General features: G+C 34.0%; 4 protein-coding genes across 8 annotated transcripts; 1 reads left to right on the top strand and 3 right to left on the bottom strand.

The window, feature by feature from the left end:
• Positions 1–5173: 5173 nt before the first annotated feature.
• LOC112052484 (alpha-tocopherol transfer protein) lies at positions 5174–49399 on the bottom strand. The gene is made up of 6 exons (XM_052891198.1): positions 49258–49399; positions 20154–20298; positions 11289–11383; positions 9822–9972; positions 8686–8879; positions 5174–6601 (listed from the first exon to the last, which is right to left on the bottom strand). Exons 2-6 carry the CDS (start codon positions 20290–20292, stop codon positions 6254–6256), a joined length of 927 nt encoding a protein of 308 aa, XP_052747158.1. The 5' UTR covers positions 20293–20298; positions 49258–49399; the 3' UTR covers positions 5174–6253.
• A 16446-nt stretch (positions 49400–65845) lies between these two features.
• On the top strand, positions 65846–101365 carry LOC112052475 (alpha-tocopherol transfer protein). 2 transcript variants are annotated; one of them, XM_024091571.2, is made up of 7 exons: positions 65846–66131; positions 93200–93379; positions 94060–94154; positions 95576–95729; positions 97106–97299; positions 97928–98189; positions 98889–101365. In XM_024091571.2, the coding sequence occupies exons 1-7, from the start codon at positions 66080–66082 to the stop codon at positions 98918–98920; spliced, it is 969 nt and encodes a 322-aa protein (XP_023947339.2). In that variant the 5' UTR covers positions 65846–66079; the 3' UTR covers positions 98921–101365. The 2 variants fall into 2 exon arrangements, with proteins under 2 accessions (XP_023947339.2, XP_023947338.2); XM_024091570.2 differs by lacking the exon at positions 65846–66131 and adding an exon at positions 81949–82107.
• A 27-nt stretch (positions 101366–101392) lies between these two features.
• Positions 101393–110725, bottom strand: LOC112052474 (alpha-tocopherol transfer protein-like). The gene is made up of 6 exons (XM_024091569.2): positions 110172–110725; positions 108495–108589; positions 107028–107181; positions 105227–105420; positions 102662–102923; positions 101393–101957 (listed from the first exon to the last, which is right to left on the bottom strand). Exons 1-6 carry the CDS (start codon positions 110347–110349, stop codon positions 101914–101916), a joined length of 927 nt encoding a protein of 308 aa, XP_023947337.1. The 5' UTR covers positions 110350–110725; the 3' UTR covers positions 101393–101913.
• A 3433-nt stretch (positions 110726–114158) lies between these two features.
• On the bottom strand, positions 114159–142870 carry LOC112052478 (clavesin-1). 4 transcript variants are annotated; one of them, XM_024091576.2, is made up of 7 exons: positions 142712–142805; positions 142331–142357; positions 139295–139537; positions 125399–125555; positions 123344–123486; positions 117276–117437; positions 114159–116745 (listed from the first exon to the last, which is right to left on the bottom strand). In XM_024091576.2, the coding sequence occupies exons 3-7, from the start codon at positions 139520–139522 to the stop codon at positions 116560–116562; spliced, it is 876 nt and encodes a 291-aa protein (XP_023947344.1). In that variant the 5' UTR covers positions 139523–139537; positions 142331–142357; positions 142712–142805; the 3' UTR covers positions 114159–116559. The 4 variants fall into 4 exon arrangements, with proteins under 4 accessions (XP_023947344.1, XP_023947342.1, XP_052746712.1 ...); XM_024091574.2 differs by lacking the exon at positions 142331–142357 and having other exon boundaries at positions 142712–142870; XM_052890752.1 differs by lacking the exons at positions 142331–142357; positions 142712–142805 and adding an exon at positions 142570–142587.
• Positions 142871–144179: the final 1309 nt, after the last annotated feature.

Consider the following 144179-nt stretch of genomic DNA (forward strand, 5'->3'; position numbering starts at 1 on the left):
TTCAACTTCGCAGTACAACACTTGAATATTATTAACTCCAATCTCTTCATTATTATCTAGGACTATAGACCCATTGTTATCTCTGTGAAAGGGCCAAATGTATTTGTACTAAATGTATGAAAAGGCAAATTGAATAAAATATATTGAGTTATTTTTAGAATTTTTTTTTAATATGATATTTGGTATGGTACGGCAGCGTAGGAGTGGGTACAACTCCTCTCTCAATAAAGTCCTTTGCATGGAAAAACCATATCACAAAACAATTTTTGACGGCTGACGATCCCTGGCTGGGCCGACTGAGATTTTCTTAATTGGTCCTGGTCTGGCTGGTGGGAGGCTTCGGCCGTGGCTAGTTACCACCCTACCGGCAAAGACGTTCCGCCAAGCGATTTAGCGTTCCAGTACGATGACGTGTAGAAACCGAAAGGAGTGTAGATTTCCATCCTCCTCCTAACAAGTTAGCCCGCTTCCATTTCAGATTGCATCATCACTTACCATCAGGTGAGATTGTAGTCAAGAGCTAAATTGTAAATAATAAAAAAAAAACATCATCTTTCAGGGTAAAGGTTCTCGCCTTAGCCTAATTAAAAATATGATTAACATTCCTTTTCCCCACCAATAAGACGTAAAGACAGTTTTAGGAATAGGTACGACAATATGACAATAATTAATTTTATTGGCAACTATATCATCTACTTACTCCTTGGCGATAGAATAATATATCATGGTGGTAGTTTTTCTCGAAGAAGCAACATCATCATCATTTCATCATCTGCTCGTCGTAAATGTAATAGGAATCGAATCCAGAAACTCTAGGTAGTAATTGTGAACCATACCTACTAAAAAGAAATCGAGAAGTCATCAAAAGCGTGTATTATTTTATGCATTGTATTTATTATACGCCTACTTAAGTGATTAAAATACAACAAAGTAAAATAACAAACAATTTTATCTTCATTTTCGGGGTTTCAAATATTTATATTCAGCAATATGTCCGGGTTCAGGAGGTTATATTACTTTGAAGTAAAATACGGGATCCGTGTTTTCGTCTAAGGTTCATCGACGTTATATCACGTAGGTGACTATAACGTCGGTGACCTTTAGCTTTGATTAAAGTTCGTTACACATTAGTGTGAAATTAGTGGAAGTTGTTGATTTGCAAATATAATTAGATTTTTTTTTATTCTTTACAAGTTAGCCCTTGACTACAATTTCACCTGATGGTAAGTGATGATGATGACGCTAAGATGGAAGCGGGCTAACTTGTTAGGAGGAGGATCAAAATCCACACCCCTTCAGGACTACTATTGTCCTAACTCTCATCAGAATGAGAGGAGTTAGGACAATAGTCCATCACGCTGGCCCAATGCGGATTGGCAGACTTCACACACGCAGAGAATTAAGAAAATTCACTGGTATGCAGGTTTCCTCACGATGTTTTTCCTTCACCGTTTGAGACACGTGATATTTAATTTCTTAAAATGCATACAACTGAAAAGTTGGAGGTGCAATGCCCCGGACCGGATTCGAATCCACACCCTCAGGAATCGGAGGCAGAGGTCCACTGGATCACGGCTCTTACACGGCCTGTGCTTAGTCGTGATTATTTTTTTTTAAAGTGCTTGTATGTACATGTCAATTTTAATACATTAAATTACATTATAAGAAAGAATAAGAAAAAAATGTGTAGTACATAGGTACAGATACAAAGGCTAGATCACTATAATAAAATTTAATATATGCGCCTTCAAAATTGAAAGGACTTTTCGTCGCGATAAGCGTCATTGCTTTAAAATTTATAATAGGTATAGCAACATTGGCAGAGAATAATAAAGAGATATTTTAAAACCGGAACTCTACCAAAATCTAAAATTTAAATGAAATATTACTTGGTCAATATAAAAAACCTTTATAATATATATCATCCTTTGAAGTTAAAAAAAAATAATGAACTCTATAAAATACGTAAATGATCATGCTTATATACCTCGAGACTTCGAGTACCTACCTAAGATAAAACCAACTATTTCTCGGTCTATAAAGTAATTCAGGTGCATTGATCCGATTCGCCTAATGTAATGAAACCTTACCAGCATTTGAAAATTATTAATTTTCAGAAAAACGAGATTATGGACATCCATCATTTTTATTCGCAGGAAAATTTGTATTCTATCGGAACATTTGGAGAAATATCGCAAAAGATCCATCAATGTTTAAGAAACAAAGGGTAGGGACCCCAGGGGTAAGATCAACGACCTTCCCTTGTATATGAAGGAAAAAATGGAAAAATTGGATTACACGTCAATATTTCTTTCAGCATATTTTTCAGTTTTTACAAATTAACCTTTTTGCATTCGCAATATTCGTTTGCTTGTCTGTGAGCGAAGCAGGAAAAAATATTGTATTTAAAAGTCCTACATAAAGAGTGAATTAATATGGTCCTATGGTCCTAAATTCTAGTTTAAAGTACTGAAAATAATAAAATCTCTTTGATATAGGTAAATAATTAATCTGTACGCGCAACTCAATGACAAATTGACGTTTTTATGGTACGTGTTTTTCAGTCAAAATATATTTGTTTAGGTAATATTTATAAAATCTTGTTTTAAAAGATTTTTTGTAAGTAAATTCTGTATAATAACACAAAGGACAAGCTAGAAATGAAAATAAAAGAAATAACTGAAATGTATAAGGTATGCAAGGCAATCCATCATTAAGATCGTGGCAAACAGGCAGTACACTAGACTTCGCTCTCTCTGAACCCGAAAACCAAGATCATTTTTACACCGCAAGTGTACTTTTTCTTAAAAAACGACTTCAAGATAAGGTTCATTATACGTTGGTAGAGCCAGAGTCATGCCAAAGTACTCAAAGTTGTTGTAACTTAAGTGGAGTTTCAGAAAATCGTTTGAACTTAAACGATCGTCCTGAAGAACCGTCCAATTTGCAAATAAAAGAAAGTTTATTACAACAGAATGCAAGTTCATCTCTATCTATGCATCAAATTCTTCCTTTTCCCAAATCAAATAAGGAAGGTTTTATAGCGCGATTAATTAACTCATTTCGAAATTATAAAAGATGTGATAATATTGCGAAGAAGAAAACAGACAATTTAGAACTGTTTAAACCCCAATCCAATTATAAGTTTCCTCGTTGTAAACAATTGAACAAAGACTATTCATCTTGCTTAAAGGTAATATCGGAAGAACTAGCCAAAGAGACATTGGAGACAAGACAATCTAAAAGATAGATTGTATAAAATACGAACAGTTTAAAAAGTATCAATAACAAAATATCGGCTATAAATATTATGTACATGAACATTGTGGAATGGTTGCTTCTTCTAATTAGTATTATTTAGTAAATTATTTTATAAAGTTTAATGGAAAGTTGATTCAAGAAAACCTTTTTTCATTTAAATGTTCAATTACCTACCTTTATTGCTTAGAAATAAATTAGTCGGAATATACTATTTTACGAGTGGGTACGACAATAGTCCAATGGGCGGAGATCGAACCAAGACTATTCGGGGATGAGTTCGGCACATTTACCACTGGGCTATTGAGGCCCTCAGCCTACTATAGGCATTGATGATAAATAAATAAATAAATATACTTAACAATACACACATCACTACGAGTGAGTGAGCTTAAGACCTGTGTGAAGGGTACTAAGATATTGGATTTATCGTATACCAACTGATGCCGCGCTGTTTCACCGGCGTGATTCCCGTTCCCGTAAAAATTCAGGAATAATAAATAGCCTATTAGCCTATTAGCATTCCTCGATAAATGGACTATAACACTGAAAGAAAACCAGTATTTTTTTCAAATCGGACCGGTAGTTCCTGAGATTAGCGCGTTCAAACAAACAAACAAACTCTTCAGCTTTATAATACCTATTATTAGTATATAATATGATGATGCTTCCGCTCAATTTTTTTCATAAAATACTTTGAGAATTGTTCTGTCCTGAAACCAATGCCGTATAATGTGGCAATAGAAACCTTATACAAATCTTTTAGTTGTTTGGCGTCGGTTGCTGACGTTACATAGGGTTTCTTGATATTATCCGTACATTCCTGGCCGGTCGTAGACTCGCAGACCTCTTCTACAAACCTACTCCATATATCACAAACTAGCGCACGCCCGCGACTTCTTCCACGAGAAAACCTAATATAGTAAACTTTCATTTACGTGCTCACCTTTTTAGAATGGATATTCATAGTGCTATCCTTTACAGATGTTATTTATATGTTTTTTTATAGGGGGATAATCCTTATGGACACATGCATATGTACAAGAAGAAATCGCTTGGAGGTACGTTTTTGTCTGAAAGGTGGAAACCAGCCACGGCCGAAGCCTTCCACCAGTCAAAAGCCTTTCTGTTTCACATTTTTCTTAGGTATGAAAAAAAGACATCTTAATTAAACATTGTTATTTATTTCATACATAACGTTTGCATTAAAAAAGAATTACATAGCTAAAATTCCGTTGATACGATATCTAAATATTTTTAGAAATAATTCACTTAACATTAACAGGTAAAAGTTGTAGAAACATGAAAAATTACATTAATACAATCTTGGGATACCTACATTTTCTCATAGTTCATGCACCATAATCCATAACTTACAAGTATTAAGCACCATACCATGACATTAATTAATATGAGTAAGTAAAACAATGACACATTCACCATTGGAATCCATTTTTATCACAGGTTTTTTGACGAAGCTTATAAAATAAAATTCATGTTACATTAATTAAGTTTTAAAAAACATTTTAAAAACTTAATAATAAATGTTTTAAGACTATTCTCCTAATACTAATTATAAAACAATAAAAGATGTTATGTAATGAGTTTGTGTAATGTACCTTGCACATTATTATTCAGTCACCATACAGTATTGATAATAATTCTACTATATAAAAAAAAAAAAAAAAAATACCGACCGAATTGAGAACCTCCTCCTTTTTGAAGTCGGTTAAAAAAGTCGGGATTTCCTTCCTGACGCTATAACTCCAGAACGCACGATCCGATTTCCACGGTTTTGCATTCGTTGGAAAGGTCTCGGGCTCCGTGAGATTTATAGCAAAGAAAATTCTGGAAAAAATTCAACGTAGGTTAGGGGTAGGGTAGGGGTAGGGTAGGGTAGGATAGGGTAGGGTAGGGTAGGGTAGAAGTAGTTGAAAGTTTACATCGAGTTTCACGCGGACGAAGTCGCGGGTGTCCGCTAGTGTCATATAATTAAATATAACATTAATGACATATTGCATAATGATTTTAAGTGAAACGGAAAATTTTACGAGAGCTCTTGGCAACAATTTTTCATATTAAGTATGCCTCTATTTAAGATATAAAATTTTATACCCCGACATTTAGGCATCGTAAAATTTTGGCATAATTGCTAGACGCAAAATTACGGACGCGAAAGTACCTACAACATGACCTCTGTAATTGAACGATCACCATAACAACTGCAATTATCTTTGTTTGTTACATTAAATCATGCTAAATAACATACAATCTCCGTATTAATTTACTGGTTCGATTAAAACAATATACAATATGTAGGTACAAAAAAAATTAAAAAGTCTATTTACTCACGACGTTAGGTAAATGATCTTAGTAAATTTATCTCGGAATTTGGGATACCCAGTGGTGGATTCCACCCTCTATCTCGAAATCAATTCAACGTGTAAAAACACAGATTCAAAATTGTCGGGAATTAGGAAATGAGATGTCAGCGAAAGAATCATTTTTTGTGATCTTTTCCTCAAATTTTAATAAACGCGGACACCCTACACCATATGTAGGTTTTGAGACAACTTTTAGAATGCGAAAAAGTAAAAAGTTTTATACAAAAATTTAGCTTCCTCAAATTCCGAGATTTTTAACTAATTTTGACTAAGATGCCTCGATTAATATTTTTTTAATAAATATCTAACTATATTCTCATAATATAATATTATGTGGCACATCATTAAATAGGTAGCTATCAATCTGCAATTTTCCCTACACAAAAAAAGTCGGTAGGTAGGTTGTTACAACAAAAACACTTAGCAATTTCTTTGATATATTCAATAAAATTCATATTATTGTATTGCCAAGCAATTTAGTAGATGCAATGGAGGGTGGACGAATACCTACACCGATAAAGAGGAATTGCTCTCACGATGAAATCTTATAAAAATTTAATCAAAAAATAAAATTAAAAAACGTAAGCAACCAAATAGTTAATTGCTCAATCTCACGACAACTTTATGCCTTCTTCTTTAAGTTGTCTCACAACTTCGGGACATATTTCTTCCTCGCGAAATTTATACCCACATCCCAAAACCTCTTTAGCGATTGTGACATTTTTCTTCAACGAGTCCAACCAAACTGTGTAGGGGAAATCGGGCCATGTCCCACCATACCTCTCTGGCAGATACTCGGGAAGTATATGCTTGTGTAGAGAACTGAAATCGTATCCGTGAAAGTGAATTCTGGCGCGCATTTCTTTCGTCAGCATCGGCTTGAACATCTTGTACATTTTGTCAAATATCCACGAGTGGTTGATCACGTGTATTGCGTGTGTCGTAGCGGGGAAACTGGACTGAAATAATAAAAAATAATTATACATCTATACAGGGTGCTCGGGAGTATAACTCATTTTTATAAACTAAAAAAAGCCTGGTAGAGATTACTTATAGTAATAAGGCCGACTTTGCATTCTAAGTTTGGATTATTAATTTTTATTACTGTATTTTTGTGTGCAATAAAGTATTTCATCTTCTTCTTTTTTTGTTTTTATACAAAGTAATTCAAATAATTCCGACTATCCATGTAATACACGCTTTAACCTATCCTTTCATTTTAAAATACGTAATCGTAGTGATAAGACTGTCGATATCGACGAGATATTACAACTGGCACTCCGCACTTCACTAGTAAGCTACTTCATGATATTTGTCAATGAATAAGTCATTAAGGATGCGATATAAGGGACACAATTTAAGATCTATTTATAAAATAAATATTATTTACTCCGAAAATATTCATAACACATGTTCCATAGACATTTTTAATTAATTTTCCATAAAAAATATAACCCTAGAGTTATGGGAAATGCTCCCGAGCACTCTGTATAGTGTTTTTATAAAACACTAATTCTATTAACTGAACACGACTTCAGACCCGCGCAGGCTGATAATGATAAACATATATCATTAAATACATTACATGTATGTATTGTAACATAATACATGTATACATGTAATGTATTTAATGATATATGTTTATCATTATCAGCCTGCGCGGGTCTGAAGTCGTGCGTGTGGGGAAGTGAGGTGCATCAGTCATGGGTTTTTCTTTCATCGCTACAGATCTCCCGTTCCGCGCGGACCATCGGGTATAGTAACAATAGTCCAATGGGCGGGGATCGAACCCATAATCTCTCTGTACTGAATCCGGCCCCCTTTAGCGTGGAGCTATTGAGCTTAGAACCATTGTCAACATAAATAATGTAAAAGTGACTGAAAAGCAAAAAAATATACAAATGGGCACAATACAAGTGCTTATTGTTTAAGATCGTTGATCTGTTTGAAAATCTGGACCTTATTGAACTGAGAGGCTATTGGCCTCTTCTTGTAAGTTTTCAAATATTTGGGTGCGTCGACCCAGTATTATAGTCAACTATTTAATCAATGCGTACTTAGATACGAGTAGGTATCTTTTATAGTATCGTACTCCCACGGAAACCTGATTTTATCTAGATAATTAGAATTTATGAATGGAATTGGTGAATGAATGCACTTTGTGTTTACTACTACGCTACTATACGGTTAAAGATAATTAAAGTATTTTCCTCCTTTTTTGCCACACATCGAGATGATAATAATCTATCGGGCATCCTAATGGCTATCAGATTGAGAGCCTGCAATAACGAGACCGTCTACATTTTATAAAAACTGAAAGTTTGTCAACTCAGAGGTCTGACCACAATAGGCTCATTGTCTATATAAGCGAACAATCTTCGCCTTTGCGGTAGATGGGTGAGGGGGAATGATCACACAGGGAAGAGAGGACGGGATACGTACTCTTCATCGCCTCATTGACAGAGAGAGCATTGACAACCGACCCTTAACCGCCGGATTATCGTAACCGACAAAAACCTTTACAGTAGTTTTATTTTTTAATTTATCTTTACAGAAATTGTGATTTGAAACGCTTACGATAAAAATGTCAATTGTAAATTTTAACTCAAACAATAAAAATATGCTAATTTTATATTATTTTTATTTAACACTGAGTGTTTTTTTATAAATAGGCTGCTTATGTACCTATAACTAAAACTGAAAGGTAAATAGGATTTACCGGGCAGTAAAATATAACCTGTATTCCATATTAACTAATGTCGCTTGCGCTACAAAATTTTCAATTAAATCCTTAACACTTAACACTTACGATAAAAGATGTTACTGTTGGTTACACTAAAATTTTGAAAAATAAAAATTACTAACTGTAAACTAATCATTTGGTAGTATTAACTCCTTAACAAATAAGGGGGTTTGAGTTCAAAATGGGTCTACCCTTTAAAAATTTCTGATACACTAAAATTGTCGCTTACGATGAAAGTGTCGCTTACGATAATTCGGCGGTCACGCGTCGATATAGTATGAAAATAAGAGATATTCTTACCACCAAAAGTTTGATAACTTTGTTGGCCACCGACGGAGTGATCTGCCACGCATGCTGGGTACCCAGATCCTCTAGATCAAACAGAGCTACTCCGCCCAAGATCTGCGTGCGTTGCTCCAACATACCCAACTCCATAGCAAAGATCGAAGCTTTGAAGAGATCATCTATCGCTATCGCTTTTGGGTCCCAACAACCTGAAACAGTTTAGATTTTTAGGTTCACTTTTCATGTATGTACCTACATTTCACAAAATTATTTTGCATATGCCTCCAAAAATCTTTGACACAAAACCTGACAGACAGAGGCATCAGCAATCTAAAAAAATGTTACTACTACGTAGAAGACTACTTTGCTGATGCTTCAAAAAAATAATTGTAAACTTAATGTCATTTAATTTTAATTTATATAATTTTAATTTTATTAATTAAACATTTGCATCATCATCATCACGTCAGCCGATGGACGTCCACTGCAGGACATAGGCCTTTTGTAGGGACTTCCAAACATCACGATACTGAGCCATCTGCATCCAGCGAAAACCTGCGACTCGCTTGATGTCGTCAGTCCACCTGCTGGGGGGTCGACCAACGTCCATCGGCTCTTCGAACTATGTGCCCCGCCCATTGCCACTTTAGCTTCGCGACTCGTTGAGCTATGTCGGTGACTTAGGTTCTTCTGCGGATCTCCTCATTTCTGATTCGATCACGCAGAGATATGTCCTAGGTATATGTATTCGTCTACAATTTCGAGTGCATGGTTCTCAAGTATAACCGGGTGGAGCGAAACATGAGCATTACACATTATTTTTGTCAACCATTTATCTGTACCTATCAGAAACACAAAAATGTTAATTATCTTTATTAGTAATACAGCCTGTTTTTGGTGCATTTATCTAAAAAAAACAAACGGTGGTGTGCGCGCTTCGCTATCTGTACAAAAAAAATCAAAATTTCATCATTAGGAAAACAGGCAAAGATGCAAACGCGTTTTCAAATAGTGTGTTTCCTCGCAAATGTGTTATAAAACGTCGTATGACATACGTGCGCTTTGATAATTACAGCCTCTACTTCCTTACTAAAGCTGCAATATCACCTCGGCTGTAATTTTCAGCTTATCGTAATGTACTAGTAAAATACCTATTCTGTAGATAAGCAGTCTCCTTCCATTCTGATCCCGGTACGGAGGTACGGCTAGTACGTTTGAGTCGCCTATCTGCCGGAGGTCCAGTGGGTACACATTTTCAAATAAATCCTGATTCTCTTCCTTAAATCGATAGTAATTCACCAACTGAAAATAAATATGGTGTTAGTTTTTAATTATATTACTGTATAAATATAAAATATACACTACTGCCGCAACTTAGTCCGGCCTCTTTAATCCGGCCCTATCACAAAATCAGTTCTTAGTGGTTTACTATAAACTACCTCCCTGTCAAATTTCAGCTTTGTACATCAAGCGGTTTTCGAGATTTCGTGATGAATAAACTTTCGCTATAAGATTGTCCGATTTTATTTCAATAATAATGTACTTTACAGAACAATAAATAAACTAATTAATATATCACAAGTTCAAGTCTTCCTATATCAAAATATTTTAAATATTTGTTTAAATGTTGGTACATGATTTTTTTTCCAAAATGTGTAAGTACTTCCTCTATATAAAATTATAAATATTTAATGGCGTCCGTGATCCATATTCGTTCAATCGACATTCACTGTTTCCATTTACTTACTATGCGTTTATTTCATTTAATTTATGAATACTTTTATATTTTATTAAGTATTCTCAAGTTCATATTTCAGGTTGACCATGATACGCGAACAAGATACGCGTAACATGATACGTTTAAAATTAAAACTAGGTACCAACATTTTTTTTTTAATTTAATATTTTAACTAGGTTACCATTTTCTTGTAAAATTTTAAAAATTTCATATAAAAAATAGTCAACATTTTTTCCACTGAATGCATAATAGTTAGAAGATTATTAAATTTGGCTGAAAATGCTTCATTTTGTACCTATCCATGAAGAAGTTGTTCAATCAAAGAAAAAATCAATGGATTCTATGCTCCCGATAGTTCTATTTAGCATAGACATTTTACCAGATCAGTAAATAATATTTAAGAGCGCGCAGCGTGTCGGTACGATATGGATAAAATATGAAGCGCAAACGAGACGCCGAATTATGATTTTCACGTGAGTGAAAAGCACGGAACGATTGACGCGCGACGCAAATTTGAGCGCCAAACTATTTTTACCTAATTGCAAGTAAATTAAACAACATAACGAAAAACAAAATGGCCATGTTCAAGATATATACCTAATTTTCTATACAAAACAAAAATTTAAGAAAATAAGTTTGCTTTTCCTGAGATTGAAAGCAAAATGTGAGCAAAACATGTATTTTTCAAAAAAATAAACAATCGAGAAAAGTTTTACAAATTGTGTATTTTGTATAGTCATAATGAAGCTAACACTTTGAAATATCATTTACCAAAATATCATTATACTAACTTTTCCAGAATCTGAGATCCAGAACCATTTGTAACCACCAAATTATATATTGCACACTCTAGCCAAAATTAAAAAATATATAGACTTACCAGTCTATGAGCTCTTTGTGGTATAAAGTTGCGAGCCCGTAAAAATCTCAGCAAGTATTCATCATCCATACGATGAGGATGGCATTCACCTCGTTCTAGAACCAACAGAGATAGAAATATAAGAAGAAAGATAGTAAGAAAAGAATCTTTTTAAAAGCCCTGACATTCCTTTCACAATCTTTGTAATATTTGGGCCCAGGAACAAAATATTTATTCAAAACCATACTGCGCTCGAAAACGCAGGCGTCGCGTTTGTAGTAAAATAAAAAAACTAATTTAACTTTGTTATAGCAATAATTATTATATAATATTATAATGTAGGTTATTATCAAGATAGCGATAATATAATTTTAAACGTAACCTTAACAACTAGGCTTACCTACTATTTAATTGAGTTGCCTCAAATTTACGATTAAGGTAAATACAATATACCTATTTTAGTTTTTTTTTTCATAATTTGGTAGTCACAAAACACGATTTCTTGAAACCGATTGATTTTTTTATACAGTGAATAGCGATTAATACAGAGCTGCCTTAAAAATCATTTGAATAAACACTATGTTCTCCCAAGTAAATTCATTGCAATAATGTGTAGGTACATACAAGTTTGTACGTATTAGTAAAACATTATTAACTTACTACGTTTCAGATTTTAATCATTATTACACAGGTCCTATATACATAAATTGCCTTTAGTTCAATTGTATGGTAAATAAGATGGGGAAATAAATTAGTTTTTGTGTCAGTTTCTATTGTTAGAATCACCCATGAGAAAATGAAGAGTTTTTAATTACAATTGCAAAAATTACTTTTAACTTTCAGATTATTATTGATTTTTATATTCTTGTATCGTAAAAAGTGAAATCTGAATATTTCATTTGTTTTAAACTTGTATAGCTTAAACTAGTAGGTACCAACGTGTAATTAGTCGAGCACTCTCTATTTTTTTCTCTCGCTTGTTCTTTGAGACAATAAAAAGTTATCTAACAAGACCTACTCCCATAATATTCCAGGAGACATATAAAACCACATGAAATAATATCGTTGTAGTAAGTAAAAAGTTTATCTTTGCATCGATCCGTGTTTCCGTTCTGATAAAATGGATGATGGCAAATTGTTCATTTGGAGTAAATATTTTGTTGTTGCGTAACATCAATGATTTTAGAAGACACGTATGTTATACGCAGATCGCAAGTGGCACGTTAAAACTATGCTAATTAGCAAACCTGAGCTCAGTCGCCGCACTGTCATCTCGCCGTTGACAACGCCGCTGAAATAATTTTTGTGTGTGTAATAAAAAATCGAATGTGGTTTATGTACCTCTTTTTTTCTTCTAACATCGTAGCGTAACATAGATTAAATGGAAGGTCATAGTGGCGTGTCAACCTTACGCTCTAAATTTTTTCAAATAAAAAAAAAAGTTGGGAGAGACAGTGAGGAAAAGAAGACCGCGAATTCGTACGCTAGAAAATCGGCATACACTTTCAATAAATGACCAATTTATAGGTCATAGAATGAGTATAGAAAGCTATTCATAAAAGATAGATTTATAACATCATGGACTTGTTGTACAGGTTCACCTACTTGTAAAAGAGAAATATCCCACAATGCATTGTTTGATGTATTGAAAGGATTAGGCAGCGATTTCGAGAAAAGTTTGAAAAATCTTGATCTTTTTTCCGATATACATATATCCAACAATTAACATTATATTTCAGACAGTCTACATACTCGTATTATCTAGACAAATGAGATACCAAAATCTTCCTCATAATAAATCTGCATCCGCTTGAAAAAACGTTTAGTACTTGGTCTTTCACTTTGAGTTAGATAGACAGACAGACGCGGCGGAGAACTTTGTTTTATTACATGTATGTTTATATATGTATCATTATAATAAGTAGTAAACTATAAATTATTTCTACAATAACTTAATTTATTTTTCTCAACAAAAATAAATATTAAATACAATTTAGTAATCTCATCACTAAAGCATCGCAAAGCATTAAGATTAAACGTCTGTTTCATCCATTTCATTCATGTGAAAACGAGATACTAAACGATCACGGATTTTTAATATCAAAATCGTGATCGTCTATAAGCACAGTAGACATAGATCTAAGGCACTCCCACGCATTGTCTGTGTATCTGTATCTATAAATTATACTGTTACTTCAAACAGTTAACCTTGACACAGTTTGAGAACAATTGGGAGCCCTCATTATCTTCAATTGGTTGAATCTAAAATTATCCCCCTTCTCACGTGAGACATATTATACTTTGTATATGGACTAAAAGTCAGCCACAGCCAGATATACCTCAGTTTTTGGAACCTTCGTAACTTTAACTTTAAGTTTTCCACTTTAATTATCACCATTATCGTGACAACTCGACGTTTCAAAAGTGTTCCTAATAATAATTGAATTAACACAGTCACGGCGAGCTTTCGAAAAACACCGTTAAAGATTATTGAAATCTTTAATGTAAGGTCCCAAGATGTTGGAATGGCGACCCCCCACCAGGTGGACCGAAGACATTAAGCGACTCGCAGGGTTTCACTGGATGCAACCAGCTCAGAATCGTGAAGTCCGTGCAGTGAACGTCAATCGGCTGATATGATGATAATGAAAGGTCTCCAGCAAAGGGCTGCTATGAAACTTATGGACTTATGGGAGACATTATTCGGCATGATATCCCGTTGATAATATATTAAAATCACGTTTTATACTTAGACAATTTAGGATCTGGACCCTTCAACGCTGTACACGTACCTTGTTAAGATGCAGCCACGACTACCTATGGCAATAAAAACCTAATGAGAAACTTTCAGTCTTCATAACATTAACAACAACGCCATTCTCAAGATCATCAGCGAGCATATGTCTGGCCGGATATTTGACCATTGGCGACGTGATCACCGGGACGCAAATAAAAAGTAGATTAACGTAGTTTATTAAGATGACGTGCAATTCTGTTACGAATTATTCTATTTTATTTTATTTGAATTTTTATCTTTATAATTCTTATAGCTTGTCATTTTGATACGTCTTTATTATAATTGACTTTACTTTACGACTTTATAGTTAATACACTGTGGATTTTTATCCTTTATGAAGAATTATTATTATTATTATATTAAGTTTGTCTGTCTATTGCAGGCTCTAGTTCTAATAGATATATTATTCATTGTCACTTATTGTGATAACGGTTTAATAGAACATAATTCTACTCTCATACATCATGCGGTAAAAATTCAACCTCACCTTGCTGTCGTTGATAAAATGCAAATAGTATCTGCTAGACCTTTACATTATCAAGCCGTCTAATCTCACGTTACGTAAAAGTTACGTAATATGAAAACAATATTTCATGTCATCCAGGACAGTATTAACACCTGAATCCGAAAGTTGAAAGTGATAGTTTTGTAGAGCAGTTTGCAGGACTAAACTTAGAAGAAGTAAACTCTTAGCTTTAGCAATACCGTCTTTACCATAAGGGCACACGGGGCCCGGCCCAGGGCCCCCGTTCTCAGGGGCCCCCAAAGAACAAACAATATCCTTCAAAATATTGACTAAGGATACCTAATAGAAGATTTTGCTCAACAAAATCAGAATAGAAACTGTTATCGTAATCGAAACCAAATAACTGTATTTGATTACCTATAATAAATGACCATACTTACTAAAAAAAATAGTATAATTCTCTTTTTTTCTTTCCAAAAGGACCCCAAATTCTTGTGCGCCCAAAGGCCCCAGCCTAGCTTAAAACGCGGTGAGCTTCAGCCTAGATTCCATTATAATGCTTAAATTCATAGTTGACTCTCATAATGGAATCGATCAGTATTGAAGTTTTTCATTATACCTATTTTTTATAGTCATAATTGCAGGTGCAAGTAGATAATAAAGGCATTTTTCATATTCCGAAAATTAACGAAAATTGTCAAATACTCTAGTTACTAATTTTGATCATTTAGCAAAATTAATGTGAATACGAAACCATATAACTTAAGCATTAACTCGCAATATCTAGTTGGTAATTTTCGAATACACTACAGTTACTTAAAATTAGAGAATAGCCCACGTGATGGTAAGTCAAACCACCGTCAACAAACAGAGTAACACTTCACACAAGGGTAAGCGAGGAACAAGTTTAATCTAGTGCCTAAACTTAAAACTCAAAATCAAATCGAAATATTGTACATTAGTCATAATTTGTGCACAGACTCAGTTACGAGTAGCGCCTTAGCGTTTAATGTCTTTGGTATAGTCATCCTATTTCATATAGAACAGAGGATTTTAGAACTCAGTACAATTCAGTATTATAATCGTTATTACGTACTGTCATCAGAGGGCCTAAAGGGAGGGAAGTTATTGAAACAGCACCATCTAGTGGCACTACTGCACAACTATTTTAATTCCATATAAATTCGCGTTAACGTCAACGCAATAGTAACAGTATGAAAATATTGAAAACTCCCACTAGGCACACTGATGTTTGTATCTATTATTGACTTTTTCGACGGCTTTTCAAAATCTCTGAAAGTAAACTCTAATTATTTTTAAGCTCGATTGACTCACTAGATATAAGATCCTCAACTGATCAAAATATACTGTACAATATATACTAGTAGACGTCCCGCGGTTTCCCTCGTGTAGTTCCGATTCCCTTCGAAATATAGGAATAAAATATAAGGCATGACACTCCCAAATTACGTGGCTTTCCATTGGTAAAATAATTTTCAAAATCGGTTATGTAGATCCAGACATTACCCCCTACAACCGCACCCACTTTACCTCTTTTTATTAATATTAGTATAGAAGTATCTACGAGTATAGACTAGCTATTAATGCCTCGAGAAAGATTAGGAGGATCTTTACAAAATTTGCGCATTAAGTCGATCTAGGTAAGTACCATGTAATTTACAGTATAAGCCAATCGGATTATGATATTTACGTCCATTGGTCATTGGTGTCATCATTTCCATGCATAAAAACAAGAATTTTGTGAAAAAAGCTCTGGTAAGTAACCTACTAAATTAATGCTTAGTTTTTTGGTCTGCTGCGCGTCTATCCAATAAAACTCTCGCCAGTTTTACATAATGCATATAGAAGTCTAATTATAAATGCAGTCGCATTGGTGGCGGATAGGTGCCGCTATCTATTATGTGATGATGTGGCGGGTCAACTCCCTGACTTTAGCTCAACAGTGCATTACTAATACGCTGTTAGTCTACTTTTACTTTAGTATTTAATAAAACGAGTTCTACATGGCCTAAACCTTATAGCATTGCTAAGCCGAAGCGTCTGGATTGTCGGTGGCCTTAACCAGGCTATATGAAGTTTAAAACATTCAGTGGATCGCCTTGTAGAGCTGCTGTAAAATTAAGAATGTAAAATTAATAATTAACTTAAGTCGAAAAACCGTGTGCAAGATTAATATTTGAGGTCAAGAACGACATATTTATTAGAGAAATTGCACAATATCAAAGTGTTAAATAGCAAGGAATTACGATAGTTAAAGTATTTAATACTAGCTAGTCCTGGTTACGTAATTGCTTGAAATGAACTTTATTTGCCTTAATACACTTAATAAATATACAAGATGGACATACAAAATATAAAGTCACAGTGTATTGCCATATAAATGGCGCGCAAATTTTACAATTTATATGATTGTTTGAGTATATATTACTTACCCACAATCATACAATTGTTTTAATTTAGTGATACAATTTAAATTTGAAATAAGCATACATGTCAAAACGAAATTTAGTCTACGTCAGAGTACATAATACACGATAAATAATAATTAAAAAATAGAATAATTATAGATTAAAAGAAAGTCAAGCATTAGTCGTAATATTAGAATGTCAGACAATGATTATAATTTATTAGCAAGAAATTCATGTACTGAATAAAATGTTTTACTACACAGCCAGCGAAAGAGATTGGTTTTAAAATTGCGAGTAGTTTGGTTTTTTAAACCTTCATCTAATTTGTTATATATTTTAACGCACATGGCATGAGGTGATTTTAATGACTGTTTTAATTTATATTGCGTTTGACATAACCGAACCTTAAAAAATATCTATCGATGTAAAAGTCTAATGATACCTAAAATATATAGGTACACTAAAATATGTTTCATCTTCATAAAAAGAGACTGTTGAGTAAATAATTAACATAATAACGTAACTTTAACATAATGTTTCAATTCTTTACGAAAAGATCAAATAAATAATTCCGAAAGAATCAAAATTACATTTGACTTTTCTATAGATTTCAGACAAATTACAAGTTTAAAGTTAAGCCACTTTTTTTTTAAGTGCGTATAGATATTAAGACAAAATAAAGTGTATCACAAGCCTATAGTCGATTTATTTAAATAACAATTCTAAGAGATATTATAGAAATATCAGCTTTCTCCATAAAACTTAAAATGAAAATTATTTGATACCTATTTTTATTTGGCTACAAACAAACAAACCAAAAAATCTTTCAAGTAATAGCAATTACTATTAACCATCTTCAATTTCCTTAAAGCGAATGATATGATCAATCATAATATAAGTAAAACTAATAACAAGTATTTTATTCATTAAAGGAATATCTTACACAATAACGTCATGTCTATTACGAGAATTAATCACCATAAATGTATAATAAATATTGTATTTTACCACAGTTTTATTGGATCACGGAAAAAACTATTAACGTAAACAGCTTTAAACTCGATTGGTATTTTCGATTAATATAATTATGGTAAAGGAAAATATAATACACAGATTCGTGTTCCTGCTTCATCTTATTTAAATAACTACTCGTATGTTGAAAACGTCCGCGCGCCATTCAAATTTACAATAAATTTTTCGAAACGATTTATTTAACGGATATTCGATGCGGTTGTGTTTTTTTTTAATTTATAAGGTTGTTTATTGAATATTTTATAAAAACAATAAAACCCAATCTATGGAGAATAGATAAAGAAATATATTAAAAATGAAGCGGAAACTTTAACAGACAATTGTCAGGCATATTTGCTATCGAACGCACTAAAGACTGTAAAGTGGCTTGAAACGAAAAAGCTTCACCACATGCTTGGTCATGGCTACATTTATAAAGACAAAGTCAACATTAATTTATATCAATTAGGCTTAATTTGCAAGCACGGCAGGTAATAGTATTATATGGGCTGTGATAGCACAGTGGATATGAACTCTGCCTCCGATTCCGGGAAGTGTGGGTTCGAATCCAGTCCGGGGCATGCACGTCCGACTTTCCAGTTGTGTGCATTTTAAGAAATTAAATTTCGCGTGTCTCAAACGGTGAAGGAAAACATCGTGAGGAAACCTGCATACCAGAGAATTATGTCAATTATCCTAGTGTGTGAATGTGTGATATTTTCTTAATTCTCTGCGTGTGTAAAGTCTGCCAATCCGCATTGGACCAGTGGTGGACTATAAATTGTCCTAACCTCTCTCATTCTGAGAAGAGACTCGAGCTCAGCAGTGAGCAGAATATGGGTTGATAACGAATGGGAATAATAATAATTAGTCCAAATATTTAAGATTAAAGTTACGAGGGTTCCATAGTTTTGTCCGACGCACCTTGAAAGTCACATATTATCATATGACAATGCATACAAATATTGAGCAGTATCAGATCAGTATCAACCCATATTCGGCTCACTGTTGAGCTCGAGGCTCCTTTCAGAATGAGAGGGGCTAGGTCAATAGTCTACCACGCTGGCCAATGCGGATTGGCAGACTTCACACACGCAGAAAATTAAGAAAATTCTCAGGTTTCCTCGCGATGTTTTCCTTCACCGTTTGAGACACGTGAGCAGTATGGTTAAATAAATGTTTTGTTCCTGGGCAAGAAGACTATAATTTTGGCACAGAGAAAAACTGCAGCGTCCAGGCAGACTTAAGATTCTTATTATCCTAGAAAACAAAAAGTTCCTGCAATTACTTTAAAAGATTTACGCAGACGTCCTCTAGATAGTCCGCTGAGTAACGAATTTTAATTATTATAGACCCAAGCTGGTAATAAACTTTAATAAAAATAATTAAAATTCGTGTTAAAAATGTTATTTCTAGCGCATTATGAATATAAATATTATAAGATTTCATATGTATTTTGTTTTCTAGGACAGCAGATGTTACAATATTTGTATATTATTCCATTATAATAGCAAACTCCCACACATTATTCGAAATTGCTACATATTTATGTAATGCTGGTTTAAAATGGAATGGTATAAAAAGTCTCATGGTAGACAATAAATTATAAATAAATTTAAACGGACAATACACACAATATGACTATCTAGCCCCAAAGTAAACAGCTTGTGTTATGGGTGTTAGGGTGTTTAGTTATCGTTTATGTACTTAAACTACAAATAAATACTTAGTAATACTTAATTATATGTATAAACATGAAATACACTCATATCATGTTCATCAAACAAATGTATTCTAATAATGAGACGTGATAACCTAGTGGATATGACTTCTGCCTTCGATTCAGAGGGTGCAGGTTCGAATCCGGTCCGGGGCATGCACCTCCAACTTTTCAGTTACGTGCAATTTAAGAAATTAAACATCACATGTCTCAAACGGTGAAGGAAAACATCGTCAGGTAACCTGCATACCTGCAAATTCTCTCAATTATCTACGTCTGTGAAGTCTGCCAATCCACATGTGGCCAGCGTGGTGGACTAAGGCCTAACCCCTCTCATTCTGAGAGGAGGCTCAAGCTCAACAGTGAGTCGAATATGGGTTGGGAATTGAAAGGCCGTGGATGCATTAATTAGGTTTTCTATACCCTCTGCGCCACGCGGCCGTCTATGTTCGCATATACTTACCATAAATCATTTCTTTGAGCTCACATATGGCCTGTAACTTTGTGTTGGGGTCTTCCCCACACTGCACTCTGGCATATTCCTGCAATTCCGGAGGCGGGTCGTCGAGGTCTAGTTCCACGTTGTAGTCTGGAGTCGGCATTGTGGCCTGAAAAGAAGGTTGACAAATTATTAAAGCAAAACAATAGTCTCATTGATCTCAATGAGTGCCTCATTGGTCCCGTGTTTAACAGGTTAAGTTACGGACAATGAGTTCCATGGTTCGAATCTCGGATCAGGCCATCAAAAGAAATACGTTATTGGAACTTTTATTTCATGAAATATCCTTAATAGCAGCCTGTATTTGGAAAGTTGGCAGTATGGGTATTTGATTGGTACTACCCCGTGCCTCGGAGAGTACGTAAAGCCTGCAGCTAATCTTTCACCGGTCGAGTAAGTCTGCCTTCGAGTTGGACTATATGAAAGTGAGGGAATAGAGAGTGCACCGGTGTTTGCGCACACACTTGTGCAGTGTGCACTTAGATATTTTGGGACATCATCATCATCATATCAGCCAATGGACGTCCACTGCAGGATATAGGCCTTTTGTAAGGGCTTCCAAACATTAAGATACTGAGCCACCTGCATCCAGCGAATTCCCACCAGGTTGGGACATAATATTGTCTTTTTCTCTTATGAATTTATTAAATTTTTAACAATGCCTATAAAACATAACCACAATACAAAACACTACCTGTTAAAAACTTATAAAATTGAAACATCAGTTTGTTAAAGCATACATATTATTGGAGTGTTTTAGGTTTATAATCGGAATCCAGTTATGGTGTACGAATTTTAATGATTTCCGTAATTTCTCATTTATAAAGCTTAATTACTACCATATCCATACAATTAATAATATAACAAACAAATTCGACGGTTAGTTCGTTTATTTTCTAAATCAAAAAAATATAAAAATAGGCTTAGTTTAGGTACAGAGATATCATGAGATATCTCAAAACGAGAGGGGCATAATATTGTCTACTCGTATGTTCCAGATAACCAATACCATATACAGGCGGAATTGAAAATATAATTACCATACATGGTATTTCCTGCTTAAACTTCAACAGATAACATGAATGACATTTATTATCATGTTAACGAGCTAATACGTATACCTATATTATAGAGATTAACGTATATGACAATTCTAGCAGAGCGGTTTGACCAGCTGGCTGACTGATCAGCTGGTCACTAAGTATGGGTACATTTACTCGTAATTTTTATATGTATACACTATACAGGTTGCTCGGGAGTATTTTCCTTAACTCTGGGGTTATATTCTTTACCGAAAATTATTTAAAAATGTCCAAAGAACATAATATGTTCTAAAATTAATATTTTAGGGGTAAATAATATTTCTTTTGTAAATAGATCTTAAAATGTGTCCATTATACGCATCCTTATAATTATGACGTAGCCAAGTTTTACGTATTTTAAAATGCAAGAATAGATAAAGGCTTGTCTTTCATGGATAGTTGGAATTATTTGAATTACTTAAAAAATTGTGTGTTTGACACGTGCCCTTATTCCCACGTGGTTCCCGTGGGAATACGGTTATAATATATAACCTATAACCTTCCTCGATTAATGGCCTATCTAACAATGAAAGAATTTTTCAAATCGGACCAGTAGTTCCTGAGATTAGCGCGTTCAATCAAACAAACAAACTCTTCAGCTTTATAATATTAGTATAGATAATAACATTGACGTTTATTTAGTGAGATCAAGTAACATCGTGACGTTACAAAATGGATGACAACATTTTTGACGTTTAGAAAAATTGGTTAAATACATAATTTTTAAATTAAGTTTTCTATGAAAGCCTTAACTTTTATTATTTGACATATTTCAGACCCTTATTTCATGTATCTGTGATACGAAAATAATATTGATTATATTATATTTGATATGAGTTAACTGTACCCTATTAAGACCCGAGTTCACCGACTTTCATATAAACGGCGTTTGCAGAACCGGCCCGTCAAATATTAAACGTAATTTGAACAAGGAGCGTTTTTTTCCTGTTTACCAGACGCTTTTTGACTCTGGTTTGTAAACCGAGCGGTGGAGAACTACGAGTGAACGATTTATGAAGAATTTATTTATTATCTATAACAGCATTGCCAACTTGCGAGGAATTCCCCAAATAGCGGGGAATTTATGAGAAATTGCGGTATGTTATTTCCCCAATTTGGGGAGTTTCTGCTTCGATTTGTAGGGATTTAGAAAAACGTATTGGCAACACCGATTTATTATGTACCATGTCAAATTGACAAATGTTTGTCATTTTGTTATATTTTTTTGTTTGGAAAACGAAGCTGGCAGCATCCAGTGGTATAAAACCTCAAAGCTAGGAAGTGATTTATTTATGAGAGAAAATGAATTATTTCTGAAATGATAAATAAACTCTTTTATAATTTTACGGGTCCTTTGCATTTTGGTAGTTGAGAAAGTAATCTTCACGAAACTTGCGAGAGTTACAAAAACATAACCTGCACTTATGTCTGTCAAAGACGTCTTAACCGGGGTATCCACGCTCGGTTAAGATAAACGCCCGATTTACGTCCTTAACCGGCATATGGGCTGTGGTGAACAGGAAATTTGGACTTAACGGCGTTTAACTTATTTAAACGGTTGATTATGTTTAAACGAATGTCGGTGAACTCGAACCTTAGACGTAATGAATAAGGTCAACGGTTCCAACTGAAAACCAGCTCTTTTTATTTAAAGAGTAGGTATGTTGGTATGTAGCATTAAGCTGAGTTGGGTCCTTTTACTGGGTTATGCCACACATCGCAGGATATTGTCAGAGTAAAAGAAATATTGTCATGACGATTATAAGAACAAATTGTGTTGTGTGGCATAATAGCCTAATAAAGACTTTTTTCTTTCTTTCTTTCTTTCTTTCTTTCTTTCTTTCTTTCTTACGTACGTACAAGTAACGACTTATCTATCATTAAAGACTTCTAAAACATAAAGTCTACCTTTTAAAAAGTTATATTATGGTATAAAATATTATATCTTTTACTTATAATCGGAATTGACTTTGGTAATGGCCTATACAAACATCAAGGCTAATTTTAAACTAAAAATCTTTAACTTGCTCGAGCTAAAGGTTACACGCGCCGAGTCGAATCGATTTCCATTCAAAGTGTAAATATAAAATATTTTAAAGAATACTTAGTTAAATATTTTTCGTTGTATGATTTATATTGTAAATACTGTAGGATATTTATGTATTTGTTTATTCTAAAACAGCTTTTCGTTCTATTCATCATCATTATCATTAACAACTCATATTCGGCTCACTGTTGAGCATGAGTCTTCACTAAGAATAAGAGGAGTAAGCCAATAGTCCACCACGTTGGCCCAATGTGGATTGGCAGACTGCACACATGAAGATAATTTAGAAAAACCTTCCCTCCTTCACCGTTTGAAACACGTGATATTTTAAATTCCATTACATTAGGATAGTATTCTATTAAGTGAACCTCCAGTACCAAGTCACACATGAGACGCCATGGTATAGATAGCTCTATTCTTTTAGCCCTAAGACGTGTCTCTAACGGAGCTTTTTGGGTCTCCCATTTTCCAGCCTTACAGCTGATAACATAAATTTCACATAGAAGGATCTTGTTCCAAGTATTGTAAATAAATAACTGGAACTGTGAGACTTCTGTTTAGATCAATACCTAAACCCGATCTAAAAGAGAGATTGGGATTAGAAATACATTAAAGGGTTGATTATGTTATATGTTATAAATTTTCATTTTATTTTTTAAACTATCATGGCTATTGTCATCGAGATAATTTTATTCCGACATGTCATAATTTATCTTAGCTTATAAATGCTGGCAGAGCTTTGACAAAACAGAATTTCGCAAACAGCTCTCTCAATTTGAAAGTAAACCTAATTTAAATAATACGCGATAAAAATTGGTTTATTCAATTTGTTGCATACAATATTAATGCACATGTCATTCAATATTAGGTAAGTAGTATCCGAAAGCGACAACGGTAAAATAAAAAAACAAATTTAGAAACAAAAACCGGTTGAAATGAACACTAATCGATTTATATTCCAATTATAGATCAATCTGTGAGGTATAATCATTCAGACAATAAATCTGCTAGAAGCTTAGAGATTTTCCTTAACCTAATATATTGCATACCATTTCATAATTAGATAATTGGCTTCCATTCATTGGTCTTGAGTCTAGACTATTTTATTACTGGATTAACCACAGATTTTATAATTTAATGTTCACATTAAAAACTAAAATATGAATTTGTCACTGATATTTATTAATACACTTCAATTTTTATTTAATAAAATCGGAAAGACAAATGTCGCGACTTCACTTTAGTAAACTTAGAAATATTGTAATAAATATTTTTGGTACACAGTTATATTATAGGTCTCTATTACAAAACACCAGATTATAATCACGAATTATGTACCTTTTCCATGATCAACATAGTATAATTGAAGCGAATCATTATTTTTGTAAATAGATAATTGCGGTGATAAGATATAATTAATGTGTGCGATGATATTTATAATCGTCACGATAATCAGTGTCACTGTTGAAATCAAGTCAAAACTTCGCCACAGTAGCCGGTGTCAGTAAAATAAGTCGGAATAATTAAAAAAAAAAAAAAAACGAAAAATCCGACTGCCTAACGTGCTCATCAATCATCATCATTATCAACCCATGTTTGGCTCACTGTTGAGCTCGAGTCTCCTCACAGAATGAGAGGGGTTAGGCCAATAGTCCACCACGCTGGCCCAATGCGGATTGGCAGACTTCACACACGCAGATAATTAAGAAAATTCTCTGGTATGCAGGTTTTCTCGCGATGTTTTTACTTCACCATTTGAGACACGTGATATTAAATTTCTTGAAATGCACACAACTGAAAAATTGGAGGTGCTGGACTAGATTCAAACCCACGTCCTCTGGAAATGGAGGCAGAATTCATATCCACTGGGCTATCACGGCTCTATCACGGGTTTTTTGTATAGTGATTAATAAATGACGTTTTTCTTTTGACTGTAAGTTTTTTTATATGGCCATGATATACTATGTATTTTGAAATCCGATATGGGTATCGAATTCCCTGGAATTTGGTACCCATATCGCAATATTCGAAAAAAAAATTCGCCTCGAGTCTATAGCGTCTCACAGTCGTCGTGTTGTTTTTTTAACTTCACCTATCCAAGAACACTTGGGTTTATCATTTTATATTATATTATATATCTCAATTACTATGACTATTCTAACGATATCTTAATTACGTAAATCCCTTCAGCGGTTTAGAAGATATGAGGTAATATAGAATATTACATACATACAAGATACGCGCGAAAAACATAACCCTTCTTGCAGTTGGAGTAAAAGGCGTGAAATTTAAAACAAAACTATAGTTATTTTCCACTTAAGAGCTTTTATGTGGCTTATAAAAAGCTTTCGTAAACAGTTAACCCAATCTATTTTATTATCGCAAGATATTCTCCACAGCCATTAATGTCAATTACGGACTTTTCTTTTTTTAATTTCTTGGTTTATTTCTTATAGGACATAAAATTAATATAACCTTGTAAATAAATTCCGTTCAAAGATAATGTAAAATCTACGTTTTATTTATATGCTTACTTTACTACGTTTTTTTTTATATTATACAAGGTTATGTATTAAGACAACCTGAAAATCAAGATATTATTATTATTTGATTTCAACTGCACCAAAACACATTCATTAAGTTTAAGCCGATGAATTGACGAAACTTGAAATAAATTATTGGCTTTCCTGACTTTAATTGCTCTCCATAGATACTGAAGTATCCTAAAGACCCACTACGAACTCATTATTTTACAAGGAATTCTTCATTTAGTAGATATAATTTGTACATACGATGCCTACCCTAGTTAGGAACTTGCACGCCATTGGTCTTATAATGGATCGCCGCAACCTGGTGGAATTAACACGGTATGTGTGTTAATATTGTGCCTGTAACCAGTGGCGTACACTTCATACGTATATTAAAGTACTGCATTCCCCTTAGAGTTCTTCTTATAGTGCTTATTAAATACAGATTTTTCCAGTTTGCTTAATTTTATTACTAGTTACCCTGACCGACAACTTACGTCATTGATTCGTATGCGTCGACAGTCGTAAATGCAGATATCAGTGTGCATTTTAATGTACGAGTAACAGACTCGACAGTGCCCGTTTAAAAGAATTTCCAAAATAGGTTCAGTAGATTTATCGATTATACCCTACAAGCACAGAAACTTTACCTCTTTATAATATTTGTCTATCTAGATAAATAGAATTCTTATAAATTCGTCTCTTCGTCTACAAATTACTTGTTTTTGGTACATTCTGAAGGTTTCATCTTACGTCATTGATTCATACTATGCGTCGACAGTCGTAAATAGTCGATTTAGAGATTACCCCTTATATTATTACTAGCTGCCGCCGCGCGGTTTCACCCGCGTGGTTTCCGTCCCCGTAGGAATACGGGGATAATATATAGCCTATAGCCTTCCTCGATAAATGGGCTATCTAACACTGAAAGAATTTTTCAAATCGGACCAGTAGTTAATGAGATTAGCGCGTTCAATCAAACAAACAAACAAACAAACAAACAAACTCTTCAGCTTTATAATATTAGTATAGATTAGTATAGATTAGTCTATCTAGATAAATAGAGAATTCTTATAAATTCGTATCTTCGTCTACAAATTACTTGTTTCTGGTACATTCTGAAGGTTTCATCTTACGTCATTGATTCATACTATGCGTTGACGATCGTAAATGCAGATATTAGTGTGCATTTTAATGTACGAGTAACTGACTCGACAGTATTAGCTCGTAAATGCAGAAAATTAGCGTGCATTTTAACGTAACTGACGAAACTATTATCTTACTGCTGTGCTTGCATAATTTAACCAACGAAGCGTTTTCTATCACTGTTTACTAAAACCATCGGTGGAGAAAAGCGACGTAACAAACAACTTTCAGGAATGTAAACGAAGAGGTACAAATAATTGTATAATAAGCCTTGCACAGTAACTTCCTATTGTGTAAGAATTGAATACGGCACATTTTTGCCTGGAATGCCTAAGGAAAACAAAACTACCAGTTTTTTTTGTTGTCCTTGACTAAAAATGAAGTGTCTATGTCCGAAGTATCTAAGACGAGTGAACCGATTTTGATGTTTTTTTTTATTTGAGAGCTGGTTATCCAGCGATGGTTTACAAATATATTTCATCAAAATTGTATCAGCCGCTTAGAAGATATGGAGAGAGAGAGAGCATGATGACTCTTTGCGATAGTTATGTTAATAAGTAACATGAAAATCAGTAAATTTTTCAACAAGTTATGGCAGTAAATAACACAATCTCACTATTCTATTTCACTAAATATTATATTGAACCACATTTTTCATATATTTTTATAGTCTTGTGTTAACTAGGTTACTTCCAAAAATGGTAAAATATACTCGTAAATGCAATACTTGACATTAAAATCTAGAGGTCAAATATCACATCTACTTTAATCGTAATAACGTCGTGACAAGTCCAAACTTGTGATACGTAAAATGAATCAAGTTAATTAATAAAAATAAATTATAAGAGATAACAGATTTCATTGGATAAGAAAAACTTATACAACTTCATTATGATAAGGATCTTTTTTTATCTATCATTTGAGGCTAAGGTTGAGGCATTTAGGCATAAAGTTACAGAATATATTACATCCAGAAATGTAATGTTTAATCTATACTAATATTATAAAGCTGAAGAGTTTGTTTGATTGAACGCGCTAATCTCAGGAACTACTGGTCCGATTTGAAAAATTATTTCAGTGTTAGATAGCCCATTTATCAAGGAAGGCTAGGCTATATATTATCCCCTATTCCTATGGGTACGGTAACCACGCGGGTGAAATCGCGCGGCGTCAGCTAGTTATTAATACAAACATACAAAAATAAATTAGGAACTAAAGTTCTAACTCTTTACAATAATGTTTTACCTTGACTTTGTTTAACTTCGCGTACAAACTACTACGCGTATATAAATAATGCATACGTCGGTGTCAATGACAACCCACGTACTCGTAATATGAGTCGAGTTTTCCACACACTTCCGTTATTTTGAACTAATGTAAACACTTGGAAAAAATGTTTTTGAGACTACCTATTTACCTAAATGACATCATATGAAAAACATCCTTTCATCGATAAAGAATGAACAATGAAACTAGTAACCTTCGAACATATTTTTATGTTTGAAGCTTGTAGTTGAAATATAATTGATCGTATAACGTACATAACAAATAAAGGTTAGGTTCGGATCAGGAATACAAAAAAAATCTGACCATTTATATTTATTAATAACGTAGCTACTATCAGAGAATAGAAGAAGAAGAAATATTTTATTGCACACAATAATAATTAAAAAACATTGCAAATCAATAATTTAAACTTAGAATTAGCATACAAAGGCGTCCTTATATAAGCAATCTCTACAAGGCAACCCCTGACGAGAGGACTTGCGAAGAAAAAGCGACAGACATCTATCTATCTATCTATCTACATCTTTAATCTATATCTATCTACTCTATATTCTATATCTATCTATCTATCTTCTATACTTAAAATAAAACTGTAACTGGTCAAATTCTGTACATTGAAGATATATTGAAAATTTTAATTGGAGGGCATTATATAATCGATACTGAAGCCAAAAATATTTTTTTTCGATTTCTTGTCTGTCTGTCTGTCTGTCCGTGATTTTGTTGACCGGGCATCACGCTGAAACTACCGAATGAATTCAAATGAAACTTGGCACGGTTTAATACAATACGGAGAACGTTATAGGATACTTTTTATTGCCAAAATAAAATAAGAAGGGGTGATATAGGGGTTGAAAGTTTGTATGGAAAGTCCTTTATTTTTAGAGTTACATTTAAAAAAATTTGTTCATAAATCATAAAAAAATACAAAATAATGTGATTCAAGAATTTTTAAAATTCTACCCCTAAAGTGGTGAAATAGGGCTTTAAAGTTTATATTCAACGCGGACGAAGTCGCGGGCGTCCGCTAGTAGGTACATAATAGTGCACTAGTAGTCTTGAGATTATACGGATGCAATTAATAGATAGGGTGAATGCAAAATGGTAGGATACAGTGAAAGCTCGATAAATTGTAACCTCCACCGGTTTGTCTGGAACCGGTGAGAATTGCAGTCACGAAGTGTATATTTTTCCATGCATCTAACTTTCTTATAAGACCTTTACTTTTGTTAGAAACTTTGTACACTCAAAAGAACTACACACCTGTTTGCATTGATGGTTTAGACGGCCTCCATGGCGCGGTGGTATGCGCGGTGGATTTACAAGGTCCTGGGTTCGATCCCCAGTTGGGCCGATCGAGGTTTTCTTAATTGATCCAGGTCTGGCTGGTGGGAGGCTTCGGCCGTGGCTAGTTACCACCCTACCGGCAAAGACGTACCGCCAAGCGATTTAGCGTTCCGGTACGATGCCGTGTAGAAACCGAAAGGAGTGTAGATTTTCATCTTCCTCCTAACAAGTTAGCCCGCTTCCATCTTAGATTGCATCATCACTTACCATCAGGTGAAATTATAGTCAAGGGCTAACTTGTAAAGAATAAAAAAAAAGTATTGTAACCATCTGGTATTTAACAAAAGGATGAGATTCTCAGTTCTCAGATCAGTGCTCTTAAAATGTAAATATTATATAACCATTTATAATTGCCAGCTAATAAGTACATTAACCCAGTAACTTGGTATTTTGGGCAGCAATTACGACTGATACAGGACGAATTTCGTCAAACTTTGAACCATTCATACTTTTATAATGATTGTATAAAGTTCAATGTAACAGAAATGCAGAATATCGTCATTATCTCTTGAGATATGTTCATTATATCCAAAAGAATAATTGGCCTAATTGAAATGAGAGCCGAAGATTACACAACATGCCTGCAAACTGGTGTCAGCACAAATGATATTTACAATGGATTCCGATGGTTCGTTGTCTCGTAAACAAAAAATGCAATTATCACTCATTCCATCACATTCAGTGACTCGTTGAGTGAATACCGCAACAGTCGAAGTATTGAATGCCTGCACTAATGCACTGTTCGACATTGACGAGCAGCTTCTAGTGCGAGATACGGCATAACAAATATATACCCTCATCTATTATAATTAAATTAGTGATAAAAAATAAATTATAGAAAATATTCACATTTACACAATGCGAATATCCTTCCTACTAATATTATAAACGCGAAAGTTTGTTTGTTTGGATGTTAGTTACTCTTTAACGCCGCTACTACTAAAGCGATTTGGCTAAAATTTGAAATGGAAATAGATTTTACTCAGGATTAACACATAGGCTACTTTTTATCCCCAAAAAACCATGGTTTCTCGAGATTTGCGAAAACTGATGATTTTGATGATATGAATGTTTGTTACTCTTTCACGCCTCGATTACTAAACCAAATTAGCTGAAATTTGCATGCAATTTGCGCATTATAGCATGGATGTTGATCCATAATATACCTAAATACCAAATTATAACATAGGCTGCTTTATATCCCTAAAAAATCCATGGTCCCCGAGGGATTTGTGAAAAACTAATTCCACGCGGACGAAATCGCGGGCGTCCGCTAGTTGCGTTATAGTGCGTTAAAATTGCGACTGAATAGTATTGAATGATCATTTTTTTTTATTAAATTATTTAATTTAATTTCCTAATTGGTTAATTTATAAAAATCGTACACTAGTTAAAAGATTATACCGAACAGAATTGAAAGCTTAAAGGATGTCTGCTTCCACACTATAAAAGTAAGTGAGTTGATTATATATATACCCTCATCACTCATTTAGTCGTCTAATATATCAAATGAAAGCTTAATTTAACTTATTATGCTTAATTTAACTGTATTAGGTTGCCTGTACTAAGTTTCCTTTACTAATCCATGGTTTCCTAGATTTTGTATAAAATGTATCTGGCCCCAATTTAACTAGGCCACTGTGTCAAATATGACATAATGTGTCACAGAATATTATCCGTCATTTATTTGTTATCACTAATAAATAACAGATGAGGGTATATATTTCTAATGCCGGATCCTAGACTATTCACGCAACATCACCAAGTTGACAGATTCTGCAATCCCCTGTCCCACCGTATCAAATTCAAAAGAATATATTTATAAAGGCATACTTGTAAAAATTGCAAGATCCTTGCCATATACTTTCGATGATATTTTGAAATGATTTAAAATGGCATTACTACTATCACGTCTAGAAACATCAAAAGTACTTGTCAGCTATTATGTTAATACCAACAAACCAAATTGTCCATCCGTAACTTCCTCATCATCGTTATCAACCCATATTTGGCTCACTGCTGAGCTCGAGTCTCCTCTCAGAATGAGAGGGGTTAGGCCTTAGCCAATGCGTCCCAGTGCGGATTGGCAGACTTAACATACGCAGAGAATTAAGAATATTCTCTGGTATGCAGGTTTCCTCACGATATTTTTCCTTAACCGTTTGAGACACGTGATATTTAATTTCTTAAAATTTTAAGTAAGTTCTTCATTTAGTCAAAAAAGTACCTACTTACCGCTTTATTTCCAAAGTATCAAACAAATAGATTAATAATCATAAAAGCTGGTCAAGGTCATTACACTATAAAATACTTTGTGCGTAAAACAAACGCAGTCTAAAAGCATTTATTTATACAAAATTGCAGTTTAAACAAAAAAAAATAATGACAGTAAAAACTGTTGTAAAACGCAACAATTTGCAAACTCAGTCAACATTCAACAACGCCCTAATCTCTAATCTTGTTTATTTCCAACTTTTCTTTGTAGATTAGTCCCGTTTTTCTCGTAAAGCGTTATCTATTAAGCATTAGGTATGTATATAGGTAAAGCTTTGGTGGCAGCTTTCCGGGAAAACGGCGTGTTCATATTTCGAGATGAACAATGAATGCGGGATGAAAGAGAACTCTTTGTTCAGGACTCTAATAAAAGAACACACGAAACGGAAAAAACGGGAACACGAACGTTTCGCGCATATTTTACGCTATTTTTGCTCAAATATAGGTACATTTGAATTTCGAACACAACGCGCGTTATTGGAATTAATATAAGCGAAAAGAGATTTTATTACTGAGTTACGTAAAATACAAAGTTATTAACAAGTAGGTTTTGCCGCAGATTCGCCTGTGTTTTTCTTAAAAAAAAAGTAAAAAAAAACATTTACATCCTACTTCCTATTATCCAACTAATATTATAAACGCGAAAGTTTGTATGGATGTTTGGATCTTTGTTACTCTTTAACGGCACAACTACTGAACCAATTTAGCTGAAATTCGGAACGGAAATAGATTTTACTCTGGATTAGCACATAGGCAATTTTTCATCTCCGAAAAATCCATAGTTCCCGAAGGATTTGTGAAAAACTAAATTTCACGCGGACGAAGTCGCGATTGTCCGCTTGTTTTTAATATTGCTTATAGTAATTGTTTCACGTCTCTCTCTTTGGCTAGTAAACCAACTTTTACCCATATTGTATATACCTAATTAAATTACCTCGGTACGAGTATATTATTATAATAAAACTTTTTTGAGCACAGTTTCTAATATTAAAAAATATGCTAATTGCTAACATTTTTTGAGTTTTATAACTAATTCTAAACACTCAAGTTTCTAGATCTAGGCAACCATATCAAATCTTGCTTTCTTGTATGACTTATTAATGATTCATATAATACATTTTTTTGTTTATTTATTTATTTAATAGCAGGCTAACAATATATCTATTAATCATTATATACCTAAAATGGACGGAATGATGACAGTTTTTGAAATTGTATAAGAGTATGCTAATAGTAAAGCAATTTTGTAAAAGTAACAGGGTATCTGCGATCATTAGTTTCGGAGCTACATGGATTTAAAGGGTCAGATTTGCGGTAATAGTATTATGAAGTAAAAGTTTGTGGTAATGAAGGGGGAAATCTCTGGATTATGATTTTTTTTTACCATTAGAAAGTCCCATTATTTGTGAGTGTCAAAGGGTGTACTTCATGCCCATATTACTCGGAAATACGAACATAGACGACCAATACTCAGAACAAAATACAAACATGGCACAGATAACGAGTAGGTAGTTCACAGTCTTATTCATGGTTATCACATTACAGTAGTTGCTTCTTTTGTCGAACAAACACCATCTGTCGCGATAATGTTACACAATGACTTCATTCATACTTTGTTACATTATGCGTTCTTTGAAAAGGAAAACAATAGCTATATGTATCTACTTTTAAAGCCTTCTTTTCAACTTTTTACCCGACTGCACGAAGGGTTATGTTTGAGGTGAAAAACTGAGTGAGTGAACTCGAGGTGAAAAATTTTTTTTTAACGTATATGGGTATCAAATTCAAATGTTCAATAAAAGGATTTCAAAATGGAGCCAAGCTTTCGACTCTACCTAAAGAGTCTCTCTATCATATCGTATAATGTTCTACGTGAATCCCAAACACACTTTATAGTCCCAAACTTTGGTTTTATAAAGTCACAGACGACTAAACTGATTTAAAAAAAAATGCATGCATTGGATAGAAGCAGGCGTTACTTTGCAGAAGTTCATCATGAATATACATATAATAATTTGTTTATTTTGCTATCATCTGTGAAAAGCTGACGAACCCATTTGACAACGTCACCCAAGCCCGACAAAATACTGTCGACTTAGCATCCCTAGGAGATGTTGCACGTTGTAGAATCAACTGCTCCGGTTTCGGGGTAAAACGTACGTAGAGAGTATATTTAAAAAATGCATGCCTTTGAACCGATTTTAATAAAACAAACACTTTAACCTGAAACTACCACACTAAATTAGTGGAAAATGCAAACAAATTGTTTAGCCATTTCTATGTTCTATGTAATTTCTATGTTTAGCACAAACACACGTTTACGATTTTGTTATTAGTATACGTAAACCGTAAACGTATATGGATTAGTTTTATTTGAGTTTGATCCTTTGGTTGATCATAATCCTTTTTTCAATTCTCCAATCCACCTAACAAAAACAAGAAAAAAATGCCTTGCTTATCAAATTGCTTAATATAACACAACGTATAATTGTCTAATATACATATAATGGAAGATTAGCCACAAAAATTAAAACCGAACTAAAATAGAACACCTACAAATATTAAAATATTTAAATTTCGTTCTTTTTTTGATATTTTTTGTATACCTAAGTATCTATTTTGTTTTATTTTTTGTTTATAGGTACGTATATGGTTGTTAATTTACCTAATAAGATTTAATCGTTTCCTCTACATTATATTATTTAAAATGAAATCCTCACATTTTATACATTAAATACATTACAACTACTATACTACATCATCATCATCATCATATCAGCCGATGGACGTCCACTGCAGGACATAGGCCTTTTGTAAGGACTTCCAAACATAACGATACTGAGCCACCTGCATCCAGCGAATCCCTGCGACTCGCTTGATGTAGTCAGTCCACCTGGTGGGGGTCGGCCAACACTGCGCTTACTAGTGCGGGGTCGCCATTCCAGCACTTTGGGACCCCAACGTCCATCGGTTCTTCGAACTATGTGCCCCGCCCATTGCCACTTCAGCTTCGCAACTCGGTAAGTTATGTCGGTGACTTTGGTTCTTCTGCGGATCTCCTCATTTCTGATTCGATCACTCAAAAAACTACGCAGTATTTAAAATTTTTCCCTATGCTTATTAATTTAGTGATGAATTTTTTTTATAAATGGCACGTCACAAAAAATCCAATTATCGAAATGATCGAAAGATTATAATCTGCACGCGTTGAGGCTAACACTAAAATTCAATCTATCAATTTCTTATACCATTGATAGTAATCAAATTTTATAACCTTGAGAAGCCGATTTAACCATGGGTCAAATGACGCAATCACACACGTGACTAGTGCCTACCTACCATTAAAATTATATTATTATAGTCAATCGAAATAACTTTTCGATAGTTTTCATTTTAATAACTTCAAAATAGCCGACCTTTAAAAGGTTTTTAATTTTTATGATAAATCTTACCCTACCCACGTCGTAAAAGTAAAATTGATACTATAAATTGGAAATACAAATCTATGGCGATTTCGTCTATTTCAAAAATTTTCAATATAATAAATTGGGATTGGGATGGCTAAAAACGCCATGTCTCAACTTGCGATTAAGATTTGGAATAAGATTCATAAGATTTGGAAGGACAAGAAGATATCTTTAAACACCAAAACACCTCGGGAGGATTCTCGAATACTTCGGTCACATTACCAGGAGAGAAGGAGATAACTTAGAGAAACTGGTTATAACTGGCAAAATGGAAGGGAAGAGACCTCGAGGACGTTGGTCAGATCAAATCCGCACCACTCTTGATACAAAAGTACACGAAGCTCTACAAACCTACGATATCGTGAGGGAAAAAGTCGTGAATATGTGATAGGGGTCACGACTCTCAGTAATGAAGAACACGACGCGAAGAGAGAGAATGAGACATCAGAAAGCAGTTTAATTGCTAATTAGCTACATTGTTGATTAATGCGTTTTCTTAATAATACTGTGATTTTTATTTTTTTCACACTTAATAACATCCAAGGTTCACACAACACAAGAAACGCTGTTGAGAAGGAAGTATCTCAAGGCGTTGAGGTCATTTTCCTTAATATTTCACTACTATGTAAAATACATACGCTAAAAAGGTTTTGAATGCATGATAATTAAAAAAAGCTAATAGTAATATTATTTGTTTTTGTTTGCTTTGCTATCAAAACGTTATTATGAACAACGATTAAAGAATAAGATGTATTTAATAAAAAAAATCTTTCCGATATAAGAAAAAATCTATCACATTATTATTGCTTTTAGTTAACCATTATTTTTACTCTCTAGCGGACGCCCGCGACTTTATCCGCGTGGAATTTAGTTTTTCATAAATCCCGCGGGAACCATGGACTTTTCCGTAATGAAAAATATTTCCATTCCAATATTCAGCCAAATCGCTTCAGTAGTAGCGGCGCTAAAGATCCATAAACATCCATCCATACCACATCCAAACAAATATCCATACAAACTTTCGTGTTTATAATATTTATTGATTATAGTTAGAAAAACAGTAATCAGCTGACTGTAGAGTGTTCGCCACAATTGTTTACTAAATAAGATACCTAAGCAGAAACATGGTATAATATTCTTATCTACATTACATACATACTCTCCACCTGTTTGGTCGATACATAATTCGTATGGCGAAAGCTAACTCAACAAACCTTTAAATTGATTATTAGTTGGTAGTAGTAATAGTTATAAGTTATAATACTTATAACTGTTACTGGTATATGTAAACTTTCAAGCCCTATTTCACCACTTTTTGAATTTTAAAAATTTTTGAATCCCATTATATTTTGTATTTTTTTTTTTGATTTATGAATAAATTTTTAAAACTGTAACTCTACAAATTAAGGACTTTCTTTACAAACTTTCAACCTCTATTTCATATTTATTTTCGTAATAAAAAGTATCTTATAACCTTCTCCGTATTAAGGTCTTAAACCGTGCCAAGTTTCATTTGAATTCATTTTGTAGTTTCAGCGTGATGCCCGAATAACAAAAAAACACGGGCAGACAGACAGACAGACACAAAATCGAAAAAATATATTTTTAGCTTTAGTATCGATTATATAATGCCCCCAAACATAAATTTTCAAAATATCTTCAATGTACAGAATGTACAAAATGTACAGAATCGTATTATAAGTATAGATTCTAGATGGCGCTAGTAGTACTCTATGCCACGGTAACGTTTGGTGTTACAAAGTGGTATAAGTAAAATCTCGAATTGCGAATAAATGTACAGAATTCGACCAGTTTTAATAGAAGTATAGATGATAATACCTACTCACAACAGATAATACAAACAAACAATATTTATAGTAATTCTAAAATTAATGTTAAATATAACTTTAAGATTCTTTACCTGAATCCAAAAACTGTAATTTTAAAACGTCTAAAAACACTATGTAATTTTTATTGAGCATAATCTCATAATCAGCTCTATGTTAATATGCAACATTTGATTGCATTAATTGCAGTTAGCTTAGGTATAATATTTCACATTAATGACCAAAAAACTCAAATGAAAAACGACCTTCAGACCTTACAGGTACTTTAAAACTTTTAAAGGGCATTTTTATTTTCATAATATTATTATAAAATGTTTACATATTACGAGTATAGATACCTAGTGTATGGTATTTTTTAGACTAAGTACTATATTTTCTACATTATTGTTTTTTTAATAAAGCAAAACATCTGGAAGTTCTTAAACAATATTGTTTACCAATATTAAAATCCCAACTCGATTTTCTATCTCTACTTCAAATTTCAGGTGATTCTGTTTAGTAGCCGAAGCGTGAAAGATTAACAAACATTCATACCATCAAAATCATCAGGTTTTCGCAAATCTCGGTAATCCATGGATTTTTCGGTATAAAAAGTAGACTATGTGTTAATTAAGAGTAAAATCTATTTCCATTTGAAATTTCAGCCAAATCGCATCAGTAGTAGCGGCGTTAAAGAGTAACAAATATCCATACAAACTTTCGCGTTTATAATATTAGTAGAATAGGATAACGAAAGGAGTAAAATGGGGTACATATATAATCTATTTCTTATGTACCTGTTTATTCGGTGCCAATTTACTACTATTACGATAAGGTAATTACCATATTGTATTGACTAAATCTATGGTAATTACATTTGTACAAGAGGACTGACAAGCTTAGATAATTAAATCAAATATTTAAAGTTCACACTTCTCATTATGGATACATATTGATTCTATAACTGTCTCTTTAGCTCAGTGGTTACTATATACGACTTCGGATCACGGATTCGAGCCCTGGGTAAGACTATGGATATACTCAGAGTCTTTCTTCTAAAGTGTTTAGTAAAATTTATCTGCCCGCGGTTGGGATATTGGTGGTGCTACGCCTCTGTGCTTCGGAGAGCACGGTAAGCCGAGCACTTGACTGTTCTCCTAGGCACCGGTCACTATCATTAACATCTGACAGTCGTTAAATTTAAGCGTGGTGGATCTAAGCTCCATAATCCTCCCCTATAAGAACCTTAAACTGTAGTGGTCCATTAAAATAAGCTAATAAAGATGATTTGCGAAGAGTAAATTAATGAAAATGTAACATGGACCTAAAAATATATTTTTTTTATCGCATCTCACCTGTCACCTGTTGCTAAGTGATTGCATTCACCCATAATCATTTACAGCACAAGAATGAATGAATTGAATGAAAGATGTATTTATAGAATCTAGATGATGAGATCTTAGAATAACTTTATACTATATAACCTTATAGAGCCGTGATATGATCTCTGCCTCCGATTCCGGAGGGCGTAGGTTCGAATCCGGTCCGGGGCATGCACCTCTAACTTTTCAGTTGTGTGCATTTTAAGAAATTAAATATTACGTGTCTCAAACGGTGGAGGAAAACATCGTGAGGAAACCTGCACACCAGAGAATTTCCTTAATTCTCTGCGTTTGTGAAGTCTGCCAATCCGCATTGGGCCAGTGTGGTGAACTATTGGCCTAACCCCTATCCTTCTGAGAGGAGACTCGAGCTCAGCAGTGAGCCGCATATGGGTTGATAATGATAGAACGTTATTAAACACGATCATTTGCTCAAAAAACAGTAAACAAGCGTCATAGTTTGCTTTAATTTCAACTCTACCACTTTAATATATCATTGTAACCGATACAACACGACCTTGAATATTGTACAACACATACGAGGTCTGTGATATAAAAACCCGTACCCGAGGAACCTGTAGGCCCGTGAAAAAATCAAAAACCGGTTGGCGCATTAAATAACAATAAAATTGAAACAGATACTCCTTCAAGTATGTTATGAAGGCATAAACAAAAACATCTAGAACAAAAAGCTATCGCAGATAACATAATATGTTATTTTAATTGCGTGTTAATTTAAGATTTCGTATAGTTTAACTAATTTAAAGTAATACTAGCGGATGTCAGCGACATCGTCCGCGATAAAATCGGTTTTTAATCTTTCATCCCAATTTTACCCCATTGCATTTTTATTTTAGTTAATATACATATAAATGAAACATCACAAAATCTCGCAAACCACCTTACATACAACGATAGAATTTGGCAGGGACGTAGTTTACAGTCAGTAGACGTCCGCTAAGAACGGATTTTGAAGGAGGGCCGGATTAAGGAGGCGGATGAAGTCGCGGGCGTCCGATAGTAATGTACGAGTATAATTTATATGTATTTATTTTTAAAGAGGTAATTTGTGGTGTTATGGGGGTAATCTCTGGGTCAACTTAACCGATTTAGAAAATTCTTTTACCACTAGAAAGCCACGTTATTTGTGAGTCTCATAAGCTATATTTTATCCCCGTATTCTTACGGGAATGGGAACTACGCGGGTAAACCCGTTCATCGAGGCATCAGTTAGTAGTCAATATACGAGTATCTACGAATTACCATGAATTTATTAAAAAAAAACTAGACTTAATACACTAAAAATTTTAACCCCTCAACCCTATATGAATTAAATTAAAAAAAAATGTTTGAACACATACTTTTGAAAAACAAATGTTTAATTATAATTTTATGGTTTATGCACTCATTTTCAATAAAACTTGAAAATTAGGACTATCCCAAAAACATTCAACCCCAATTTCACTATTTAAAGCTTTGACACAAGAATTAGCTTAATGTTCTGCTCCAAGGTTCAACCCTTAACAAGGTTTATCTAAATCGTTTCAAAGGTAAATATTGTGAAAAAGTAACAGACAATCGTTTCTGTTCTTTTTCACGATATTTACCTCTAAACTGAATTTGATAAACCTTGGATCTGTCTGAGACAGACAGGTAGACTTTCTTTAGCATTTATAATATGTGTATGAGTATAGAATTTGTTTTTGATTTATAAACCGTGACACCATTTTATCAATCAAATCAGAATTATCTTTAATCGTGTTTTCGCGTTAATAAGAACCTTTTAGGTTTTACAAAATGCAAACATAACATGAATATATTTGTATTGTTGAATAAAATACACGCATGTGTTAAGCCCTGGGTAATTTATGTTATAAAAGTGATACAATAAAACATCACAAAAGACTGCACAAATTCAATGGAAGTCAAGAAATCTCCAACATATTACGGAACAATACGAAAAATTTGCAACTCATAAGCTTGGGTGAGGAAATATAATACATACGACGAGAAAGTGGAGAAACCAATTCAGTTATATTTATTTACTGAAATAAAAAAAATGTCCAAAAGAACTAATCTCTAAATTATATACAAAGCCAATTAAACTATATCCTAATTATTATTATTGAACAAATACAATGGCCATGATTACCTCAGGTGACAACTTACGACGTAAGAGCGCGGCCCGCATTCGCACGAGACTTTTTTTAACGGACGTCGTCCGTCCAAAAAAGCGTCCAAATATACTATGAAGTTAGGAGTGTGCAATATGTAATTTGGTGGTTACAAATGGTTCTGGATCTCAGATTCTGGAAAAGTTAGGAGCCTGATATTTGGGTAAATGATATTTCAAAGTGTTAGCTTCGTTATGACTATACAAAATACACAATTTGTAAAACTTTTCTCGATAGTTTATTTTTTTGAAAAATACATGTTTTGCTCACATTTTGCTTTCAATCTCAGGAAAAGCAAACTTATTTACTTAAATTTTTGTTTTGTATAGAAAATTAGGTATATATCTTGAACATGGCCATGGAACATGTTTTTCGTTATGTTGTTTAATTATTTGCAATTAGGTAAAAATGGTTTTGGCGCTCACGTCATAAAATTTGCGTCGCGCGTCAATCGCTCCGTGCTTTTCACTCACGTGAAAGTCATAATTCGGCGTCTCGCTTGCGCTTCGAATTTTATCCATATCGTACCGACGTGCTGCGCGCTCTTAAATGAAGTTCTATTTCCAAAGCCCAAAACTGAAAATGCAACTCTGCTCGAACAAAAGCGTTCTGTTTTAAAAACGCTGTCGTGTGAACATATAATTGGGAATGCATTTGGTGTATTTGAACGCTTTTTTACGTCCGTTAAAAAGCCCTCGTGCGAATGAGGGCTAAGAGGGTATTCAGATTTCAGCCAATCAAAGGCCACATAGTTGGTTCGGTCATATTTCTCACTAACGAGGCATTGATTGTATGGATGTAGATTCCTAACCATCTGGTATGTGAGGAACTCGTACTGTTATTGTGTTAACGGAACATAATAGGGTAGTTGACTCATATCAAATTTAATCTAAACAATATTAATTTAGCTACATGAAATAATGGTCCAAAATATATCGATACTAATTAATAAATGATTTCTTATAAGACTTAATTTAAAAATCGTGTATTTTTCATATTTTCCAAACGTCAAAAACGTTGTCGTCCATTTTGTGACGTCACAACGTTACTTGATGTACTAAACGTCAAACTAATAATTGATATAGTGGATTAGTTGAATTTATATAAACCATCATGACCGACGGGCGTTTTGCTTCGTATTGTCAAAAACATATTAATTAAAAACTAAAAGTATCATGTAATAATCACGTCTCAAAAAAATGTGATTTTTTTTCTTTCAATCTAGTAGAACGATAATGAACTATTTAAGACCATTTAAAACAAATTGTCAACTAGCCTATTCTTGAGACTCACGCTTTAACCGGCGAAAAAAACTTTGTATTAGTCAATAAGGAACAAAATCTGTATGAATATGATATGAATAATTCGTTTAGCCCACAAATTTGCTAGCGTGAGAATCGCACAACTAATTACGAGGTATTTTTAATAATATAAAACATAAAATAAACTTAATAGGCATGATGACAATGATATATTATTTTTTTAAGATGTTCTGGTAGATAAGCTTAATATTGACAAATTATTACATGAAATGCTATGATTGTCTGGATGTCTATAAAATAAACAAGATTGTAAAATTTCAAAAGATGAAATTCATATATTTTTAGCTGCCTTACATTTAATGTGACATTTTTCATTAAATACAAACATAAACACACAAATAACAAAGATATTTGTAATTTACGCTTACAAATTTAATAATCTCTCTCAGCGACGACGTCATTCTTTCGTGCCATTTACTTTGGGGTGTTTTTAGCGATCCGTGGCAGCCCCGCAAAATTGCCTTTAAACCCTTGTAGCTCCGAAAGAAATGATTGCAGTTATCTTGTAACTTCTACTAAATTGCTTTACTATGAAACCATACTCTTAATATTTACACTCTTAATATATATACTCTTAATATATACATTTTATAAAACCATCGTCATTCCTATTAAAATGACTCAATAATCACAGTTGTTATAGAATATAGTTCACAGATCGCACGATACAATGTCTGCATGTGATTATAAATGTAATAAGTAAGAAGATAATAATTGTGTTCATGGTATAATAGCTGGCAATTACCTTGTTATTTAATCCTAATATCATATTTTGTAGACAATTATCAATTATCCCACAGTTTCTTTAAAACTACTTTCATCTACACCAATATCATTGTTTGTAACAGGCTCCCAAAAAATGTGGATCTCACCAAGAATATTTCTTGTAGACAATGATATTAAATACTGTGTTACTAGTGCATGAAAAATGAGGCGCTCTAAAGCGGAAATTTATAGTCAACTCAAAGTTAGTTGTGGTCAACATCAACAACGAACATTATTTAAAAAACTACTGTGTCCCGTAATTAATGGATAAAACGCAAATGGTAGATACACTTCCTAATTATCTAAAACTACTTTGAATAGTTTTCCAAAAATCCCTAGAGTTATATAATGATTTATTTATTTTGCTATCATCCGCGAAAATTCGGCGAACCCATGCGACAACGTCACCCAGGTCCGACAAAATACTCTCTACGTACGTTTCACCCCGAAACCGGAGCATCCTCAGGAGATGTTGACTCTACAACGTGCAATTGCAAAGTGTCGTTTTCGACCTCATAATATAAGCGATTTATCTCGCATCGCATTGCGAGATAAATCGCTTATATTATGAGTATCTTGGCAACGCCCACCTCTTGCCCCACCTACTTTTTGGTCTATAAAAGACGAAGCAAAGGTCGAAAACGACACTTTGCAATTGCACGTTGTAGAGTCAACATCTCCTGAGGATGCTCCGGTTTCGGGGTGAAACGTACGTAGAGAGTATTTTGTCGGACCTGGGTGACGTTGTCGCATGGGTTCGCCGAATTTTCGCGGATGATAGCAAAATAAATAAATCATTATATAATCATGATGAACTTCCGCAAAGTAACGCCTGCTTCTATCCAATCCCTAGGGTGACCAAGGTATATTTTTTTTTTCAAAATTTTCTTTCTTGAATCAGTTTTTTATTCGGATATCTGTTTTTTGTTCGGAAAATTCCGAAAAATAAAATTTAACTTGGTCACCCTAGCGATTTTTGAAAAATTATTCAAATTAGTTTTAGACAATTAGGTGGTGTATCTACCATTTGCTTGTTATCCATTAATTACGGAACACCCTGTATACATAAATATGTGAAATTAAAGACAATGTTGTGCATGTGTGCGCTTAGTCAGTATAGATATATTGTATACTGTGGCTCAGTGTTGTAGCCTAATATTCGGATCACTTTATGCGGTGATTTAGTAGAGACGTAACCGATCTATCTGATCTGAACCTAGATTATCTGAATTCAATGCGCCAGCAAATTTGAAAATGCTGATTGTTGCTTGTTTATATTTTTAATAAAAAAAAAATAACCAGTGGTGTAAAATACGTGATCAGCTTTGAATAGACAGATATTACAGAAGATTAAATATATTCTAATAACGTTACATGTGAAAGACTATAAAAAAAAGACACACAAAGAAAAGATAATTAAATAAAAAAATTAAATAAAAAAAATTAAATAAAAATAAGAAAAAAATTGATCGAAAATCTTGTACTTCAAATAGGTCCGACAAAAGAACAACTTGTGGGTAATATAAAAAGGACGATTTTAAGCCACCTTCAAGTCATTGAGCCACTGAATGCTTGAATGAATTGCTTGAATTACTATACGTATAACAAAATGCAATAAAAGACCTTCGACTATCGTGTCGAAATGTCGCCAGTACTATCATTATATTCCACTGATGAACATAGTCTATATCACCTATATCTATATGCTTGTGAGTGAGTCTAGGGCTGTGTTCAGTACAGTTTTGTATACTTTCCATAAAGGGACGCTCTGATAAATAGTTCACTTCATTAATTATACAATCAATTCATCAGTCTTTCTTGATTAGTTGGAGGGGAATGGAAATATTGGTCATATTGAAAAAAGATATGGCAAATGTTCTTTAAAAAAATAACTTAAATATAAAATAAATAGGATATGATAAAATTGACGATGTGGTTCGTAATAACAACAATAATTATAAAATCATTTAAAATAATTTGACATTTTCCAAGAATAATATTATTTCTCTTGTCATTACATCCAAGCTAGCAAATTAACCATTTCCTGATTAAATATTATGTGATTGTATTATCAATGAAGTGAACTATTTACCAGATCGTACGTTTATAATATACTTACAGAAAAGGAGATGGTCCATTTCAGATCCACTCTTGTACTCCGTATCATTAAAATTTAAAGAATACAAGGATCTTATTAAAATTTATTAAAGTAAATAAATGTTACTAAATAAAAAGAAATAAATAAAATTAAAACCCAAGTTTTTGAGTTATATAAAGATGGCGTCCTTAAAGCAACTATGACATGACAATTGACAGCAAACGTCAAATCGATTACTCCATTGAATCATCCGCCATTATTACCCGTATTAGTGTTGCATTTCTTGTAAGATAATGAATATTATTTCGAAAGAATTAAAGTAAATTCGTAGATTTGTATAATCAAAAATAGTTAAAAATATTTTCTTTTATTTCCGCCAGGGTACAATGACTAGACCTGGGCTCCATACAATTTTGGACCATCTCCTTTCAGTAATTTACAGTAAGAAGTCATTACTTGTTTTTCACAAACATTTTACGGGAACAAAAGTGTCTTTTATTCGTATCATTTCGTCATAATGCAAATAATGGAAACATTGAGTAACTTTGCATGGCATTTTAAAATGATTGATGGTATGCTAACCCTGACAAAATTCTCTGATACGAGTACCTACATTAAGAACGAGCGCACACCGGCGTTAAAATAGAATTTATTAAAATATGATGAAACAAAACGCTAACCAGATCAAATATTTATATCTTTGTAATTAATATTGTAATGAAACATGAAATTTCCTTTTCCGTTACAAGTTATCTACCCGTTTTTGAGAGTAGAATTTTAAATATCAAAAATAAAACAAGAGTTTATACGTATTTAAAAAAAAATCACGTTAGCTTAAGCTCATAATATATTCGGTGATTTTTTGTATACATTTGAATTCCTAATCAGACTACTAATAGCAGTGTGTCACCAGCAATTTCTATAACTAGATGATGCCGCGCGGTTTCACCCGCGTGGTTCCCGTTCCCGTAGAAATATGGGGATAATATATAGCTTATAGCCTTTCTCGATAAATGTCCTAAGATTAGCGCGTTCAATCAAACAAACAAACAACTCTTCAGCTTTATAATATTAGTATATATACGTTTGCTATGAGAGAATTATACAACACATGTTTTATCCTTTAATCGATCGCCCCTGACTCAATTGAAAATTCTGCGATCAAGTGGGGCATAGTTTTAGATCTCTATTGCGGAAGGGTAAACCGCTTCGTAACGTAACGCGTTACGGCGCCACTCTGACTAGCTTCCGTCTCTCTCACGCACACGGCAGTAGGTTTAAGTTATTACTTCTATCGAACGTCCCAAGTCAAACACGTTTTTTTTTGGAGGTGTCATAATTTATTAAATTTGTACGCTAATTTGTTACTTAATTACCATTGTAATGTAATTAAATTACTTGTTAAGTTAGCAGTATACATTGGGAAACGTACTAGACATCACGGAATTCCAAAGGAAGGGTTCATCTCCTTAAATTATGTATCAAATACGGCTTAGTCATTTACGTTATTAAAGATATTAAAACAATCATGGTCCTCTGTAACCTCAGACCAATTATCGTATAGGTCCTGCCTCGCTAGACGTTACATTTCTGTCAAATATATGGTCAACGATCTAATGCGAGTATAAAAACTGTCTCTATAGAATCGATGTTAAATAGTTGTAATCGTGTTCGTCGGTTAAAGAGCTCCGAAAAAATACCTTTTTGTATAATTTAATTGTGTAAAAAACGGGCAAAACCTTCTAGTTTAGTATAAGATACATACAAAATCTAAGCTCGTTTTCTTCAGAAAATGACAGACAATTTTGTTCGTAACTATGAGCGATACAGGTCCTTCTATAATTGGTCTGAGTCTGTAACCCGTCAATAAAAGACGCTCCCTGTATGTTCAAGTCATTCTGACTAATGTTTGCACTCACCTGTACACGCATGGCACTTCTATACGTATACTATACGCTACAGTTGCATGTATAACCGGCGTCAAGGTCAGGCCGCTCGCCGTTGACCGATGATGGACGGCCGGTAACACACACATACGCGCTTCAGGGTGCTTACACCGAACAACATACGCCTATCACGACGTTAATGCGAAGAGATTTGTTGATTTGAACAAATTCTTTGTTTTTCTTAATTAAGTAGTATTCAGTTTCATTGAATTGTTTGTGTTTATCTTAATTTCGTTGTATATAGCATCGCAATTGAGGTGTACAATGCTGATTTGATATCTTTCAATTCTGTTTTGAAATTCGATTTTCAAACATTTTTGTTTCTTTGAAACGTACTAGACATCACGGAATTCCAATGGAAGGGTTCATCTCCTTAAATTATGTATCAAATACGGCTTAGTCATTTACGTTATTAAAGATATTTCGTTGTATATAGCATCGCAATTGAGGTGTACAATGCTGATTTGATATCTTTCAATTCTGTTTTGAAATTCGATTTTCAAACATTTTTGTTTCTTTCATTTGTGTATTCTGGAGCCTAAACTATATTAAATTTTTTATAAATAACAATGAGTGTTTCTTTGTTTATTTTCTACGCATATCTCAATCATTCTTGATAGGTGACTTATTCCTGGGAAGTTTTAGAATTAGTACAAATATTTTAAAAATTAGGTGACCGATTCTTTAATTACCCTTGCATAACAGTTTATAAATGCTACCAATTACCTACTCACTATAGATTTTTTTACTTGCAGTAGCACTTTTTTTAAACGAATATTTTTTTTTTTTATACAGCCTTGATGATTGGCAGTGGCTTGCTATTCGAAAAATTATGAGCTACGATCCACTATGGGTTACGATCGAGCAAAGAGAAAAAGTGTTTTTTGTCATGAAATTATTATTGTCAAACATCAGTCAGGAAGTGAACGTCGTTGAAAAGGGTGTTACGCCATCTGTTCGGTCATTAAGACCTCATAATTCTAAAATCTCTTCCAAAATCTAACTCTCTAAAATCTCTTCTAAAATCTTTTCCAAGATTTAACTCTCTAAATCTCTTCCAAAATTCAACTCTCTAAAATCTCTTCCAAGATTTAACTATCTAAATCTCTTCCAAAATCTAACTCTCTAAAATCATTTCCAAGATTTAACTCACTAAATCTCTTCCAGTAAGTAGTTAACTCTCTAAAAACTCTTCCAAAATCTAACCTCTAAAATCTCTTGCCAGATTTAAGTCTCTAAATCTCTCCCGAAATCTAATTCACTAAAATCTCTTCCAAAATTTAACTCTCTGAAATCTCATCCCAAATTTAACTCCCTAAAATCTCTTCCAAAATCTAACTCTCTAAAATGTAGATTAACGACGACATATAAGTGTGTGTGAGTCTAAGGTTTACCCTTGCAAGAAAGAGATTGGTCATATGTCTCAGAAATTGGATCTTAATTATACCCTTTTTAGGAATGTTTTATGTCAGATGTCAAAACAAAAAATACGAGTAAGCTAAATAAAGAAATATTTTGTTTACATAAAATATGAAATGTTTTACTTAATTGGTATTGATATTAAGAGTATATATTTGTAACGGAAAACTACGGAATGCAAGGCTAGAAATTATAGCCAGCTGATTGTTGTACGCAAGAAATAAATGATCCATTTTTTCAATACACAAGAAATTAATGGGTAGGGTGGTTATAAGATATTTTCCTATAAACAACTTTAATAATAAACAATAATGAACTAAGAATTAAGACCTCTATCTACTGTATCTACTTTCCTATTTTTAAAATTTTCATCTAATTATAACTACTATTATTTTCGAAAATTTTCTATGTTTAAATGTTAGTTTAAATAAGTTTCATAATAGTTTCTACGGAAAATAGTCCGTATAACATACAAAGAGCAATTGTATCTATTCAATTAACCTTATCAAAGTATAACTGACATTTGTATCTAGGACGCGATTGATAATGGCTATCGTTCATAAATCGTAATTGTATATTTGTTAATTTTTGTCATCGTACATAAACTATATCACGGGCCTTCATATTAAAAGCGATTTTTTAATCTCGGACAATAATTGCAATCGAAGAATACAATAGACATAATTTTCTGTTATCATTAATAAATTCAACTGTCAACACAAGATAAGCTGCTCAGATAAGGACTAGGGAATAAAAGTATTGAAATTTTCACAATACCGGTTAAAGTTCAAACGCTTTAGCCATCGTATTTAAATGCCTAGGTCATTGAACGAACCTTGCGAGCGAAGGCAGACCAAAGAGCCTTCGAACGACAATGGAGAGCACAAAGAGAAATACGTTTTAAAAGAAAATTTTTATCATAAACAGTGTGTACCTACAAAGAATAATAAACACTTACAAAGGTTTATGTTATGATGCGATATACAAACACACAAGCACAGCACGTGTCGACGTCTATACGGTACGAGTCACTCCGGCGCAGTGCCTTTAACTTGCGTCTATATTCCCATAATATTTGCACGGTGCACCCAAGTAACTAAATATATTAGGGCGGCCAAAATTTCGTAACATCAATCCGGGACGAAGACTGAACTATATAAAGAGTATATAATAACTAATGTTTTATGTCAGATGTCAAAACAAAAAATACGAGTAAGCTAAATAAAGAAATATTTTGTTTACATAAAATATGAAATGTTTTACTTAATTGGTATTGATATTAAGAGTATATATTTGTAACGGAAAACTACGGAATGCAAGGCTAGAAATTATAGCCAGCTGATTGTTGTACGCAAGAAATAAATGATCCATTTTTTCAATACACAAGAAATTAATGGGTAGGGTGGTTATAAGATATTTTCCTATAAACAACTTTAATAATAAACAATAATGAACTAAGAATTAAGACCTCTATCTACTGTATCTACTTTCCTATTTTTAAAATTTTCATCTAATTATAACTACTATTATTTTCGAAAATTTTCTATGTTTAAATGTTAGTTTAAATAAGTTTCATAATAGTTTCTACGGAAAATAGTCCGTATAACATACAAAGAGCAATTGTATCTATTCAATTAACCTTATCAAAGTATAACTGACATTTGTATCCAGGACGCGATTGATAATGGCTATCGTTCATAAATCGTAATTGTATATTTGTTAATTTTTGTCATCGTACATAAACTATATCACGGGCCTTCATATTAAAAGCGATTTTTTAATCTCGGACAATAATTGCAATCGAAGAATACAATAGACATAATTTTCTGTTATCATTAATAAATTCAACTGTCAACACAAGATAAGCTGCTCAGATAAGGACTAGGGAATAAAAGTATTGAAATTTTCACAATACCGGTTAAAGTTCAAACGCTTTAGCCATCGTATTTAAATGCCTAGGTAATTGAACGAACCTTGCGAGCGAAGGCAGACCAAAGAGCCTTCGAACGACAATGGAGAGCACAAAGAGAAATACGTTTTAAAAGAAAATTTTTAACATAAACAGTGTGTACCTACAAAGAATAATAAACACTTACAAAGGTTTATGTTATGATGCGATATACAAACACACAAGCACAGCACGTGTCGACGTCTATACGGTACGAGTCACTCCGGCGCAGTGCCTTTAACTTGCGTCTATATTCCCATAATATTTGCACGGTGCACCCAAGTAACTAAATATATTAGGGCGGCCAAAATTTCGTAACATCAATCCGGGACGAAGACTGAACTATATAAAGAGTATATAATAACTAACTGCGTAACGCTGAGCAGTAACCCTTTCTCCTTAACTTCTTATGGATCATATTGTTATAATAAATGACATGTCTCCTAATAAAGAATGTTCTAAAACAGTTTAGATAAAAAAATATTGCGACATACATTTGAGGCAAAAGTCTCCAATTGAATAAAATAAAAATTCAAAAGCTTTGAATATAATTATTATTGAATCCAACACGAAACAGCCGAAAATTCAGCTGTTATTCGGAGTTCACACTACAAAATTAAATAATTAGTGGATACATTTTAATCATCCTAACTTTTTTCACGTGGTCATTATTTGTATAATGCCAATGCATAAGTTTAAGCAATGTGTTAAAAAACATTTACTTAGTCGAAGGTTACTACACCATTGATAAGTTCCTTAATGATAAAGGTGGTTGGAGGCCATTGAATCAGCTTCCACCCTAACAAAGTAAGTAAAATTATAAGATGTTATCAATTGTAAATTTGAGCAACTGTTGAGTTTCTTGCCGGCTCTTCTCAGTAAAACCTGCCTACCGAACCGGTGGTTGAATCTTTACAAAGGGTCAAGTGACGTTTCAAAAGTGAGCCTAGTTGAAATAAATGTTTTTTTTAATATAGTTAAATTGGGATAAGTTAGCTTACCTTCCCATTGATTTCTAACTTTTTCCTATATTGTCATATCAAGACTCACTCACATTAGAGACGAATATCGCATTCCATGGATTCACCGTACGAGTGCCGGGTCCATCGCGTGGCAAAGAGAATAACTCCGACAAGGTGAAGAACTTGTGGTTAAGGATATCCTTAACAGTTAACTAACACTCCCCTTCTCCGCTTTCTCCCTGCCTAGCCTTTGGAATTTATTCATTAGAATTTTCCCGAAAATTTCCGCTGAATTCGTAGAAGTAGTTAACCCTACATTTCATCAAGGCAGAACCTACACCAACAACGAATTACGAATATACGAATCACATCCAGTTCATACGTTCAGCCGTGATATACACGCGATGAATCACGCCTTTGTTTTAAATATACTAATGAGTTAACTTCCGAGTTCTGCCACTCACTATTAATGTCGAAAAAAGTAATCGTATTTTATTTTTGCATTATATAAAGCGGTAATTTGAAAATCTCACCACTTTAATGTCTCTAATTTCATTTTTACCGTATTTTTCTGTTTAAAAATTCTTGGAACATTTGATGAGCTTTCTTAGTATAATATAATCTTAGCATAATCATGTTAAAAACTTCTAAAATTGCAAATAAATTTACATAAAGAGTAAAAATCTTGGAAATTAACTACTTAATCAGAATATAATGATAAAATATGAAGGTTGAGAGAACACCGCAATACATTCAACCTTCAAAGCTTTAATTTTAAGTTCAGAAATATTTATAATAGGAACAACATAAAGTAAGTAATCTATACTTATAATAAATCTGTAGAGAGGTCAATTCTGTACACGAAATATATTTCCAAAATAACTATCAGGGGGTGATGAGTGATCGATTCTGACGCCATTGTCTGTCTGTCTGTCTGTATGTTCGTTATAGAAACAAAAATGACTCGACGGATTTTAACGAAACTTGGTACAACTATTCTTCATACTCCTGGGCAGGTTATAGTATACTTTTCATCACGCTACTATCAATAGGAGCAGAGCAGTGAAGGGAAATGTTGGGAAAACGGGAGAATTTTTACCTACGACGTCATTAGTTCGTGCCATTTTGTATGGGGCGTTTTTAAGGGATCCGCGGCAGCGCCAGGCTGCAGCTACAGCGGCTGGCTGTAGCTCCGAAAGTAATGATCGCAGATACCCTGTTACTTTTACTAAATTGCTTTACTATTAGCATACTCTTAATTTATATACAATTTAAAAAACTGTCATCATCCCTATTGGTTCAGTAATTTAAGCTACGGAACATACATACACTTTACACATATAGACGAAGACTTCCTCTTGGCTTTGCCGTAAATCCGTCATTGGGCAAACCAAGGGCGACTCTATCATTCCTTATCTTATTAGGATTAAAAAAACCTATGGACTACTTGTATTATATAATTTATAACATTAATAAATCAATAGGTACTTATCTTTATTAATAGTTATCTTTCATAGCCGCTAATGGTAAAAATGTCCACTTAAGACGCATTGAAGTTTTTTTATCAATTAGATACTCGTATTAGTTATTACGTATACTCGGATTTGATTGATTGACTTTTGCCAATGCAAATCGAATCTATACTAATATTATAAAGCTGAAGAGTTTGTTTCTTTGTTTGTTTGATTGAACGCGCTAATCTCAGCAACTTCTGGTCCGATTTGAAAAATTCTTTCAGTGTTAGATAGCCCATTTATCGAGGAAGGCTATAGGCTATATATTATTCCCGTATTCCTACGGAAACGGAAACCACGCGGGTGAAACCGCGCAGTGTCAGCTAGTATTAACAATATAATTATACAGTAGACTTAATACTCTCAAATCATACAAATTACTAAGTAGATATGAGTAGGTATTTGTAGAACTCCATTTTGAACCCGTGGCTATGGAAAATGAGAAAAATAATTGTTATTTTCCAGTGTTTTTCTTTGAAGTCTTTATTGTTGTACTTAGAATATTTAGGATAATAATCTTAATTCTTCTTAAAATATGTTATTTAATCTATATCTATACTAATATTATAAAGAGGTAAAGTTTGTAAGTTTGTAACAATTCTTTGAAATGGGGTAATCTTCGGTCTGGTCCGATTTTAATAATTCTTTCACCAGTAGAATGCTACGTTATCGGGGAGTGCTATAGGCTATATTTTATTTTTCTGTTATATGCGCGAATCTGAAGTGGCAATGAGCAAGCAACATAATTCGAAGAGCCGATGGACTTTGAGGTACTGGAATGGCGATTAGTAGAGAATCGTTTAATAAAAACTATTAATTGTTTATTAAGGCAGGCAAAAAAGTTTGATATAAGAAATTTAATTAAATTAACTCATTATTTAATATCAAATAGGTTTTTTCTACACACTACTAATAAATATAACCAGTTTTTAATGTTATGTATAATTTCTATACAACAACAACACAACACAACAACTGAACAATTATTTTAAACAAAAAAAGGGAAAAATACCATCATATTATAATGTCAAAGCGACTAGAACTCATCATGGAAAGTTTCAGTTGAATTCATCCAGTAGATTCAGAGTGATACATTTTTTTTTTAAAATGCTTGCATTTAACTAGTACGTAGAACCTCCTCCTTTTTGGAAGTCGGTTAAAAAAAGAAACAAGAAAGTTCTTGTTTCTTTTTTTAACCGACTTCCAAAAAGGAGGAGGTTCTACGTTCAGCTGTATGTATGTTTTTTTTTTAATAGATTAGTTAGTAGTGTAACTTCATGATGAAAATTTGAACATTCATAAATCAAGCAACAAAACTGATACAAAGATTTTTTTTAGTCCTTATCCTTGACACCAATGGGGGTAAGGAACAAAATAGTGGACCAATGGACCCTGGCAACATGCAGAATCGTAATCTGCATTCTATTCTGAGTTCCAAACTGTAAATAAAATGCTGTCCTCGAAATACACTCAATACCTTACAGCACCTGGTCTATGTAAATAAATTTAATGATGTAAAAAAAATAAAACTTAACCAAGCAAAACATTATAACGACCACTTTTTGTTCTGTAGGTAGGTACGTAAAAACAGTTTTTTTTTTAGGAAAAAAATATAATAAGTAGGTAATTGTGCTTATGATATTTCACAAAATTCTATTTTATAATAAAGAGCATAGTAATTTTAATAAAATTATATTATAAACAACATTTAGTGAATACACTTGTTATTTTATGGAATCTTGTTGTTTTTCTTATCATAACTTCTATAAAAAAGTGTGTGTCAGCTCAGACACACGAATAGGGTTTACTCTTTCAGATCGACTGTCTAAATAGGTGTATGTTGCCCCGCAGCATTCACTATGTACGTCTCAATACCTACACCTGAAAGGTGAAATGTGCGCATAATAGGTTGCGCACAAAAAACGTAACGCTGTCATTCGTTCATCGAATTTTACTGCCCATATTTATTTCATACCGGGGGCTATATAAGAAAAAAATATTCTTAAACTCCTTAACTCCAAAAATTGTATAAGTTCGAAAATTTACATCCCTAATGCTATTAATAACTATCATATTTTTTTGGGTTGGTAACGTGAAGTGACCAACCCAAAAAACTACAGTTTTCACACAAAAAATTATCAAAGCTTTTGCTTTCTTTATTTTTGGTGGCTAGTTTTCTTAGAGTATTATTTCATTTAAGAATTTTGGTTAGGTGCGTCCACTTTTTAATAAATTTGCCATGGTAGTGTTCATACTTTTTTTGTACACCAGAATCAGTGAATGTGAGATGAAAGTAAAAATTCTCCACTTCTAATTTAATGTAAAAACTACATGCATCCTGGGTTTTTTAACGATTGTGTTGTAAAAAGTTGTTGATAATCAAGTTACTAAGCCAAAAAAAATACAAACATTAAAAAGTTGTGATAATGGTAGTTATTAATAGCAAAAAGGGTGTCAATTTTCAAACGTAAACAATTTTTTTGTAACTTCAAAAAAATCGAAGTAATTTTTTTTACGAGTACCCACCAATATATATAAGACCGTGATATGACCTCTGCCTCTAATTCCGAAGGGTGTGGGTTCGAATACGATCCGGGGCATGCACCTCCAACTTTTCAGCTGTGTGCATTTTAAGAAATTAAATATCACGTGTCTCAATCGGTAACGGAAAAACATCGTGAGGAAACCTGCATACCAGAGAATTATCTTAATTCTCTGCGTGTGTTAAGTCTGCCAATCCGCATTGGGCCAGCGTGGTGAACTTACCCTTACCCCTCTCATTCTGAGAGGAGACTCGAGCTCAGCAGTGAGCCGAATATGGGTTGATGACGACGACCAATAGTTAATGCAGGTACACCATCTGGTGCCAGCTTATCGTTGAATTTTGGGACACGTTTTTGATAACAAGCATATCATTTCGGTATCATATAACTTCCCCTTATGTATCAATTGAAGTCATATTGCGTTACAAATTAATTATTAATTGAATTTTGATTAGTTTCACACCAACCCACTCTTCAAATACGTTTCTCCGGCGACCACTTGTCATTAGCTTGTTAACGTATCCGCCGGCTCCGGAAGTTCTTTGCATAATTTCTTTGCAAGAACAACTTCAAAAAATTATTTATATACCTACCTTTTGCCTTCGACTTCTGTTATAATCTTTGAATTTTTTTCGATTTAAAAATATAAAAAAATTATAATATGAAAATATATTTTTTTTATTCTTTATAAGTTAGCTCTTGACTACAATATCACCTGATGGTAAGTGATGATGTAGTCTAAGATGGAAGCGCGCTAACTTGGTAGGAGGAGGATAAAAATCCACACCCCTTCCGGTTTCTACACTGCATCGTACCGGAACGCTAAATCGCTTGGCGGTACGTCTTTGTTGGTAGGGCGGTAACTAGCCACAGCCGAAACCTCCCACCAGCTAAACCTGGACCAATTAAGAAAACCTCAATCAGCCCAGCCGGGGATTGAACCCAGGACTTGTAAATCACCCGCGCATACCACTGCTGAGAGCCGTGATAGCCCAATGGATATGACCTCTGCCTACGATTCCGGAGGGTGTGGGTTCGAATCCGGTCCGGGGCATGCACCTCCAACTTTTAAGTTGTGTGCATTTTAAGAAATTAAATATCACGTGTCTTAAAGGGTGAAGGAAAACATCGTGAGGAAACCTGCATACCAGAGAATTTTCTTAATTCTCTGCGTGTGTGAAGTCTGCCAATCCGCATTGGGCCAACGTGGTGGACTATTGGCCTAACCCCTCTTATTCAGAGAGGAGACTCGAGCTCAGCAGTGAGCCGAATATGGGTTGATAACGATACGATACCACTGCGTCACGGAGGCCGTTAAAATGTATGTTTGTTTGTATTGAATAATGAATAGGCTCTAAAACTAGTGAACCGATTTGCTATCTACACTATCCCCGAGTGCTATAGGCTATATCTTATCCCCGTGTTCTTACGGGAACGGGAACCACGCGGTTGAAACGCGCGGCGTCTGTAAGTTTATAATAATTATAATTTATTTTTTAAACTTTTGCAAAAAGTCTAATTTATTTTAATACCTACATAAACAGATAGACAGACATTTTGCCCGATGCTCTTTTTCTTCCAAATTTTTCAAACCGAGTTTTAATTTTTAGACATACAGACCCCTTGTATAACTTTATATAAAATACGTACCTATATGCTTTTAAAATGGTAACAATATGCAAATTTATTTAATGCGTTTCACACTGAGTAAGTAGGACCTCCTATTAGCAAGAGTTACAACCTTCGAAATATCAGCATTCAAAAAATAGCGTTTACTAAAAATTTAATAAAAGTTCATTATCATCATATCAGCCGATGGACGTCCACTGCAGGACATAGGCCTTTTGTAGGGACTTCCAAACATCACGATACTGAGCTACCTGCATCCAGCGAATCCCTGCGACTCGCTTGATGACGTCAGTCCACCTGGTGCGGAGTCGGCCAACACTGCGCTTACTAGTACGGGGTCGCCGTTCCAGCACTTTGGGACCCCAACGTCCATCGGCTCTTCGAACTATGTGCCCCGCCCATTGCCACTTCAGCTTCGCAACTCGTTGAACTATATCAGTGACTTTGGTTCTTCTGCGGATCTCCTCATTTCTGATTCGATCACGCAGAGATACTCCTAATATAGCTCGTTCCATCGCCCACTATGTGACTCTGAAGCCTCTGAGCCTTCTTATGACGCCCATAGTTAGCCCAAGTTTCGGAACCATAGATCATAACTGGGAATACGCAGTAATAGGGCGGTGCCCAGGCACAGGGCGTATACTCTCGGGGGCGCAATAATAGACAGAATTAAGCATCAGAATGGGCAACGCATTTGCAGTAGCGAACCTGCGTTTGAGTTTTAGTGAGTGAGACACAGTGGGTGGTATGATAGGCAAAGGGTCTACTTAAATAGGGCGCAGTTATAGATACTCGCACAGGAAAAGGCTATTTACGGCACTAGCAACACGCACTGTTCGAAGACTTTTGTCTTCAGGCACTGAGGAATTTCGGACGAAAAGATGTCGCGAAGTTTCCCGAATGCGAAATTGGACCTACTTATAAATATTAGTAAAAAAATAAAAGATAATATTTAGATATTGGTAGGTACGATCTCGTGATGTACTGTGAACTTCTGGCATTAAATACCTGACACCATAGAATATTATTTCACGCATTTGGTAGGTACATAATAACCTTTTTTATATATTGTTAATTAGGAATTTTATTATCCACTGGTAGACATTAAAAAAACTGATAAATAAATTAGCATATTTAGCTCATAATAGTGCAAATCTCTACTAGGTATGTTACTTATGTTACTTAATATGCACCTACCTACTATAATACCAATTATTATTATACTTTTGGCACAATACTAGTATTGAACTAAAATAGCCTAAATGAGGTACAACATAGGAAACATATTTTTCTCTATATTGGCGTAGATGCCGTCAAAAAAAAGAATACCTCTTCCACGTTAGTGCGTTATTATCAGGGGCGTATCTACCGCCGTACTAGCCGTATCAATGATACGAGGTACCCGGGCTAAAGGGGGCCAATTAGCCCTTAAGTGTAAAAACAAAAAATGGAAAATTTTATCCACAATTATTTTATAATTAGATTTACCCACAATCTTATTTAATTTGCCGCTCATCTATTGGACCCCCAACTAATTTTGGTACAGGGCCCTTCCAAGACAAACTACGCCACTGGTAACCATCTTAGACTACACCACTTAGATACAGTCAAGATTCTGTCATTAAGATATTATCACGGCCAATTGTTGCAGGCAGTGATCCTATTGCATCCAAAGCTTGAATCCCACAGCTGAAGGTAGCTAGTATAACACGTTTCAATGACCTTGAAGCATCGCAGCGCAGTTTGCTCGGGAGCATCAAAGAGTGGAGACGTGTTAGCCCAGTAGATATAACCTCTGCCTCCGATTCCGAAGAGCGTAGGTTCGAATCCGGTCTGGAGCATGCACCTCCAACTATTTAGTTTTAAAAAAATTAAAAATCACGTGTCTCACGTGAAGGGAAACATCGTGAGGAAACCTGCACATCAGATAATTTTCTTAATTCTCTGTGTGTGTGAAGTCTGCCTATCCGCATTGGGCCAGCGTGGTAGACTATTAGTCGGACCCCTCTCATTCTGAGAGGAGACACGAGCTCAGCAGCGAGCCGAATATGGGTTGATAAAGATTATGATGATCTCAGAGTAGAGTACTGTACCTGCTTAGACTTGAGATTACCAAGGCGCAGTAGTGTGGATGACGGGGGTGGCGAGATTTTTAACTATAATGCCTACACTAATTAAAACCATTTTGACGGCCTCCCTGGCGCAGTGGTATGCGCGGTGGTTTTCTTAATTTGGTCCAAGTCTGGCTGGTGGCAGGCTTCGGCCGTGGCTAGCTACCACCCTACCGGCAAAGACGTGCCGCCAAGCGATTTATCATTCCGGTACGATGTCGTGTAGAAACCGAAAGGGGTGTGGATTTTCATCCTCCTCCTAACAAGTTAGCCCGCTTCCATATTAGGTTGCATCACTTACCAACAGGTGAGATTTCAAGGGCTAACTTGTAAAAGAAAAAATCATAAACCGTTACCGTTACAGGCCATTAGCGCCATCTTCAAATTTATGCTAGTACCTCGTGCTGTATGTAGCAACGGGTATTGGACGTTGTTCAACTACATGTGGCACGTTATTGTCTTGTTAGTATCGCTACTCACTAATAGATGTCGCTGAAACAACTGAAGGAAATCCAGTTGAAAAAAATAATTTTTATGTTCTACTTATTTTTTTTCTAGTCGTATATTTATAAATCCTTGCTGAGGTGCAATCAAAAATATGTTTTTTTTTTCAAATTTTTAATTTTTTATTCAAGAACATGATCTCTCGCTATCCACAATAAAACCACAGCAAAACATATAGGTACCGGAAAATGTCTGGAAACTGGGAAATGTACTTTGAATAACCTTGGTAGATTATTTTGTTATTGTATTGGTGTAAGTATAATCTTATTTTGTCTATAACTACTTACCAACCTTTAACGCTTTGTCTTTTTATATTAATTCAATACGGAAATACCTACTTATTCGGAAAAGGCGTAAACAAGTTATTTTTAAAAAATCTTAATGTTGTTATGTGTTATTCTTTATAAGTAGGTACATAAGTAGACAACCAAAAACTTTTTTAATTAGCAGCAGAAGTCAAACTCACCTTTCATTCACCAATCAGAATCATTATTCTAAGGCAAAGGTTCTCTAGTTCTATCTCAAGGATGTCCAAATTCTGGCCTCGACCTTCTGTGTTATGTTAAGTGGAGAAGCAGAAGATATTTTAGTGCACAAAATTTATGCATACGCAGAGGTGCACTTTCTTGTCTTCTTTATTCCTCTTTCCCGTCTTCCCTACCTGTCTAATTGTACATTTAGCTGATTTGCCAACTGCATGCTGCCTTCCTATACTTTACTCGGAATTTCTTCAGAAAATAAACTGAAAAATAGCTCTAACTGTTTAGTGGTCTGATTCTTAGCTCGAATTTTGGACCTACTGTTTCTAAGCCAAATATTACCCATAAGGCTGTTAAAGTTATATACACATAATGTACTTTCCTCTTCTGTTTCTGGTATAATTTTTTATTAGTCTGACTTTGTAGATAATATATTCTGTGATCTGGCTCTTAACTCGAATTTGGGACCTACTGTTTCATATCCAAACATTAACCACTGTACCAATAAGGCAGTTAAAGCTACACACAGCACTGTCAAGTTTCCTCTACTATCTCTGATATAAAAAAATCGAACTTGTTTTACTCGAGCTTTTCGATACTTGGTAAAACCAAATTGCTGACGGAAACGGTGGTATTTTCTAGTCAGCATTATTATTATCAATATTAAGTAGTCTAACTTAACTAATGATTTATTCATAAATGAATAGACATAAACATATATTTTGAGTCCCGGTACTGTATAAACACGTATCAGTTATGTAAATTAAGACGCATTAATTTTATTATTCGTATTTACATAGGCAAAGTTTTAAACGACTATTCGATCCTTGATGTCTTTGACATCAAAAATTCTCTACGTCATGACGATGAGACGACAATTTTTTATTAAAAACTAGCGGACGCCCGCGACTTTGTCCGCGTGAACCCTACTGCTACCCTACCCTACTCCCACTCTACAGCTACTCTAACTTACAGGGGATGAGTAGGGACTCAACCCTACCCCTAACCTACTCCTACCCTGCCCCTACCAAACCACTACCTTACCCTACCCCTACCCTACCCCTACCCTACTTCTACCATACCCCTACTCTACCACGCGACGGAAGCTTAAAAAATGGAGTAACTTCTCCCATTTTTCCAACTTTTTCCTTCCTATTGATCGCAGCGTAATGAGAAGTATACTATAACCTGCCCAGGAGTATGAAGAATAATTGTACCAAGTTTCGTTAAAATCCGTCGAGTAGTTTTTGTTTCTATAACGAACATACAGACAGAAAGAAAGAAATTTTACTGATTGCATTTTTGGCATCAGTATCGATCACTAATCACCCCCTGATAGTTATTTTGAAAATACGTTTCATGTATAGAACTGACCTCTGTACAGATTTATTATAAGTATAGATTAATAATTGGTTTAAATGTTTTGAAAACACTCAATCAAGGCGTCAAGGCTAATAGGTTCAGGGTTAGATCCCGGTCGGCGAATGTTGTCGTGCGCTCTTAGGAGGATTTTAATTTTACAGAATATTTGCCATTATCAAAAATTTAAATATATATATTGCCTTATATGCCTCATAAGGAGGCTCAGAGTCAGACAGCGGGCGATGGAACGAGCTATGTTAGGAGTACCTCTGCGTGATCGAATCAGAAATGAGGAGATCCGCAGAAGAACCAAAGTCACCGACATAGCTCAACGAGTTGCGAAGCTGAAGTGGCAATGGACGGGGCACATAGTTCAAAGAACCGATGGACGTTGGGGACGAAGCGCTGGAACGGCGACCCGCACTAGTAAGCGCAGTGTTGGTCGACCCCCCACCAGGTGGACTGACGACATCAAGCGAGTCGCAGGGATTCGCTGCATGCAGGCGGCTCAGTATCGTGATGTTTGGAAGTACCGACAAAAGGCCTATGTACGTCCATCGGCTGATATGACGATGATGATGATTGCCTTATTTAAAAAAAACGTTTTCTAGAAAAATAAGAATTAAATATTCATCTTCATCAATAACAACCAATTAAATTATTCATATTCATAGAGCAAGAATTTTCTCTCAGAATGTGGGGTTAGGCTAAATATAGTCGACCACGCTGGCCCAATACAGATTAGCAAACGTAGAGAATTGAGAAAATTCCCAGGTATTCAGGTTTCCTCACGATGTTTTTCCTTCACCGTTTGAGACACCTGATATTGAATTTCTTAAAATACACATATGTAACCGAAAGGTTGGTGCATGCCCCGGACTGAAGTCGATCCAAATCAAATTCAGAGGTTATATCCACTGGGCTATCACGGAAAATTAAATGAAATCTGTTTTTCTAATTTTTCCAATTGATAAAGTTATCAACCGATAAGTTGATAACTTTATCAATAGGATGGCACGTAAAATAATGTTTTGTAGAAGAAATATTATCCTAGAATCTGCGAATTTTTTAATTGATTACTTGAGCTATTATAGCATTACATACGAGTACTCGTATATTAAGAGCCGTGATAGCCCAGTGGATATGACCTCTGCTTCCGATTCCGGAGGGTGTGGGTTCGAATCCGGCCCGGGGCACATCCAACTTTTCAGTTGAGTTTTATTAAATATCACGTGACTCAAACGGTGAAGGAAAAACCTCGTGAGGAAATCTGCACACCAGCGAATTTTCTTAATTCTCTGCGTGTGAAGTCTGCCAATCCACACTGGGCCAGCGTGGTGGACTATTGGCCTAACACCTCTCATTCTGAGAGGAGACTCGAGCTCAGCAGTGAGCCGAATATGTTTTGATAATGATGATGATGACTTGTTTATTTACAAAAAATCAGATTTTTAGGACCTTGAATATCTTATGATGCGGTCATTGTATCGTAGGATACTTTTGTTGGCTAATTTGATTAGATCTTATAGAATACCTATGGGGTTTTCAAAGTTCAACTTGATATGTAGGTACCTATATAACTGGTTTCAAATAAGTATCGAATACCACAGAGGTCATCACAGAACTGGTTTTTAAATAATTTTCTGCGTCTCATTTTATAATCAGGCGAATAGCGATGAAGCAAGAAAGGCATTTTTAATCGCCACATAACTTATTTAAATAACATGGGCAAAATATACAGCCAAGGTTGTACTTTTGTATCTACTTGTTTAATATGACATCACTCAAAATAGATCAAAATATTAGAATCTGGCAATTTCGTTGATAATACTCCCATGATATGTGAAATCGTGCGTGCGGGAAAGTGACGTGCATCAATCGTAGGGTTTTCATTCATCGCTACACGCCCCCCGCCCCGCGCTGAACACCGGAGTGTTACGAACGAAGTGGCCAGGCAAGGAAGTTGTTAGTTAAATATTTTTTTTTAACATCGACTTCCTATACATAAACGTACACAGAAAACTAAAAACCGAAAATATAATTATATTTTCTCCCTACTGATCAGTTTGATGGTGGTGCCAAGTTTCTAAAAGAACCCCATGAAAGGACATACATACAATCGACTTCCTACACACATATAAAATTCTCCCTTTCCACTATAAGAATTATCATAATCGGACTACTTTGTAAAAAGTTACGCGTGGTTTTAATGGGTAAACAAAGATTGACCCCCCTGTTTTCCTAAAAAATCCATCTCAATCAATCATCCTTAATAAAAAAAAATCCAACCTTATGTGTATATATTTTTTAATTAGAAATATACACTTTCTTATGAAAAATATATCAAAAGGACCATTCAGTTAAGATTATGTGTGTTTATAAAAAAAACTATCTCCGTTTTTTTGTCGGTGAAAAATAGCGCCTTTGGAATTTTTTTATTATAGGTACTTATTCAATATTTCAGTTATAAAATCTAAAACAATTTTTAATTTCATATTTTTTAGGTTCATATTATTAAAAATCATATTAAACTTCAAATGTCGTGATTGAAAAATTTCAGCTCGATCGGTTGGATTTAAAAAAAAATGCAATTTTACCAAAATAAACAAATATACGTAAGTATTCCAAGTTAAAACTTTAAGATTGTAAGTCTTGTAATACAAACATACATGATAGATATCATAAATAGTGAATAAATGAAGCGCAGGAAATTTTGGTATAATTACATTTTTTACATCTATTAATATTGCTGCATTTAAAAAAATAATAAAACTTAGAGGATGTTCAAGTGCGAGTACCTATGTAGATTGTAGGTACATTGTACTGTGTAGGTACTTACATATTTTATCATGTTTTTGGGACTACTAATCATTAAACCCATATTCGGCTCACGGCTGAGCACTAGTCTCCTCTCAGAATGAAAGGGGTTAGGCCTTAGTCCACCACGCTGGCCAAATGAGCAAATTCTCAGGTATGCAGGTATTCACGATATTTTCCTTCACCGTTTGAGACAAGTGATATTTAATTTTGTAAAATGCACGTATCTGAAAAGTTGGAGTTGCATGCCACGGACCGGATCTAATGAAACTACTAAGATGAGCTCCGAATCACAGGGACACCGACTTCCCAAGTTTTTAAGATGAAATAAAATCCCATGTGTTATTTCGGAGTGAAATCTATTTCCATTCCAAATTTCAGCCAAATCGCTTCAGTAGCCGCAGCGTAAAGGAGGAACAAACATACACACACACTTACACACAAACTTTCGCCTTTATAATGTTAGTGTGATACCCGTGCGAAGCCGGAGCGGGCCGCTATCTATACTATATATTATATAGCTGAAGAGTTTGTTTGTTTGATTGAACGCGCTAATCTCAGGAACTACTGGTCCATCTATTAAAAAAACCGCATCAAAATCCGTTGCGTAGTTTTAAAGATTTAATCATAAAAAGGGATATAGAGATATAAGGACAGAGAAAGCGAAGTGAAAGAGATTGTTTTATAGTATGTAATATCTATAATAGTTCAAATACGCTTATATGTGTAATTACTATTTATAATTGCTTATAAAAATATTTGCCAATATAATATAGTTCAAAAAATAATAGATATCTTGTGATTTTCCTCTTAACAAAAAGGCATCAATCATCTTTTTAAAAACAAGTTTTTATAATCATAATTGTTTTTATCTTAACGAGTGTTGGTCAAGACAAATGAGCCCAAACTGGAACTATTAATCTTAATTTAGGACTTCCGACTCCATCTTCAGACCAGCCCTTGTTTCTAAGATGAAGGGAATGACAGATCTTGATCACGTGACCTGTTGAAAGCAAATGTCATTCCCATGCATTTTCTAGTCTTCGAAGCGTTTGCGATCGTAGAAAGAGAATGGTCATGCCACTTGGCTACAGGGGCAGGCTTTGAGGTATATGTATCATAGTGCGTTTGTATCTAAAGATACGCATAGAAATACCAAATTAAAACCAACAGGCTCTCAGGAAACAATTCAAACCAAGATTTGACCGAAACATGTTAGCTAAAACATGGGTATGTTAACTAAAGAAAAGCTTACAATCGTAGACTTATAATGCTTGTATTATCAGAACCATTACAACAGAACCGTTGAGTCTGTGATAGCCCAGTGAATATGACCTCTGCCTCCGATTCCGGAGAGTGTGGGTTCGAATCCGGTCCGGGGCATGCACCTCCAACTTTTCAGTTGTGTGCATTTTCAGAAATAAATTATCACGTGTCTCAAACGGTGAAGGAAAAACATCGTGAGGAAACCTGCATACCAGAGAATTTACTTAATTCTCTGCGTGTGTAAAGTCTGCTAATCCGCATTGGGCCAGCGTGGTGAACTATTGGCCTAACTCCTCATTCTGAGAGGAGACTTGAGCTCAGCAGTGAGCTCAATATGGTTTGATAACGTCGACGAACGATGAATAACAGCGGGACATGCGCTTAAAGCCTTTTACAACACTCCCCTATACAACTAGCGAGCACCGAGCGTGGCTCAGCCAGTCTTGCGTCGCCTTTATACAAACACAGTTGTATCGCCCGTGACCGTCTCTACGTGATAACGTAACATATGTGCAAAGATGAGATAAATTGGTTTTGAAAGTGAGAAAAGACACGCGCAACACAATTTCGAAACCATAAACGTCATATTCGCTTGAAATATTCGTGTTTTTCGTCGAGAGCTTTTTGTATACATCAATATTCACAATGCCGGCCGAAGCACAAACGAAAGTCATCCTTCGTGAAGTGACCCCAGAAAGTAAGTAATGATTAGTAATACTTAAACTTGCATTCCAGGGACATTTCAATATTTATTTTCCAAATGTGCCCCATTTTAAACACCTAAATCCCATTCCTGACAGTCAACTGATAGGGTATGAAAGGTATCTGCTTTTAGTTCTATGACAAACTATAATCTGCCTTTGTAGTAATTTTATGTAGCTGTTTTAGTGTAATTGTGTAACAAACATCTATACATACATCATCAATTCAAACTTCTCCCCGTTTCTTAGCAATTCTTAACGGTTCGGGGCTGAACGGATTTCCGTGAATCTTGGTTTCGATATCTTCGGTTGTTATAATGATTATTAAAAAAGCTTTTCGCTTAACTGAATTAGGCAATAACAGTTTAATCACCAATCAATAATAATAATCAATCAATCCATATAATTAAATTGAAGCGATTTCAAAACATCTGTATTTTCTTGTGTGTGTTAGTGTGTGTGCTTACACTATACCATAGCACAATCGAACCTTTTTTAAAATATTTCTCTGTCTGGCCTGTTTGTCCATCAAGCCTTGGAACGATTGGACCGATTTTAATGGAAATTCACTGGAAGATCGTGGAGCTACTAGCGCTAGTATGAAAATAAAAATCCGACACAACAGATTGAATCAAAATACGGAAAGGCCATCGATAAAATGTCAGAACAATATAAAAAATATATATCTTTTTTCCGGAGTTTGCGATCATGTGTTTCTTGGAAAATATAAAGCTGAAGGTTAAAGCTTCGCGTAAGCAGTGCCCGTTCTAAATAAGTATACTTCAACTATACCTCATATACGATTTTTTCCCTTGTTGTAAATAATATTCAGGTATCCTAATGAATTATCGCAAAAAAAAAATATGTACTTTATGGAACGCACTTCCGGGTGACATTAGGCGTTCAAAATCTTTAATCTATAGATATTTTCAGGTCTCAGGTTACGAAGCATTATCTGTCATTGTAGTTTTTGTATTGTGTTTACTTGTCACATTATTTTCCATCTCAGACTATTTGTGTATTTCCAATGTATGTATGTTTATATATGTATTTTATTTAGTAATATTAATGTATATATGTGTGTGTAGGTAGTATGTATTTTATGAACTTTATTAATTATTATATCTTAAGATATAGTTTTTATAGTATTTATGTTATTGTGATTACTCGTTTCACTGGTTTATATGTTTCTTCGAGTTAGGTATCCTGGAAAAGATCACTATTAGTGATGATAAGGTTGCACTGCATTTTATCCTTAATTCTAAGATTTTGTATGTTTATAAATATGTTTGTTGCAATAAAGTTATTTATATAAATAAATAATTCTTAGTAATTAATGTATGAAGATGTAGTAAAATAAAAGCTTATGTACCAGGCTCTCATAAAATCTTATAGATGACCGAGCCGGGTCAACGCTTAGCGTTTGATGTAAGCCTTGAGTTTCAAAATAGATCATTTCATTGCCTTTACAGTAACATCTCGTTAGTAAACATTTATGCTTTTATTTCGGCCATGAATCGCAATCCGAATCTATTCTAAATTTTATTGCAGTAATAACTCAAACACTTTTAGGGTTGCCAATTCACTTTGCTAATTACTTACTTACATAATAATTAAAACTTATGGGGATTTCGACCAATTCAATTGCATTTTTTTTTTGTTGAGTAGATAATTATGTATTAAATAAATTTAAAAAAGCTGTAATAATAGTTATTCAATAATCTCTTTATGATAAAAATGGAACCGACTTCAAAGACTTCAAATTAAATTTACAAACTTAATTTTACAAACTTTACAAAAACACAAAATTAATAATGAAATAGGACCAATCTGGAAGTATAAGTAAGTACCTACCCTTTAAAAAAATAATTTTCAAAATTGGTTTATACATGACAAAGTTATGAGGTAAACAAACATTAAAAATAAACATACGCGTCGATTTGAGAACCTTCTTTTTTTGAAATCGGTTTAAAATACCTCTAAATCACTTTTTATTTAATGACTGTAGGTGTCATTAAACAACAGTTATAAATTACGGTCACTAAGATAAAAAAAATTATGATTGTGGAGTCAACCGTAGTTTCAGTTTTATAGCGAAAACCATCGACCATCACTTAGAATTTTTCACTGTTTGATCAAGGTACGGAATAAGGATACAGATTGGTAGTTTTACAGTGGAATTCATAGACGTTGCAAGGGAACCCCTAGGGGACCATTCACCCGCTGAGTGTCGAATACCAAACTCATAGTTTAAATTCGACACTCAGCGGGTAAACGATTCCCTGGGGGCACCCAGGGAATCGTTTACCCGCGTAATCGTTTTTAAAATTTAAAATGTTAAATTTTAAAATGCCGTCTCAAGCATTAATTGTTTGAGGCGAGTATTCTCACTCTGGTTTTTTTTCTCACTCTGGAGTCCTGACTGCCGGTTGCTACAGGGCACTCAAAAGACCCGCAAGAAGTTTTTTTTATTATTATTTACAAATTAGCCCTTGACTACAATCTCACCTGATGGTAAGTGATGAAGCAATCTAAGATAAAATCGGGCTAACTTGTTAGGAGTAGGATGAAATCCACACTCCTTTCGGTTTCTACACGACATCGTACCGGAACGCTAAATCGCTTGGCGGTACGTCTTTGTCGGTATTTCGGTATTCGGTAGATCGGATTTTTTAAATAAAGTTTTAATAATGTATATTATCTTATTTATGATTGTAAAACACGATGAACTAAGTACAATAAAAGTCTAGACGTCCATGAACTGCGACTTAATAATAACTATATTAAAAAAACTCAGGGTTTTCAAGTTGCCTAAAACTTGTTTTTTGTTGTGTTAATAGATTTTGTAAATTGATTTCGTTTCTTGTATAAGCCTATATTTTGTAGGCTTGTCTTTAATTTTCATTTTACGAGTATTGAATACGATTGTGTAATTATTGATAACCACCATAACTCGGACAATTAATTATAACAACCATTTTACTGTGGATTAATTATATTGTACCTACATACTCGTAGTGATCAGGAAATTGAATTTTACTATTTTATTTGTGTCTGTAGGTACCAGTGGCGAAGAGTTCATGCAAGCGGATTCCCGTCGGGTTACCTTTAAAAATTCATGCATACTTACTCATTGTCGCACTAGATATATGAGAAACCGGACTGTGTATCACACTATGAATTTCCCTTTTTTGGGACGGCTTACCTTCATCTGAATTCCATCCTTCGCCACTGGTAGGTACAGTTAAGTAAATATGTATTTAACTATTACTACTAACTGTTCTGTTAGTAGAAATAATAAATATACCTACTTAAAAAATAACTAATAATGTTTTAAGTATTCTCAATTAGGTATACTTATATAAGTGAAATTAAACAAAACATATCACGTTTGCGACACTAAAAATATAATTGTGAGGTCATAATATAATTATGAATAGATTACAAATTTTACCTAACGCATTAGCATTTATTGCGCCAGCATATTGTGACAGTTTTTCAAGTACTGTACGTATACTACTGGGGTTTGAGATCAAAGGTAGCAGTTCAATTAAGACAATACGAGCTAACAATTGTACATGTACTTAATTATGTTTGGATGATACATTCGATGATTCATGGCGTCACAGGCTTGGTTCACTTTATTAATCATTTAGATCAAGTGGCTATATGTGCCATATACTAATTGAGGATACGATGATAGTACACTTTAATGATGATATCCCATATGAATTTCGATCACAGCAGCTAATCTCATATTGAGTCTATGCTCAGACAAATTACCTTTGGACATGTATCACACTCAAATCTATACTAATATTATAAAGCTAAAGAGTTTGTTTGATTGAACGCGCGCGTTCTCAGGAACTACTGGTCCGATTTAAAAATTCTTTCAGTGTTCGATAGCCCTTTTATCGAGGAAGGAGCAGTATATATTATCCCTGTATTCCTACTGGATATGACGGGAACCACGCGGGTGGAACCGGAAATTGTGTCTCTTGAGACTCGTCTGTGTTTATGTCGTCCTCCCGATCGAGAAGCACGTTTTTGGGCATCTAGCAGGCATGTGCAGGCAGGCAGGTGGGTGGGATGAATTAGACCGAGGATAATTTTACGAGGTGATACAGGCACGGGACAGTTTTACGTTATTTGCTCGTTCGTATATAATTCTGCAAGTTTTGTTTGCATTGAATCATGCATCTCATGATTCTTCACCGTGCTAGCTAACTACAACCGACTGTCGAGAAAATTATCTAAGCTAAGATATACATAATACAATAAAAGATTTTTCTATTGATATATTCAACAAGTATATTTTATAATATATATAAAATACTAGTATATCCACCAATAGCATTAAACGAAATAATGTAGGGTGTCTAATGTTCACGTAGGTAATGTTAGCTATAATAATAAAATTTATGAGAAAAAGTTCGTGTGTGATTTGGTAAAATAACAATATTTTTACTGAATAGCTGTTTTATAACATGATTCGATCTCCTAGAGTCACCATGGCCGAATCTCCAAAATTGCCTACAAACAAGGAGTAGGCTGACAAACTGTCTACCTGTATAAAATGACCAAGGCCTTGCCATCAAAGACTCACACACTAAGATGAACATAACCGACCGAGACAATTTGCAGCAATTTGCTCACATACAGTCTCTCACTGCTTCGAAATATTTGATCACATTTACGACACAATCATCACAATCAGGTGTCGTTCCGCAACCGTAGTGTCAACGATCTATAAGAACGTATGACAAAAGCAAATCGCTGACAAATTGAGGAAGAGCGCCGAGCCGGAACATTCGACGAGGCTGTCGAGGGCAACGCCTAAAAAACAGCTGCAAACGTTTCAACAGGATACAGATTGCTTGTTACGACCGTATTGGTCCAAATATACAATGTGTATGCTATTGTAGTACTTGTAAGCTTACTCGCTGTTTTATTAATCTATACTAATATTATTAAGCTGAAGAGTTTGTTTGTTTACTTTAACGCGCTAATCTCTGGTTCGATTTGAAGAATTCTTTCAGTTAGATAGCCTATTTATCGAGGATGGCTATAGGCTATTTATTTTCCCCCGGTAACGGAAACCAAGCGAGTAAAACCGCGCGACGCAGCTAGTGTCTTGCTATTTTGAAGAGATAACTTCTTCGGGAATCGTAACGCGTTACGACGCCATTCGGTCTGGCTTCCCTTTCTCTCACGCATACGACGGCAGGTCCAAGTTATCACTTCTGTTTTCATTATGTGATATTATTAGGTATTGAAGGTTTTTTGGATAAACTGGACTCTCAAACAAAAGCTGAAGAGTTTGTTTGTTTGATTGAACGCGCTAATCTTAGGAACTACTGGTCCGATTTGAATAATTCTTTCAGTGTTAGATAGCCTATTTATCGAGGAAGGCTATAGGTTATATATTATCCTCGTATTCCTATGGGAACGGGAGCCATGCGGGTGAAACCGCGCGGCATCTACTAGTATTAAATAAAATTACTGTATTTAGCATAGCAATTTATATAGAGATGACAAAATCAGTGTACCTACCTATACATATAGAATTAGTTTATTGTCTTTAGAAGCGTTAAGTAGGCCTAAGATGCTTCAACGACATACGAATATCTCCCGAAAAGAAAAAGTGACCAGAATATAAATATAAGTGACAATAGGATAGGATCAAAAATATCGTTCTCTCTTTCGTTGCAATGACACGAAAAAGAGAGCAATGTTTCCCAACCGCCGCTATTGACGCATCTTACTATCTAATCGTACTGTTGTATTTTAAAACAAGTAAAGTACGTAAGTATAAATGTAAATCCAATAAAACTCAGATAATTATTAGCTATTATGTCCTTAAGTGTACCGAATTGATAATATCCACCCACAAGGTTTAACCTTTGAACCGACCTAGTTTCTATAATACACTCATTTACATATCACAATTTTTGTTGCGCGCCAATACTTGAATGTTAATGTAGATAACATGTAATTTGTCCTATTTACACTATACAGCCTACTATTAAACGCGAAAGTTTGTATCGATGTTTGTTACTCTTTAACGCCGCAACTATTGAACCGATTTGGCTGAAATTTTTAATGGAAATAGGTTTTACTCTGGATTAAGTGCCAGGTTCCGCAGGATTTGTGACAAACTAAATTTCACATAGACTAAGTCCGCTAGTATTAAAATAAAAGTTAGATAAGGGTATTTTATAATCTAAAAGCGTCTCGTAGAGTAAACACCTGCTCTGTAATACGTTGTAATGCCCATCAACCTGAGTTGCAGTTGTAAATAAAGATACAATTAACTACTTCATCGGCTTGGAACAACAGGGCGCAGAAATTATCGACCAAGATTAAAGTATTTTAGTGGTAGATAGTAGAATTCTGTGTGATACAGCTCAATGGGAAACTACTACGTATATTTTTATTTCTATTTTGAAGTAACATAGCCTTACGAGTAAATTATAAGGCGTAATACCCATACCATGGTCCCATGCTACTAGGCGGACCGAGGATATCAAGCGGGTTGCAGGCAGCCGCTGGATGCTGGCAGCTCGAGACCGTAGTGCTTGGAGGTCCATGTAAGAGGCCTATGTCCAGCAGTGGACGTCCATCGGCTGATAATGATCAAGATGATGAATGCCTCCCCATGCCTCACTTTCGTGCTTTATAGGTTAGGGTTCAAAGTATAAAAGGCGTGTGTGTAAGATGGTTTTGCCGTTAATATCAGGTGGTCTATCAGCTTATTCCTTCATTTGTTACTACCTTTGACGACCTCCGTGGCGCAGTGGTATGCGCAGTGGATGGTACTTGAACGAGGTCCTGGGTTCGATCCCCGGCTGGGCCGATTGAGGTTTTCTTAATTGATCCAGGTCTGGCTGGTGGGAGGCTTCGGCCGTGGACTTTACCACCCTACCGACAAAGACGTACCGCCAAGCGATTTAGCGTTCCGGTACGATGTCGTGTAGATACCGAAATGGGTGAGGATTTTCATCCTCCTCCAAACAAGTTAGCCCGCTTCCATCTTAGATTGCATCATCACTTACCATCAGGTGAGATTGTAGTCGAGGGCTAACTTGAAGAGAATAAAAAAAAAAAACCTACTATAAAAACGTGAACTAGTGGTTCTATGGATACGGAAGCTAGAGAAATTTATATAAAAGCAAATTGTAAATACTCTACCAACCGACATGACTGAGAAACGGTAGAAATATGCACAGTTTTAGCATTTCTTTGGCAAAAACTGAGCCTCATATTTCCTAAAAATATTAATCTTGGATTGACACTTCGATTTAATAGAAATATAATTAATTTTTGCAAAGCTCAAAAAAGTATCTGTCGCAAAATATGTAGATTGGCTACATTCATGACGCCAAGGCTTTATTTTGAAAGGCTAAATTGAAAAGCCTTGTCTGCATTAAGTTTTTATTATGCGTTTCACAATATCTATTATGAAAATTATTCCATTCGTATTACGAAATAACATACTGATAAAATATAATCTCTATAGTGATTTAATTTCTTTATGAAGATAAAGTCCCATTCCGTGACTGAAGATCGATTACGTGACTGATATGCTCTATACAATTTTGGACGTTTGTTAATGATTACAAGTTTTGAGATATAATTGATAACATTGTTGTTGATTAAAGGTATTGATCCTCCAATAGGGTAGTTGACTCATATCAAATTTAATATAAACAATTAGCGGACGTCCTCCGCGTGCAATTTAGTTTTTACAAATCCCGCGGGAGTCATGGATTTTTCCGGGTTGAAAAGTAGCCTATGTTTTAATCCAGAGTAAAATCTATTTCCATTCCAAATTTCAGCCAAATCGATTCAGTAGTTGCGGTGTTAAAGAGTAACAAACATCCATACAAACTTTCGCGTTTACAATATTAAGTAGGATGAAGAACTACCCTGAGGATACATTACGAAACTCTAGACCTTAACGAACCTACAAGGCTTAATTCGTAGAGAAAAATTTTGCCATTTTGTATTATCTGTATGTACAGTGCCTACCCTAATTAAATACCTTATGCAGTGGCTGACGGGCATTAGTTCAAGGAACTATAAAAGATTATGCGGCCAAGGGTTCTAAATCGTTTGCATAGAATACAATACAATTTGAACTATATGAACCCTCATTATTGCAAAGATTTCAGCTAAGGGATAACACTTTGTTTGCTTTTATCTTACACTCTGAAAAATAAGCTACTTAATATGAGATACTTACGTAAGGAGCTTGCACATTACTACTTACTACAGGTGCAGCATACGTACAACAGGTGCCGTGTACTTAGTAATGATGCAGCTTACTGGGCCGTATAGAAGCAACACCATGTTACATACATACACACTTAGGGAGCTTGCATACAATATAGTGTCTGGTTTGCTACATATTTTAAGTATGGCGCACCAGGATTTTTTTCTCAGTGTACTTCCAGTATATTAACTGAAAAATGAATAATGGTATGGTATAAATAGAGTGTAGATCGTACCAATTTCGTATTAATTCAACTTCAGTAGATGTCTCGTAGTTTTTTTTGCAAAAAATGCCACTTCACTATCACTCACTTCGAGATCCTATTACCTACCTAGTTTTACCATAAATTAAGTAAGGAGAGAATTTTTTTTTTTTATTTTATGGAAAAATAGTATCGAAATAAAATAAATGATACGAGTAAACTTAAATGAAGTAGGTCAGTAATTAACAATCTTTTTTATATATATTGATAACCATTAAAGCTACTATTATATTTGCAGTGTCTCATAACGTAAGATATCAAAATAAAACGCTAAATTTGCAAAATAAGTTCACAAAATATTAATAAAATACATAATTAATGCCTAAGAATAATTTTAATTACAAATAGTAATGTTACGAAAATAGGCTAATGGAACCCTAAAAAGTGGCAACCCTAGCACTTTTTATTTTATCATAGATTACGTAGATATCAGAACTTTTCAATGTCAATTTCATTAACTTAAATTGATAATTTTTATACTTTAAAAGTAGAGGGAAAGTTTTTGGCCTAATTGGAGCTCAAAACTAACAGGCTGCTGCAACCAACCAACAAACCAACATCGGTGATATTACTAACAATACTTAGGATCACATTATTAATCGCAGCTGGGTTATTTTGCCCGAGCCAAGCTCGAATTCAAGTCATTTTGATCCGAAGCCTAGATAACAACTGGTTAATTAACAAATGACGTTTGAGAAAGATCGTTTTTCTTAATATCAATACAAGCATAGAATATTATTATTACTACCAATTTAGACCATATACAATTTTCAAACTAATTAGCTATTATAGAGATAATTGAGATTTTTTTGGCGAAAATTAATTTTATTAAATGCATCCCAAGAGAAAAATAACATTTGAATTTCAAATTGACTACCCCTACCTTACCCTACTCCTACCCCTTTCTAATTTTTTTAATTTTTTCTGCCATATGAACCTCCTCCTGACAATAACAAACACATCAAAAAAAAGTAGTGAAATCGGTCCAACCATTCACGCTTGATGGCGTGACTGAGGAATATATGAATTCATTTTTAACCGACTTCCAAAAAGGAGGAGGTTCTACGTTCGGCTGTTTGTTTTTATATACATATATAGATTGGTTCAGGTTTATTTTTAAATCTATTTGATCTTGACATTATATCTCCCATATAAAAAAAAAACTAAAACCTGCTGCCGTACGCGTGAGAGAAGGGAATCCAGAAATAGTGACGCCGTAACGCGTTACTTTACGAAGTGGTTTACCCTCCAGAAGTTACCACTTCAATAATAAGAACTATTAAAAGAATAAGAAATAATATGGTGCATGAATAATGGATAATAACCCCATGAATATTAATGATTATAGATATTTTTAGCTACACAATAGAGAAATGATTGCAGACGTCACAATAGGTACTCGTATATTTGCATCACCCGCACGTGGTGATCGTTCAATAAACGAATCGTTTTGGCCTAGTCCCAAATATTAATGTTAAAATTGATGGAAATTTTAATGGTTTATTTTATTTTAATGGTTTTTTAACTAACTGATTTTAATTGTTAAATTGATTGATATGTACCTATTACCTCACTGCTCAGATTTAAAATGGTAACAATCCCTTCACATTCGCGTTGCTATAGCATCATCATCATCATTTTTTTTTTCATCATATCGGACACTATTATTAATGTTATAAACGCGAAAGTTTGTATGGATGTTAGTTTTAATGTTTGTTTGAATATTTGTTACTCTTTAAAGCCGCAACTACTTAACCGATTTGGCTGAAATTTGGAATGGAATAGATTTTACTCTGTATTAACACATCATTTATTTTTTCACAAATCCCTCGGGAGCCGTGTATTTTTTCGGAATAAAAAGTAGCCTACGTGTTAATCCAGAGTAAAATCTATTTCCATTCCACATTTCAGCCAAATCGCTTCAGTAGTAGCATCGTTAAAGAGTAACAAACATCTAAACAAACATACATCCATACAAACTTTCGCGTTTATAATATTAGTAGGAAGTAGGTGACCTATCATTCAATATTGTGTTTTTGCCATATAAATCCGCTTCTGATATTAACCCGTTCTCTAACATCAATAAAATTCAAAATTAACGCAGCTTTAGATCAGTGGGACGCAAAACGCAAACTTGAACGCAATCAGGGCCGCAGTACGCACGGCGCACCAAAGCGCCCGAGTATTTACTTCGCGCGGCGAGCGTTGACCTCTCTCTCAGTCTAGGTCAGGTGCATAGCGCTTATGCGACGCAGCGCACACTGCCTCGATATAGGCACCATACTCCGTAATGTTAATCTTACTAAGACTGAGGCTGCTTATATAACCTTCACTGTAGGATGATGATATTGAAATTAGCCTAGCCAATATTTCTTCAGAAAAATATAATACTTAATTTTTGCGTAGGTTACATTACCTGTCCCTGTAGGCACGTCGTTTCTCTTTCTATGATCACAAACACTTCGAAAACTAGAAAAATGTATGGGTATGACAGGTCACAATGCTATTGACAGGTCACGTGATCAATATCTGTCATTCCCATACATTATTCTAGTTTTCGAAGCGTTTGCGATCGTAGAAAGACAATCGTCGTGCCACTTGGTTACAGGGACTGCTTATTTCTTCTAGAGAAGTAGGTATATCTTATTTTATGGATTCACCGTGCAGATGCCGAGTCCATCATGTGGCAGTACTCTCATAAGTAATGACGTTGGTAGTAGAGGAATAGTGCTATTAATTGTCCCTGAGTGCTAGTTATAAATTAATAAATATAAAAAATAACTTCTTATAGGTATATTACTGCCCAAATGTTTACTTTGTTTCTATCATTCATACAATTCTTTCATTGTACCAGTACCAAGTACTGAAGGTATGACTCATGCGGGCAAATCGAATACAGAATATTGCTTTGCAGGTTGCAGGTCGCATACTAGTGCCATCTGTAATTGAATAGTAAAACTATTTTATTCAACACGGCTGTTATTTCTACTACGCAATAGATGGCGCAACTAAAATATTACTGTACACTAGATGGCGTCTTTTTAAATTAAGTGATTGCATTTTATCCTAAACTAGCGGACCCGGTCAAGCTTAGCTTTTACTCCTCCCTATACCTAGGCGCTAGGGTAGGGTAGGGATAGGTTAGGGTAGTTGTAGGGTGGGAGTAGGGCCAACTCTGTTTTTATAATACACAAACCATGTCCTAACAAGAATACATAAAACCAAGAATCGTCAAATTGGTGCACTCATTTGAAAGTTATGGGCGTATTCATAATTATTACGATTCATCATTCCTATTGTTTTTAGTAATTTGATAAAATTTCTAGGTATTAAGTATAAGTGCGTTTTTTCATAAAATATTTCCAAAAAACTCCAGTAGGTAAAGAACAAATTTAAACAACACCGTTACTTCAGGGTGAAGCTATCGACCTTCTAATATCATGCAGATTTTTCCATAACATGTTTCTTAGTCATAGCAAATTAATTAATAATGATTGAATGAGTAGGTAAATAATTTCCTATTGGAATAAAAATTCCTGACAACAATCTCTAACAAGTCAGGCAGTAATCAAGACTAGCATATGTTTCCGTATCTACAAACCATTTATCCATCAATAAGGTAGTAGCTAAAGCACAGAAAACATATGTACAAGTAACTAAAGCCCTACGCGAGGTGTACTGTTTACCAGCAAACAAATTGAAAATAAGGGTATAAATGGCTAGGCCATGGCTTAACTTATTCTTAAATTAATGAAAATAAAATCGATTTATATCGTGAGATATATTAATTCCTTAACCCTACATCCTGTAGTCACAAGTTCAGGACTCTGCTCGGAGTATTTCTCTCTACCACGCGATGGACCCGGCACCCGCACGGTGAACCCATGGAATGCTAACATATTCGTCTCACATATTTTGAATAACATTTAATAAACAAACAATACATAATTCAAAATAAATTAAGTTATGTAATAACATGCGTTTTCTACCTTTATTTCTAATTTGTTTGTTAGTAGGGCTGTAGTATAGTACCTAACCCTAACATTCAGATAAAGACTTCATGATCTTATGAATGGGAAATTATGTAGGGAGTGTAAAAAATATGTCATAACATTTTTCCTGACAAGAAATTCTCAGGTCGTTTTGTTTCTTTTGTTTCTTTACCCTTCATTTGGGATCCCTACCAATGATAAATTTATACCATAGAGAGGTTACGTCCCTACAAAATCACCGCAAAAAGTGATCCGAATTTAGCTATACGTACCATTGAACACACACATATACAATTTTGTCTTTAATTCCATTATATATTTATGTGTATATAGTTTTTACACTGAGCCGTGATAGCCCAGCGGGAGTCGTGATAGCCCAGTGGATATGACCTCTGCCTCCGATTCCGGAGGGTGTGAGTTCGAATCCGGTCCGGGGCATGCACCTCCAACTTTTCAGTTGTGTGCATTTTAAGAAATTAAATATCACGTGTTCCAATCGGTGAAGGAAAACATCGTGAGGAAACCTGCATACCAGAGAATTATCTTAATTCTCTGCGTGTGTGAAGTCTGCCAATCCGCATTGGGCCAGCGTGGTGGACTACTGGCCTAGCCTCTCTCATTCTGAGAGGAGACTCGAACTCAGCAGTGAGCCGAATATGGGTTGATGACCTAGTTTTTACACTTCCTGAACACACAACTCAATACTGTAGACATTATTTAGGTATTATTCGTTTAAACAACGTTCGTTTTTCAACAAGCGACTTAATAATAATAAGTCAATTTTCCACATTTGTCCGTCCCAGTTTTGATGTGCTAGTGTCCCATCTCTAGTATAAAATATCATTGATCCTTACTTGTTTTGATACAGGACAAGGCACGCTACGCCACTGCTACCTACCTACACAAAAGGGTTTTTATTGAATTAGTAAATAGATAAGTGACGTCAACAATATCAAGAACAGTACCTACATTAATATGTAAGTGGGTAGGTACAAGGAAGCGTTAACCACTTTTGTGGTTTTGTTGATTATGATTTATGAACACAATAAAGTAGGTAGGTACCATTATTGATACATGATTAATTTCAAATATATAAACTGCGAAGTTGTCTTGAAAAATAGTAGATACTATTGTACCAACATCATTATTGTTTTTATATTGATTAGACACTTTGCAGTCTATTAGCAACAAGAATAACACAATCCGTAAGTAGGTATATAAATTACTGTGCCTACGTACTTAATATTTTCAGACGGCCTGGCTTCGAAAACCCACTCTATGCTTTTCATTTTCATGTCTAAGTATATTTATTTAGCTATAATAAAGTATAGATTTTTTAACTAAAAATAGGCTAAATGGCACTTTTTTAAAAAATAAAAATGAAAATTTCAATTTTTAAATATTTTTTATGATAATACCATGGTCTATATTTCAGCTGTTTCATGACGTCACGTCAACAAATCCTAAATAAATGTCAAACAATAATTTAGTTTGACATTTAGTATATCAAGTTTGTGACGTCACAAAATGAACGACAGCGTTTTTGACATTTTGAAAAATTAAAAAAAAACATGTTTTTTAAATTAAGTTATACAAGAAATACTTAATTTTTACTAATTAATGTCGATATATTTCAGACCCTTATACCTACTACACGAAATTAATATTGTTTAAGTATATTAAATTTGATATGAGCAAACTACCCTATTAGCCCTGGCAACAATTAAATATTCATATCGTTTGTAAGATATAGCGGTAAACAATGATATTAAATACTGTTAGATGTGTTACTAGCGCATGAAAAATGAGGCACTCAATAGTAAAGTGTTAAAACTAAATATACATAAATCTATAATGGAATTAAAGACAAAATTGTGCATGCGTGCGCTGTGTTGTAGCTTATTATACGGATCACTTTTTGCGGTGATTTTGTAGGTTTGTAACGGATCTATAGTGTCAAATTATCATTGGCGGTAAAGGCATACGAGTAGAACATTCCCAACACTTTGAGGAACTTATGAACTTCATAATTGAGCAGTTGAAGATATGTTTAATAGTATAATTAATCACATTACAGAATGATTATTATAATAATTGTCATTCGAAGGCGGCAGGAAACTCAAAGGGCAGAGTCATAATCAGAACTGTAATTATAATTAGCTTTTCAACTTGCTAAATGGGGGTTAATGGTAAGGGAAAGTTTACACCAACACCGGCAAACTTTCGGTGTCTGACTTTATCTAAGGCCCTACCCACATTTAAAATCATATCCTTATTTATACATATAATATTATTATCCCCATATACTTTTATATAGGTACTAGCTGATGCCGCGCGATTTCACTCGCGTGGTTCCCGTTCCCGTAGGAATATGGGGATAATATATAGCCTATAGCCTTACTCGATAAATGGGCTATCTAACACTGAAAGATTTTTTTCAAATCGGACCAGTAGTTGCTGAGATCAGCGCGTTCAATCAAACAAACAAACTCTTCAGCTTTTTAATATTAGTATAGATACCTGAGTATACTTGGATTCCCGACATTGTATTGGCCGGTGGGCATTCCCCTTTGGATGCTTCTAATGCGTGTATTTCATACTGATGCAGTCATACTGTAGGTATGTTTTTAGGTGGATTATTTAACCAGTTCTATATTTATACATCATATTATCATCCCCACAGAACAGACAGCGCTAAAAGCTAACGCTTTTATCAATAGAAGTAGCAAGGGGGCATGGCGCGCGTACACCCGGTTGTGCGGAACATCGCAAGCGTGTCCACGCATGTACTAGCAGTCTTGTTTTGTTTACTGACAAAAGGAATAAATAATCAACTCTGAAGAAAGGCTAACATATTTCTTTTTTCAGTAAATGTTAAACAGCCATTTAGGCCACGCTCCGGGTACGCTGGTTTCAATACAAAGAATGGGCACATTATAAATCTAGTTATCTCTTATATCTGTGATCATCCCCATATACTTTTATACAGGTATACCAGGGAATACCTGGGTTCCCAGAGCCAAAGTTGTAGTGTCCGGTGGGCATTCCCCTTTGGATGCTTCCAATGCGTGTATTTCATACTGATGCAGTCATACTGTAAGTAGGTATGTTGTTTAAAGGCGGCCGGATTATTTAACCAGATCTTTATTTATACATCATATTATCATCCCCATATATACTTTTATACGGAGGTGCCTGTGTTCCCAAAGTCGACGTTGTATTGGCCGGTGGGCATTCCCCTTTGGATGCTTCTAATGCGTGTATTTCATACTGATGCAGTCACACTGTAAGTATGTTGTATATAGGCGGCCGGCTGTTCAGCCGACTGAGCAGTGTTCTCGCGTCGCTGTCGGTCGCTGGCGTGCCTCTGCTGGTGAAACAGTGCGACCCGATTGTTCGTTTGTTTACTAAAGTGATATCACCTGTGCACAAAATGGGAAAAAGTGAGTTTTAGTTTGTTATTTATTTATTTAGTTAACCCAAAACATTCCAAAATATTTTTCGATAAATACATTTTTAGGTACGTAACTTGGTGCCTTAACTTTAACAGATTTTTAAAACAACCGTCAAAATAGCTACTAAAGGTCCGATTTAAGATTTAAACACAACCTATACGTATAGGTTGGTAGTCTTTAACTTAAATTTAAATATTTTGTTTAAAATAAAATATAAAGCTACGTAAATTAAATCAAACGTACCTCCGTTTAACCGGTAAATAAAATAATAAATTAAAATTGAACGCCATGATGCTTGAAAATTTTTTTTCTTTTTAATTGCTAATTTTTAATTGGCAATTATTATAGCTTTATTAACAGTCACAAAAAAAAATGGAAACTATGAAAAATATTTTTTATTAGGTAACCTACCTACCTCATAAAAATAGTTTTAACATAAATCGCGCCCAATTTTATTAACAGTTAAAAAAATGGAAACAATAAAAAGTAAGTACTATTTTTTATAAGCAGGTAGGTTAGGCATTCTCTTTCTAAAGGAGATCTGTGTTAATTAAATTAAACTTTGTAACTATAATTCACTCTAAGACCGTACGAAATTACGAATAAGTAACGAAAGTTAGGTCGCTTCATCTATCGCGAGAAACATCATGTTACACAAAAGTGCATTGACCTGCTTACGGTCCGTAATTTACGGAGATGTCTACAAAAAGAAGAAAATAAGTACTTTACTAAAGCCACACTCGATGTGTACTATTTACCAACAAACAAATTAGAAATGAAGGTAGAAAACACATGTTTTGCATAGCTAATTTATTTTTCATTGATTCTTATAAGATATTTGGGTAAATAAGGTCAATATTAACTAAATAATACGAAAAAACAAAGATTATCTGGATGTTTACAAAGTAAATAAGATTATAAAATTTCAAAATCTATTAAAAATCTTTTATCGTAATTATATGAAAATTCATACATTTTTAGCTTCCTTACATTAAACGTGACATTTATCAATACATGAACTTTAAACATAAAACCACAAATAACAAAGATATTTGTAATTTTGTCTGAACCGTTCTGTCTGAACGAGGTCTGAACGATCATTATGATCAACGACGTCATTAATTCGTGCCAATTTCTATGGGGTCTTTTTCAGGGATCCTTTAAATCCCTTATAGCTGCGAAAGTAATGATCGCAGATATCCTATTACTCTTACTTACAAACTATTAGGATACTTTTAATTTAAACAATTTAAAAAAACCGTCATCATCCCTATTGTTCTAAGATTAATTATCAATCAAATTTATTTCCATTAACTTAGGAACAAGTGTTACAACAACTGTAAGCTAATTGATCTAAACTTAAATGTTATTATCCATTAATCATCCATTAAAGGATCAAGTTAATGAAAAATAGTATTAGGTGTGAAATTACTAGCAATTTATACCCTCATTTTAATTTGTTTCTTGATAGACATTGCACAATGTACAGTTAGGCTTAAGTATAGTTTAGTTTGCCAATGCCATGATTATCAAATGATCAATAATACTTTGTAAACAATATATATTTCTATTTAATATATAGACTGACGTCAGACCACGGAATATTTTACACATTATATGGAAAAGTGCGTCAGTAAATTAGCTTCCCACTCTTACCTTATATGTGCTACGGAAATATCTGATTCGATCATGTGAGCAGAATTCAAAAGTCTTAGAAACCTTATTTCTAACTTATTTTGTATTGAAACCTGAATTATTTAAAATTTCAAATATATTACCTAGCTATTTCACCGCGGTTAAAAAAAAGGCCAAAAGAAGCAAAAGGCTAAAGGCTAGCTCATTTCTTGCTCAAAGGAAATGCAGCCTGTAATCTTGCCACCCTTGTTCTGTACTTGGTAATAAATATCCCACGTGGGCTTTTTTTCAAGTTCTTGATTTATGTACAACTATTTAAGAATAAGTTAGCTTAAGTTTCTGATTGTACACGTTTTCAATAATAAAAAATAAATACATTATTTATCATGTATTTACATATTACACACCTCATGAATTTCCATCGGAAGAAAAGCCGTTTAATCTATGTATCTATGCTTAAGATAGAATAGGTAACTAGTTAAGTAATTACCTACTTACGTAGTACCTACGAATGGAAAACTGCACTGACCTGACTTAACTTAACTTTAGTTGCGTAGACAACTAAAATAAAATCAGACAGACAATGATTGTTATATATTTAAATGGTTATCTATCTACATTGACTAACTACCTACATTTTATATTATCTTTTAACGATTTAAGTAAAGCAATGCTTGAGCCATCTTGAGCAATCAAACTGAGGGTTGGTTGGTTTTATATGACTTTCGAATCATCTGACACGCGGGCGAAATACACCTACCTAATAAAACAAATGAAAAAAAACTTTAGACTGTATAATGAAGTGAACAACTATCCGTTGTCAGAAAATGACCAAAAGAGCACTTGTGAATCAGACTATTGGTTTTCTGCCATACAGTAAAGGATCTTCACCTATCTGTTTACTGGGCTGAATTTCTTTAGGCAAACCATTGTCAATATATTTATTGACATAATTATTTAATTTGGTAAATACTTTTCATTCAGTAATTAGATGGGTAAAGGTCGTTTCTAATTCGCGTCTGACTAAATCAAAAATCTACTATATAAAAATAAGTCGGGTTTTCCTTCCTGACGCTATAACTCCAGAACGCTCGAACCGATTTCCACGGTTTTGAATTCGTTGGAAAGGTATCGGGCTCAAGGCTAGGGTAGGGGTAGGTGTAAGTCAAAGCGAAGCTTGGCCGAGTCCGCTAGTAATAAATAATAATAACAAAAATAGGTACAAAAAGTTCGACAAAAGTTAAAAATTGGCCGTGACCTCTAACACAAGCTTGCTTCTTGACGATGTATTTCCATTGCTTAACCCCAAGTCACCATGACAGCAATGCATGGTGACCCATTATTTTATCCCAAGTCACCATGCTGCTGTCATGTGACTTAGGATAAAATAATGTGGTGAGCTCCCAGATCCTTCCACATCAGTTTTCTATGAAGTTTTATCTCCTGTAGCCACTGAAAACCATTTTGTGTCGGGTTAATTTATTTGGGCCCGAGACTCGGCGTTGCTAAAGTTAAAAAATACACTTGATTAAAGTTGTTTTGGAAATTTACTCACATAAGCATATAAATCACCGTTAAGTAGTTGAAGCTTTGGAAAATACCACGGTAGGGTACCGTTTGTCTACGGACAAAAACATGCTCATAAAATCAACCTGATTAGTATTAAAAATAGATTTATTTTAAAAGCTTGTTTGATCTAGTATCTGTTGCCAGCTATGCCATAAATTACTATTTTCGGTACGTATAATTTTAGATCTTAAAGGTGCATAAGCAATATAATAAAATTTTGGGTTATTAATTAAATGTTTTTAAAACGTAATGTCCTCGAAGGTGCAGGTAATTAGGCTATATATATTTTTATATATTATTTAAATTTATATCTTCCTGTGTACATAAAGCTAATTATAACTGAAATTTAAAAAATAAACATTGTTTTAAGTCATCACTTTTAGTATACAATTACAGTGTAACCAATAAAAATTATAATTAGTTTTCATGTATAAAATAAATAAAAATATAATTAAATCTGTTCCCACAGAGATAATAAAAAAAAAACGATCGTAAAGGGTTGTCTTTATACCTCGTTATATCGGATTACCAAAGCCAACCACTCCTAAGAATACCATGATGTTTTAATTCTGTCATCATTATACTAACGATTGTAGGCAGCCTAGGAACGTTGCTTTGTTTGGAGTGCCTGGAGATATAAACAATAATAAATTTTGATGATTACGAAACATCGACGAAAAGCCATACATTATGAAACTATTAACGTTTACGTCAAATGGGACTTCCGTCGCATCACGTCTTTGATATTGTCAAGTCACGCAACGAACGAGTACTGGAACCATCTACTGTGACTCAGGAAATAGAATGCGACAGGGTAAACCCGCTCTCTGTACAACTAAAAGAGTGACTGTACAATGTGCATGCAAGAGAATGCTTACAAGAAATCCCGATTATCCTATCCTACTTCCTACTAATGTTATAAACGCGAAGGTTTGCATGGATCTTTGGATGTGTGTACTATAACGTTGCAACTACTGCCCTTGTAGCCAAGAGGCACGTCGATTCTCTTTCTACGATCGCAAACGCTTTGAAATCTAGAAAAATGTATAGGAATGAATGACATTTGGTATCGACAGGTCACGTGATAAAGATCTGTTATTCACATATATTTTTCTATTGTCGAAGCGTTTGCGATCGTAGAAAGAAAATCAACGTCCCACTTGGCTACAGGGGCTGAATCGATTTAAACGTATATAGATAGATAATACTCTAGATTAACACATAGGCTACTTTGTATCCCGAAAAAATCCATGGTCTTTGCGAGATTTGCGAAAAACTGATGGTTATGGTGATATGAATGTTTGTTACTCTTGCACGTCTTGACTATTGAACCGAATCAGCTGAAATTAGGAATTGAGATAGCTTATAGCTTGGATTAACTCACAGGTTAGTTTTTATCCGAAAAAATTACATATTTATTGTTTGCGGGAAACGTCGCGGGGCGCAGCTAATATCATCATAATGATTTAACTGCTATATACAAGGTTATAGTATCCATAACTCCATGTGGGTTACAGACTTAGGTTGACAACGGTAACAGTTCTTTAACGACTAGGTACAATAGAATAGTCAATAGACATTAATTACTGATAATGGCTTAACGACCGACGACGGCTTAACGTGCTCTCGAGGCACAGAGATGTGTCGTTCATCTCAACATCATCAGGGTGAAAATCTCAGCTTTCTTCGTTATCAACCCACATTCGGCTCACTGCTAATAGTTCACCACGCTGGCCCAATGTGTATTGGCAGATTTCACACTCGTATAGAATTAAGAAAATTCTCTAGTATGCAGGTTTCCTTACGATGTTTTCATTCACCGTTTGAGACATGTGATATTTAATTTTTTAAAACGCACACAACTGAAAAGTTGGAGGTGCCACAGCCTCCTGAATCGGAGGCAGAGGTCAAATCCATTGGGCTATCACGGCTTACATCAATTGAAATTTTAATGCTTACAGACGATTAAATTACATACAAAAGCAGAAATTAACAGTTGTGAAATAGCGATTACCAACTTTATTTTTTCAATCGATGACTAATTCTACTATTGTTTCACAGCGATCTTATGAGTCAGAATTACTAATTGAATAGGTGTTGTATAGTATAGCTGTCTACCTTCGGATTTAGCTTTGAATTTGAACAGACAATTTGATAGTAGACAGATGATAGACAAACGCGTTGGTACAACGATTTTATACTACAAAATCATTACGATTTTTTTTTATTCTTTACAAGTTAGCCCTTGACTACAATCTCACCTAATGGTAAGTGATAAAAACGTTGGTTTGTCCGTAAAAATTCGGCGGTCGGAAAATTCGACGACGATATGAAGCCTAAAAAAGATTAACTTCAAATTTCCTATGTGCACTTTCCGCTATCTTGGAAAAGGGTTGAAGTCTAAGGTTAAATTCAGTTTTTACAACGGTTCTCTGTTAAGATACGAATATTTTGATTAAATACTTTTTTGTTGCTCTTTATACGGTCTATAATTAAGGTCATTTACATTTTTCACCTTAGCTTTTTACGTCATATGGAAAATTCAGCTGTCTCGGTTAATTTGCATTTCTAAATGTATATTCTATCTATCTATCTATCTATCTGGCGAGATTGTGGTTGTTAACTCTATATACCTACATAAACTCCTAAAAACCGGAAATTGAGTGGCTCAGAAACCAATCGCTAGGTTAGGTTGGAATTTTTTTTTATTTGTACGTTCTTCAATTCATAAACAATATGTTTCAGTTCACAAACTATCAACAGTTCACAATCTTGCGAGATAGATTATAATCTAACGGTATTTACAATTTTACGGTGACATATAACAACTGGACTATGTGTATAAACTGAAGGAAAACTAAAGGAAATCCTCAGTTTATATATCAAAATATCCCAAGCCAAACGAACTTCCCGGAAAAGATTGATCACAAATAGTTGGTGAGGTTTATACTTACCTTATAGTAGCTAGGTAGTAGTAGGTATATACAGTTAAACTCGGGTTTAGAGCATTTATAAAGATGTGACAAAAACCATGCCTACTACTACTTAAATAAATATTTATGACCCCTGTATGTATATACTAAACAAAAAACATATTTATTTTGATTGGTCATTTTGTTAATTCATTATTAAAAGCATCTAAATGAAGCAAATAACCATAATAATATTATGATATGTAGAATACATGCAAAATATGTTTACTAGCAAATCATGATATTTTATTAGCACCAACCTATTTATTAATTACTCAGTTTCTATATTTGGGCCTTACTTGATCTATTCTTGGATGTTATTTATTCTCGAGCTATTAGATAATATTATAAACGATGGCCAATACCGGACGTAAATAGCTTTCAAAACGCAGCATGCGTCTTTTTATTTATTTTTATCACCTAAAGCTAAAACGCAAAAATACGCTAACTTTAAAACTTAATGTAGACTAATTGTCTGAACCAAATATTTTCACATAAATACCCAAAATAAACTTAAGTTTCTGATGAACAAAGTTATGAACTTTTACGTCTATAAGTTGAATACTTTTTTTTTAAATAGCAATTTAAAAAGTGCTGTTCTTGTCATATTTTTCTTTTTGACGTGCTTTTTTATTTGTTCACGTAGTGTGAAGGGTAATACCTAGATGGAATCACCATAATAAACTTATATAAAAACGCCCAATCCTTCAAGATCATTGACCGTAGAATCAGAAAGAAACATCACGATTTTACGAATTTACTCTTTGCATCAGAAATCAGACCTCTACGCATAGAGGTACGAATGGCATCTTCATTAGTACCTTTAATTCATTTCAATTTCGTCATTGTTGCGTCATTACAATCGATATTTTTTATCAGTTTCATGTCCTAATGAGAAAGTAATGTTGTTTTTGTAATTTAGCAGTTAATTAAACTTTTGCTTAATTCTTTTCAGTCTATGTAGGTACCTACAGAAAATTCTAGCTATGCTGCAATTTTTACATCGCGTTTTCAAAAGTGTCTACACATAAATTGGTGTCAGGGCCATGTCAGTCATGCGTCAGGGACGAATAGGTACCTTGAATATCAATAAAGAGTAATTTTATTTAGGTGTTCTTTATTCATATTTCGATTTTACCTTTTAATTCGATAAAATTTCCTTCACATCTGAACTAGAAGATAATATTTTTTTACAAGAGTAAATACTCACCTACTTTTTGTTGTTTTTTTTATTTATTTCAAAGAAGTAACAATAATGAACACTTTCTCGCTAAACTGAAGACCAGTTTTTTGTCAAGTTGACGCTCTTTATCCTACTTACCTACTTGCTAATTTAATCCTGCCTTTAAATTAAACAATATATATAAACAATATTTTATACTTTACCTAAAGTATTAAACTATATACATCCATATAAGATACAAAAAGAAACTGCACCGTAACTCCGGAACGGCTAACCGGATTTAATTGAAAGTCAGAGAGATATAAGTATTAAACGCACAAGAAGTCATTAATTTTTTCCAATTATCCAATGTCACTCTAAAACTAATCAACAACAGAGATCGGACGTAAGGATAATTCTCGAAGAAGATCGATAAAGGCTGAATTCCACGTGGACGAAATTGTGCCTTGTGTGTGTGTAGATTATATTAATTTAAATAGCTTTACGATGAAGGTGGAAAATAACTTGGATCCGGATGAGTGCTTCTTAGTTGGAAAACACATTGGTTTTCACGCAGTAGAGTACCTACCTGTTTTGAAATAACTCTTAAAACCAGTTTAATAAGGGTATCGCTTTTTATAAATTGATCTAATATTATCATTTTATGACTAATTCATTATTTACGGATCTACCTTATTTAATAGGTAATTTAGCAACTTTATTAGTTGTATCTTATACCTAGTGCCAATTTAAATCTTAGGTCATCCAAATCGATTTTCTATGAGTTGTTGGTAAAATTACTCTTCTTAAAGTAAAACTTTTTCAGCTACTCCACTGACCTCACATATGCACAAGTTTGTTTTTAACGTTCCTAAACACACAACTTGACCTTATATATTTAGGTATTATTTGTTTAAATGATTTTTTTGTTTAATATGCGACTCAATGAAATGCGCCTCAGTTTTGACGCGATAAGTGACATATTATTTTTATTATAAAATATTTGGCGCGCCATTAAAAAAAAACTTGCAATAGGGCAAGCAAAGCGAAATAAACGAAACGAACGTAAAGCGAACGTATGGATGTAGCCGTCCCTTTCATCGACCGTCCCAGTAAGTGTAGTACATGGAAAGGTACCAAGAATTCTCGTCACTCTTCCGCGCCGAATGATTCCAGTGTCCAATCACACAAGGCAATCAATAAATGTTAAGAATTTTTCATCTGGCTTTTAAAAGGTTAAATATGCATTTTAACGTGATACTTATTTAATTATAGGCAGATACCGAGAATCAATCATTAATTTACCTGTTTATACTTGGTTAAGAATTTCAAAAAAACGTTCCATGACGCAAAATGGATTTACTTTAAACCTCTCGTAACTTAGGTTGCGGTTGCGGGTAATGATTTTTTATAGGAGTAGACCGTGCTGTATGCTGCTAGCTTGAGACAGTGGTGGATTTACCAGTAGGCTAAGTAGGCTGGAACCTAGGGCGGCAGATTTTAAGGGGCGGCAAATTTGACCCAAAGAACTTTCTCTTTACGGAAATAAATACGTGACGATTATTTTAATATTTTAGTCGTACATCCTGGACAGTCTTACTAAAATATTAAAACTTGCAATTTTATTGACACAATTTAAGGTACCTAATTGTATTGATTGCGAACTAGGATACCTATCGAATTTCAGTGTTCAGTACGAAATGCAAAAATCCAATAGCCTACTGACGGCAAATTTGTAAATCCGCCACTGGCTTGAGACCTTTTTTAAGTTCACGCATAAGGCCTATGTCCAGCAGTTGACGTCCATTGCCTGTTAATGATGACAGTGCATCATGCATGTAATTTGATTAAACAGTACCTAGTCGAGGCATTTTCTCATGACGCTAAGGATGTTTGTACCTACTCTTTCACAGAAATTTAAATAGATTATGCCCTGGACGAACACATAGGCTACGTTTTAACCCTAAAATTTCTATAGTTTCCGCGGGTTTATGAAAAACTAAATTTCATGCAGAAGAACTTGCGTATCCTCTAGTCTTATGTTTAAGTCATCCTAGAATTGTAAATACCGTTAGATTATAATCTATCTCGCGAGATTGTGAACTGTCGACAGATTGTGAATCGCAACATACTGCTTACAATTTAATGTGTTAATTTAATTACTCGGTAGATTGTCAGGATTTTTTTTATACGTTAACAAATAGAAGAATACCTAACCTAACCTGGTTAGGTTACGTTGGTTTCTGGTTTCATACCTAACCTAACCTGGTTAGGTTAGGTATAAAACCAAAAACCAACGGTTATAGGTTTATAACTGTTAGTTTCTGAGCCACTCAAGTTCCGGTTCTTAAGAGTATGTATGGAGTTCACAATCTATCGACAGTTCACAATCTCGCGAAATAGATAACTAACGGTATTTACAATTTTACGGTAACATATATATGAAAATAAATTTTACTTATGCAAAAAAAAATACATGCAGTTGTATTACTGTCTATTCTATCTTGCTTTCGTTACATTTTTCATATTGCACCAGTCAGCGGTCCATTGAGCACGTGACCTACTAACTACCTGCCTTACTACTAATAAATGCAGTCAATTGTACAAAAATAACAAAGTGTGCATTACCACTGCATTTAGATTATATTGACCTTGTAAATATGAGCAACTTTATATCAATTTAGAATCTAATATTTTCTAAATTGGCTAAGGTTATTTGTTACGGTACGTAACACTTCGGCCATGGCTAATTAGTGCCCTAACGATAAAGATGCACCGCCAAGTGTTTTAGCGTTATTTAGTGAGGATGTCTTAATTGATATAGGTAAAATAAACTGGTGTCTAATATCACAATTAAGTTAAACATCGTCACATAAGTGAGGAAAATAAAATAAAGTATAAAATCAGGTTGCATCACTAGAATGTAACAGTAGTTGACGTCAAGCAGGCAGCCGGTCATGAAATTTTAATTTATATTATAATCGAAAAATATATATAGAATAAAAAAATAAAGACAAGGAGACGAATGGAGAGGATTGCCTTATTTTGCCGACCCCAGTTACGTAGGATAAGGGAAAGAAAATGATGAGGTAACAGTAGAATTAATATTGTATAAAGACTTATGATTTTAAATAGCAAATGTTGAGGTTTTTTTTGTTATTCTTAGCAGAACATTCCGAACCGGTGGTAGCCTACACAATGTAATCAAACTTGACGATTTTAAAGTGTCAGAAATGAGGATATCCGTCTATGAACTAAAGTCACAGACATAGCTCAGCGAGTTGCGAAGTTAAAGTAGCATTGGGCAGGGCACTTAGCTCGATAAACGTTGGGGTCCCAAGGTGCTGGAATGGCAACACCGTACCGGAAAGCGCGTTGTTGGTTGACCCAACACTGGATGGGCTGAGGACTTTAAGCGGTTTGCAGGAAGCCGCTTGATGCTTGCAGCTCGAGATCGTGGTGTTTGAAAGTCTATACGAGAAGCCTAAGGACGTCCTTCGGCCGATAATGATCATGATGATGAAACTACTTTAAAAAATATAGTGTTTTAAACAATATTCTTCATCATCATCAAATCAGCCGATGGACATCCACTGCAGGACATAGGCCTTTTGTAGGGACTTCCAAACATCACGATACTGAGCCGCCTGCAAATTCCTGCGATTTGCTTCTTCTTTTTAAAGTACTCTAAATGAACTTTTAACTGTAACATAGCACTAAACATCGATTTTCTCTATTCCAGTATCACAGCACATGCTGTCAGACGTGGACACGCTCCCCAGCGTACAGCTGGGCGACTTCCTGCTGCAGTTCGAGCTGGAGGAGCCCAGGGAGTCAGTGCTGGAGATAGCGAGGCGAGAGCTACGGGAGACGCCAGAAACTGTCAAACCCGCTGTGGAAGAGCTCAGGAGATTGCTAGAAGGTAAAACATGCCTTCAGATTATGATCATTTATTTATTTATCATTTATTTAACTAATATTGTTTGATGATGATATGTTTTGGTTTTTTGTTTGTTTTTTACGATTTAACTCAAAAACTATACCAACGATTTTATTATTTAACTATTATAAAGCTACATCTTCGCTAAGTAACCCTGGTCCCACGGGATTGTACCTCGAACACGCAGGTGAAGCCGCAAAGCGTTTGCTATTCGGTTCATTAGTATCTATTTATTGATTGAATCTTGGTCAGTACAGAAATGGGAATTCGGGTGCAATTTCCCAAGGATCCTAGGAGTAGTAACGATTCAAGGACTATGATTATAATCAGTTTCAGTTGCTTAATCCACTTCTTCAAAGTAACTATCTGCTCAAATTAATACTAATTAGAACTGCATTCCATTAGTTCCATTATTATCCATTTAAACAAGCTTAGCTATTTTAGTTACATTTCAAAAATTATTTAGTTCTTTGGTTTTTTCTTTGTCTGTTCTTCGCTAAAATTCCTGATAATTTTTTAAACAAGTTTAATATTTACATACTTTTAAAACGCCTTAATTCATATTTGGTGATTCGAGCAAATATTCTGTTTGACCACTTTACTCAGTGGTATTCAATGTATTAGAATTTCGAAGATGTACACGGATGTTGTTTTTGTTCCAGCGGACAAAGATTTAGTGGTGCCCTTGGAGCGAGACGCGTGGCTCATTAGATTTCTGCGACCTTGCAAGTTTTACCCAGAAAGTGCATACGATTTAGTAAGTAACTTATACTGAACATTTTTATTAGCAGCATGTACTGATATGTCCTCTGCCTCCGATTCCGGAGGGTGTCCTTTTCAGTTGTGTGCATTTTAAGAAATTAAATATCAAGTGTCTCAAACGTTGAAGGAAAAACATCGTGAGGAAACCTGCATACCAGAGAATTTTCTTAATTCTCTGCGTGTGTGAAGTCTACCAATCCGCATTGGGCAGCGGCAGCATGGTGGACTATTGGCCTAGCTCCTCTCATTCTGAGAGGAAACTCGAGCTCAGCAGTAAGCCGAATATGGGTTGATAATGATGATGATGATGATGATGATGATGATGATGATGATGATGATGATGATGATGATGATGATGATGATGATGATGATGATGATGATGATGATGATGATGATGATGATGATGATGATGATGATGATGATGATGATGCATGTATTATTATGGGAATTGATCCAGTGAAATTTGTGAACCTTCTTGGTGTAGTCGAGTCGAAATGCATGCCTCGTTAAGCCCTCCGACATTATAATAAACATCTGATAGTTATCGTCATAGAATCAAACATTATCACCCGCTAAGCGCATGGGAGCAAAGTAGAGGGTCCTATAAGAGGCGAAGTCTGGAACTGGCACCCTTGAAATAGGCTGATAGGAGTAGGACAGTATTGACGACCTTATTAAAATAGACACAAAGCATTTTGTTTAGACAGCCTTATCGGCATATATATTAAGGCGATATGGCTGATGAATAAATATTTCAGAATCATCAATATATATTTTACTTTCTCGATCTATGATCGAGATATCTCAATGCGATCACAATGCGAACGATGTAAAGAACCATAGACCTTATAAAGAGCGACATGAAAGTATTGAGTCAAAATTTTCCTATCTCAGCGGAGAACCGAGTTATAGTACTAACTGACTTCAACCCTTTTTTTAAGATGACGGAAAATGCACATAGGAAATCTTCATCGGAAATTGAAGATGAGCTTTTTTAGGCTCCTCCCACGTCATATACAAAATTCGGCTATCTCGGTTCATTTGCATTTCTAAGCCGTATTTTCCGACATAACGACTGTATAATAGAAGGAAAAGTCAATAAGCAATAGCCCAAGAAATAAAAATTTCGAAAAAAACAGTATATCTAACGTATCCCAAAATAACAAATTAGCATCAATATTCAATAGTAATTTATACATCGATGATTCTTTACCATGACTTGCATACTCTTTGTATATTTACATTGATTTTTCCTTATCATTTACTAATACTTAGAGTCAAAAAATTATTATATTTGCTAACCGACTAGATTTTAGTAATTACATTTGTTTACTGTCATTATTATTGCATAGACTTTATGTTTAGACGGTACCTAGTATTATGAAAAAACTTATAATGAAAATAATGTGTTTTCAGATAAAGAGGTACTACGCATTCAAAGTGAAGCATCACAAGCATTACGAAGGGCTCGCACCAAGCAAAGAGCAGAACGTCTTCAAACAAAATGTTCTGCGCGTCTTGCCTAACCGGGACCAGTTAGGAAGAAGAGTGCTCGTTCTAGAATTAGGCAGTAAGTTGATAAATTATAAAAATTATAATACACTTGAAGTAGTAAGAAACAAATGTGGAAGTTTTACGACAAAAGAAGTGCAAACTTTCACAGATAGTCAAGGTAAGTGAAATGGGATATCTACAGCTCGTCTTGATGAGAAAAGTTGCTGGTAGAACTAAAGAGAAAAGAGCACAGAAATAAGTCATGGTTGAGGAACACCAGTGTGTACTGGGACTGTGAGACTCTGACGCTCTCGTTCGCTAGCACTTTAAGATAAAATAACTTATAATTTTATAATTACAAATATAGTTATTAAAGCAATTCGTAATGTTGTAGTTCGTAATGCTGATGTCTTGGGATCGTTCGACAGCTCGGGTCTATTAGCAAAAACGTACCGTGGCTATGGTATGATGCCACATAGAAACCATACCAATATCTCTATTGATAGTAGGTATAATAAAAAGTAACTTAACAACACAATGTGAGAATTAATTAATTATTATTAACATCACGTGATGTTTCAGTGAACTTGTTATTAAATAAAAGAGAATTAATAATACACATCAATTTGTCTGTCTGTGCGCTTTGTTGTGAATGTTAAACATTCACAAAAAACGCAAAATTAATTATAAGCTTAATTTAGAACTTATTAGCATTTTAATGGTGATCATAAGCGAGTTATGTAACATTCTATGCATTAAAAATAATGAATTAGTTACAACAAACTGTTATATGTTTTCTATATTAATATTTCTTGTGCTTATATTATATTTCCTCAATTATTGATATTAATTTGCATTAGGTTATTATAGAAGAAACCATACATATTAACAGTTTCGTCTTGATATAGTTTGTTACTTTGCGTGTCCCACTTTTGAATGATGGTTCTAGTTTTGTCTTTTACAGAGGTTTTATAAATAATGTATCAACCTCAAGTGTACTCGTATCAATATACGTCATCTAAATACTACTAACTAATTTAATTAGTATGAAAAAGCCGTAGGGAGACGATGATATATTTTTTTATTTTAAATTTTTTCTAGTTATTTCAAGTCAGTTTCAGTTTCTAATAATATATTGGTAATTTAATATAAATCAAATTAGTTTTCCACTTGAGTTTGATCTAATTTAATATTATTTATCTTCCAATATATTAATATCTAATATTTACCTAAAGATTTTCAAAAATAATTTTGAATACTGTACGTTACCCGAGTAATTTATAATTTTATTTTCCAAAGAAGAACTAAAGGTTCTTCAAAATGAACATTCCAAAGTGTGTACCGATTGAAGATTTTATTAGTCCCTTTGGGAATCTAATTTGCTCGTCTTCGTTCAATCGTAAGATAGTTTTGCAAGAATCGTTCATAAGTCGGCCCCTTTTTTGCTTATAGAAAAGTGGGATCACCACAAATGCTCGCTGGATGAAGTGTTCAAAGGCTGCGTGCTGTTCCTGGAAGCCGCCATGTTGGAGCCAGAGACGCAGATCTGTGGCGCTGTCGTCATATTCGACATGGAAGGTCTATCAATGCAGCAAGTCTGGCAGTTCACGCCACAATTCGCTAAAAGAATTGTAGATTGGTTGCAGGTAATTTAACTAATTATAACTATTTATTAATTGAATTCAAGATTTCATAGTTGTTACTAGTTATTTCAAGATATGTTTACAAATTATTGACTATAGTTGATTTTATAACTATAAAGGGATTAAGGAGATCTATATTTGACTTATCTGTATCCATGATTTCAAAGAGTTCCTAAATAAATTGATGTTACTTAGATAGTCTATCCATTTTGGATATATAGCCTCTATCATGTCATGCACTCGGGCCTCAAAAGCTTTTTTGTACCCTGGCTTTATTCGCCTTAATCTTTTTGACACACAAGTTTACCATGGTTAGTTGTAATTAATTATGTATGTAAGAAAATCTTGGAGTCTTAATTTGACCCACTTTTACACCACCACGATTAGGATGAAATTTTGCACACGCTCTGAGTTCTGATGACAATACATGACTAGCTAAGAAACGTCATTACAGATCCAATATGGCGGCCTCCCCAAGATGGCGGACAGGCTATTTGAAATGCAACCTCATGATATGGGTATCAAATGAAAGGGATTGCTGTCGGGAATACGAAAAAACTATTTGTAATTTTTAGTGCGTGCTAAACGCGTGTTTTTTAGTTTTTTAAACTTTTATACTATTTATTTCCAGGAGAGTATTCCGCTCAGGATAAAAGGCTTCTACATTATCAATCAGCCGTTCATTTTCAACATGATCTTCCAACTGTTCAAGCCCTTGCTCAAAGAGAAGTTGCGCTCCCGTATCGTGTTCATGGGCAGTGACCGAGAGCAACTCTACAAATACATCTCTCCCAAGTTCTTGCCGGACTGCTACGGCGGCACGCTGAGTATACCAAATGTCAGCGGACCACAATGGTTGGAACTATTACTGATCTGCGACAAAGAATTCGCCGGTAAGTTAAATTAACTAAAGATGAATTGAATGAGTGTTGCCTTCGAGAAGGTGCCCCAAGAACCTTAATATAATTTGGTTCCTACTCGTATGATGTTCTTGCTACCTCCGATGACTCCAACTAAGTTATTGAGTGATTTTCTTTTGACAAAAGTTTTAAATCGAGACCTATATATATACGACCTCTACCTCCGATTCCGGAGGGTGTAGGTTTGAATCTGGTCCGGGGTATGCACCTCCAACTTTTTAGTTGTGTGCATTATAAGAAATGCAACACAACCACGTGTCTCAAACGGTAAAGGAAAAACAGCGCATGAAAACCTGCATACCAGAGAATTTTCTCTGCGTGTGTGGAGTATGCCAATCCGCATTGGGCCAGCGTAGTGGACTATTGGCCTAACCCCTCATTCTGAGAGACTCGAGCTTAGCAGTGAGCCGAATATGGATTGATAATGATATACAACTGAGCTGGTAAAAATTACCAGTTACTTATCTTTATCAACCCATCATCACCGGACCACAAGGTTAACGTTCTCGTGATAATGAAAGGTGAAAAAGAACCCTATTTCATCATGCTGCAACGTGATTTTGAGGATGATAGATATATAATGCCTTTCTAGAGAATAAAATGTTGATGTAAAATAACCACGGTAATATAAATTTTTTTTCTGTTTAGTAATCATTTTTGTTTTGGTTTCAGCCATCAACTCCTACGGATATCGGAAAAAATGAACAATCAATGTAAGCTCATCAATTAGTCTATTTAAGGGGACCAGTACAAAATAAAGCACCTACATAAAGTTAAAGTATAAATATAAACCATCGGGCGTTTCGGGCGCCAGTCAATGCTTTTACTGACTTTGTGGTGTTTTTGGGAGAATAAAACATTGTTGTGCATTTTTTGAATGTTAATGTTGCTGTTAAATGTGCAAAGTTAATGTTAAAAACTTGCTGTAGGTTCGTTAAAGTTTGGCCTTCTAGTGATGAATTATTTTTTTCTGAACATATTGTCACATACTATGTAAAAAATGTTAAATATCATCATCATCATATCAGCCGATGGACGTCCACTGCAGGACATAGGCCTCTTGTAGGGACTTCCAAACATCACGATTCTGAGCCACCTGCATCCAGCGAATTCCTGCGACTCGCTTGATGTCGTCAGTCCACCTGGTGAAAGGTTGACCAACACTGCGCTTTCTAGTACAGGGTTGCCATTCCAGCACATTAGGACCCCAACGTCCATCGGCTCTTCGAACTATATGCCCGCATGTTGAGCTATATCGGTGCCTTTAGTTCTTTTGCGGATTTCCTCATTACCCATACACCGAGATTTAATTTTATCGGTACTGTTTGTATTTTGGGCATTTACGGTCCCTGCTGCCTTACATTATAATAAGAACTATTGAAATGTGATATGTTAATTTAAGTTTTTATTGAATTATAACTCGTTATTGAATTTACGGTCACGAGATAAATAGTTTTAGATGTAGTTAGGTAACTTTAGTTTAATGTTCTATTTTTATAATAAAGAAGCAACAAAACGTGACATGAAAGTTAGAATTATTCATTAGTTTTTAATGCTACTTAAATTTGAATGAAACATTACTTAAATATAAATATGAGTAGATAAGTTTGTGCTGGTTATGGATATCTATGTGATGCAATTAAGCCAATAATAGTTTTATGTGGAAACTTATTCGAATGCACAAATAAAAAAAATGTGTGGTAAAATAATGTGATATTTGTGTGAATTACATTGACTACTCCTTAACAATCTATATATTGTTTGTGTCCGTCTAAGACGTTAAGACAATGCAATAATTGTAAACAAATATGGCATCAACCTCAACAGGATCATATTTTCATAATTATCGTTGTAGGATCATATTTAAAAATAAACAAAATCAACAGAATCATAATTAATGTTGTAGGATCATATTTAAAAATCAACAAAATCAACAGGATCATATTTAACGTTGTAGGATCCTCTTGAAAGAAGGATTCCAAAGCTTTAAATCTTTTAGCGATAAACTGCGATTTGCCTTTAATCGGTAAACCTTTAATTTTGTTTCAAGATAAATCAGAAGGGATTTCTAAATGAATTTTCTTATAAATATCCTGATGACTCAAATGCCCGTTATATAATGCACAATTTATTTATATAGCAGCTATGCAATTTCTCCTGATATACAACGATTTAGTCATATAACAATTGAGAATTTATTGTAGCTAGCTAGTGTTTGAGCCTTTTAATAATGTCATGATGTTCACAATTCTGATCTTGCACATTATTTTGGAACTTTTTTGTTGGTTACACTAATTTTTCGTGACAGTTCAAAGGCTGTGATTTACTTGATTTCTACCGATAGATTCGCTTATAATGTCGAGTTACTTTCAATTTAGTTATTACAATAATTATTACAGACAGATCGTCAACGGTCAAACTTTTAATTTTAACGTCAAATTGTAGGTAAACATTAAGAACAAAATACCTAAAAGTGAATTTTCTGTACTTAGGTGTTATTACTTTTACGTAATTATAATCACAAATACAAATGTTCTGATGAGTTATGAAGCATGTATAATCGAATTTAATGAAACATATGATACCTATATATTATGAAAATGTATGTACCTATATATTTTATGTATCTAGTCACGTCTAATATGACGTTACATATAACAGTGTGATATAATTTGAATATAAATACGAATATGAGTGGGGAAGCCTGAAAAATATAAACTTGCGTATATGTATATGAAACAGGGTATTTAATACTTTTTATTTTAGCTTGTACAGTTGAATAATATTATATATTTGTTCAAAAAATATTATTGTGAATGCTATATACTCGTAAGTTGTACCAATCAAATTGTATATTTTGTGTAAGTAACTAAGTATATTTTACTTATAAGCCCGCAAGCTTAAATATAAATAATTACTTAATAAAAATAAAACTGGCATTCCAAAAAATGTTTAAGTACCTAAATGAAACTATTTTTAGCTCATTTCCGTGCACTGAATGGTAATAGATTAAAACAAAAGGTAATTTAATATTATTTATTTTATTATTTACAACTTTATTCTTTTATTTACACTTCCTTACTTCAATTGAAATAATAAAATCAGAAATCATGTATCATATTTTATAATAAATTCTATTTTAAAATTGTTTTTGTAGTTTTTTTTTTAATTTTGTCATCTTAAAACATTGATTAACAGATATTATACAATACTATATACAATAGATTATATAAGTACTTATTCTCCTTTACATTTTAACAAAGGTATACTTTAAAATATCTAAAAACTTTGAAAATATCACCTAAATCTAATCTAATTTTTAACTTTGTTGTTGTTGAAACTTTGTACAAATCTCTTCTAACAAATACAATTTGTATACCACCATTTTCTTTTTTAACAAGCGGACGTCCGCAACTTCGTTCGCGTGAATGTTTTCTACAAATACCGCAGGAATAATGTTTTTTTCCAGATTTCCTAGAATCCAATCTCAATCCCATTAAAATCGGTTAATTACTGTAAGCACTTGAAAAAACACAATATTTTGAAATCACTGACAGGCACTCCAATTTTATTTATATTATTGTTTGATGATTATAACAAATAGCACTTGACAATTATGAATTGGAATGATATACAAATTGTTAGATATCTACATATAATTACTAGGAATCATTTCAATTAATAAATCACCAGACGACTACTTGTTATTGTTGTTTGTACTGTACCCGTATGAAGCAGCGCCTGAAAATAATAGATTAATATAATTTAGCAATATACTGGGACGTATGTACAATATAATCATTCTGAGAGAAGACTCGTGCTCAGCAGTGAGCCGATAATGATGATGATGAAGTATGTACAACAAAGTCATCGAAGTATGGATGTAATATTAAGTTGACAGCAATAACGGCTTTAGGAGTAGGTGTGTAAATGCCAGGCACAGGAGAAACACACTGTGATATATACAAGATGTGTGAGGCATGGAAACCCGTTTACCAACAGCTAAGGTTGCTCAGCAATCTCTCACGGACAGATGATAAATTAAAACATGTTACTCCGTGCTAACACACTTTTTGTTTTACAGACGATCGCGCCTGTCAAAAACTTAATAGCGGTCCGGAGCTAAGGCTAATCCAGTGGCGTAGCGTGCCTTGGAGGGGCCCAGTATCATAACCCGGAAAAAATATTGCTTTTTTGACAAATTTTGTCATTTCTGATGTGAAATTATATAGGCAGTTTTGTATATGTTTTTTTTTAAAGCACTAGATTAAGTGACATTGTGGATTACATTTTACCAATTTTGTGCTTTCACAAGTAAGAGGCCCTGTAGTCCAGGGGCCCCGTATCATTGCTACGGCTGATACGGCGCTAGCTACGCCCCTGGGCTAATCACTGGACAAACTTGCCAATAGGCAAATGTAGCAAATTAGATTTACAATACTTACGTCTAAAGCTTTCCTCATAGTGGTGCATCATTTGCCACATCACCTCCCCCGATATCCCGTCGTCGGGCAATGAACCCCCTATCCTCTGCATCAACGCATCTGCATCTATATGCTGCAAGAGCGACTTTCTGTCGCTGCCGTGGAAGAAGATGCGGGATCTCAACTTCTCGCGAAGAAACGGCTTGAATATCGCGAACAGCATGTTAAATATGTACGGCTGATTGACAATATGTACGCCTTTCAGACGTATCGGGATACAATCCTGTAAAAAAAGAACAATGTTTCTTAAAATCTATATGGATGTTTCTTACTCTTTCATGCAAAAACTACTGAATAGATTGGCCTGAAATTTGGAACAGAGATAGATTATAATATGTATTGACACATAGGCTACTTTATATCCCGAAAAAAATACTAATCCCTACGGAATTTGTAAACTTAATTTCACGTCCTCTAGTATTTACTAACAGAACAGCAAACGCAGTTTAATAGTAATTACCTACAGCTCTTTGAAACAGAGCTCGTCAGGGGAAGTACCGGCATTGATTGGTGCCGCTAAGTAGCATTATTGCTGTTTCAGTCAAACTTTGCCGGTTAAATTACACTCACGCGAGACTTTGCACATATACCTCAATTAGATTGAAGTGAAGATTTAAGCCACAACAGCTCCACAATTATGGGGCCAAAACCAAATCGTAAAGGTCTTAGGTTGTAACCTCGCCGAATTAGATTATTGTGTCACAAGCTTTTTATTTATTTAAGCGGAAGAGCAAAAAAATGCGCTCGACGAGTATTAAGTAATAAGAGTAATAGATATTTTTTATATATTGAGAACCATTTATATTTTTTATATATTGAGAACCTCCTAGTTTTTTGTGTACCTAATCAGTTAAAAAAGATATGACTAGTGGCAAAAACTTTTTAAAGCTAATTTTTATTCTAATTATATTTTATTTATTACCCCACTGTCAGTGCCATCTACCGTAACGTTCCGGTACGATAATAATCAGGTGAAGTACATTAGAGTTTTTTTTAAATAAAAACCATCTATTCTTTAACATTTTAGGCACAAAATTATATTATTGTATATAAACAAACAACTTATTACAATACGCATTCCAAATGGTCAAGTAGATAGGCAATGTGAAGCTTTAAAGAGCCTTGAGGCATAAGTGCTCTTGAGTTACCAAGGACCAGTTTTGAGAGAAAACTTTATAGTTTCACAAGTGGCTCAAAGTCTATACCCAAATGCTTCGCAAATAAACGTAGGTTCATCGCTTAAGTTCGCGGCACATGAGTGTTTATATAAAATCTGTATTTTCTTGTCGAATGAGTTTGTAATTCATTTGTATCTCTCTGTCTAGCACGATACTATAGATAGAGATGAATTCAAAACTCACACAGTCGAGTTATATTAACATCGCTACAGAATAGCGACATAGGTGACACAGAAGCGACGCATTACGCATACTTGTTAAAAAAATTTAGAAGAATCTGTGACATGTGCCAAAGGCATCTGCTCCGCTACTGTCCTCTGCCGTCATAATACTACGCAGGCGACGACGAGTGATGTGCGGGTGATGTGTTACTTATAGCAATGGCGTAGCTACCCAGGGGCTAGGCGGTGCAATGCCCCGGGGCTCTCAAGCTCAGGGGTCCCTCGAATCCTTACCAGAAAATCGCAATGGAACTGAACTTGGAAAATTTTGAAAACGAAACTGAGCTGATGATAAAGTAGCTTAGCATTTTAATAAATTTAATATTTTTACTGGATAAAAGCTAACCAGTTTAAATAGTAATGGGGCCCCATTTTTAGTTTTGTGCCAGGGCCCTTGGTTACCTAGCTACGCCACTGACTTATGATAAAACTTATAAAAAATCTCTGATTCCCTTGGTAACGTTTATAACTAGGGAACGAATCGTTTATTCTTCTTTTTATCTTTTCGAAGTAATAACTTCTTATAGGAGGGTGAACCGCACCGTAACGTAACTCGTTACGGCGCCACTCTGGCTTCCCTTTCTCTCACGTATACGGCAGCAGGTTTAAGTTATCACTTCTGTGCAAGCGTCCTGAGACGCATACATTTTTTAATTGTTTTTGTCTAATATTTTTGTAAAAGGAACTAAAAATTAAGAAAATTGGAAAATTTTCGAAAATCTCCTAAGTATTTACTTAGAATGCATCTTTTCAGTTACGTGCATTTTAAGAAATTAATTATCACGTGTCTCAAACATCGTGAAGAAGGAAAAACATCGTTAGGAAACCTGCATAACAGAGAATTTTCTTAATTCTCTGCGTGTGTGAAGTCTGCCAATCCGCATTGGGACAGCGTGGTGAACTATTAGTGGCCCTAGCCCCTCTCATTCTCAGAGGAAACTCTGAAAAACATTCTCGAGCTCAGCAGTGAGCCGAATATGGGATGATAATGATGATGATGACTTACTTAGTAGATACATTATGGATGTTTGTTACTATGTCACGGCACACAGGCTAAACGTATCTTTTTCATCCACGAAACCGCGGTTTACTTTATGATTATATACACAAATCTATTTATAACCCACCTGAATCCAATCAACGACCATCTTCGCGAATGAGGGTGTGAATTGCATAATTTGACTGAAGGAGAGTCCCTTCAGCTCCAGGATGACGGACACTCCGCAGACCTGCGTGCGAGGCTCCACCATCGCGGACTCCAGGCCCAACTGGACGCCACGGAACACCTCTCGCAATGGCACGTGACGAGGGTTCCAACGTTCTGGAAACGAAGATTTTGTATCCATTTACGACTTTTTGTCATTCTCGATTTGGCTAAAACTCGGCAATATTTTTACAAAATCAACCTCTTTCGGAGTGAAAACAGCATTTGTGTTTTTTTTTATATTCTTTCTTTTACAAGTTAGCCTACAATCTACTACTAACTACAATCTCACCTGATGATAAGTGATGATGCAGTCTAAGATGGAAGTAATCGTCCTGGTATCTTGGACTATATGACACGGCGTTGAGATCGAAGTTATGTAACTTGTAATGGAAAAAAATTGCATATTTTGCACCATGTTATGAATTGCGTTCCGTTCTAAACTAAACACATGTTTGCATAATATGCATATTTCATATTGCGACATTTCTTTTTAGGTTAATTGTAAGAGAATAAGTATCAAAAGTAAATTAAGAAACTTCCTACATAACAAGGTACAGAAGAAATAAATATGGCGAAAGAATTCAATGCCCAATTAATGGCGGCGGAAAAGTTTTTGTTCGGGAGATTAAAATAAAATAAAAAGGGTAAAAATACCCGGAACGTTTAATTACATTTATTAGGTACTACTAGTAATGATCTTTTCCCAATCAAAAATATAGATATTTTTAAAATGAAGCTCATAATATAATAATTATGTAAATGCTCTTAGAAGACGACATATTAAAATTAAAAAAAAAAAACAATTGTTTCAAAAAATATAAGAATAGACAGATACAAGGGAAATTAACAATGCTGTATTGGGAATCATCTATACTAATATTATAAAGCTGAACAGTTTGTTTGTTTGTTTGTTTGCACTAATCTCAGGAACTACTGGTCCAATTTGAAAAATTCTTTCAGTGTTAGATAGCCCATTTACCGAGGAAGGCTATAGGCCAATAGACAAACAGAAAAATATAACAGAAAATCTTGAGGGAAAATCAGAATAGTATTTAGTCAAATATATAATTTGCTTATAACGACGCGATATAAATTATGATATAGATCTGCAGACCTCTAAAAATGTCGGTTACGTAAAGAACGCGATGAACATAAAAAGCGCAACTTGTCCGTCCGTTTATCTTGCGCAGTCATAGCGTATGATTATAGGATGAAGTAATCTCGATTTTGCAACATCACTGCTTCGAATACGAGGCCCCATAATATTCCTATATACCGAAAGATCTTACAAATAGAAATCTCAGCCTCAAGCTTTCAATAAATGTTATTAGCAAGCACAACCACACAAAAATGTATTTATTTGTGTTTGATCTTGTTTTACGAATACACCTTTCTTGTTTTTGCCTGCTACAGATTATCTTAATTTTAATAAGAAACACTAATGGGTATCCACGGCTGGTACGATTGAAGTTTTCCTAATTAGTCCAGGTCATGCTGGTGAGAGTCTTCAACCGTGGCTAGTCAGTTAATTATCACCCTACCGGCAAAGACATACCGCCAAGTGATCTAGCGTTCCGGTATATATAATGTATCATCTATGTCCGGTACGATGTGGTGTAGAAACCGAAGTTTTCATCCCACTCCTGACAAGTTAACACGCTTCCATCTTAGATTGCATCATCACTTACCATCAGTTTCAAAAATCAGTTTGAAATATTTACCACCAGATTCGACGAACATAATGCGTCGACCATGTTGGTCTCTCGGCGACAGAACAGAGACGATCGAGTGGTCGAACGCTAGACGAACAGCGCTCGGATAGAGATCCCGGCAGTAATCCTTGTGTGTTAGTCTGAACTGGTAATATGCCTGTATCTGAAAGTATAAGAACAATAAGTTACCCACGTTATATATATACTCTATTCCCTCGAACACCAGTCTCCGAAAAAGTGTCATCATCATCATAGTATGTAGTATCTACTGCTGAACCTTTTGTAAGGATTTCCAAACATAACGTTCCTGTTGGCTCATTTCATATTTAGGTCTTTATTATCAATCTATTAAAATAAACAACATATCTATTGACAATAACAATTAGATATATCGGGGCATCGACCATATTCCACATCTGATATCGGCGGAGCCGTACTAAATACTAATTCTGATAACGGAGAAGCCGTAGCCTCAGGGCAGGATCTAAGATTTATGTGTCAAGGATGGCAAGATACACAAAGTAACACTATCGGTCATTATTGGAACGACCATTTAACTGTCGTCGATGTCGCCATTTTAGCACCAAAAAAAGTGTAACGAAATAAAATTAAACGTCCTCAAAACGTAAAACATATCTAACTACATATAAGTATTTTTTGTTTTCCTCAAAACGTTCAGAATAAACGGTAAAAGTGCTGGAATGACGAACCCGCACTAATAAGCGCAGTGTTGGCCGACCCCCCACCAGGAGGACTGACGACATCAAGCGAGTCGCAGGGATTCGCTGGATGCAGGTGACTCAGTATCGTGATGTTTGGAAGTCCCTACAAAAGGCCTATGTCCTGGAGTGGACGTCCATCGGCTGATATGATGATGATGATGAAACGGTAAAAAGTTTTTCTTGTACGAAACAATAAAAAATATTATAATTTTATTGTTATTTATCCATGTTTAGGAGTACATTCAAATTAGTTACAGTAGTATACAGCGAGTTAACATATGTATGTATAGTTGAGACAAATTCGATGTTGACCACCAATCAGATGCAAGCAGGTGATAACAACCTATTGGAAACTTCATAATCATCATTAATTTTCAATAATTATATAAAGTAATGCAAACTAATTAAATACTTCAAATTTTATATGAAATTATTTAATGGCAGATGGCATTTATAAGAAGCACATAAATAATTATAAACTACGTTTCCTTAACATCATTAGTAAATGTCCTTATCCGTATGACTTTTGTAACACATACGTGACACAAGCTCAACAGCTTGTATCACGTATGCTGCTTACCTTAGAGATATTTTTGAAGGATTTTCGTTATAATTTGTCATTTTCCCATAATAAAGACCACTTGAAAGGTCTACTGCAAGTCTTGGTCTTTAAGCTATATGTGGCTTATGGATATGTTTATACATACCATCAATTTACCTATCTTTAGAAAAATAAGAAAGCTCATTTGCCTACCTTTTTAAACGCACTCTCTGCATAAAATTTGCACGGCCGAAGGAACTTGAGTAAAAATTCATCATCATCTATTGGAACAACAAGATTTGCTTCTTCTGTAACAAACAGAAATTAATTTATTCACACTACAAATTCTATTTCTACAATAATATCATACTTGGGCATTATTATCTGGATTTTATTTTATTTTTACATTGAGAACTATTGACTGCAATCTCATCGTTTTTATTACCTACTTGACGAATTTAGTCAACCAAAATATCTGACATTTTTACGTATTTGCGTGTAGCTTAATGTGAAGTAGCATTAGAACAAACCTGAGCTAATTCAAAAATAACGTCAAAATTGACCAGACCTGAGTTCTGAAAATAGTACCAACCTTCATTAAAATCTGATTTCGTAATGTTTTTTTTTATTAAATTATCTGACAATTTTTAAAGATGCGAAATAATAATAAGTATAAGTAAGCTATAAAGATTATCTCAGTAATCAGTAACTGACAACCATTAAAAAACTATTCTGTTGTAACCTGCAATTTTGTTTCAAGAGAGAGATACGAATGTAATTTAATGAATGGCACTTGTGTCTTAAATTAGTGGATATATATCTGTTGATTAGGCTCAATTGGTGGAGTAATTCCAGTTCGTTTAATAAGTACGAGTTGACAGAAGTTATCATCTGTACATAATTACCGATATACGATTCGTACCGGTAAACTACAATTTGTTTTTATGGAAATTTACCTAAAGCTAGAAAAAACTAACTCATCTTTCCACAAAACCTTAACATCAGATAATTTTTATAAAACATAGTCCACAGTCTATCTGCCTATATGCTCGCGATAAACTCTAAAATTACTGCATGGATTTTCGGAGTTACACGATGCGGTTTTCAACTAATCCGAATTGGACCTTCTGAGAAGAGACTTATGCTCAACAACTTTATCAAGTTGCCTTTTTTTAGGAATATACTTTGTCAAGGTTTTGTGCAAATCGGTTGAAGTATACGAAAAAACAAGCCGTCTGGGAGTTTTTATCAAAAACACTGCCTGATTCTTGCGAAAATAACAAAAGAAAAAATCGGGCGTGAGTACTGCGTTTAACGATCAATTGTCAGGATTAGCTTTCAAGCGGAATAAAATGCAGGTGACCTTAATGCCTTAGTTCAGATGACGCGATAGCAATCCTGTGACGTCACACCACATGCAGTGGAATCAGCTAGCTTTAGTGAGTACCTACTCGGAAACATTCAACAAATCTTATACGGAACCAACGTCGATTTATCGGCTTTGCTTGCGAAAGTGTTTCATAAATATCAGAGAAAAAAACGTTGCAGCAATACTTAAAACAATTTGTACAAAATGTACTCAAACCCACAATAAGTTTAAAATTATGTTTCAATAATTAAGTAATTTGAATTAATACTAATTACTAAATATAAGATAAATATTAATCCGATAATTAACATACCTATTCTTATTCTTTTTTAACACAATTCATTTTAAGTATTTATACACTAACTTTGGTATTAGGTGTCGACTTAAATTTAGCTTATCACAAAATTTTATATAAATTATTATCATTAATGAGAATATTATCTATTAACAGATAACAAACAACTAAACATTAATAACTAGCAACTGTAATAACTTTTAGTCAGTTAAACGTAGGTACTTACTTTTTAGCAGAGCTCTCAAATCTATAAGACCGTTTTCTATATTTTCCTCTGTCTCTCTTAGTTCATTTCTTGCTTTGTTTACGTAAAACTCTTCTGTTATGGGCATTTTTTCTAATTTAATCTTATGATCCCCCAACATCACGTATGGTGTATCATCTGATTCAAATAGCAAACCCATATTTATATCTGTATCTCCTTAAATATAACTTATATGAGCAAAAATTTTTTTTGCATATAGTTTGCGTTGACGCGTCCACAATATCTGCTTCCACTGGACCAATATAATTGGGAACCCTTCACTCAGGCTGCTGGTTAAGCAACTCGACACAGATTTCGCGATTTACCATTTCATCACACCATAATTTTATTAGAATTGGCTTAATATAACCACCGCCAACCACGATTTAAAGTTACGTAATTTATTAAATATTTCCAAAAAAAAATATTCCGTTAAACTTTATTCAGATTATCGTATTGAAAGAGATTTTTTGTACAATTTTGGAACGCGATCGAAGCTTTATGAAGTCCGCGCTCGACTGTTGGTAAACTGTGGTCTGTGGTCAATCGACGCATAAACGGAGATTGTCCCACTGCCATGGCATGACCACTCACCCGTTATATTCGTGGAGAAAATTCCACACTGAGCTATACATTGCAAGTATATTGTTGTGACACTTTTAGTTGTTGCATTTTTGTCATATAAAAAAAAAATATCTGGAAAAGGATTTTCAAAATAATGTTTAAATTTTTAAAAATACTTTCATTACATTTTTTTTCTTACTCTTTACAAGTTAGCCCTTGACTACAATCTCACCTGATGGTAAGTGATGATGAAGTCTAAGATGGAAGCGGGCTAACTTGTTAGGAGGAGGATGAAAATCCACACCCCTTTCTGTTTCTACACTTCATCGTACCGGAACGCAAAATCGCTTGGCGGTACGTCTTTGCCGGTAGGGTGGTAACTAGCCACCGCCGAAGCCTCCCACCAGCCAGACCTGGACCAATTAAGAAAACCGACCAATCAATCGATCCAGCCGGCGATCGAACCCAGGACTTCCGTCTTGTAAATCCACCGCGCTTACCACTGCGCCACGGAAGTCATCAAAACTGCAAACTGCAGACGCCCCGTGGTCTCACCCGCGTTGTTCCCGTCCCCGTGGGAGTGTAAAAAGAGTAGATGATAGCTTGACGAATGATATAGAAACTAATGGAAGATATTGACATATTTTGCCGATCACAATTAATTGGGATACGGTGAAGGAGATGATGATGTCAAGTCATCATTCACTATATTTTAATGTCACACATTAGTTTTTTTTTTTTCTGATTGTGTAAGTGCCGTAGGCTCCTTATGGGACCTCAGCGGCGTCACCGGGGGGTTTGGGCGAGCGCAGAAGCATCGCCTGATGGGGCCCAAAGGCAGAAGAAAGTAGTGGGCGGAACGACTCTCTAAGGGCGTCTCCTCTGAGACTCGGGCCTCGACTTAGAGGGCCGTTCGGGAAGGGTGTTTTGGCCTGAGTGTATCAGTCCGGGCGCCTCCGAGATCGTGAGTTAAAAAGCCCACGTCTGGGTGACGTCAGATATCGGGGAGTCACACATTAGGTTATTATTAGTTAGCAAAGGTTTTTTTTCTGAACGGCACTTACTCGTAGATATTGAGTAGTAATAAGAAACAGTGTTTTGAAGTTACAACTTCAAAACGAATTATCTATTAAAATATGTATTTAATGTCCTTGGAAATCTATAACGCTACTAATAGTAACTGTACCTACATAGGTACGGTACCTAAAGTGTTTTTCAGATAGCATGGGTACGGTGACAGCCGCCTGTATGACGTTCATAATTCGTACTATTAACGTGAATCGCGACAAACTTTCAAAAGTGAAACGAACTGTCACCCGCACCATCCTACATGAAACGAACTGTACCTGTAAGGTAAGGCATCAGCGATTATTAAATTATAATATTCAATAATACATAAGTTTTGTTTCTTTGTTGTTACCTACTCGTGCAACAAAGAAAACAACCAATACAAATTAAACTCATGCTGCCTTGAACCAGATCAAATGCCCACAATTATTACGAACAATGTTAAGGAAATCCTTCTTATTTATTGATCAGCTGTTTCTAACTTTATCTTCATTGTTGGATCTGTTATATAGAATCCATTTTCCTTTTGTCTTTATAACCAGTGAATAAAGATAGAAGTTTTCTTCCTTAATTCTTTATTAAAATAATTACCTACTTGTAAAACATTTTAGTCTTGGAATTATGAAAATTATGAAAATTTCTTCTGTATCTTACTTATGTCTTGACTTGACTTGACTAACAAAGTCACTTTTCGCGTACAATTTCTGGAGTCTTGAATTTTGATACGGTCTTTAGTTTTAATCAGTAGTCACATGGTTCCTCATATTTTGCATTACCAGTAATAAAAAAGGTCCATGTTCTTGGTAGGTTGAGGATCTGGATGTCTGAGCGTCTGGACCATTTTCGTTAGAAAGTATAAAATCCTAAATTGACTAGAGTTTAGCATCGAATCTAATAACCCCGATAAATACGATAACTAGACTGAAATTGGAAAACCATTTGTAAAAGAGAGGAACTCTAAGGGTATTTAAAAATAATAAAACCCGTACTGGTGATGACACAAAAACACACAGAAAACACGTACAGAAAAATAAAAGTACAGAAAAACGTAGTACAGAAAAAAAAAAGTACTGAAAAACGTAGTACAGAAAAATAAAAAATAATTATAATATGTTCAAGTAATTTATTAAAAATTTGATTTTTTTTCAACATTTTTTGAACCATAAATTTACTTTAAAACTAATATTTCATAGAATAAAAGAACATGTTCATTCGCGGTAACGAACTTTTTACAACTAGTTATCAGGGACGATGGTTCCTAACAACCCGATTCCTGTCGGGTTCCCTTTTAAAAATCCACTAGGTTTACGGACATTAATAATTCAACCAACAACACATTCATACAAAAAAACACCTGAACGGGTTAGGTCCCTACTAGATTCATGCAAACCGATTCCCGGTATCTAGATATATGATGATGAATTTCCTTTTCTTTGGGACGCCGGACGGCTTACCTTTTTCTAAATTGTACCTTCGCCACTCCTAGGTCTAACTATGTCTCAGGGATTGGACCACGCCACGGGCTTGGTCAGTAATTCAGTATATTAATAGTTGACGACGAAAAGTTGATTGAGAAAAGTCTTACACAAAATGAAAAGGTTAGCCTCACTGCCAACTATTGATTGATTTGCTATAACATAATTATCAGGCGTAAATTATGCCAAATTGGATAACTTGAAAAATATTCGCAGCAAATTCACACCAAAGTAAATAAAGAGATATCTGCACTCTACATTAAAGTAAAGGTAAGGTTTTCTTTTTATTATCTAACGACAGGTTCCAGATCTCAAGGGAAAAGGGACTTGGGACGAGAAAATTACAAATGGTAGCGATACGATCAATTAAAAACAAACATTTATACACAGCTATACGACATATACCGAAGCGCTTTTATATATCACAAATTCACAACACATCGAATACCAACGAGTGCTTCGGAAGCCTACCCACCAGTGAACCTGAACTGCAGAACAAGTTACATTTTAATTTCCAATCAATAACTCGATTCTAGGGTCAATTATGAAGTAGAGAATGCACACTGTTATAGCAAAAGCTGTGATGATCATTTTAGAAAAGTATCATGATCATGGAATCGCTTCTTTACACAACCGCGAAATCCAATATGGCGGCTCGAGACTGTTGTGCTTGGAGGCCCTTGCAAGAGGCTTATGTCCAGCAGTGGATGTCCATCGGCTGATAATGATGATAATGATGATGACTATGGATTCTGTGCCTTTAGTAGCAGTAGATCGGTAGGATAGGTAGATCACCTTAATGTGTAGAGATTATAAGTTAACTACATAACTAAATACTAATTAAAATAAAAACACAGTGATCTTCAATATATAGAATTATAATTTACTGAACAAAATGTTTCACACACGTACATAGGTACTGTAATTGAGCAATGAACAGATACTTAATGTTTTGATATAATATTTTGGGAATGATTTGGTTTCCTACACATAAAATTTTTCCTTTACATACAGTTATATTTGTCTAATTAAAAAATTATTCGTCTCCGCAAAAAATAATTACTTATCAAAAATATTTGGTGACAATATTCAGTTTGTATTAAAAACTATATTTAGTAAGCTTACAAACGAAATATTTAAATTATTTACGAAGATAGGTACTACAAATTGAAGATTAATATTAAAATTAATGATAAACGAAATTATGTTAGTAACTAACGATTAAACAACGCTAAGGATAGCACTCGAGAAACATTAATTATAACTTTAATTAAATGTACTGAATTGGACCCACAAGTTGTTAACATAATGAATGTAACTGGTAAAGATATCGTTATCACTCACAGCCACAGTAAATTTACACTAAACACATACTCATAATTACCTATTCCTTCTAGAATTCTAGATAAACCCTGATGACATAAAGAAAGTAATATATCGCCATTATTTTATTATATTGGCGCGTTGAATATTTAAATATAAAATCGAAGTTTATTTTAGTTATGATACCAGGACAAAATTAATAAAGTTAAAAAAACTAATAATTGAGTTAAAATAAATAGGTACGACAGAAAGAATTGGTTACTGTTTTTGTCATGAAATATGCTCAATTTTTACTAAATTCATTACATACACATTATAAATATTTAATGTTACAACCTAATATATTAATTGCCTGTAATCTAGTACAAAGAACGAACGTTTAGGCTCAGAAAGATATATAACGACAATTCATTGAATGATCACAATTTCTTTAATCATTTAGAACTGGATTAGTACCAGCTAATTGATCAATCGCGAATCGGATCAATAGGTCCTGAAAGCATTGAGTTGTATTAAACATATAAAATCTTAACCTAATTTGAACATTAATTATTAACAATTTGCTTGAGCTCCACATAGATTAACACTGTAATACCTAATTCTGGGACACATTAACACTTGAGACCAAAGAAATCGAGCTGCCTGAGGCGTATTAAAGTGAAACAAACGCCGTTTGATAGCTTATTTAATAGTCTTTAAAAATAAATGAATTGGAATCGAAAACTCTTAGTATTTGTTAACGCTCTTAGTAAAAAGAAATGTTACTTTAGAAATACTAAAAATAGAACATCGACAAACTAAGTTTTTGATTTCTTTGCTCCCAATTGTAATTTACTAATTATATTGAATTAAAAGTATAAAAAAATGATGTCATAAGAATATTTAGATAATATTTTATCTACTACAGCTACACTATTTTTAGCAATGTTTCGTGTAAAATGCGTCCTAAAATATTTATTATAAACAAGTATTTATTATTACATTTTTACAAATCACACTGACATTATAAATGATATCTACTCATAAATACAATAAATGATAACAATTTGTACCTACGTATATTTTAACAATAAAAACATACTGTTTATATTATTATATAACTATACGTTTTGTGTCTAAAATAGTATACTATCTACAGATAATATTTGTTAACAAATCTACGTATCAAAAATATCATAATTATTATTTTGTATAAAACGTCGTCGCTTAGAATAACATACATTTTTAATTAACACTTAGGCTTTATAATGCAGTCCAATTTCCTTATAAATATAATTTAAAAAATGTAGACGTGGTACTGAGCAATCTCGAAATTCTATTACTAGCAATAGGGTAGTTCACTTTTTAATAGCTATTAGATATGGAGAGTAGCGTTTCATCAAATAAACAGTTTCTTTTAAAAAGTTGCCGTTGGGATGCGTTAAAATAAAGTGGCGCCACGTAGCACGAATGTAGGTAAATTATCTTACGTTCTACCCTCCAATAACAAATATTCAAACTTTGGAGGATAGAAACTGCATTAAGAATTCTTTATACATAGATATAAAATATTTTTTTTATGAAAACGATTCCTTTAGAAATCCCAAGTTGTAAGACACAGCTTTCTGACAACGTTTGTAAAATATAAAAAAAAACGCTTCTTACTTGGATGGTTGAGTGACTCTAAATTCAATCTAACTTTATCGTATATCTCACTATCGTATCGTATATCACTTTAGGTATCTATGAGAAAAGTTTTCTTTTACTAGGTACCCTCCATAAAATGATCATTTTTACCTACTGCAGTTATTTTTAAAATTTACTACCTACCCTAAACAATTCTTCAAATTAAAATAAAATTTATTTATGGCAAAGTTCTAACTACTTAATTCCCTGCTATACCTGCCAAAACTATTTAATAATAGTTTGCAATGGCAGTTTGCTTAATAACTAAGTTTTGTTTACGTTTTTTTGACAAAACCATAGGAGTTCCAGTTATTGATGTGCGGTAGAACGTCATTGATGACTGGATACCAGTCAGCAGCCGAGTAGTCGATCTCATCTAACTCACCGCCGTAGTCGCTGGGCAGGTGAGTCGGCTTGATGTGTTTGTGGAGGGAAGACATATTGGAGCCGTGGAAAAATATCTGGAATAGAGTGTTGAAATCAAAATCAAAATCCATTATATTGTTTGGGCTACTATACAAATACTTTTGAACAGCTAAATCTAACTTTTGAACAGTCAAATCTTGTAATTCTGCAGACCTGTTAGTAGACGAAGAAGGCATTACAATCAGAAGAGCTATCAAGAAACTCAGTAAGTAGTTTACTCATCATAACTATTCATCATAACGTCATCATAATAAATCAAACAATGATGTATATCCATTCAAGTGTGAAACTAAACACAGATATCTAATAGTACCAAATTTTCTCATAGTACCAAAATACGAGACTCGAACCCTGGATAGACTTCAATTAAATCACTTATCACCGCACAAGTTAACTAATAAACGAAATATAAGGCAACGAGTACAGTTACAAATGTGTCTACTATACACTTTGTTTTTTATTTATATACACTAGGTATATAAATAAAAAACAAAACTCCTAATGAAATAGATTTACATTTAATACAAAATAATTAATCAATTAATGTATCTACGAATATACTTACTCTGGTTTTTAGTTTTTCTCTAATCAAAGGCTTAAACATTTTCCACACAACATTGAAGATCATGGGCTCCTTGACAAAGTGCACCTCTTTCAACCGAAGAGGCAAAGCATCTTGTATAAAAGTCAGCAGGCGCTTGGAGAACGCCGGTGTGAGACCCATAGTCTGTAAAGAAGAATAGTGGAATATTAATTATATTCTTACAAATATATCGCTTAAAGTAAACATTAAACATTAAAATGAAATTGCTCATAAATTTATACAGGCACTATTTATTCCAAAATGTTTCTTGTGTCTCTTACTGAAGACCTTATATTAGGTGTCTATACGCCCGAAAATTTGTCGTCGTATAAATGCATTAGATAATTAAATATATATTATTTTCGGCTCAGCCTTCCATTACTACAAGTGCATCAAATGCAGTTGCATGGTGTTGGGATTTTTATAGGTTTTCTTTTCTTTCGTTTCTTGACTATCATTCATTGAGTAAATTTCATAAATTCTCGTTATTATAACTTTTCTCAAAACCTTTTCTATATTAAAAATAGATTAGCTATTTACCGAACATCAAGTATCTAAATTCCAAGTAAGTACTATCAAGTAAGCTTATACTCGATACATATTAGGAAATAGTTTATATAGGTACTTAACTATTATCTTTAACCTAAACTCAAATATTATCGATAAGTGTTGTATGTTTTGTCAATGTCCTTACTTCGCTGAAGGAAGTCCCATATCCTTCTCAAACCTTGTCGGTAATGAACGGAAGTTTGTCTAAAATATTGATCCACGTAGAACAACATCTTAGACATTATACTGTTTGTTTGTGGTCTAACAAAATAACCTGAAGTTAAAGCAAAAACAACAATGGCAACACAACTATAAACTACTAACATTACATGAAAAGAACGATGGATAAACCCTAAAAACAAGCCTATGTAAGCTTACTCACATGAACTTAATTGATAAACCATTTGTTGGTTAGTGAGGACTCTAGAGGTAATAACATCTCATAGCGTTTTCATGTTATTACTACAATACAATCAGGTAGATATTCAACCACAACGCGCAGAGTTGTGGTTTGAACGATGTAAAGAATCCTCTGAAAGGTCATTATAGATTGGCTGATACTATACCAACAGATAGAGTTGCAAAAATTTGGGTTAATTTAAATAATATGATGGTGAATAGAAATGTTGAAAATGGAAGGCCAAGGCGATCTAAACGAATTCAGGACATGTATGAAAGGATTGATGAGAATGCAAGAAGCAAGGAAGGATCCATGGCAAACGGAAGGACGTAGTCTTTACCACCTACCCCTACGGGAATGAGGCGTGATGATATTAATCTACTCGTGAATTTATGTTGGGACCCGATGGGACTTATGGACTGACTGAATGAGAGAATTGATCTCGTGAAAAGAATGAAAAAATTATAAAAAAGTAACTTATTATTAAATAAATTACCACTATCTCTTAAAAATCGTATTGTTTATTTAACTTGGAGTAGAAACGACTCGTATCCTAACAATCACGATATAAGTAAAACGTAAACGAATCCACGTCTCCAGAATACACAATCATTTTCATAGCCTCGGACGTGACGGCCCATGAGACAAAGCCTTGCATTGCGTTTTCCTTCAGATCGACACTCTACACCAATAAAGACAATTTCTTATAACTATAGCGTAACACATATAATACGAATTTACAACTTGTTATTCGAAATAATTTATATGAAAAACAGTATTAAGATAAAAAATATTTTGATGACATCCAACAACCAAGGCAACTAAGGCAAAGTCACTTTTACTCATCTGGTTAAACAGGATTCCCAAAACAATACATCTAGATAGAAAAGTTTCTAAAATCAATAGGATTATCACTCTAGATCGAACTAGTTTACAAATACTGTCACTTTTATCACTCCGGATTGGCAAGGTTCCCGAAGCAAAAGAATATTACTGTAGATAGGTAAATGATCTACATAAACAATACATGGAACCGCAAAATTGCCGCTCTGGATAAGAGAGCTATCCAAGAAAGTTACATTGGAAAGAAAACATAGCTTTAGGCTATCCTTTTTTTAAGAAAGAAGAGATGTAGCTCTTATAGTGCGTTTCCTACACACACACACTGAATTTTTACTCACCACAAGATCACTAGATTGGTGAACCACATTGTATAGGATATTAGATTTTATCGGATAAGACATTTAAACTAAAACTTTAAAGAATGTGGCGATAAATTTTGTGATATAATTAATGGTTGCTGATTTGCACTAAAAAGGGATCATCGAAGATTAGGAAGTAAACTCCCCAAGCTATAAGTGTCTAATGATAATGTTATAATTTATAATGGTTAAAGAACAAAGACGGGCGTTACGTGCGCTGATGGCAAACTGCTTCATTTAAGACGCGTAAAGCGAACGTTTTATCGTTTAATTAATCAAAGGCCAAGGGCTTGTTACGTATACCTGTTCAAGTTATTATCTTAAAAATATATAATTGTATTGAGTATATTTTTTCCTTAAATATTGAAAGATGTTTACATGTTAAGAAAAGGAGTCAAAGAAATATATTTCATTTTTCTTTCAGTGGTACGTTTTTCCCCCGATGAGCCAAGTGCGATTGGATTCTCTTCAGACCAGTGGATAGATTCAAAATAATATGAGTACAAAATTAAATTCATCATCAGGGAATATTAAATCCAACGATTTTTACGAGTTTTCCAACGCTTTTTACGCAATTTGATTTTTGATTTTCAATTATTCTAATTTTTTTTCTGATTACGTGACTTACATACAATAAACATGCAAATAAGTACCTATTATATTACGCCATTCTAATGTACTAGGTATGTAGATAAATAGATTAATGACACCAAGATCATTAACAATGACAATAATGTCTATTCACACATCTGTTTACAATACGGACGGTAAACATTAGAAAAGTAATTATGTAAGTTTGTCTAGCAGAATCCTACTTACTGTTACCTACAATCGTTATATACCTATAGCTAACGACATTTTATACTATAGACATAATTATTGTTACTGATCAACAAAATCACCGCAAAAAGTGCACAATTTTTTGTTTAATTCCATTATATATATTTTATGTATATATACAGTTTTTAACGCGCTAGTGACATATCTGTATTATAAAATATTTGCCTATAGCGACGCCCGCAACGTAGTATACGCGTGAAATTCAGTTTCTCACAAAGCCTGAACCATAGATTTTTCCTGTATAAAAAGTAGCCTATATGCTGCTCAATAACCTCCAATAAAAGTACACCATTCAAGCCGTTTAGCCGTTCAAATGATTAACCCGGACAAACAGACAGACAAAAATTTTAAAAATGTTAGATTGTGTTTTGGTATCGTGTGGATAACTATAAGTACTTGATGTAACCCAGGTATTTTGAAATAACAGACAGACACTTCAAGTTTATTTAAATACATCTTAGATTGTTCTAGACATATATTAGGTACATACATGTATGTAATAATAATAATAAAATATAAATATTATGATAAATTAATTATATAATATAATAATAATCTGAAACAGTATAACTGTTTCAGATAATTTTTTTGCAAAATATATATTAAAAATCGGCAAAAAAAAATTATAAATTGAAATTTTTAATTTTTCACCTCACTTATACCAATGTTTTGCCGTTTTAAGCAATCTCATTGTGCAAATTTTGCATTTGCACTGACAGTGACTGATAAATGAAAAACATAAATGAATACTTGCATATATTTCGTCACCTATTTTTAATCTTATAAACGTATTAATCTACGTCTTAGATTACAAAATACCTGAATGTTTATTGATAAATGTAATCTATTAATTTTTGTTATTCATTATTGTGGTAGGAATAATTATCTAGGTAGGTACGTATTCGTAGATAAGTCAAGGTTATTCGATATCAGATCCTGTTTGAATACGTAGTTTAAGTTAGAAATATCGAAACACATACAGAAACCCTAACGATGACTACCCGAGTAGGAAGCTATGTGGAAGCTTTAACAATAATTAGCTTTCAAAATCCCAGATGAAACTAATAAAACGTCCTTTGTATCATCTTTGTATGTAACGAATAAACTCAAAAGTACTGGACCGATTTAAAAATAGGTAGCATACGAGGCACATATATCTAACATATAACACACACACATAATATAACACATATATGCGTTACAGATTTGCTCTTCGTATGCTACCCAATAATGTTGATGCTACCTAAATATGTGTGGCATGCATATTGTATATGTATACCATATGGTTATATCCATCCATATTGTATATGTATACCATATGGTAATATTAACATCAAGTGGGCCATTTGTTTTTCCGTCAAGCTTACATTTTTATACCTTTTTAAATTTTTATATTTATTGCTAACGTTACAAAAAGCTGAAAATGTCATTTAAATCAAACTTAAAATATGTAATTGAATTTTTCATAATTATATGTCTAGTAGGGGTCTAATTAATTAGATCTATAGTCTGAGTCGATTTATAGAGTAGGTAATTCATTTTTATGTGCTTACTTCTTCAATCGCTTTTCTGTATTCACAAAAATTTAGTTGTTTACAACAAATTGTAAGTATAGTTTGAAATTATTCACACAAAGAAGTAATTATTTGTAGACTACATTAGACCTACGTGCCTTTGTAGGAAATAAATCTTTCAGCGCACGAGTATTTTGTAACACTTTAACAAAACAGACCGATAAAGAGACAATGGCGTTACGCTCTTTGTATTATCCGTCGTATATTATCTTTGTTGTCCTTAAAATATCTAAGTACATTATGTTCCCGTACATGTGTCATTTTGTACTTTGCCCCTACCTATCACTTTGTTAACGATTAGTGATTCACACAACAACAAAGTACATCGAGTTTTTCAACAAAAGAGTTCCTTCGAAAGGAGTAAAATCGCGCTAAAGGCACACATTTTATTTTATGAATACCAATGCACACACACGCTCTACGCTTATAGTGTGTGTAAGACCGAAAATCAACACAGACAAAGAACACATTGGTGCAAGTTTGCAAAGACGTATTATGCATACCTACGACTGTTTAGCAATAACACAATCAGCTTGCGATATGCGCACGCGCAGTGAAAGTGCTGAGATAATACCTATTACCTACGTCTAGATTGATGAACGATAAATTGAACGACGATAAAGAGCACAGAGGAGTAAACATTCTATTTCTACTGAGCTACATAATATATAGGTATTATAAAGATTCTCTATCATGTATATCATGACTATAGTCTGGAAAGTTCGTTGATAACACTCCCATGATATGCGGGCGACGGGGGGAAAGACTTCATCGCCGCTACACGCCCCCCAGCCCGCGCGGACCATCGGGAGTTTTACGAACGAAGTTGCCAAAGTATAGTTGGTACAATAGCGACAGCCTAACAAAATCAGTTGTTATGTCTACCAAAAAACAATTGATGGTCAATCAAATAACATCCAAGTAAACCGCTACTGTCAGTTATAGAATCTAATGAATCAAATGGGCCATTCAGATTAGAAATCCTCTGCAATCAAGTGCAAGTAAAATAATGTAAGAAAACTATCATATAATTCCAAAGATATAACAAAACAAGGAATTCAATGCAATGTGCACAAAAAAAATGCACAGTTTTTAACTAAGTATTGCAAGATGAGACGTTATTAATTCCTTTAACAACCGTAAAACTGCAGTACCTACCTACTTGTCGAATGCAGTAAACATTGCCAGTCTTCTTTAGCATGGTTATGTTATGCTAAGATGTGAACAGCAGATAAATGATTGCAGAAACAGTAAATGTAAGAAATATTTATTAAATTCTTTGAAGAATAATTAAAGATCAAACATAAACTTCATCATCATTGACATCATCAATTTGGGACCCCAACGTCTATCGGCTTATAAACTTAATCGCATCAAACATAAACTTAATGCAAATACCACAGATTAATTTAGATGATCATAATTGTTATTTGTATATTACAAGAAGCAAATGTTAGATGAACTTTATAAACCTTAGCTCCTTACCTGACTCCAGCCCATTTTGTGGAAGTCCATCAGGACGACGGTCCCTCGCACCTGAGACTCTGGCTCCAACATGGCTGCCTCGTGGATCAAGTAAAACAGCCTGAACAATTGGTCTGCGTTCACTTTCTTAGGGTCCCACGTACCTTAAAACAAAAAAAAAATAAACTGAGATACACCAACATGCAGAATATCTTAAACATAATATTTTTATAGTAAATAATAAATAATAATTATTACAGTCTTTAAAAATAATTATTTGGTACGTTTTTCTAAATGTAAAGCGGGGAAACAAAGACGTAGAATTAATCACCATTTTGGCTGGTGGGAGGCTTCAGCCGCGGCTAGTTACCACCCACAAACCTATAGACAAAGACGTACCGCCAAGCGATTTAGCGTTCCGGCACAAAAAACATAATATGTTCCGGTACGATGTAGTGTAGAAACCGAAAGGAGTATGGATTTCATCCTACTTCTAACAAATTAGCCCGCTTCCATCAGGTGAGATTATAGTCAAGGGCTAACGTGTAGAGAATAATAAAAAAAACAATAGCTAGTTGGTAAACGTGTAGGTATCCACTAAAGTGGTGATAAGTTAATGAATAAGCCAACTGTTCATATTATATTCAATTAAATTAAAAACAAATAAACATTTTTTTTTATTTTTTATTATTTTTAAAGGAAAAGAATATTTGTCATATCTTTTATAATATGACCAATATTCCCATTCCCCTCCAATTAGTCGGGAAAGACTGTGCTAGGAGTGGGTACGACAATAGACCAACGGGGCGGGGATCGAACCACTACCCCTCGGTGATGAGTCCGACCGCTCTCACCGTTGAGCTATTGAAGCTAGACACTTTGAAGTGGTAATAATTATTAATTTGCTCTTATATATGTTTACACACAGAATCCTGTAGCAACTTGCAACTGAGCTCCATCAATTATTATCATGCGAAACAATATCCGTTCTTATCCAAGTAGATTATTGTCATCGTGTCATTGTATTATGCAGATTTATGAACACTGCAAACAAACACGGCGCATGTGCAATTGTACAATGTACATAAGAGGATGTACGCAGTAAAAGTGACAATGTCTAATAAGTTTATACGAGCAATATTCATGTATAATTCATGTTTCGTTGAAAAAAAATCAAAATTCATTTATTTCAAGTAGGCTTAGTTTAACACTTTTGAAACATCAAGTTGCTATTTAGCTCTACCATCGGTTCGGAAGGCAGGTAATGCTGAGAAGCGCCGGCAAGAAACTCAACAGTTGCTCTTTTGATATTGTATCGTATCTATAAATATCAGAAAAAAGTGATTTCTATTAAGATACAAACTAATTTTTAAGTTTATCTATACTACTTGATAATATTTTAAGTTTAGGACCTCAAACTCTACGTAATACCTACCCCATACACTATGAAAAAACAAAAATATATATGAAAGAAGAAGAAGAAGCTCAGATGTTTTTCATAACTGTTAATTTTCCGGTGGAATTAGATCGAATTGTTAGAGAAAATTTATTTTTTATGACAGAAAACAAAATACAGAACAACATAAGCAGTTGCAATTCAATTTGTTCTATTAACGATATTACATCACCATGCCTCGTGCAAGATAGTAAAAATAAACCGCCTACCTTACTTAATTATTAAAGTTTTTATAGATCGACATAAGATAATTTCGTCTATGTAACAGATTTTTGTGTAACGCACAGCATACATTTTTATGTAGTTCAATAAACTGTTTTAATTTTAAATATCTACAGGGCCTGTAGCCATGTGAGACGTGTATTCTCTTTCTACAAACACTAACGCTTCGAAAACTAACAAAATGTGAGGGAATGAAACATGCTATCGATAACTAGATCACGTGATCTGTTGATAGTATGGTCAATTCCCATACATTTTACATAATTTTCAAAGCATTGGCGTTTGTAGAAAGAGAATCGACGTGCCACATGGCTATAGGCTTTGTTCTTCAAATAAATTTGCTGTTTCGAAAATAATTAATTACTTATACATGGGTATTTAATAGTTTAGTAGCTTACCTCCAACACTAACAATGAGTATTCTTCTGCCTTTATCGTCACGGCCCTTCATAACATTCACAACTTTGTGATCCTCGAAGGCCACCTTCTCATGTTCAGGCAACAACCCGTCGAGGAGGCTGGCATTGTCGCGTTTGAATTCTGCAACCCGACGCATCTGAAACAAACCATACGTACTTTTTATTTAGGAATTCTAATAAGACTATTTGACTATTCGACAATGTAAATACATATTATTCTATCCACAAAGTTATGGTTAATCCGACATAACTCCTTCAGTTCTTTCCGCGTACCTACCGCAATCTAAATATATCACCGTATTTTTCTGAATTTCGGATGAAGTAAATAATAAATTAAGAAGTGTTGCAAACCATACCAAACGAAAGGCTTTTACATAAGAGAACTACCACTAACAAGTGGCTATTCCCATCCGCTAAGGATTATAATTAACTTTTTGCTATTTCTGATAGCTAATCTGCTGATTTTGATGTTCGTTGATCTTAATAATTTTCTGAATTTGTAGTTTTATTTTATCTACCCGGAGTAGGAATTATCGCACTCAAACCGTAGTCTTAAATCGTTTAATTTTGCATTAAAACAGCAGTCCACAACATGTATGTATTATCTTTCTTTTAAACAATTCTGTAAGAATGGTCATTTGCTTGTATACCACATATAAGAATAACCTTCAACAGAAACCTTTTCTTTCTTGCGTGTCTGCTCACTATGATTGCTATGATATTACGGATCGCAATCAAAATAACCTTACTTAAAAATCCTAAGCGTCGCTTATTTTAAAACTTTTATAGAGTTCCGTAGCATTAAAAGGAAATAATTATCAAGAAAACGTTCCTTTGTAATCCGTCACTCTTCCTTTATTTCAATCCTTTCAAATCCTTTTGTTTTAAATCTGCTTGAGTGGATCGAAAACAGTTGACATTTACTACTAACTAATAACTATGTCAAATGTATTTCAAATGTTTTTCTCTAATAGGCTAGTTGACACCTTTATAAAGGTTCTTAAATTGTACATTCCACTAGATTTAAAAAATTTATCGTATCTTTTTGAGACATAAATATATAAAAAAATATTTTTTAATATATTTGGACACTATGAGCCAAAACGCTATCAGCCATGATGGATTATATTTTATTTGTTTCATGAAACTATGAAATTAATACTGTTCACATTAAATTTGATATGAGCCAACTACCCTATTCAGTTTCAAGCTACAGCTTGTTATATTTTACTTTCTACTCACTAGTCATAGTGTATGTACATGATACCCAAACAGGAAATATTTGAGCATTAAGGGTTGGGATATGATTTCAAATACGAATAGGATGCATAAATCATACATTTCCGATTCCGTACTCAAATATAATGTGAAGTGTGAGACTCACATTTGCAACTGCACAATATCATACATGATTTAAAAAATAATAATATATATATTAGTCCAATTTTATATAACAGACCAAACCAATGTGTCCACGGTCAAGAGTGGAGTCATATTTAGATGAATAGTCTGACTTCGCGGGAATTCATTACAATTTTTATACAAGATTTAATTCCATATAGTCTGATACCGAACCGTACGACACCTCTAGGTTTGCTGCGAGATTTATACTGAACCCTTCTCACCGCATGAATCTTTCACACTTGAGAGATTTTTTAGTACGAATAAGTACGGCAAAAACGATAATAACTTCAAATTAGTATTTAGTCCGAAGACAATCTAGAATACATTTGAAATCTTCAAAATCAGTTATTATCTACCTAGTTATTATTATATAAAATCTTTTGTTTACAATAAACTCGGATCAAAAAAAGCATAATATTTATAAATTGATTCTAATGGTAGCCGATGTTGTTATCATAATAAATGAATATAGCTTACATTAGCAGGCAAAACACATAATGACCATCATTTCCTTATTACTTTCAATATGAAAACTAAGAAATAATGACGACTGGCAAGTTTGGTTTACGCACAACGAACGATGAACAATGAAAATTGATGCCATTCATGTAAATAACATAATTTCTTTGTAAATTCCAAGACCTTCAGCCTTTCGCATGCATGTGCATAATTTAACTGAAATAATAAGGAAGTAAGTCCATGAAACTACGGCGGCTAATTCGATTTCTTTATTAATTTTCCTGTTTTCAGTAATATATATATATACAGGGTGCTGGGGAGTATTTCCCATAACTTCAAGGTGTTGATGTCCACTTATAGGAGCCGAAGTGCATAACTAATATTTTTTCAACTGAAAAATATGAACTTTTTATGTTTTCATGCAAAATATTTCTAATAGGTCCTTATATCCATGTATCTATCTATCCTTGCATTTTAAAATTTTAAAGTTTGGCGACCGACGTCATAATTATAAGGATGCGTTTATTGGTATTAATTGGAGGACAAATTCCATATCGAGTATCAATTCAATACAACCTGCTAACTTCGACCTATTTTAAAAGAATGTTTTTTGTTGCTAAATCGGCTCAAAGAGCATGCAACTATCATAACCTGACACGAGTAAAAGTGACGCCTCCTTAATTTATTTTTACTTTAACAGACCTATTGAAGAATCTGGGATATTAGGCTAATGATAATTAGAGTAATGATAAGTTATTGTGTGAATAAATTAATATATGCTACACTATTGTAAAAGTTACTTTTCTATCCTTCGGGAACAATAGCGCTTTTATGTAAAGACGTTTTATAACTCGACAAAATGATTTACGAATTTGCGATGAATACGGAACGCACTATGCACCGTTTTAGTTGTACCGTCTGTAAACTGCTCCGGCATTTACCTATCAGTCCAATACAAGAAACCCTTTACCGATATTAAAAATGATCTCAAGCGAATTCACGCGCTAGCGAAAAAAAAAATTTAATTTATGAAAAAAATAAACATCCTGTTTAATTCTATTTCGTAATGAAGTCATTGAACTTTGACCTAGTTTTTTTACTAGTGAAAAAAAAAATTGTGCATTAACAACGTGAATAATTTCATATATGAAAACGTAACAAACATAGAAATAAACAAACTCACTTTAGCAGTTGTAGTAGATATCAGTTATGACCCTCAGACCAATTATTGTATAGGACCTGCCTCGCTAGACGTTATTTTTCTGCTAAAGTATATGATCAACTATCTAATGCGATTATAAAAACTGTCTCTATAGATCGGTGTTAAATAGTTGTAATCATGTTCGTCGCTTAAAGAGCTAAGTAAAAATACCTTTTTGTGTAATTGAATTGTGTAAAAAACGGCCAAAAACTTCTAGTTTAGTTTAAGATATATATCAAATCTAAGCTCGTTTTCCTCAGAAAATAACAGACAACTATAATTGGTCTGAGGTTATGACCTGAATAGTATATATATTTTCAACATTTAATAGGCCACTTAAGTAGGTCTCTCTGAAAATGATTTTGCGTTAGAATACAAATTAACCTTGACCATACGCAACACAGTTTTATAATTGTTACGATTGCCGTACTCAAAAGGCAGACTCTGTAGCGAGCTGCAGTAGTCTGCTTGCCCAACAGACGGGTTAACGACTGATTGCGAATCAACTGGCAAAGCACGTATTGTGCCCCAAACATACCTACTTGTTGATTAGTATAGAGGATTAGGATTTAGAAGTCCCTTCTAAGTCCTTCTGGAACTGTTTCCAAATTCTGCACTTGTTCGAAATTTCTACAACACCCAGCTTCTGAATATTTATATACGTGTACAGTTAGAAGTGTCCCTCAAAAGTGTTAGAACCAACTTGTAAAGAATAAAAAGAAAAAAAAACTTCCAACTCAAACTGAAATGATGTGAATCTAATTACGAACTAATTATATATTTATCAAACGCTTTACATTTTAGAGAAAAGATAATACATACATATACTGCTATTCAATATATTATGATGGTGTTTAAAAATCATTTAAATAGAGTTTTCTAAGAAAAAAAACCTAAATCTAAAAATGTATATGTGAATTTTGGGAAAATTTATTAAAATTGACTTTGGGGAAGAGCATTTATCATTGATGATAAAGTCTGGGCGTTTCGTTAATGAAAGGTACAGAGTTTTTTTTTTAAATAGACAATAGATATACTAATGATTTTGATTTAGTAAGTAATTTTCAACTAAAAAACATTACATGATAAATGAGCGCTTTCATTTTTTATTACAATCTTTTAATTGCTAGCCAATAATGTTAATTTTGTCACAATTTTTTTGTAAAATTAACTTGAATCAGGAAAACTTACCTATTGCTTATGTATTAATTACGTAGATAGATACTGTAAATAACTAATATTATTCTATCTATTTAAAGAAATATATTTAACACACGATTAAAAGTATATTTCGGCTGTAAATTACTTTACTGTTCATAAAATATTCATGGTAAGTAAAACAACAATGAATGGAAGACACGAACTGAATTTTGCCATCAATCTTGACTATGTCCAAACTCTATTAGACATTCATTATACATTACTTACGAGTATAACAAGATGTGTACCGTATTCTAATAAAGGCAAACCAAGTTTCATAATTTTAGTGTACTTATAATATGAAAACTATTTCATGCAAGCAGGAAGATGCGTCACTAATGGCAAAACTCAAACAAAAAAAAAACCTAATAACTATTATATTACTAAACTGCCTCCTATATCCAATGGTTAACCTATATGCCTTAGAATCACGAGGATAATATCGATCATATTCTGGGTCGGGATATGAAATACTAACCTTTTTATGAAAAACTTAACTGTTAGTCAATTTTTTTCTTTTCTGTAATAATGGTCACACTTTAAGCACTCACCATCCAATAAGCCCACATGCCTGCAGCGCTAACGGCTTAACGTCCGATAAAACTGATCGTTTGTTGGTCACAAACAGCATGTTCAGTTATATCAGCTGTCAAGCCGTGTGGGCTTACTTGATCGTCAGTGGCTGACATAACATGTTATAGTCTACCAACTGTAGCACTATCACCATACGAATATCAGCTTTATCCTTTCTTTCAGAAATGTATTTCCATTTCATTCGTCCGGATACCGGATCTCGTTTATCAGACAAACCTCGGTCAACTATTATCAACAAAAGATAAACAAAGATAACATTCGAAGTGTACAAAGTGCAGTAACTAAACTAATCGTATTTATTTGTAGAGACGTCTTAATTGCTTGTTATCTTTCGCTAACATTAATTGTGATTAATGTCGATAAATGTTATGTACTTACTTATTTTTATTGCTAAGGGCTTTTGTTACTTGCCTACGTGTGTATAGAGGAATTAGCGTGTTATAGAGTTTTAAGCCTGACGATTAGGTAATGACAGAGACCTTTAAGGTCGATGGGTTTAGTGATGAAACAAGCGTACCTACCTACATAAATACATACACAACATTTTGATAGAAACATGAGTTTCATTGTGAAATTATGAATATCTACTAGTCAGCAGCACCTACCTAGATTATGATCAACTAAAAACAAATATGAAATACAGTACCTTACCTATCCTAACACTAGAGGCAAGCAATTTGCTTTCAATTGTATTGACAGACCTTTATTTTAATAAACTAGCTAGTAGGTACCTATATATTTATCAGCTAATACCAAAATTGCTTTGAATTTGAATTTTTATAAACCATTTTGACAAAATTTTAGCCGATTTCATTTTATTAGCTGCTTTTCAGCATGCCTAGTCGATACGCAATTTGATTCTTGTCACATTATCATACAGAACTTTTCATATACATATTACATCTGATAGTATATATGAAACACATAATTATACAGAGAAGCCTTGAAGGTGATTTTCACTAACGGTAACGCCGACGCCGCTATGTATTGCAAATCTTCCGCGCGACTCAAACGCAAACAAATCATTTTAATATGATTAGTTATGTAGTCCGAATAAAAGGTGTTACCTCAGAATATATAATACATGTAGTATTACTACTATATTTTACTAAATAATACTATGTTTTATAGCATAAATGACTGCAATGCTAACAAAAAATAACAATGTGTTTAAGTAATTATTTTGTCGATTCAAATTTTCAAGAGAACTTTTTAACTGTCGAAACTTCTAGTACTAGTTTTTAAACTTTTATCAGATAAATCAAACGCTTTTATGTAAGTACCTATATTTACTTTATTTAATTATTATTTAAGTTTCGATTATATCTTTTATTTAATTATTATTTATGTTTCGATTTTTTATAATTTCATTAAAGAAAATATAAGGATTTCACTGATATAATCTTATCCCTAACCACTGTCCTGTTTGTAACCACATCCCTTAACTTACGGCATCTTACAACAATTAAATTGTAAAAGAAAAAATAAATTAATACCTACCTACGTAACTTTCGATTTTATCATTTAATTTATGTAAGTAAGTATATAGGTTTTAGATGCTGTATCATTTACTGGCATCATGCATATATGTAAATGCTCGTAGTCTTATCAGGTCCTGATATGCAGTGCCCTTTGACATTGTTTCATTTGCCTATCTCTATTATTCCTAACATAACAGCCGGGTAGTTCCTCTCTACTTACATAATGTATTTATTTTTATTCAAGGTGGTGCTTAACCGCTATCGCCCCTCCAATGACGACACGATCTTAATTAATAGAAGGTCTGCAATGCTTGTCATTATTTTTTGGGTTTTTTATTGTCCTGAAGACTCTATAACACGTTCGATGCGTTATAAGTCTAACTAACAACTAAGTGACACCGTACGTGTCTCACTTGCCGAACAGTTAAGAATTACATAGATTTCTCTAAATCGTATTCAAAATTCTTTTATTTCAAGTAGGCTCAGTTTACAAGCACTTTTGATACGTCAGTTGACGGACGGATGTGTCGTCAGCAAACAGTACAATCTCACAGATGCCGCTGACATGGTGTGGTAAATCGTTTATGTATACTAGGAATAGAAAAGGACCCAGAATTGAACCCTGTGGGACGCCCACAGTGTTAGAAAAACCTCGCGACTTTCAATCATTTATGCATACCTTTTGTGTTCTATCACTAAAATAAGAGGCGATTAGATCAAGTGCAATACTTTTGATGCCATAGTGGCTTAACTTAAGTAAAAAAGTGTTATGGTTAACACAAATCACAAAACACATCAATAGCATTCTTAGTATTTCGTACTAAGTAAGAGCATAACTTTATTTGACCTTGTACCGCACTGAAAGAGTATAGTTGAAAGTTGAGTTTATCGGATCGGGTTAGAGCGAGTATAATAGATTGTTAACCGAGGGTGGAAAGAATCAATTCCCGAGGTATTTAAACACTGGCTGTTAACTTACATTTTTTTAATTAGTTTATTTTTTACATAAAGCTTCACAGATAACAGCAGTTCTATTTTTAAACTTCATTCCGGCCCTTAAGTGGGAAGCAATTTGTACGAGTTATTCCCTATAGAGGAAAGCAGCATTTTCCACCCAATACTCAGATCAAAACAACACTACTTTACGAGTATGAGAAATGAAAAATTCTTTACCGGAGGAGGAGAGGTGAGGACTGCTTGGTGGTGGGAATGGACTTGGCGGGTAATTACCAGAGATCTACAAGAAATAAAATCTAAAATTGAAACCCACAAACTTTTAATCCAAACACTAAAAGAGCTTTGATAAAAGATCCGTTGTTATATTTTCGTAACATAAAGTTAGGTAGGTAAGTGTCGAAATGAATATTCGAAATCTTATTAGAGCGAAAACGATAGCTTTATTTTTTAACTACAATTATATAATACTTATTAATAAGGTCAGACAGACAGATATTTAAAAATATAAACTTTAGTAACTTATTTATGATTTTTTTCTGCCCAGTAACAATTGATCTAATTACCAGTACTAATAAGTAATAACATAGCCTAGCGGTTTTAATTAAGTATATGGAAAATTATTATCTTCGCAAATAACATGTAGGAGTATCTACATTGCAATATCTGTGTTATTAATTATTACTATCGTGTGTTAGATAACTTCGTGGTAAGCACAAGCACAAATACAACAAGCCACTTGGCTTAATGTGGACTTCCACATTCTGAGTCAACAGAATAGAAACACAGAATATGTAAATGAAATAGGTACCCACGGCAGCTACATAAATCTGACGTTTAATTAGTTTTAACTCTTAGGGCCCCTACGTGTGAAAGCAAGAAATACTAAAATCAAATCCACAATCTCACTTAATCTAGTGCTTCCCGGAAAAACATAAAAAAGCTGCCTATAGAGTTTTTACTTCTGAAATAACATAAGACAAAAAAAAACATTTTCTTTTTTCTCGGGTTAAACGTGCGTCCAAAAGTTGGAAACATCCTGAGGTTAATTTATTGTCATATTTATTTTTAACAAGCATTTTTTGTTTCTTTTGTATGAAATCTTTCCCTCCATTTGCCCTCCCCAACTAAATTTTATACAGGGCACGTTACTCCACTGTTACAGTACTTTCTGATAAGTGCTTGATTGCTGATTCCCATAACTAAGAGTATCTATGTTCACAAATTTGTCTTGTCATTTGACTTAAAGAAAGTGACAATACTTAAGGTAACACTGTATGACTTTTTACAGAAGGTTGTGAAACCAGCCCTAAAACGTTTTTTAATAATACCACAGAATAAAGTGCTTTCGAATACATATAACCTGCATATTTCGGAAGTCCTCAAAATGAAATTTCATATAAATTTGGGAAAACAATTCCAAACCTAAGGATAGGAAAACAGGGCACGATTGATTGTCTACCCATTATCTCCTTTAAAAAGTGATCAATAGATAGAAAATATTATAATGTTTTCTTTTGCTTATTAGTTTCCTGCATAAGTTTGTGTTTTTGAAGTCGAAGAAAAAAAATATATAAATAAATAGAATAGACATTATTGAAACAATTTAAATTATTCCGCCCCCACTAAATAAGGTTGTTTTGATTTCAAAAAACAAACTTAACAAAAAAGAATCATCATTCTGAGCTTTCTCTGAGGACTTCAAGGGAATTTGATTGGACTAAATACCTAATACCTAGTACAAGTACAAACGAAACGTGTCAAGAAAGATAGTAGACTACTCAAGTATCTAATTACAAAGTCTCGTGTACAGATACAGTAATTAGTACGTATAGGTACCTATATTTATATTTTTGCTGCTCAGCTTCATCACTATATTTCATTTAACTGATTTGTCTCATATTTTGTGCGGCATACCTAATTAATACCTATGTGATATGTCTAGCCCTAGAATATTTCTTTCGTTTTTCCCAAGCTTGCATTATAGTTGATTTTATTATTATTAGGCTTTGTTTATTTAGTTATATTTTATATAATTTTTAAAACATTCATTGTTATAATTCATTTTTCTTTTTTTCCGTTTAAAGGCTCCCACTGAAAACCAGCGCTGCAGCTAGTTGCATCTTTGTGCTGAGTGATACCTTATTTTGATCAGTGTTTTTTTATTGTCTGTAATTTTTTTTTGTAGTTTGGTTTAGTTTTAAGTTTTACTGACCGAACATAAATATTTTTCTTTCTTTCTTTTCTTCACTTAGATTTGAGTTACTAATAATAATTAACTAATAATTCATAACAAGCAACATTCGTTATTAAACTGTACCAAAAAAAATACCTAATTAAAGTCATCTATGTCAGCAATAATACAAAATAAAACGTAGGTAGGTACCGACTACATACTAAATCTGCTAAATTCAATTTTATTTATTTATATAATTAGTAATTATTTAGTAAAATTTAAATAAGGACCTCCCTGTGCCTACTGCATTGTAGGTATATCATCAATATACGTCATTTATGAAATTATGTTTTTCACATTTCCCGCGGGAACCATGTATTTTCCAAATCCACCCATAACTTCCTCTATTCCTTCCTTCCTCCTCCGGTGAAAGGGCTATGAAAATCAGTTCAGCCGTTCCAGAGATTAGTCCGAACAAACAGAAAGACATACAAACAAAAATTTGAAAAAAGAATGATTATGTTTTGTTAAAAAACAGTTATTTTGAAAACACTAACAGACATTTCGATTTTATTTATATGTATTGAGTATTGATAAGTATATCCATGATATATTATCGCTCATTAATTTCAATTGTATAATTGCTTTATGAATTGTTTACAATGGACCTACAGTTTCCAACTTCGACAAAATACAGTGGCATCTTTATCTGTTAAGTATACATAATGGACGATAAGGACAATACAATCGCTAAATACCTAGTATCAGAACTGGTTAACGACCTTTATGTACGTTGTATGCATTATTAATTAACTATATGTAAGTAAAGTGTTATAATAAATTACGTTGCCCTCCCTGGAGAGAAATTTATGTTCGACTTTGCTCAATCGGGTCTCTCTCATACCCTATAATATACAAGAAAATATGAAAGTTTCAACTTTCTAAGCATAATTGCAAAAATACATAATCTGCAAGTCGGACGTCCTTGTATATGATCTATTAAACTGAATAAATTAATAACTTAATAGGCACCATTACTTATAGAAGTTAGATTAAACACATTACTTGATTTGTTTTGTTACTCTATGATCAAAAATTTAAAGATTAAGTAGGTAGGTATATCAAAAAAATATTGGAAAAATATACATCTCGAACGGGGGGTGGGGCTCCCCCCTTTCGTGGTGGTTTGGGGATGCACTTCGATAGGGGGCATAATTAGGTATTATAAAATATATAGGAAGTACCTACCTTGTGTTCCTAATATGTATACTTGTAATATAATAATTGGGAAAAAGCGTCAAGTTTATTACCTACAACTGGCTTATTCACTAATTTGGTCTTTATTAACAACCTATTAAAATAATTGTAAACGTCAAACAAATTTAGGTACCTACTTTAAGTTATCCACGAAGGGTTGTTGTAAGCATCGGATATTATTTGTTACATAGAAAAAAATAAAATTTCATACGTCATGTAAAAGTTAGTGAATTCGCCTGCTGGCAAAGTAAAGTACATACGTAACATTTTCAATTAGTTGTACAAAACATCACACTAATATTATAAAGGCGAAAGTTTGTGTGTGTGTATGTTTGTTCCTCATTTACGCAGCGGCTACTAAAGCAATTTGGAATGGAAATAGATTTCACTCTGGATTAACCCTAACTACTTTTCATCCCGGAAAATCCTCCCTCGAAATGGCTCCCGTGGGATTTGTGAAAAAGTGTATTCCACGCGGACGAAGTCGCGGGTGTCCGCTAGTTTGTTATTAAAAATATGAAGTTTTGTTGGTTAGTAGGAATTGGTAGGTAAATCGACCTACTTGCGATTTATTTCCGTCACTATACAAGTCATCAAAAAGTAAAAGTAGGTAACAACTTATTTAGTGCCCTTTTACGTAAGCCGGACTATGATAAGAGTGTCTTAACGACACATCGGCGGATAGCTTAGAGTTGGTTTTCTTAGGACATAACGCTCTGCTCACTTGCGAACGGGTAAGTATATTACAATTCGAACTATATTCAAAAACATGCTATAAATAAAGCTGTGTTTCCTGACACCTACAGGCACCTTCAAGGCAAGATGCCCATTCAATCTTGCCTTGAAGGTGCGCTTCATCTTAGACCTAATCATCACTTATCATCAGGCATGATTGTAATCAAACAAGCCTCGTCGTTATCAACCTATATTCGGCTCACTGCTCAGCTCGAGCTCAGAATGAGAGGGGTTAAGCCTTAGTCCACTACGCTGGCCCAATGCGGATTGGCAGACTTCACACAAGCAGAGAATTAAGAAAATTCTCTGGTATGCAGGTTTCCTCACGATCTTTCCCTTCACCGTTTGTTCACCGTTTGTTCAACTGAAAAGTTGTGTGCATTTTAAGAAATTACCTCCGGAATCCCTCCGGAATCGGGGGCAGAGGTCATATCCACTGGGCTATCACGGCTCTTAAATAAGCGCAAGCCTATTCAAGATATAAAAAATACATTATACACCAAAGAGTATGCCAAGACAAATGACTCTAAACTCGATAAGTTTATCTTGTGTATTTTAGGAGTTCCTATGGCGACTTTCCGTAATCTGCAATGTGAAACCAGCTCCATGGTACCATATCACATAATGCAAACTATTAAACACAAATATTCTAAGTCCAAAGAAACGTCACGAAGTGGAGTGTGAGTTTATCTTGGAAGCTAAATTAGAATTTACCGTTTGACTCAAATGAAATATTGTCAAATATTTGTATAAAGTGGTACAAATTGAAGGTTTTTTCCTCCTCCCACCAGCCAGACCTGGACCAATTAAGAAAATCTCAATCAGCCCAGAATCGAACCCAGGACCTCCGTCTTGTAAATCCACCACGCATACCACTGCGCCACGAAGGCCGTCAGGCCGTCAGGTTTGTTCAAGAGAAAAATTACCATGTGATTGGGGAATAATTCTATCTTTTATTTTCCGTTTGAATTCATTAACGATAAAGATGCACATTACTTAACATCTCAAAATGACATTATAAGTACCGAGTAGGTTAAAAGTCAAAAGTTAACTGTTATGTCATACAACAAACATAAAAAAGATAAAAATGAAGGCAGAACGCACCCAGCGAGTCGTTAGCCGCTCGTAATACTTAAAGCCATTGCTCAAACTGTACCATCATTATTCTTTGTGAGTTACGCAAAACAACATTGGGTAGTCACTTGCAAAACACTGCCTTAATTTCAAACGCACTTTTGAACTCGTAATGTTTCTAGAGTTTTTAATTAGTTTTATGTGTGTGTTTGCTGTTTTAAGACTAATTTTAATAAATAGTTAATTAATTAATTAATTAGGCTGTGGATTTCTATTGGATGATTTTAATTAATAAGTACGTCATTTAGTAAAGTAAAAAATAAGCCAAAATATTTAAAAGACAGTAAAAAAGACTCAAAACTGATTTTTCTTGCTGCTGCCTTGTCAGTTTGTTGTTAAATCGCCGCTAAAACTAATTTTGCGGTTATATTTAGCATGGCTTCTCTTTTTGTTTGTTAATTATTTTTTTCTTACATATTGTATTATGTAATAATAACCAGTGCACAGTAAAACCAACTGTGGTTTGTGTTGTACTATGGTTAGGCTTAATTGAAATGTGTTTTTGTAGAATAATAAATAAATAAATAAGCTAAACTTTGCTTCAGGATTTGTTTCTTCCTTATAGGACGTAAAGTTATCCACACACATAGTTCCACACAATGGAAGACGCATCCAAAAGTCAATTATAATTACCTACCTACTCTTAACTTCATTCATAAAAATTAAAATAGGTAAAGTTTCAAAATATGTCTAAAAAGAAAATCATCATCATCATCATCAGCCATCGTGCATCCACTGCTGGTCATAGACCTCTTTTATGTAGTGCTAGTCCACTCTATCTTTGGCTTTTTGCATCCAATCGATGCCAGCCACCTTCCGGAGGTAGTCCGCTGTCTCAGACCAATTATAGAAGGACCTGTATCGCACTCAAAGTCACAAACAAAATTTTCAGTCATTTTCTGAAGAAAACGAGCTTAGATTTGGTATACAGTTGTAATCGTAATGGTGTAAAAAACGGGCACAAACTTCTAGTTTAGTATAAGATTATACTAAACTAGAAGTTTGTGCCCGTTTTTTACACCATTCAGTTACACAAAAAGGTATTTTTACGGAGCTCTTTAACTGACGAACACGATTACAACTATTTAACATCACACGACACAGTTTAACGAGACAGTTTTTATAATCGCATTAGATCGTTGATCATATACTTTGACAGAAAAATAACGTCTAGCGAGGCAGGTCCTATACAATAATTGGTCTGAGTCCGCTGTACCTAGTGGGGAGGCGCCCCACACTTCGCTCGAAAAAGAAAATATGCAAGAAACCAAATTTACTTACCAACGCTATAGCACTCTCTGGATACCACTTGCATGGACGTAAAAATATCGTAAGTAATTCATCGTCATCACCAAAATATAAATCTTTGTTTTCCTTCATAAGCTCTTTGAGCCTTTCCAATGCTTCTCGAACTCTTTCTGGTGTTTCACGCAGCTCCTGCTCAGCTATTGCCTTCGTCTCGTCTGACAACTCCACATTTCTTTCAATTCTAAAGTCACTGGAAGTCATCTTGAATCACTGAGTCTGAAACAATGTGAGATACATAATTATTAATATTTATTATTTCTCCCTATCATCATCATCATCATTATCAGCCGATGGACGTCCACTGCTGGACATAGGCAACTTGCATGGACTTCCAAACAAAACGGTCTCGAGCCGCAACTCTCTCCCTGCAGGCTCCCTGCAACCTGTTGATGTCCTCGGTCCACCTAGTGGGGGGTCGACCAACACTGCACTTTCCGTTGCGGGACCTTGGGACCGCAATGTCCAGCGGCTCTTCGAACCATGTGGCCTGCCCATTGCCACTTCAGCTTCGCGACTCGCTGAGCTATGTTAGTGACTTTGGTTCGTCTGCAGATCTCCTCATTCCTGATTCGATCACGCTGAGAAACTCCAAACATAGCTCGTTCCATTTCTCCCTCTAATCTATACTAATATTATACAGATGTAAAGTGTGTGGTATTATAAGGGGTAAACTCTGGAAACACTGAACCAATTTTGAAAATTCTTTTACCACTGGAAAGCTACGTTATTTGTGACTGTCAAAAGCTATATTTTATCCCGGTATTCTAATGGGAACGGGAACTACGCGGGTAAAACCGAGGGGCATCGGCTAGTCTTTTATCTAATATTATTGGCCCTGGATGTAAAGGTAAGTTTCCTGTGTAGGTAAATAAATGTGTTTGTGTGTTTGCCTGTGGCGAACTAGACCAAGTTCCCTAGGCTTGGATTCAGTTTTGTTTAATATAAAATTGTGATTAGCCAACCCATCGGCATTTATTCATTATGACGAAAGATCTCAAGATAGAAAAAGTCGTAATCGCAGGTTTAAATTATGTTTATTTTGATTTAAGTCCAAGTCCAGAAACAAACATAACTAATTATGCGATTTTGATAGGAATACGTACCTTCTTAAGCTAAGACTACACTTAGTTAATTATCAAGCAAACCCATTATCAATCCGATCAATAGAATAATAATAATTAGCTAATTGGTAGTACTTAGTCTTAGTGGTGGCACATAATACATAAAACGAGTACCTATGTACAAGGTGGTGGTCACAACTAAAACAATATATTGATTGACCTTTATTCGTAACTTGACACATTTTTTCGTTCACTTATTTTCATTATTTTGATTTTTACACTAAATTACTGAACCGATATTCGTAAAAATTAAATGGGACCAGTCTTATAGACTTGACTCTTTCTTTAATAAATAAATAATTTAAATAATTGTTTAATAAATGAGTTATGAGATAACAAACATTTAAAAAAAACATAGAACCTCCTCCTTTTTTGAAGTCGGATAAAAACACGAAGATAAGCAGCTACACATGGAAAACTTACAAAATCGCTGTTAAGAAACTAATAAATAACAACTTAATTGAAAAACAGCATGATCTACCGATGGATAGGTACTCATGGCACAGAAAACAAAATATGTACACTCTGGATACAAAATTTCTAATTTACAATTTTTATTGTGGCTGTCAAGTAAAATTTTAATACCTACCCCCAATTCAGAGTTAGGTAAAGGTACGTTGAGAATAACTGTCAATAAAATTTAAATTTATACATGACGATATTAATAATTTTAATAAAAAAAAACAAGTAAATGAATTTCGTTAGGTACTTGGTAAGTAGATACCTACTTAGGTGGATACGAGTAATTATAAAATCCAATTGCAAAACATTTCTGTTTATCAGCAAGTTATCAATCATTATTAATAATTTACCTGATAATATTTTAATTTAGTCTTTTCGATTAATCTTATACTTTATGATATTATTTGAGGTAGGTATTTGTAGGCACACACATAATGAGAAAAAGAAAGTCCTTTAATGTGAAAAACCTAGACAATTACGTACTTACAAGTACTTAGTATTAAAAGTGGGAATTCTAAGAGTAAAATATTAATCTAGCGTATAAATAAAGTACCTATTTATTGTTTCATAAAATCTCTTTACTTTTAAAGAACGAAGGACTATATCTGTGAAAAGCTCTTAACGAACTTATAGGACTAAAGAAGAAAGGCTTTATTATACTGTGGAAATAAATTCTTGTATTTGGCAGTCACCATTTTTAATCTATGGTAAAGATCCACTATATGGCGAGGCTCTGTTCTTATACTCGTAGGAGAGGGGATATGTATATGCTGTCCGAAATACAGAGGTTAGGACCACCCACCGCCTGGACTGAGAATTATTACTGAAAATTTCTTATGATGAAAAAGCTCATTATTTCATAGTTCGAATCAGGCCTCGAACCCAAGACTTCGTGATCCAAAGCCACACAAGCTAACCAACGGATCAACAATGTGTTATTTTGACACACATAGAACAAGCAAAAGTAAAAGTCATAGCCGACGATAAAATGGAAACATACAGAATTTGTTTTGTAATTCGAGTAATTATAGATAACCCCTGAAAGTTCGCGTACCAATCTTAATTTATAACTTCACGTAGCAACCGAATATTATTGCTTTTTTCAATTTGTGCAGTAGTCCACCTCTAGGTGGACTAAATACCTACTTAATTAATGCAGATAAAACAAAAATACATCATATATTTTTTAATTGTTTCAATGGACTTAATTTAATAAATAGGTAATACGGTCATGTATTGGAAAGCCTAATAAATCTTTGTGTGTTGTGTTTTTACGCAAGTGATTAGTTAATACTTATAATTATTTATTTCTAATGTGTTCTGATATTTAATGATTTTAAAAATATGTTTCAAAATATGTATTTTAAAAAATGTAAAACAAATAACCAAATGTGTGGTTTTATTTAAGCATATAGTATTAACCTACCTTTTGTCTAACCACCATGGAACCACCCTAGGAATAGAAAAATATATAAATACCTGTACAAATATTTTTCAAGCCAAGCTGTTTCACTTCAGAATTAATTTAAATTTTAAAATTATTACCAATACAATTCCAATAAAAATTAACAAATAAAAACTGTAATGCCAAATGTAATTTACGAGTCCAATAAAGAAACAATGTAATAACAAAAGACTTATTAATAATTATAAATAGGTACACACATGCGAGCGTATTCACAATAATTGACTTGCAAAATATTTAAACGCACACAAACGGTGTAAACACAACACAATATAAACCCGTACAGATACGCTCCAGTTTGTTCACAAAATAAATAATTGTCTGAATATTATGAAAACTAACCTCACTCGCGCGGTGGAAACTCGCGCGCCGGTGGAAATGACAAAGGGGAAACGTTCGTGCGGCGTGAGAAATAGAGGGGCGAATGTGCGCGCGCGCAGCGCCCGCCGGTTATATACACTGGTGATAACGCAGGCTCTTTGTGCCCTCGAGCCGAACGCGCCTCTTTGTATTAAGAGGTCGTGCAAGGGGCGGAAATTGAGATAAGAACATCTTTATTATTATTCTAAATAGAATTAAACGTTAGCCAATATTTTAAACTATAGTAAAAAAAATTAAGTGAATGTTTGTGTATTTAGAGTTCGTACAGTACAAGGGGCGAAAATTGAGGTGAAAATTCTTCTTTTTAATTCAAATTAATCCAAATCCTTTTTCTTTCTTTCTTCTTCTTAATCCTTTCTTCTTCTTAATCCTTTTTTTCTTCTTAATCCTTCTTTTCTTTTTAATCCAAATGAAATTAAACATTAGCCAATATTTTCACTCCTAAATATAATATGATCAGAATCGGTAGACATACATCGGTGTCTAAAAAGCTTCCGACCTAATAATAAATAAACACAAGAATTAAACAAACACAAAAAAAATTGTCCCAAGAATTTTTATCTTAAAATTTAGGGATACTTAGACACTTAACTTAAGAGAATTTTTTGTGACTTAAGTTAAATATAAATTGCTTTAATTAGCATAATCACTACGAGTAACTTTAAGTAGGTAACTCTAGTAAATATACACGAAATTTACCATCTAGCTACTCGTATTGTTAGCGATTCTTGTCACGTGATTTCAAATTCACTATTAGGTAGTTTATTGCTAACTTGATCAAAATTAGGTACCTACTAACCAGTGTGTTTGACATTGTGATTTTCGTTAACACTGATGATTTTGATGATATGATTGTTTGTTACTCTTTCACACCTGGACTACTGAACCGAATTAGCTGAATTTTGGTATTAAGATATATTATAGCCTAGGTTACCACATAGGCTACTTTTTATCCCGAAAAAATGCATGGTTCCTGAGGGTTTTGTGAAAAACTAAATTCCACGCGGACGAAGTCGCGGGCGTCCGCTAGTCGATACATATGATATAAATTAATTGTAAGTGTCTGTCTGTATTACACGATACCAAAACACAAGCAAGCTATTATAAATGTCTGTATGTCCGGGCTAATCTTTGGAACGGTTAAACCGATTTGAATAGAACTTTAACTGGAGGATAGAGGAAGTTTTTGAGCAAAATCCGTAAATATGTATAAATGCAATAGTAAGTATGTGGTTATCAGGATGGATACCGGATGTCCGTTGCATCTGGTAATCAATAAACAATACTGTAATAATTAAGTATGACTCAATTGTAATAGATATAGATTATTATTAATAGGTATTAGTAATATAATTAACACATAGGATAATAAGTAGGTATATCAGTGCCCCTCGACGTGAGTAAATTATGTGTATCATTATAAATCTAA

Source organism: Bicyclus anynana, chromosome 3 (genome assembly GCF_947172395.1).
Source record: "Bicyclus anynana chromosome 3, ilBicAnyn1.1, whole genome shotgun sequence".
NCBI lineage: Eukaryota > Metazoa > Arthropoda > Insecta > Lepidoptera > Nymphalidae > Bicyclus > Bicyclus anynana.

What these genes read in the sequence shown, in the direction of transcription:
- LOC112052478 (XM_024091574.2), bottom strand. Translation starts at nt 139,522, where the DNA reads ATGACTTCCAGTGACTTTAGAATTGAAAGAAATGTGGAGTTGTCAGAC. An exon ending in CAGAGAGTGCTATAGCGTTG is followed by an intron (nt 125,556 to 139,294) that starts GTAAGTAAATTT and finishes GGTTTGTTTCAG; the next exon opens with ATGCGTCGGGTTGCAGAATT. An exon ending in GAGAAAAACTAAAAACCAGA is followed by an intron (nt 116,746 to 117,275) that starts GTAAGTATATTC and finishes ACTCTATTCCAG; the next exon opens with ATATTTTTCCACGGCTCCAA.
- LOC112052474 (XM_024091569.2), bottom strand. Translation starts at nt 110,349, where the DNA reads ATGGGTTTGCTATTTGAATCAGATGATACACCATACGTGATGTTGGGG. An exon ending in TTTGAGAGCTCTGCTAAAAA is followed by an intron (nt 108,590 to 110,171) that starts GTAAGTACCTAC and finishes TGTTTGTTACAG; the next exon opens with AAGAAGCAAATCTTGTTGTT. An exon ending in TGGTCGTTGATTGGATTCAG is followed by an intron (nt 102,924 to 105,226) that starts GTGGGTTATAAA and finishes CTTTTTTTACAG; the next exon opens with GATTGTATCCCGATACGTCT.
- LOC112052475 (XM_024091570.2), top strand. Translation starts at nt 81,957, where the DNA reads ATGTTGTATATAGGCGGCCGGCTGTTCAGCCGACTGAGCAGTGTTCTC. An exon ending in GCTCGTTCTAGAATTAGGCA is followed by an intron (nt 95,730 to 97,105) that starts GTAAGTTGATAA and finishes TTTTGCTTATAG; the next exon opens with AAAAGTGGGATCACCACAAA. An exon ending in CTGCGACAAAGAATTCGCCG is followed by an intron (nt 98,190 to 98,888) that starts GTAAGTTAAATT and finishes TTTTGGTTTCAG; the next exon opens with CCATCAACTCCTACGGATAT.
- LOC112052484 (XM_052891198.1), bottom strand. Translation starts at nt 20,292, where the DNA reads ATGCCGACTCCAGACTACAACGTGGAACTAGACCTCGACGACCCGCCT. An exon ending in CACAAAGAGCTCATAGACTG is followed by an intron (nt 9,973 to 11,288) that starts GTAAGTCTATAT and finishes ATTTATTTTCAG; the next exon opens with TTGGTGAATTACTATCGATT. An exon ending in ACTGCTTATCTACAGAATAG is followed by an intron (nt 8,880 to 9,821) that starts GTATTTTACTAG and finishes AAACTGTTTCAG; the next exon opens with GTTGTTGGGACCCAAAAGCG.